At 54.2% G+C, this 128,338-nt stretch overlaps 12 protein-coding genes across 17 annotated transcripts in view; 4 read left to right on the plus strand and 8 right to left on the minus strand.

Annotated features, from left to right (window-relative positions):
- Positions 1-5,096, minus strand: part of ACER1 (alkaline ceramidase 1) — a 16,835-nt gene extending 11,739 nt beyond the window's left edge. The window contains exon 1 of the mRNA XM_032394474.1: positions 5,004-5,096. Coding sequence (XP_032250365.1) covers positions 5,004-5,096 — 93 coding nt within the window. The remainder of the gene's footprint in view (positions 1-5,003) is intronic.
- A 20,665-nt stretch (positions 5,097-25,761) lies between these two features.
- On the plus strand, positions 25,762-31,215 carry CLPP (caseinolytic mitochondrial matrix peptidase proteolytic subunit). The gene is made up of 6 exons (XM_032394682.1): positions 25,762-25,985; positions 26,086-26,157; positions 26,700-26,796; positions 27,582-27,769; positions 28,695-28,800; positions 30,849-31,215. The coding sequence occupies exons 1-6, from the start codon at positions 25,800-25,802 to the stop codon at positions 31,019-31,021; spliced, it is 822 nt and encodes a 273-aa protein (XP_032250573.1). The 5' UTR covers positions 25,762-25,799; the 3' UTR covers positions 31,022-31,215.
- Positions 31,216-33,391: 2,176 nt separating this feature from the next.
- Positions 33,392-35,098, plus strand: ALKBH7 (alkB homolog 7). The gene is made up of 4 exons (XM_032394697.1): positions 33,392-33,663; positions 34,302-34,475; positions 34,564-34,688; positions 34,868-35,098. Exons 1-4 carry the CDS (start codon positions 33,460-33,462, stop codon positions 35,028-35,030), a joined length of 666 nt encoding a protein of 221 aa, XP_032250588.1. The 5' UTR covers positions 33,392-33,459; the 3' UTR covers positions 35,031-35,098.
- Positions 35,099-35,369: 271 nt separating this feature from the next.
- On the minus strand, positions 35,370-35,915 carry PSPN (persephin). Its single transcript, XM_032394573.1, has 2 exons — positions 35,742-35,915; positions 35,370-35,677 (listed from the first exon to the last, which is right to left on the minus strand). The coding sequence occupies exons 1-2, from the start codon at positions 35,893-35,895 to the stop codon at positions 35,370-35,372; spliced, it is 462 nt and encodes a 153-aa protein (XP_032250464.1). The 5' UTR covers positions 35,896-35,915.
- Positions 35,916-38,462: 2,547 nt separating this feature from the next.
- GTF2F1 (general transcription factor IIF subunit 1) lies at positions 38,463-47,964 on the minus strand. Of its 2 annotated transcripts, none has more exons than XM_032394853.1 (12): positions 47,570-47,964; positions 47,443-47,489; positions 46,826-46,898; positions 43,130-43,323; positions 41,989-42,159; positions 40,497-40,681; positions 39,784-39,937; positions 39,510-39,688; positions 39,320-39,393; positions 39,102-39,240; positions 38,801-38,918; positions 38,463-38,718 (listed from the first exon to the last, which is right to left on the minus strand). In XM_032394853.1, the coding sequence occupies exons 1-12, from the start codon at positions 47,579-47,581 to the stop codon at positions 38,514-38,516; spliced, it is 1,551 nt and encodes a 516-aa protein (XP_032250744.1). In that variant the 5' UTR covers positions 47,582-47,964; the 3' UTR covers positions 38,463-38,513. The 2 variants fall into 2 exon arrangements, with proteins under 2 accessions (XP_032250744.1, XP_032250743.1); XM_032394852.1 differs by having other exon boundaries at positions 39,510-39,691.
- Positions 47,965-49,586: 1,622 nt separating this feature from the next.
- Positions 49,587-60,519, plus strand: LOC116625747 (adenylate kinase isoenzyme 1). Its single transcript, XM_032394574.1, has 3 exons — positions 49,587-49,754; positions 59,720-59,914; positions 60,511-60,519. The coding sequence occupies exons 1-3, from the start codon at positions 49,587-49,589 to the stop codon at positions 60,517-60,519; spliced, it is 372 nt and encodes a 123-aa protein (XP_032250465.1).
- Positions 60,520-62,228: 1,709 nt separating this feature from the next.
- KHSRP (KH-type splicing regulatory protein) lies at positions 62,229-73,134 on the minus strand. Of its 3 annotated transcripts, none has more exons than XM_032394813.1 (20): positions 72,756-73,134; positions 71,102-71,198; positions 70,437-70,475; positions 70,051-70,090; positions 69,137-69,186; positions 68,823-68,894; positions 68,018-68,075; positions 67,535-67,709; positions 67,243-67,341; positions 66,782-66,880; positions 66,553-66,655; positions 65,772-65,872; positions 65,499-65,643; positions 65,259-65,419; positions 65,062-65,171; positions 64,554-64,642; positions 64,250-64,447; positions 64,070-64,147; positions 63,821-63,981; positions 62,229-62,733 (listed from the first exon to the last, which is right to left on the minus strand). In XM_032394813.1, the coding sequence occupies exons 1-20, from the start codon at positions 73,008-73,010 to the stop codon at positions 62,725-62,727; spliced, it is 2,139 nt and encodes a 712-aa protein (XP_032250704.1). In that variant the 5' UTR covers positions 73,011-73,134; the 3' UTR covers positions 62,229-62,724. The 3 variants fall into 3 exon arrangements, with proteins under 3 accessions (XP_032250704.1, XP_032250705.1, XP_032250703.1); XM_032394814.1 differs by having other exon boundaries at positions 62,229-63,981; positions 72,756-72,852; positions 72,995-73,073; XM_032394812.1 differs by having other exon boundaries at positions 62,229-63,981.
- Positions 73,135-74,088: 954 nt separating this feature from the next.
- Positions 74,089-80,238, minus strand: SLC25A41 (solute carrier family 25 member 41). The gene is made up of 7 exons (XM_032394705.1): positions 79,692-80,238; positions 79,307-79,462; positions 78,630-78,782; positions 78,335-78,442; positions 75,901-76,068; positions 75,671-75,818; positions 74,089-74,928 (listed from the first exon to the last, which is right to left on the minus strand). The coding sequence occupies exons 1-7, from the start codon at positions 79,893-79,895 to the stop codon at positions 74,756-74,758; spliced, it is 1,110 nt and encodes a 369-aa protein (XP_032250596.1). The 5' UTR covers positions 79,896-80,238; the 3' UTR covers positions 74,089-74,755.
- Positions 80,239-82,273: 2,035 nt separating this feature from the next.
- On the minus strand, positions 82,274-95,408 carry SLC25A23 (solute carrier family 25 member 23). 3 transcript variants are annotated; one of them, XM_032394703.1, is made up of 11 exons: positions 95,101-95,407; positions 93,842-93,968; positions 93,173-93,260; positions 92,761-92,872; positions 91,536-91,694; positions 91,298-91,450; positions 91,024-91,131; positions 89,912-90,079; positions 86,345-86,495; positions 85,120-85,300; positions 82,274-82,649 (listed from the first exon to the last, which is right to left on the minus strand). In XM_032394703.1, the coding sequence occupies exons 1-11, from the start codon at positions 95,254-95,256 to the stop codon at positions 82,613-82,615; spliced, it is 1,440 nt and encodes a 479-aa protein (XP_032250594.1). In that variant the 5' UTR covers positions 95,257-95,407; the 3' UTR covers positions 82,274-82,612. The 3 variants fall into 3 exon arrangements, with proteins under 3 accessions (XP_032250594.1, XP_032250595.1, XP_032250593.1); XM_032394702.1 differs by lacking the exon at positions 82,274-82,649 and adding an exon at positions 83,337-84,738 and having other exon boundaries at positions 95,101-95,408; XM_032394704.1 differs by lacking the exon at positions 85,120-85,300.
- A 2,605-nt stretch (positions 95,409-98,013) lies between these two features.
- CRB3 (crumbs cell polarity complex component 3) lies at positions 98,014-100,272 on the plus strand. The gene is made up of 4 exons (XM_032394649.1): positions 98,014-98,076; positions 98,299-98,474; positions 99,235-99,308; positions 99,629-100,272. The coding sequence occupies exons 2-4, from the start codon at positions 98,393-98,395 to the stop codon at positions 99,833-99,835; spliced, it is 363 nt and encodes a 120-aa protein (XP_032250540.1). The 5' UTR covers positions 98,014-98,076; positions 98,299-98,392; the 3' UTR covers positions 99,836-100,272.
- A 376-nt stretch (positions 100,273-100,648) lies between these two features.
- DENND1C (DENN domain containing 1C) lies at positions 100,649-109,108 on the minus strand. Its single transcript, XM_032394647.1, has 23 exons — positions 109,004-109,108; positions 107,775-107,839; positions 107,650-107,693; positions 107,476-107,525; positions 107,130-107,249; positions 106,976-107,045; positions 106,723-106,797; positions 106,549-106,614; positions 106,408-106,461; positions 106,186-106,296; positions 105,298-105,398; positions 105,147-105,192; positions 104,917-105,018; positions 104,703-104,828; positions 104,186-104,290; positions 103,289-103,379; positions 103,162-103,202; positions 102,868-102,939; positions 102,220-102,264; positions 102,045-102,152; positions 101,765-101,832; positions 101,406-101,613; positions 100,649-101,307 (listed from the first exon to the last, which is right to left on the minus strand). The coding sequence occupies exons 1-23, from the start codon at positions 109,018-109,020 to the stop codon at positions 100,693-100,695; spliced, it is 2,400 nt and encodes a 799-aa protein (XP_032250538.1). The 5' UTR covers positions 109,021-109,108; the 3' UTR covers positions 100,649-100,692.
- Positions 109,109-114,631: 5,523 nt separating this feature from the next.
- On the minus strand, positions 114,632-119,598 carry TUBB4A (tubulin beta 4A class IVa). Its single transcript, XM_032394752.1, has 4 exons — positions 119,448-119,598; positions 118,822-118,930; positions 118,597-118,707; positions 114,632-116,157 (listed from the first exon to the last, which is right to left on the minus strand). Exons 1-4 carry the CDS (start codon positions 119,502-119,504, stop codon positions 115,100-115,102), a joined length of 1,335 nt encoding a protein of 444 aa, XP_032250643.1. The 5' UTR covers positions 119,505-119,598; the 3' UTR covers positions 114,632-115,099.
- Between the last annotated feature and the right edge of the window lie 8,740 nt (positions 119,599-128,338).

Genomic DNA, 128,338 nt, shown 5'->3' on the forward strand with positions numbered 1-128,338 from the left:
TCCAGGATCATGACCTGAGCCGAAGGCAGTCGCTTAACCAACTGAGCCACCCAGGCGCCCTGAGCATCATGTTTTCAAGGTTCATCTATGATGTAGCGTGGGTCTGCCCTTCACTCCTGTTTATGGCTGAGTAGTAGTCCATTGTGTGGATGAATGACAGGGTGTTTATCCATTCATCCATGATGAACATTTGGGATGCCCAGTAGATGTTTCACCCTCTCCATGGTCCTATGGGTTAATCACTATTAGAACCCTTGGCTGCTCCCTTTCTGAATAAGTACTCAATAAATATTTGCTGAATAAATATGAATGAGTAAATGAATGAACGTATGAATGAATGAGTCTTTCTTCCCTGTCCCACCTGCATGCTGTACTTCTGACTTCTGTTTTTTGTCTGTCTCCTCCATCCCCCAGGACACTGGCCCCGTGAGGGCAGATGTTTTCGTTTACTTTGGTCACCTCTGTGTCCCCAGAGCCTGAAACAGTGCCTGACTCAATCAATTCTTGTTGAGTCATGAACAAAATGAAGGGGTCATTATCTCTTCAAATTGGACCCCTCTGTCATCCCCAGAAGGCTTTTTCTGAAGGAGAAAAGAGGTCCAGAGGGACCTATCGAGTCTGAGCCAAGATGTGTCATGGGCATGGTCACCAGTGTGTGAAATTATTCAATTAATAGTGTCTGCCCTCCCTGAGGGCAGGAACCAGGCCCTCCTCATTTTCGGCAGGGAGGGGAGGGCTGGCACAATTGCTTTTGCTGTGAATTTGATGAGAAGGAAGGCAGAAGAGGGAGGCATGGTTTAGAACTCATGGGACCTGTTACTCACAGCCGGGGGCTCAGAGAGGGGAGGGTCTCCCCCTGCATCACACAGCATTCAAGAGAGAGGGACAGGAATGCCCACAGTGCAGAGGCCAGCGACAGGAATGCTCGGTTGCAAAAGGAGGTGGGGAGGCTGTAGGAGGTACGGGTGTTGCAGCCTACACCCCCTTGCACCACCTCCCACTCCGACCTCTCTGTCCCTTCTATTGTAGCCCTCCCCAGACTATGCCCACCACCGCACCTTTGCCTATGCTGTTCCCCACTCCAGACACACCACCCCTTTGTTCTGTATCCAAGTGCTTTCTGGAGAGGATGAGATGCGGGGCTTCTGAAGCTTTGGCAGGACCCCAGGAAAGAAATTCAGCAGCACAGCTGCCTCTCAGAGCCAGGGAGCCTTGAAACTTCCTCCTCCATGACTTGAAACTCTCCTAAGCTGTCAGCCGCCCAGAAGGAGGCCACACCTGGAGGCCACCAGGCCGACGCCAGCAGAAGTAAACTGGAGCAGCCCACACCTTGACTTCTCCTCCACCCCACCTGACCCAGCCCTCCCACGCCCTTGACCTCTGCCCCTCTTGGATATGCCTTCCTGGCTCTCCAGGGCCATCTATGAAAGGCAACCAGGTGCCCCAGCTACTGCCCACATCATTGACTCTTTGCTGTTCAAAAGTCACCCATGGCTCTCCAGTGCCCTCACCATGGAGCTCACACTCCTCTGCCAGGCATTCCCCACGTGGCCCCTGGAAACCTCCTCCACCTGTCTCTCAGCCCTCATTTCCTCCTTCTTGGGCAGCCTGGGCTCTGGCTTCAAGCCCCCAACCGTTCCTTGATCTGCTATTCTCTCTCACCTCAAGGCCTTTGCTTATGCTGGTCCATTTGCTCCATATGCCTTAGAGAACATTTACGCATTCTTTAAGCATTGAGGTTCCCTCCCCATTCAGCAAGCAGAGGCCTCCTGTGCCATCCCCATGGCTCCCCGCTGCCCGTTCTGGCCCCTTTGCCCTCCCTCTGCCACAAGCTAACCATGGGACTGGTCAAATCCAATTCTGAACACCCCACTTCCTTATCCTGGGAGCACCGAGCCTCTCCGGGACCCCAGGACCAATCAGCACGGGTTGGTTCATAGCACTGATGCTGGATGAATGAATGAGTCCAATGAGTCCATCAGGAAATACAGGATATATTTTTCGAACACTCTGACCCAGCATTCAAAACTTGTTCATCTTCATCTTTTCTCATTTTCTAGCCACAGAAACATACTTCCCTTTCCCAAACTGTGCAGGCTCTTTATTTCCAAGACTCAGTACATCCTTTTTCTCTCTTCTCTCTTTTCCTCGACTCCAACCTTACTTGGCAAGCTCCTATCCATCTTTCAAAACCCAACTCCTAGGTGCCCTCCTCTATGAAATTTGTCAACCCCTGAGCTGAGTCCTCGACTGCTGCCTTCTGTACCCTGATCGTGCGGGGCTGGGCTCCGCCTCCCCCCACTCCAGACTCAGCGAACCTTGCAGGCATCGAGAAAATAAGTTTCTGAAGAGTGAAGTGACTCCTAAGTGGATCCTGATGAAATCAACATGAATCGATTTTTTAAGAAAATTCTTGCTACGTATTTTGTCTTCATTTACATACCTGGATCAAAAACATGCTTTTAACATGCTTAACATGCTTTTAAAGAGCTGCGCAGTATTTGACCAGAATGTATTCAGCCCTACACAGGCTGGTGAAAATGCTATGACTCCCTTTCTATGTATTCCATTATTTTTTATTGCAATTACAAAGGACTCAGACAGGACTATATATAAATTTTGTTTTCCACTGGGATTATCTCTTTGATGCAACTTCTTGGAAGTGCAATGATGGAGTGGGGGTGGAGGGGGCGCTATCCGTAATTCCATGTCTCCATGCAACTTGACAAATTGCCCCCAGGAAGCTGCAAAATACGAGTGTGCCCACATTCACTACCAAATAAATTCATTTTTAATTACTGATCTGAGAGGCCAAAAGGAAAAGATCTTATTGTTTTCTATTTGGCTGGTTATTATAAATATATATATTATAGATATATATATATACGTATATATATCTCATAAGCTGGCAAACTCTAGCCCCGTGCCAAACTCCCCCCCGTCTTGTTTTGTATGGCTTATGAGCCAAGAGCGACATTTGCAATTTTAAATGGTTGAAAAATTAAAAGAAGGGTATCTTGTGACACGTGAAAGTTAAGTGAAATGCGTATTTCAGTGTCCATAAATAAAGTTTTATTGGCACACGGCCACCCTCATTTGTTTACATACTATCCATGGCCGCTTTCCAGGTACAATGGTAGAGCTGAGTCATTTCCATACAGACTGTATGGCCCAAAAAGCCAAAAACAGTTAATATCTGGCCTTTGTAGCAAATGTTTGCCAATTCCTGAACTCAATGATTTATTAGCTCCGGTGATGGGTTTGGGATACTCAGAAGTGTTTGGGAGGAGAAAATCTTGGGGAGACCCTTTATAACATAACTCGGATTCAATTCCTCATGCCCTGGTCTGTTTTGCAAGAGCCTTTTCAATAGGAAAGGAAATGTCCAAGTGTGTTCACACCACGGAAAGGCAACTATCATTTTGCGAAACTTTTGTTTCTCTTTGATAAGTATCTGGAAATGCAGGTACTGGGAGATGATGATGTTGAAGTCTAGTATGTGTCATGACCACGTCTCCTGCGGCCTCAAAGGGTGTCTGCCAGTCGCTCAATTTGCTACATATAGAGAGGGGCTGAAGGAGGACTGAATGGAGGAGCATTTTGCATTGTCAAGCACAGCTAGACTGGAGGCTCAGCCCAGCCCTAAGTCAGCCCTTTCTCAGTGCCTTCTGTGGGGACCCCCACCTCGGGGTGGGCTGCCAGGGAATCCAGAAAGAGGGGTCCCAGAACCTCAAACCTCTTCTCCACCTTAGAGATCAGTATGTTCAGCCCCCTCCCATATGTCAGGTGAGGGTACTGAGGACCAGGGTCAGTATCTCTGTCCAGGAGGAACAAGAACCAGGGAGACCAGAGGGGACCCCTGAATCTCAAACTCCCACCTCCCAGCTCTGGAAATTGGTGAGGTCAAACAGGGTAAAAGCAACCAGGGCATCCTGGGACTGAGCTCCCTCTCCCCCACCCCCCAAAAAGAATCTCTCGGAAGCACCAAGTTCAAATCCTAGCTGTAAGTGCCAGCATGACTCTTGGTACATCTTTCAGTCTCCCTGAAGGCCATTTCCTCACCTGGACAACGGGATTAACTCTATGTAATATACACTCTGCCTAATTCCCAAAGTCGTTGTGAAGATTAAACTGAGATTTTTCCTGTAAAACGTTTAGTACAATGCCTGCCACACATAGTAAGTACTCAATAAAAGTATGCTTGTATCACTCACTGTGTACTAAGCACCCTCGCTATGTGCAGGGTACAGAGCAAAGCACATAGGCTGCATCAGCCCCCATCCCAGGGGCTCCGGGAAGGTGAGCAGCCTGCCTGATTCACAGCAGTCTCCCCAGCACCCCACATGGGGGTAGTACAGCCATATGCATCTTTGGCTGCTTTGCATCTTCCAAGCTTTGCTGAAATGCCTGTGCCATTTAGGCATTTTGAGCCCTTCCAATATGGCCCCATAGCAAGGGCTGGAGGAAGGATGGCCCACTGTGTTGGTGTGCCTAGAACTGACGGGTCCCCAGGACATGGGACTTTCAATGCTGAAACCAGGACAGTCCCCAGCAAACTGGAATGAGCTGGTCAACCTAGGCTGGGGGTACAGCTGAAAAAAAACTAAACACAGTCACCTCCTCCTGGAAGCCCTTTCTGATCCACTCCCCCCACCCACCCCTCCCTGATCTCCAAGGCTGCCTGTGCAACTCCCATTACAAGCACCATCAGCCCGGATTGTGAATGCCTGGAGTCACATCTGTGTCATCTGCTCTGGCGGGGGATGGGGGGGGGCAGAGACTGGCTGTTTCCCTGGACACTGCTGCATTTCCAAAACCTTCCACAGAGCCTGATGCCAAACAAAGATGAATGAATGAAAGCCAGCACTCCTTGACTAACAGATGAGCCAAAGCTCAGAGGGGTGAATCCTCAAGCAGGATTCCCCAGCGATGATGTGGAAAAGCCAGGTTGGAACCCCAGTCTGTTAAGGCTGCCACCCCCAGCCCTCCCACCTGGACCTCACCGTGTTGTAGAACTCGGCCACCAGCTCCGAGTGCTGAAAGTTACTCTCACACCAGTCCACCTCGGAGCTCTGGTAGGCGAAGATGCTGGGCATCCTGATGCAGCGCCCAGTGCCCACTGGCTCAGTCTGGCAGAGAGGAGCATGAGAGCCTAGAACAGCCCGGCCCAGGTGAGACAGGCAGAGGACAGCTGGTTGCCCCACGGCAGGCAGGCAGGCAGACCAAGAGGAAAAACCTGCCGAACCACTCCCCGTTGCACCAGGGCAGCCTAGCTGTGCGGTGGTGGCTGCCCTGGGCATAAGCAGAGGGGCTGGCCCCATCCAGGGAGGGCGGAGGTGGGAGGGGGGGTGGGAAGGGAGTGTGCTTCCCATCCCTACCCACCGGGAGTGGGAGTTAGGGGGACTGTTATTAGAACAGTAATTTAAAATAATAATGAGCCCATTGAGAGGAGTACCCTGGCTCTCCCCACTTTACAGATGAGCAAACTGAGGAAGAAAGAGCGAAATCACTTGCTGAGGGCATGCAAGGTGGGGGGAAGGCCACAATGTGAAAACAGGCAGCTGAGTCCAGGCTCCGGGCTCTTAACCATTAGGTTTAACTACCTCCACACCGTCAAAGCTCCATGCTGCTATTTCCCATACCAGGGGCAACAGTCGCGCACCCACCCCCAACGGGCTTGGCTCAGCTGCCTGGGAGTCCTTGGTTATGTAACCCAGCCCAATCATTTCACCTTTGGGGGCCTAGGTCTTCCTGTTTGTGTTATGGGAGGCTGGGCTGGACTGATGCCATTTCTCTTGGGTGGTCAAAACCTCAGATGCTTAGAGTGCTCCAACTTTTACCAGAGGCCACCTTCAAAGCCCCCATGAAGGGAGGACTCTGCAGAATTCCAGGCCTGGGGGCCCCTAGTCCGGGCTTCCAAGGGCTGTGGAAAGCTCTGGTTTTAGAGTCAGCAAGTTTGAATTCTGAGTTCCTCCCCTTCCTAAGTTGTATGACTCTGGGCAAGTGAATCCACCTCTCTGAGCCCCAGTTTGCTCACCTGTAACATGGGGAGGGTGGAGCCTGACCCAACTGTTCTAAAGGGACACAGAGATAAAGCAAGTCAAGAGCTTAGCTCACTGCCTGGCCCAAAGTGGACCCAAGATAAACGGTAATGGGTTTTCTTATTATAGCTGACCTTGAAATTTAAGGCAACCTGTGGGAATGATAATAATAATGGCACATTTTACTGACTACTTACTGGTGCCACGCTCTTTTCTAAGTGCTCAGCATTCAGTATTATCTCATTTAATGTTCTTGACAGCACTAAGAGAGACTATCGTTACCTCCATGTCACTAGCAAGGAAACTGACTCCAGAGAAGCTAAGCAATTTACCCAAGGTCACACAGCTAGAAAATTAAGTAGGGCAAGCCATTTTGCCCCTCTGAGTCACAGGTTCCTGATTTGTAAGATGGGAAAAATAATAGTACCTCTCTCTTAGGGCTGCTGTGCAGATTTAATGAGCTGATACAGTGTTTCCCTAGGAAGACACCTTGGGTGATGGATGGACCTGCATTTGAGAATCACTGAATTGTGTGGCAAGTAATCCACTCCCTTTTCAATTCTCAATAGCTCAAGGAGAGGGGCTAATTGGTGCTAATACATGTTTCTGCCCCTTAACACTTAATCCCTTTGTTTGGTTAAAAAAAGTCCTTCGGCAGACAACAGTATCCAGCCAGAATGTAGTGACACTGTTTACATTGTATTTATTTATTTATTTATTTATTTTTTAAAGATTTTATTTATTTATTTGACAGAGAGAGACACAGCGAGAGAGGGAACACAAGCAGGGGGAGCGGGAGAGGGAGAAGAGGCTTCCCGCCGAGCAGGGAGCCCGATGCGGGGCTCGATCCCAGGACCCTGGGATCATGACCTGAGCCGAAGGCAGACGCTTAACGACTGAGCCACCCAGGCACCCCTACATTGTATTTATTTTTAAATAAGCTTGCCTCACTGCTGGTGATATCCACTTTTCATTCATGGCAGGGTTACAAAATTTCTTTTTTTAAATATATTGATTAAAGCTTTATAATTCTGGGGGTGGTTACATAAATCTATACATGTGAAGAAATTGCATACACACATACACACAAATGAACATAACAGCTATTGAAATCTGAATAAGATCTATAGGTCACATCCAGGTAAGTGTCCTGTTTTTGAAACTGTATAGTTATATAAGATGTACCAATGGGAAAAAACTGAGTAAAACGTACAGGAGACCTGTGAAATTCTTGCAATTTCTTGTGAGTGCATAATTATTCCAAAATAAAGAGTTGTGTTTCTTTTTAAGTAATTGATTTAGGCTTTTAATTGGTGGATGAATGGGTCAACAGAATGTGGTATATCAATACAATGTAATATGATTCAGCCTCACAAAGGAAGGAATCCTGACACCTGCTACAATGTGGATGGACCCCGAGGACACTGGGCTCAGTGAGAGGAGCCAGACCCAGAAGGACACATCCCACAGGACCCCACTCCCAGGAGGTCCCCAGAGGAGTCCTGTCGGCAGAGATGGAGAGGAGAGGGTGGGAGCCAGGGCTGGGGCAGGGAATGGGGAGTCTGTAGTTCATGGGGACAGATTTCAGGTTAGGAAGATGAGAAAGTTCTGGAGACGGAGGGTGGGGTAATGGCTGCAGGATTATATGAAAGTGCTTTATGTCACAGCTGTACATTTAAAAATGGTTAAGGGCGCCTGGGTGGCTCAGTCGGTTGAGCGACTGCCTTCGGCTCAGGTCGTGATCCTGGAGTCCCGGGATCGAGTCCCGCATCGGGCTCCCTGCTCAGCAGGGAGTCTGCTTCTCCCTCTGACCCTCCCCCCTCTCATGTGCTCACTCTCTCATTCTCTCTCTCTCAAATAAATAAATAAAATCTTTAAAAAAAAAATAAAAATAAAAAAAAAAATAAAAATGGTTAAGATGGTCAGTTTTATGTTATGCATATTTTACCACAGTTTTTAAAAGTAATTGATTCGGGGTTTTTAAAGGGGTTTTATTTGACAAAATATAAATAAATAAGAGTTAAGGCGGAAGGTGGATAATATGAAAATCTTGAGGGTGTTCTGTGAAGGTCAAACATTTGGGCTTAGTTAGCCCAGAGCCTAATATCATCATTGCTACTATTATTATGGTTATTATTATTGCCCACAAGGTGTCAAAGCTTCCATGCTCATACCCTGCCAGGTGCCCAGAGCTGTCTTCAAGATCCTCTGGGGAGATGGGAAAGATGCCAGGTATGGGGGTGAGAAGCTCCCAGAGCCTGAATTAAAAGCTCTGAGTGGCTCTTTACTTCCCCACAGCAGCTGAAACCCCACCATTTAGCCATGGCCCTGGCCCCCATAACCCCTCTCCAGCTGGGCCAGGTGAGCAAACATACTCCAGCCCCGCCTGTCCCAGCCCAGCTGAAAGCAGGGAGCCTGAGTCCATGACGGGCTGGAGCGCATGGCCTCTGACCTCCCTCTCTCAAATCCAGGGCAGAGCACAACTGTTGGGATCTGGCTCTCCGGGACTTCAGTGAAAGGTTTAGTTAGCCTCAGGAAGCAAGGTGGTGACGGGTGCCCACGCCCAGCCCAGCCTGAAGAGTTTGGGAAATCACCCTGCACAGAGCTGACTAGGGAAACAGGGCAGCCAGACAAGTGTGTGGCTTTTCTCTCTGCTAGGGGGAGAGAAGGAGGAAAGGGAGGGTATGCAAAGGGCCAGAGCCTGGGTGGAGGGGTGTATGATTCCCAGGGCTGCTTACAAATTAAGACAAACAGTAGCTTAAAACAACACACATATATTATCCTACAGTTCCAGAGATTAGGAGTTCAAAATGAGTCTTACGGGGCTAAAATCAAAGCGTCCACAGGGCCAGTTCCTCCTGGAGGCTCTAGGGGAGGATCCATTCCTTGTCTTTTCCAGCTTCTAGAAGCTTCCTGCATTCCTTGGCTCGGGGCCCCTTCCTCCATTTCAATGCACATTGCTCCCCTTTGGATTTCATCATCACACCTCCTTCTCTCTGATTGTGACCCTCTTCTAAAGACCCTGGGATAACACTGGGCCCCACCAGGACAATCCAGGATCATCTCCCCTTCTCCAGATCCTTAAGTCAATCACAGCTGCGAAGTCTCTTTGCATGGAACATACTCCCAAGATTCAGTGACAAGGACGTGGGTATTTGGGGACAATCATTACTCTACTAACCACCAGAGGGGGAAGGAGGAGGGCTTGGGGATAACGGAGTTGGGGGCTGGGAATGGAGAGGGAAAGGGGGTGAAAAGGGGGTTGGGAAGGGGCTGGAGACTGGGTGAGGATTGGGAATGAGGTCAGGAGTGGAACTGAAGATGGGGCTTATGGCAGAATTGGACGTGGAGGAGCTGGGGATGGAAACAGGAGTGGAGATAGGGACAGTGTGGGGATGGTGGGGCTGGGATGGAGTGGACTCATCCCATCAGAAGTGGAGCTGGGGCTGGAACTCTATCTCTGGTAGACATGGGCATCCCACCCTGGGTCAGTACCCAGAAGGAGCTCCCACGGGCTTGTAGGGGGGAGGCAGATGCCACTGGGCATGGCCAGGAGGCTGCCAATGTGCTCTGACCCTTCCACTACTCCACTCACCCAGGCAAAGGTCTGGTGTGCTCTTCTTATTTGGGGGGGCTCCTTCCTATCCTTCTTCTCTCTCCCCTCCATACCATCCCCAGGTTTGAGGCTGGGGTCTATCCTTGGTTTCTGCCAGCTGCCAGTGACCACCTGGTCCAGGTAATCAGTCACAAAGACCATTAGGCATCCCAGCCCCACATGATACTCAGCTGCAGGGCCACTATTAACTCGGCCTACCCCTCTTCTCTCCTCTCACCTCCGCCATGAGCCTCAGTGGGAAAGAGACTGGTTTTTGTCATCTGAATTTTCATAAGCATCAAATAACCACACGTGCATCGCAGAAAACACAAGTTAGCAAAGAGAAAATTAAACTCACTGATAATCTTACGGCCCAGACATAACTGCTGTTAATATTGAGATATTTGCAGCTTAAAAAATCATTTATATAATTTTTTTTACAAAGATTTGGGTGTATTGTATGTTTGTTACCTATTTTTTTCACTTAGAATGTCAATATCCTTCCATATTTCTAAGTACTCTTCACTATAATTCTTTTAAATTTTATTTTTTATTCTTAACTATAGTAAAACACATATAACATAAAACTTACCATCTTAACCATGTTTAAGTGTAAGGTTGAGTGGCATTAAGCACATTCACACTGTTGTGCAACTGTCCCCACCATCCATCTCTAGAACTTTTCCATCTTCCCAAACTGAACCTCTCTCCCCATTAAACACTGACTCCCCATCCCCTCCCTCAGCCCCTGGCTCCCACCATCTACTGCCTGTCCTTTTGGATGACTCTAGGGAGCATAATGTTTTCAAGGTTCTTTCATGTTGTAGCCAGTGTCAGATGTCCTTCCTTTTTAAGGCTGAATAATATTCTGTTGTATGAACAGACCATATTCTGTTTACAATGAACACTGGGGTTGTTTCTACCTTTTGGCTATTGTGAATAAGGCTACTATGAACGTGGGTGTCTTAATCAGGGTTCTCCAGAAACAGAATCTATCTATCTATCTATCTATCTATCTATCTATCTATCTATCTATCTATCTATCATCTATCTATATCTACCTATCTATCATTTATCTATCATTAGATTTATTATAGGAATTGGCTCACCTGATTAGGGAGGCCAAGAAGTCCCATGATCTGCCATCTACAAGCTGGAGAACCAGAAAAGATAATATAATCCAGTGATATAATTCAGCACAAGTCAGAAGGCCTGAGAACCAGGGCCTGATGGTGGAAGTTCCAGTCTGAGTCTGAAGGCCGGAGAACCAGGAGCACCAATGTCCAAGGGCAGGAAAAGCAGCTCTCTCAAACAGAGAGCAAATTCCCCCTTACTCCACTTTTTTGTTCTATTTGGGTCCTCAGTGGATTGGATGACGCCCATCTGCATTAGTGAGAGCAATCTTCTTTACTCAGTCCACTGATTCAAATGCTAATCTCTCCCAGAAACACTCTCACGGACACACCAAAAGAAATGTTTTACCAGCTACCTGGGCATCGGTCAAATTGACACATAAAATGAACCATCACAATGGGTGTTACACTATCATTTTAATGGCTGTATAATATTCTTTTACAGGAAAGGATGCATTGTCATAACTGAGATAATCTCCTATGTTAGAAAGTTGTTCTCTTTTCTTTTTCTTTTATAAATAATGTTATGGTGGGGGGTGCCTGGGTGGCTCAGTTAGTTGAGCGTCCAACTCCTGGTTTCAGCTCAGGTTGTGATCTTGGGGTCATGGGATCGAACCCCCCGCATCAGTCTCTGTGTTCAGTGGGGAGTTGGAGCCTGCTTGGGATTCTTTCCCTCTCCTTCTGCCCCTCCCCCTGCTTATGTGCTCTCTCTCTCTCTCTACGATGGATAAATGAATCTTTTAAAAATAATAATAATGCTGGGGTGCCTGGGTGGCTCAGCCGTTAAGCGTCTGCCTTCGGCTCAGGTCATGATCTCAGGGTCCTGGGATCGAGCCCCACATCAGGCTCCCTGCTCCGCGGGGGGCCTGCTTCTCCCTCTCCCACTCCCCCTGCTTGTGTTCCCTCTCTCGCTGTGTCTCTCTCTGTCAAATAAATAGATAAAATCTTAAAAAAAAAAAAGAAAAGAATTTGTTAAAAAAAATAATAATAATGCTATGGTGAGTGTCTCTGAAGGCTTAATCTTCAGGCAACAAACACTAATCAAGTCCAATGCTTCTCTATCCAATATGGTATCCTCTGACCCCATGGTGGCTACTAAGCACTTGAAATGGGGCCGGTGCCATGTGCTGAAACAACAGTATTTTGGATATTGGATCAAATACAGGATATCATTAGAATTCATGTCAGTAGTTCCTGTTTCCAAATGTGGCTACTAGAAAAAGTTAAGTTACATATGTAGCTCACACAAGATTTCCACTGGATGGTACTGGGCTAATAATGTTTATTGGCAGCACCAAGCACTGTGCTAACGCTATCTCATTTCATTGTCCCAGATATCGCAGGAGCTCCAGGGTGTAGAACTAAAGCTGCATCTTTAGGGCAGTGCCCTTAATCCCCGAGACACCACCCCCCACCCTGCCTCACAAGGTGATCCTACAGAGGAGAAAACAGAGGCTTGCAGAGGTTCAAGTGATCTGCCCCAGAGTCACACACAAGGAGGGGACACTGTTTCCCAAAATGTGGGAACATTTTTATGGCCTTAAATAACGTTGGATCCCATTTTGAGAAAATCAGTCTCTTGATTTCTCTTTCTGGCTGTTTTGGCCAATGAGAAAGTCTCCATTGGGTACTATGTTGCCTTCAGAGCCTCAATCTGTTCCTGGTGTCTCCCCTTTTGGGCTAGAATTTCACCTTTTGGCTTCTCTGTATTGAGTTTTAGACAGTTTTATTGAGGTATAGCTGACATACAATAAACTACACATGTTTAAAATATATAATTCAATACATCTTGACATAGGCACACACCTTTGAAACCACCGTCACAATCCAGGTAAGGAACAGACCCATTTTAGCATAGGTTTCTATAATTGCTTTCTATTTATCTACTTTTCTAGCTTGCCATTTGGGGGAGCACTGTAAAAATGCCTTTTTGAAATAAATGTGTGGATTCACATTTTTGAAAAGTGAGTTCATTTGAAAACAATGTTTAAGTAAATAATGGTGACATATATAGTTGGACAAAGTTTAAAATCTGAAAATGCCCAAGGCTATGAAGGACATGATTGAGCAACAGGTGAAATTTGAATATGCACTGTATATTATAATAGTGTTGTATCAGAGTAAAATTTTTGAATTTGATAAATGACTTGTAGTTATGTAAGAGAGTGTCCTAGTTGTTAGGAGATACATCCTCAAATATTTAGCAACGAGGGGACATGATGTTCACAACTTGCCTTGAAATAGTTGTGTGAAAACTGGAGGTGGGAGGTGGGTCGGTAAGGTAAGGAGGGAGGGAGGGAGAAAAATATGGCAAAATGTAAGTGATTGATACATTTGGGTGAAAGGTATATGGCAGTTCAGTGTATTCTTGTTCATTGTATTCTTTTCTGTTACAATGGAAATATTTAAAAAAAAAAAAAAAGGTTGGCAAATCAAAAGTATTGGTGAGGATGGGAAGCAAGGAAACTCTCATCCCTGACTGGTGGAAATGTGTGATGGTCAACCACTTTGAAAACGATTTGGCATTGTCTAGGGTAGTACTGAGAGGGATAGGTCAATTGCTAGACTAAGAAAATGTCTTAAAAGTTTATTTCTCACATAAGCAAAGTTCATTAAGTGGGTGCATCTACCCTGGAAGGCTGTCTGTCAGGTGGCCCAGGCTCCTTCCATCTCGTGATGCTTCCATTCTCAACATGTGATCTCCACCCCCAACATGAAGTTTTCAGGGTGACCCCAGTAGGAAAAGAAAGCACATGGAAGACACCCTGGATTCTTAACCCCCTCAGTCCAGAAGGGCCCACCTTACTTTAGCATACTTTCTATTGGTCAAAATGAGTCCACATGACATCACTGGTGCAAGGGGAGCTGGGAAATGTAGTCTCTCGCAGAGCAGTTGCTCCTCAACGCTATGGAGGGGTGCTTGGGTGGTTCAGTTGGTTGAGCGTCTGCCTTCTGCTTGGGTCATGATCCCAGGGTCCTTGGATTGGCCCCATATCAGGCTCCCTGCTCAGCGAGAAGTCTGCTTCTCCCTCTCCTCCTGCTCTTCCCCTGGCTTGCTCTCTCTCAAATAAATAAATAAAATCTTTTAAAAAAACAAAAAAACTCTACCCCATGGAAAGGGAGCCTGAACCTTTGTGACAGAGCAGGCTGCCTCCGCCACATTCACCAAAGTCACAAATGAACATATCCTGCCGTTGGGCATTTCCCTCCTGGATTTATGTCCTCCTGAGAAACCATCATACATGGACTCAGGAGTGAGGCACAAGACTATTCAGAGCAGCCTTACTAGCCATAGAGAAACCCTGGAATTACCCTGAATACTCATGAATTGCAGACTCGATAAATAAATGATGGTATTTTCATTCAATGGAATACACATAAATAAATGAACAGCAGGGACATGCATCAACACGAATGACTCTCAACAAGATAATGCTAGACAAGAAAACAGTACATCTATTTATAAAATGACCAAAATTCAGGCTGCATTAAACAAATAATATTTAAGGTGGGGCTGCTAGTCAGCAGTCACACACATATATGAATGTTAAATTTGTTAAAATATGGCAATATTGGTTGGTACCTAGCTGCTGCTTCAAGCCCCCCTCACTCCAGTGCATCCCCAACCACCGTGACTTTGTCCCTATGACCCAATAGATGTCTTCATGACCCAGAAGCTAAAGGGTTCAGATCCAGTGACTATTTTTAATCCTGCCTTAGGTTTAGGGAGACATGCATATGTGATTAAAAAAAAATGCTTTTAAAAAAGAAAGCAAAGGAATGGTGAACACCAACTCCAGAATAGAGGTCATCTCAGTGGGAGGATTGGGGGAAAGGTTGCATCTAGTAAGAGTTGCACAGAGGTTTTTACTGGGGTCAGTGTGCTTCCTTCCTATTTCCCTCCCAACACTCCAGGACAACAAAGGGAAGATATCATTAAACCCCATTAGGAGCCATTCTCAGAGCCATGTGAACTGCTTCTTCTTCAGCCACATCCCCAAGTGGCTTCAAAGTTTCAAGAAATCCAGCAGACTTGCTTTCTAATGTGGCTTAACTCCGTTACTTATTTGCAGAAGCATTGTCAGGTAAAATACAAAACACCCAGTTAAATTTGAATTTCAGATAAGATAAATAATGAATAATTTTTAGCATAAGTGTGTCTTAAATATTGTGTGGGATTGACTGAACCACTGAAAAAGTACTCCTTGTGTACCTGAAATTCAAATTTAAATGGGCATCCTATATTTTTATTTGCTCAATCTGACAATCCCATTTTGGAAATTTTCCCTTAACCAAACCCCTACCCCCATTCCTCCCTCCGATAAGAGAGTTTCACAAAATGTATCTTTCATTGCCTTCACTTCTGAGATTCAATAACCTCCAATGGTTATTCCGAGGCTAACCTTTTGCTGTAGTCCTATTATTCACCTGTAGGGGAATGGTGACAGTTTGGGAAACATATTGCCAATTGGGATTTCTGCCAGATTTTAAGGTTCAAAGGATTTTGACTTGTAAATCTAGCCCTGAAATTCGACGTGTCTCTCCAACATCACAGCCAAGATCACTGTGGTCCAAAGGGAAAGACTCTGCCTGTTCCTACCCTTTCAAAGGGAGGGAGGAGAGCCCCACCCCCGAAGCCTAAGTTATGAATCAAATTGTGCCCCCCCCCAAAAAAAAAGGTATATTGAAGTAGTAACTTCCCAGGACCTTGGAATGTGACCTTATTTGGAGACAAGGTCTTTACAGAGGTGGTTAACTTAAGATGAAGTCATTAGGATGGGCTGTAATCCATATGATTGGTATCCTTAGAAAAGAGGAAATTTGGACAGAGACGCACACAGAGGGAAGACAGTGTGAAGGGACACAGGGAGCACGCCATGTGGAGATGCAAGATTAAAGTGATGGGTCTACAAGCCAGGCAAGACCAAAGATGGCCAGAAAACCACCAGAAGCTGGGACAAACAAGGAAGAATGCTCCCCAACAGGTTCCAGAGGGAACAGGGCCCTGCCGACACTTTGATCTCAGACTTCCAGCCTCCAGAACTGGGAAACCATAAAATTCTGTTGTTTAGGCCCTCAGGTCTGTGGTACTTTGGCAGCTCTAGGAAACTCACGAAGATTTTGTTTTTCCATCTTGAAACTGACTTGGTGGGTTGAGATAGTGCTGCCCAAAGCAGGGAGCAGGGCAAAAGGCTCCCAGTACGTGGCCAACTCATCCCCATCTGCTTGCGGCTTTCCCAGTTTTGGCTGAGCAGGGAGCCCGATGTGGGACTTGATCCCAGGACCCTGAGATCATGACCTGAGCTGAAGGCAGACGCTTAACCAACTGAGCTACCCAGGCGCCCCAGTTGTTTGATTCTTCTGATTATGCTCAGGAGAAAGGCTCAGTTTGGTGAGACATGCCTTTAACACCTCACTGACACTTGCTAATTTCCCTTAAAAAAAAAAAAAGATGAGGTTCAAAGACTGGGGAAACAAGATGCAGTGCCTCAAAAAGCAAAAAATAGAATTACAACATGATGCAGCAACTTCACTCCTAGGTACTTATCCAGAAGAACTGAAAACAGGGTCTCAAAGATAACTTGCATACCCACGTTCACAGCAGCATTACTCACAATATCCAAAAGGTGGAAGCAAGCCCAGTATCCATCAATGGATGAATAAACAAAACGCGGTGGGGATGGTGGCACAACGATGTCAATGTATTTAATGCCACAGACCATATACTTCAAAATGGTTAAAATGGTAATTTTCATGTTATATATATTTTACTGTAATTAAAAAAAGAGGGAATGATAAATTGTGTCAAAAGCTGCTAACGGGACTAACAACACAATGAACTTATGATTTTTTTTCCTTTTTTTTAAAAAGATTTTATTTATTTATTTGACAGAGAGAGAGAGAGCTGCAGGCAGAGGGAGAGTGAGAAGCAGGCTCCACTGAGTAGGGAGCCCGACGTGGGGCTCGATCCCAGGACCCTGGGATCATGACCTGAGCCGAAGGCAGACGCTTAACCGACTGAGCCACTCAGGCGCCCCTGAACTGATGATTGACCATTGAAGTTGTTGTAAGATTATATCTCTGATTTGAGATCTTCCTTCTTTTTTAATATAGGCATTTACAGCTATAAATTTCCCTCTAAGCACTGCTTTAATTGCATCCCATACGTTTTGATGTTATGTCTTCATTTTTGTTCTTCTCAAAGTATTTTCTAATTTCCCTTGTGTGACCTTTGATTTGGCTACTGAAATTGGTCATCGAATGTGGCCATCTGGAAGCCATTAGTGACCTTGACAGCTGGTGTCTCAGTGGAGTTGTGGGGTGGGGGAGCCCAATTAGAGTGGGTTCAAGAGATAATGAAAAGTGAAGGAGTGGAAACCAAGAAGAGATTCAACTCTTTTTTTTTTTAAGATTTTGTTTACTTATTTATTTGACAGAGAGAGAGAGACAACGAGAGAGGGAACACAAGCAGGGGGAGTGGGACAGGGAGAAGCAGGCTTCCCACTGAGCAGGAAGCCCGATGTGGGGCTCGATCCCAGGACCCTGGGATCATGACCTGAGCCGAAGGCAGACGCCCAATGACTGAGCCACCCAGGCGCCCCAAGATTCAACTCTTAGAAGGATTTTTTTTTTCTGTGAAGAAGAATAAAGAAATGCGTAATAACTGGAGGACATTGTGGGATCATGTGTCTACATTTTTTTAAGATGGGAGCTATTACCACATGTTTATAAGCTAATGGGAATAATCAAGAGAGGGAATATCTGATGTAGTAAGAGAAAGCAGAGACTTATTTAGAATGATGAACTTGAGTGGAATGAAATCCAAGATGTAGGTAGAGAGTTGGCCTTGGCTGGGAGCCTGGACAACTCTGTCATCATAACAAGAAAGAAGGCAATGTTGATGGCCTAAGTGCTATGGAAGTCACCTTCTGTGGCTTTGTTTTTGCAGAAGATTGGAGGCAAGGTCAAGAACTGAGAGTCAGGAGGAAGGAGAAGGCTTGAGGGGGAGAAGGCAAGGTGGGATGTTACCATATGAGAGAGTGGATGAGTGAATGGACCAGGGCACATAGTAGGATCACTGGGCAGCAGATCAGTGGTCAAAAATCTCCAGGGAGGCCAGTTGGCATGACTGTGTATGAGGCTTCCTAGGTTCAGGTGAGGAATAGTTGGGGGGCTGGCTTTAATCTGGCTGTCTGACCACATAAATGTGATGAAGAAAGAGGCGGATGAGGGAGTTGAGGACATACGTCAAGGAGTGATTTTAATGACAGCCTATGGCTCTCAACCAAGTGAGGGGACAGGGGAAAAAGTGGGGGAGGTTCATGGCTTATAAATTCTGGCAGAGCTAAAGGATTGTTTGGATAGGAATACCAAATGGAATGAGCTAGAAAGAAAAGAAGTGTGGGTTGGTGAGTAGGGTGGTTGAGAACACGGAAAGTCATGCAGTTTTTGGAAATGACAAGATCTAAAATAAGACCATGAGAGGTGGGGGCTGAGGTAGAATGGAGGACAAGGTGACAGGGAGAGAAGAGTGGAAGGATCTGGAAGTTGCATACCCAGAAGGATCATCAAGCTTAATGGTTCTCAACCAAGGGCGATTCTGCCTCCAATGGGCACTTGGCCATATCTGGAGACATTTTTGGTTGTCACAACTTGGTGCTGATGTTGGGGAGTGGTTCTATTAGCATTGAGTGGGTGGAAACCTGAGATGCTGCTCAATATCCTACACTGCACAGGCAGACCCCATGACCAAGAATGGTCTGGCCCCAAGTGCCAATAGTACCAAGGTTGGGAAACCCTGGTCTATGTAGATACTAAAATCATTAAGAATTACGCCCAGAGAAGTGTTTGACAAAGGAAAGATAAACCAGGACATACAATTGAGAAGGAATGAGAGGACATCACCTAGGTCTAATAGATAAACAAGCAAGATAAATAAACTGTGGGTATTGTTTGGTGACCTGAGATTCAAAGCTGCAGAGTTTCAGAGAAGAGTTAGAAGCCATGATGGAGGAAGGGCGCCTACCTCACCCCAAGGGGCACAAGGGTGTGAGGAGCTGGGAGAGAAAACAGCCATGACCTAGAGGCTCACAGTCCTTGGGGGAGAGCCAAGCTTCTGTTGGGGGAGAAGGTAAAGAGCATGTTTTGTCAAGAGGTTGAGAATACAGGAAATTTTGTTTAGGAAGGATTGTGATTTCCTGAGGGCACAATTGAAACATTTCAAGATTTGAGGAGGACTACTAAAAAAAATGAAAAGGCATACCATTAACTGGAAGAAGATATTTGGAATACTTACATCTCACAAAGGGCTTATTGCCAGAATATACAAAGAACTCTTGCAACTCAATAATAAGAAGACAAATGACAAAGGGCTCAGAACAGACACTTCACCAAAGAAGACACAGAGATGGCCAAAAGGCACATGAGAAGATACGTAAAATCATTAGTCATTGGGGAATTGAGCATTAAAACCACAAGGATATACCATTACACACCCATTGGATGAACGAAGATTTTTAAAACAACAACCTGTCTCTAGAAAGTGACGTAGAGGATGTGGAGTAGCTGGAACTCTCATTCATCTCCGGTGGATGTGTAAAATGGTGGAACCACTTTGGAAAATGATGGGCAGTTTTCTCAAAAGTTAAATCCTTCCATATGATCCAGCCATTCCACTTGATACTTACCCAAGAGAAGCAAAAATGTATGCTTGCACGAAGTTTTGTACACAGATGTTCAGAGCAACTTTACTTACAACAGCCCAAACTGGAAGCAACCCAAATGTTCATCACCTGGTGAATGGATAAATTCTAGTAGCTAGTACATCCATGCAATGAAAAGGAATGAATCAATGCATGTACACAATAGCACAGTGAATTTCAAAACATTATGGTGAATGAAAGAAGCCAGTCTCCAAAGACTATATACTATATGATTCCATTTTATGAAAGTCTAGTTAGGGGAAATCTAATCTAGAGAGACAGAAAATTGGACCAATGATTGGGGATGAGATGGGAGGGGGGTTGATTGCAAAGGGACCTAAGGGATCTTTGGGGGGTCTTGGAAATGTTCTCTATCTTGACTGTGGCAGTCATTATAAGGTTTTGTCAAAACTCATCAAATTGTACATTACAAACATTATACTTCAATAGAGTGGGCTTTAAAACAAGATGTACAGGGAAGGAGAAGGGAGAAAAATAGAGGTGTACAGAGTTGTGATCTTTGAATTATGAAGTCTACATTATCTAATTACCTGCTTGTTTCCCCCCTTAGATATTACATCAAGGGAATAAAAATGGTGGTATCTTGGAGTATCCAGGCTATACGTACTGAGAAGGGGCTCAGTAGGAACTTTCTAGATCTTAAACAGGGTGATGGTTACACAGGTGTACATCTACGTAAAAAAAAAAGTCATTGGGCTATACAGTTAAGATGTATGAACTTTACTGAGTGTATGTTATATTCCAATAATTTTTAAAAATTATACCATGGAACTCTTTTGATGTCAACAAAAATGAACATACAACATCATTTTTATTTCTGACACCCCATTTAAATGACCTCCCTCTCCACTAAAATGGCTCCCCAAAGCATTTGATCCTTCTGAAACTGATGGCAGACCTCAACAGCCTATGCCTCTGCCAGATCAAGCTCTTCTGCTTGATCCATTGTTTTCCTTGGACCTGTGACTGCCCCCCTCCCACTCCTCTCCTAATTCTCTGACTGGCAGGCCCTCCTTGGTCTCCTCTCACTTCAACCCATTCCTGTGGCAGGGGTGGGGAGGGAGAATCTCACCTGCTCCATGCTCCCTGGGTGCCAGAATTACAGAATCATCAGCTCTGGGCAAACTTGCAGGATTGAGCCCACTGGACTAGGCAACATATTTTGGTGCCACGAAGAAGGAGAAATGAAGTGTGTCTCCCAAGTTTTTTTAGTATGAGCAAATGTAAGGGTGGAAAGAGCAATGCTTTGATGTGGGAGAGAAGATCAGTAATTCCTCTCAAACATGTTCATTTTGGTGCCTAATTAGACATCCCAGGAGAGGTGAGAGGGAGGGAGGTCTGGAGCTTGGGAGAGATATCTGGGTGGGAGACACCAATCTGGGAAGCATCAGATATGTGGGTATTTAAGGCCAAGAGACCAGAGGAAATTATCGAGGGGGTATGGATAAAGATGAGGGTACAGGACTGAGGCCAAGGGCTCTCCAAGGCAGGGAGTCTCTTTAAAAGACAAATCTGGGGGCGCCTGGTGTGGATCAGTCAGTTAAGCATCTGCCTTTGGCTCAGGTCACGATCCCAGGGTCCTGGGATCAAGCCCGGCATCGGACTCCCTGCTGAGCAGGGAGTCTGCTTCTCCTTCTTCCTCTGCCCTTCACCCCTACTCATGCTTGCTCTCCTTCTCTTGCTCTCTCTCAAATAAATAAATAAAATCTTTTAAAAAAATAAAAGACAAATCTGATAAGAAAAAAAATTCATCACAATGAAGACATCCGTCAACTAGGAACTGGTTAAAAACACATATATTTAACATATATGTATATACTATATATTTACATATATATATATATATATATATATATATATATATATATATATGCTATGTAGCCAAAAAAAAAGCAGAGGGGTGGGCAGCAGCCTTCCTTCAAGACTGGCTGGCATGCACCCTATGCCTCTTCTTCTTTCCCTACCTCCATCCGGCTTCTTGGAATGAAAATGTGCCAGGTGAAGCCCCATTTTGGATTCTGGAGACCCTAGAAATGGCTAAGGTATGAGCCAGAAGAAGGTTTCTGGAGACTTCATGGTACAGAGCCACCCCCCACCGTGGGTGCCAATCTCCAGACTGTTACTTGGAGAGAAAGACATTCCTATCTTGTCTAAGTCACTGGCACTTTGGGGTTACCCTCTGTCACATCATACCTAACTAATAAACCCTGGATCAGAGTAGGCAATCAGTAAATACCAGTAAAGGACACCTGGGTGGCTCAGTCGGTTAAGCATCTGCCTTCAGCTCAGGTCATGATCTCGGGGTCCTGGGATCGAGTCCCATATCAGGCTACCTGCTCAGCGGGGAGTCTGCTTCTCCCTCTCCCTCTGCCTGCTACTCCACCTGCTTGTGCTCTCTCTGTCAAATAAACAAATTAAATCTTTAAAAAAAAAAGTAAATACCAGTAATATTCCACAATATCATACATGATAATTTTTTAAAGATTTTTAAAATTTATTTTTGAGAGAGAGAGAGCAAGCATGAGCAGGGGGAGGGGAAGAGGGAGCAGCAGACTCCCCACTGAGCAGGGAACCCGGACCCCAGGATCATGACCTGAGTAAAAGGCAGATGCTTAACCAACTGAGCCACCCAGGTGCCCTTGATAATTTTTTTAATTTAAAATTTTAATGATTTAATCAGCCCCCTCTTTTTGGACACTTCCAATTCTTTGCTAATGTAAGTGTGGTAGACTGTCTCCAAGGATGGCCACCATCAATTTTTTCCATTCCATGGGCCCCTGACACAACTCACACCGAGAGTCAATGTCCCCTTTCCCTCCCCTTGAATTTTGGTTTGGCCATGTGGCTTGTTCTGACTGACAGAATGTGGCAAAGACCTGCCACGTGACTTGCAGGCCAAGCTTTTAAGAAGACAAGTAGCTTCTGCCTCTTCTGTCTTGGGAGCCAGTTGTCATGTGAGATGCAAAGACCACCGTACCGTGAGGAAGCCCAAGCAGCCACATGGTGGGAGAGAGATGCCCAGCCAGCTGAGGTGAGGCTCCTGATAGGACTGCAGAATGTTCATGTGGATATTCCAGCCCTAGCAAACCCCACATAGAGAACAATCATAGAAGCTCAGGCCAGACTCCCCAGTTGTAAGAAGTAATAAGCTGGGGCTGTTTGAAACCCCTAGGTGTATGGGATTATTTGTTACACATCACTAGCTAACTGAAACAACAGAGTGTATAAACAGATCTGCCATAGATGGCCTTATGGCCAACTCTTGGTGCTCACCTTTGATCATTTCCTAAAAAGGAGTAACTAGAGGGGCGCCTGGGTGGCTCAGTTGGTTAAGCAACTGCCTTCGGCTCAGGTCATGATCCTGGAGTCCTGGGATCGAGTCCCGCATCGGGCTCCCTGCTCGGTGGGGAGTCTGCTTCTCTCTCTGACCCTCCCCCTCTCATGCTCTCTCTCTCTCTATCTCATTCTCTCTCTCAAATAAATAAATAAAATCTTTAAAAAAAAAAAAAGGAGTAACTAGAAGTAGACTATGTGAATCTGAGACGTGGTGTCAACTTTGTTTCCAGAGAAGTTGTCGCGATGTGGGTGAGCTGTTTACGTGATTATCCATCTGCGCACAGCCTCTTCAGTCCTTGGTTTTCCATTTCTTTTCTTAATTTTCAATTTCTATCCATTTCAACAGGCCTGTTCTGCATACATCTAAGAACCGATAACAATGATCAGAGCTTCTCTCTGACCACAGAGTAATAACCTGAAACTAGTAGGATGGACTGATTTTGTAGCCAAGAGTCAAAATATTCCCCCTCCATCCCTCCCGTCCTACCTACTAACGTGGATTCATTCACGGAGAACATACTGTGCAAACAAAGTTGGCAAGAATAAGGCACACGTTAACTACCTGAGCGCCTACGATGTGCCAGTCACTGTTCAAAAGTTGCCTTTTTTTAAAAAAAGATTTTATTTATTCATTTGACAGAGAGAGAGCACAAGCAGGGGGAGCAGCAGAGGGAGAGGGAGAAGCAGACTCCTGCTGAGCAGGGAGCCCAACACGGGACTCGATCTCACAACCCTGAGATTGTGACCTGAGCCGAAACCAAGAGTTGGACGGTTAACCGTCTGAGCCAGCCAGGTGCCCCTTGGACGGCCATTAAACACGACAAAGGTTCCAGAGCAGGCCTGGGATATCAGCAAGGGGAATCAGGGAAGACTTCTCTAAAGGGGTGACATTTGAGGGGGGATTTGTATGTCAGGAAGGAGCTAGATTCAGGAAGAGGACGCAAGCAAAGCCCAGGTGCCCGCTTGGGGCTTGGTGTGTTTGAGGGACAGAAAGCTGGCTGGTGTCACCGCTGGAGCCAAGTGGGGAAGGGAGCGTGGAAGTAGGTGAGGGAAGAGGTCAGCGTGGGTGACAGGGAGCCAAGGGGAGGGCTTCAGTCCGGGGAGGGATATGGTAAGCTTTCTCAGCTTGCTGAATGAAGAAGTAACCCCAGGACACAAGGGAGAAGCTGGAACACACATGGGGCTGTTACTGACGGTGGTAACCAGCACGGAGGAGGTGAAAAGTAGTTGAACTCTGGACAGGTAGAGCAGGTGAAACAAAGGGAGGCAGTGAGGTCAGGGGGCGTGGGGGAGTGCTGGGGGAGGGACTGCGGTAGCCGCTGGCGGCCCACCCTTCTCCCCAGGGCAGGGCAGGAGCTCAGGGCCCTAGGGGAACCGGCTGGGCAGGGCTACCCACCTGACTCACAGCAGAAACTGGGACAGCCCACCCACCTCCACAGTCCCCACCGGGGAATGCCACGCCCCGGGCCGAACACTGGCTCCCCGCACCCCCAACCCCTGTCAGTGACACCTAGATCTAGGCCTTCATGCGGGAGTGCCTCCAAGGCCTCCTCCAAGCTCTTCTACTTCCAGGTCTTTCTCTCAGTCCTGCCCTGATTCCATAAGGCAGGAGTGTCCGTGTCCTGTTCTCTCTCCCCAGCAGACGGGGATCCACTGTGAACACAGAGGGTACAAAAACTACCCTTCTCTAGGGCACCCAGCATCAGTGTGAGGGTCCAGCATTTAGGCTCTGTCTGCCTGGTGAACTCCTACCTATCTGTCAAAACCCACCTCAAAAGGACCCTCCTAAGGGAGGACTTCTTGGACCCCGGTGGTTCCTGGCTAACACCATCAATAATTAAAACCCACCACTAGCGAATACAAACTGAGCACTTACTATCTGAGGGCCTTACAGCAGCCCTAGGCTGTATGTTATCATTATCCCTATTTACAGATGGAAAACGGAGGCTCAGGGACACATGACTAGTAAGTAATGGGGACCAGATTTGAACTCGGGGGACTTCAATATGCTGCTTCAGCAGCAGGTCTCTTTAAATCCTTCCCTGTGAGATTGGTTTGATCATTGCCATCTTCCAGATGAGAAACTTCAGGCTCAGAGAGGGTTAAACAATGCACCTAAGATCACACAGCACTTCATGGGTTGAGCCAGCTTGGCAGGTTGGGCAGCTGCCTCTAAAGCTCTCAGCTCTTAACTTTCCTCCCTTATCACCTCTTGGTTCAAAGTGTAGTTGATAAGCATCTGTTTGTGTGCCAGGCACCATTCTAGGCTCTGGGGACACCTGTAAGAAGGCAGCATTTGAGCGGATTTGGAGGAAAAGAGGGGTCCCAAACATTAGCAGGAGCCTTCCTACTTCCATCCCTTTGCCCATTCTTATCCTGCCAGCAATGTCTTTCCCCACCTAACAAACTCCTATCCATCCTTCAAAACCCAGCTCCAATACTCACTCCTCCTAGGAAACCTTTCCACACAGATCTCCCAGGCAGAGTCTGCAACACCCATCCTTGGGCTCCCACAGCCTGGGGTCCATAGATGAATGGAAAGGTCTCTGTAGGAGTTAGCCCCACCAAGCTGGAAGCTCGGCTAGGCCCCAGCCCAGTGGGCACAATGGAGATGATTTTTATTTACTTATATTATCATTATTATTAAAGTAAGCTTTAGCCCAATGTGGGGCTTGAACTCACAACCCCCAGATGCAGTCGCACGTTCCACCGACTGAGCCAGTCAGGCGCCCCTGGAGCTGATTTTTAAATTAAGGAATAACCAATTCTTTGGGAAGAGGACTAGAACTCGCCGCATTAAAGACCCCCCGCCTCCGCCCCCTTCGGGCTCCGCCCCTCCCTCGCCCCGCCCCTAAGCATGCCAGTCCAGCTCCCGGGACGTGGGCGGCCGGTGAGCATGCGCCCTAGACGCAAAGCACACCGGGAGTTGTAGTTCCGCCATCGGACGGAAGCCGGGACGGACTGCGGCGGGATGTGGCCCGGAATATTGGTTGGGGGGGCCCGGGTGGCGGCAGGTAGGTCCCCCGCGCTGGGGCCTCGCCTGGCCGCCCGGTTCTCCCCGCGGCGGACGCCCAAGACCGGCCTGGCCCTGCAGCGGAGCCTGCACGCGACGGCGGCCCGGGCTCTCCCGCTCATTCCCATCGTGGTGGAGCAGACGGTACAGCGGCCGCGGGAACTCGGCCCCGGGTGGGAGTCGGGGGTCTCGGGGCCGGGGGCACGGCCGGCCCCTGACCCTCACCGCCATCTTTCTCCCCCAGGGTCGCGGCGAGCGCGCCTATGACATCTACTCGCGGCTGTTGCGGGAGCGCATCGTGTGTGTCATGGGTCCGGTGAGTGCCCCGCCGGGCTCCTCCCCTGTGCCTGCCCAGACCCGACGCGCCCCTCCTCCTCGAACCCCCTTGAACTCTTGACCCTTCCCCCTTGACCTTACTGCCAAGGCTCTGCCCTGGTCCGAGTCTGACACCCCACTTCCTGGGCACATAAGCCTTCAGGCCCCTCTTCTGGCCCCCACCCCCCACCCCCACCCCTTCTTCAAACTCTCTGCTTTTCCCTTCCCGATCTCTGACTCCCTCCCTTACCAGTGATTCTCCTCCCCATTCCTGGCTCTGATCCCTCTCTCCAACCCTCCTGACCCCTTCCCTTCCTTGCCCTGAGCCCACTGACTCCCCCCTTCCTGTGCCCAACCCCCCGTGGGGCCCTACCACCCCTCACCACCTCCCCTCCCTGGTCCTGAGTTCTCCGCAGCCGTCTTACTTGGGCTGTGACACCCGTCCTTGTTCCCTGACTTCATCCCCAGCCACCTCCCAGTTGCTTCCATTAGCCCCTCCTTACCCCCCAGCTGCGCCAGCCCACCCTCCCCGCTTACTTGCAGATCGACGACAGTGTCGCCAGCCTGGTTATCGCGCAGCTGCTGTTCCTGCAGTCGGAGAGCAACAAGAAGCCCATCCACATGTACATCAACAGCCCCGGTGAGCAGAGCCTTCCCTGGGGCCAGGGCCGCTTCCTGGGACACTCCAGGTGACTCAGGGGACAGAGAACCCCCCCCCCATCAGGAACATTCTCCCTCTGGAGGAAGAAAGGGTGCTGAGCTTCCTTCAGAATCCCCAAACGGTCTCCAAACCTCCAAAAGTCGCCTGTTCCTTGCTTTTAAGTCTAGGTTCACAAACGGGCAGCTGAGCCTGTCTCCTTGATTCCACACATAACATTTTACCAACCTGACCTGGTGGTCAGCATTTTAAAACTGGTAGCTGCCACCACCGGCTGGTCCCCCTCCCAAAAGAGAATGGCTCATCTTGACTGAGTGCCGACTGTGCCCTGTACTTTAAGCGTTTTATAGGCACTGAACTCATCTGGTCCTCGTGGCAGCTGCCGGTGGTAGGTAGTGTTCAGTGATCCCCGGTCTGCCGGAGACACCGTGGCCGGGAGGCTGGGTAGCTTGCCCAAGGTCACACCGGCGACATTGCCAGGACAGGCTGGCTCCAGAGCTTCCCTTTCGGCCACCACTCTCCCCGACTTCCACTTTCTCTTGAAACTCTGAGAGATCTGGTCCGCCCTGGGCCCATGAGCACAGGTGCTAACAGTCAGCTCACTCTGGAGCATGCGCTCTCCTCTTTGCCCCCACTTAGTTCATGTCACCCGTTGCTGGGGGCTGCCTCTACACAAGTCCTCCCCAAGGCCAGGGGCTTCGCTAGGGAAAGGATGCAGGGAGGACAGCACAGCCCCTCACTCCCCCCCTGCTCCCCCCCCCCCGCAGGAGGCATGGTGACCTCGGGCCTGGCCATCTACGACACGATGCAGTACATCCTGAACCCCATCTGCACGTGGTGCGTGGGCCAGGCCGCCAGCATGGGCTCCCTGCTTCTGGCCGCCGGCACCCCGGGCATGCGCCACTCACTCCCCAACTCCCGCATCATGATCCACCAGCCCTCCGGGGGTGCCCGGGTGAGTGCCGGCCCCATGCAGGCTGCTTTGGGATGGGGGGTGCTGTCCGGACAGGAGGACTGACTGGGTAGAAGTCACGGGGGAGTGTCAGTGTTTGAAATATGGGTTTTACGATGATTCATGTATGGTGAGGCCATCTGATCAGGAAAGGACTGCCTTGGGAAGATGGTTTGTTACTCACAGTTCCCAAGGCGGGGCGGGGGGGGGGGGCGCGCACGTGGGGGGCACCAGGGGGACCCCAGAGGCGGCGGGGGGGGGGGGGGGGGTGGGGGGTGGTGGGGAGTGGACAGGGAATTTACTGTGGTTTCTGCAGGAAGGAACAGTGAGGCAGGGCCAGCAGGCTCAGGACTGGCTAGTTTGAATGATCTCAGCAGGCTCAGGGGGGTCGGGGCAGGGGACAGTGGCCCTGAGTATGAGAACCCCACGGAGGAGGTGGTTGAGGGCGCGCACACTGATGGCTGGTTTGCCCATGAAAACTCATGGCTGAGCTGGAGCTGTCGCTCTCCAGGAATCCGCTTGCCCTGGGAGGGGCGGGGCTCCACATTGCAGAAAATGCAGTTAATACAGGAAGCCTTGGGGCGCCTGAGTGGCTCAGCCGGTTAAGCTCTTGATTTTGGCTCAGGTCATGGTCTCGGGGTCACCGGATCGAGCCCTGCATTGCATCAGGCTCCCTGCTCAGCGGGGAGTCTGCTTCTCCCTCTCCCTCTGCCCCTCCCCCCACCTCTCTCTCTCTAAAATGAATAGATAAAATCTTAAAAAAAAATACAGGAAGACTTCCTGTATTTTGGGGGCAAAGATGCAGCAGGGTGTGCAGGGCCTCGAGAAGCCCTGCTCACCTGTCTGAACAACCTCTCTAGCCTCCCTGTGAGTGGCTGATGCTCATTCTGACCTTCTCCCTCTTACCCGCCCCTGGGCCGCCCCCCAGGGCCAAGCCACAGACATTGCCATCCAGGCAGAGGAGATCATGAAACTCAAGAAGCAGCTCTACGGCATCTACGCCAAGCACACCAAACAGAGCCTGCAGGTGATCGGTGAGTGCCCCTGCCCCGGGCAGACCCCCGCCTGCCCACCTTTATTTTAACCAACACACACATACGTGGCAGGCCTTGTGACACTCAGGGCTGGACCATCCTCCGTCCTGGCCGCTGTGGGACGTGGAGCAGCGTCCCTGGCTGCTGACCACCGGATGCCAGTAGCACCTTCTGTTTGTGACGACCGAAGCTGCCTCCCAGTGTCCCCCGGGGGGCAGAATCACCCCCAGTGGAGATCCCCTGTCCTGAGCACTTTAAAAAGACCAATCAGCAGAATCTTGATGAAAACTTCCTTGAAACAAGTCAAAGGTTTGAACGCGGTCCTCAGTAAAGAATATTCCAAATGGCCAAGAAGTATAAGAAAAGCTGCTCATCATCTTTAGTGATGATATTTAAAAATGGCATCATTAGGGGCGCCTGGCCGGCTCAGTCAGGAGAGCACGTGACTCTTGATCTCAGGGTCGGGAGTTCAAGCCCCACGTTGGGCATGGAGACTACTCAAAAATAAATAAATTAATAAATAAATAAAATTTATTTATTAAAAATAAAATAAGGTGCCTGGGTGGCTCAGTTGGTTAAGTGACCGCCTTCAGCTCAGGTCATGATCCTGGAGTCCCGGAATCGACTCCCGCATCAGGCTCCCTGCTCCATGGGAAGCCTGCTTCTCCCTCTGACCCTACCCCCTCTCATGCACTCTCTCTCTCAAATAAATAAATAAAATCTTTAAAAATTAATATATACATATATTTTTAAAGATTTATTTATTTTATTTTATTTATTTTTTTAAAAGATTTTATTTATTTATTTGACAGAGAGAGACACAGCGAGAGAGGGAACACAAGCAGGGGGAGTGGGAGAGGGAGAAGCAGGCTTCCCGCTGAGCAGAGAGCACGATGCGGGGCTCGATCCCAGGACCCTGGGATCATGACCTGAGCCGAAGGCAGACGCTTAACGACTGAGCCACCCAGGCGCCCCTAAGATTTATTTATTTTAGACAGTACGTGGGGGGAGGGGCAGAGGCATAGGGAGAGAGAAATCCAAGCAGACTCCACACTGACCGCGGAGCCCGACATGGGCTCGATCTCACGGCCCTGAGATCATGACCTGAGCTGAAACCAAGAGTTGGACGCTTAACCAACTGTGCCACCCAGGTGCCCCTTGCCCATCTATTTTTTTTTAAAAATAACATCATTAGTCTTTAGAGAAAGTCCAGTTAAGGCCACAGTGAGATGCCATTTCAATCCATTAGAACAGCTAAAATCTAAAACCCAACACCCAGTGCCAGTGAGAATGTGGGGCAGCTGGAATGCTCACCCTCAGCAGGCGGGACTGAGGATGGCAGCACCGTTCTGGAAAGCCATCTGACACTCCCAGCTCAGGCTCGGAATGCCCCAAAATGCCACGGTTCCCCGGCTCCGCATGTAACCAAGAGAAGGGAGTGCTCGTGTCCACCAACGCTGCGGACAGGAACGCGGACGGCCGCCCTGTGTGTAGGAGCCCCACGCTGGGAGACACCCCCGTGCCCAACAGCAGCAGGACGGGCGCCTCGGTGCGTTGTTTACGCTGTGGAATCCCACACGGCAATGACAGAGACCTGTCCACGGCGACCCACAGCAGCCGGGCTGAATCTCGGAAACATATTGCCGAGTGGGAAAAAGGAGTAAATACTCTGTGATTCCACATATTTAAAAACAAAAAGAAGCAGGCTTATTTATGCCATCAGGCCACCGTTAGGCTAGCGATTACTGTTGGGCCGGAGGAGTCAGTGACCGGAAGCAGGCTCGAGCAGGGGGCGGTCGGGGGCCCGGGTGCTGGCCATGTGGGTTATGCTCTGTCTGAAATTCACACTGTCTGCTTGCCATCTGGGTGTATATTAGACATCAATAACCAGTAAAAAAAAAATGGAAATGGGTATTTTACCGATGGGGAAACTGAGGCACCAAGAGGGGAAGGCCAGGGTCATCCAGCGAAGAAGTGGCAGAACGGGGACCCCAGCCTGGCCCCAGGTCTCTGCCCTTAACCCCACACATCCTTGCTTCCCCTGGCAGAGTCGGCCATGGAGAGGGACCGCTACATGAGCCCCATGGAGGCCCAGGAGTTTGGCATCTTAGACAAGGTTCTGGTCCACCCTCCCCAGGACGGTGAGGACGAGCCGGAGCTCGTGCAGAAGGAGCCCGCGGCGGTGGTGGCGGCCGCAGAGCCCGCCCCAGCAAGCCTCTGAGAGCTGGACCTCACCCTCCAGATGAAAGTCGGGGGAGCCAGGCGCCAATCAGACGCTGGAGCCACAGCCCTGCCCACCCCACGCTGCTGAGCCTGGAAGGGCCCCGTGAGGAACTCTGGGTTTGGGGCTGCCCCTCAGGGCAGGTATCTTGAATGAGACACTGTGATTTTCAATTAAATCTTTGTAGTCTTTGATCCCCATCTGTGTCACCTTCCCTGCCTGCTCCACCGTGGCACGCACACGTGTGCCCTGCACGAGGCCTCTTCTGCTTTCACCATGACCCTGAGGCTCTGACCTTCCGAGCCCTAACTGCAGCCAACTCTCCTGAACAAATAGGACATTTCAGGCACTGTTCTAGAGGTCACGACATATCGTGAAGAAAACAAAAATCCCTGTCTTCAAAGAACTTCTTCTTGAGGAGGTAGACAGTTTTTGAAAAAGCAGGGAAAGAGGTATGCAGTGTGTGTGAGAGAGAGAGAGAGAGAGTTACAGCTTTCGATGGGGTGGCCAGTGAAGGCCTTGCTGGGAAGGTGATGCTTGAACAAGGTTTAAGGTGAGAGAGGGACAGAGCAGTCCAGGCAGTGGGCATAGCAAGTGCAAAGGCCCTGTGGCAGGACTGTGGCTGCCATGTGGGAGGGGCCCCTGAGGACGCTCGTGGCTGAAGTGGAATGGCAGGGGGACAGTGGAGAGATGAGAACAGAAAGGAAGGAGGACAGACCTTAAAAGGCCTGGTAGATCTGAGCAAGGAGGGAGATGAGCCATGGAGGGTTCTAAGAAGAATGACAAGCAGGAAGACTGTGGCTTCCATGGAGTACTGGGAGGACTACAGCCAGCGTGGAAACCGGAGACCAGTTCAGAGACTTGGAATAATCAGATGAAGGCTGGCGGCCCCAGCTGGGTGGCCAGGAGAGGTCAGATTCTAGCCAGGTTTTAAGGCAGAGCTGACAGGTGGAACGGCTGCAGGGAGGCGTAGGTGTGGGGGCAGGGGATCAGGAGTGGAGTCTGGACACGTTACTTCTGGTGTTTGACGTGCCTCAGACATCCCAGGGGATGGATAAATCTGGGGTGAGGGTTGGGAATGAAAATGGAAAAGACATCATCGGTATGTCGATAAATTAGCAGTCAGGCTGAGAACCGGCTGCTGGATCTGGAGGGGCACTTTCAGTGCTGCGGGGGCCAAAAGCCAGCCTGGAGTGCACCCAGAGGGAAGGGGCGGGAAGACATGGGAGCTGGACACATTTTTCAAGGAATTTCATCGTATAAGGAGAGCAGAGAACCTGTGGCTGTCCCTGGAGGGGTCGTGGGGTCAATATTCCAACATGTATTTCTAAAAAGATAAATCTTTAAAAAGACCACCAGAATACCATTTGCAAACCTAAAAAAAACAATACTTAACTATTGTCACATATTCAACCAGTGTCCAAATCTCCCTGGTTACCTCTATGTTTTTAGTTTGTTCGAATCAGCATCGAAATAGGGTGCACCTTGCAACTGGTAGGTATATCCCAAAGTCTCTTTTAACTGTGGGTTTTCCCCTTAATCTCTCTCTCAATCTCGCCCTCTTTTTCTTCTCTTTCCTTGAAATTCACTCTCTTTTCTCGGGGACTTTCCATCTGAATTTTGATGATTGGATCAGGATGGGCTGTGACCTCTGTCCTTGATATTTCCTGTGACTTGAGGTACAAACCTAGATAAGTCTGATCAGATTCAAGTTCCATTTTTGGCAAGTGACCTCTTAGGTGGAGGTGCGCACGTCCATCAGGAGGCGCCCAAAGTCTCGTGGTCCCTCATTTTGTGATGTTAGGGGCAGATAACAATCCGTGTCTAGATCCACTAAATGTTCCAATAAGGGCAGCAAAGTGGTGCTCTGTCAATTCTACGCTTAAAGGAAGAGGAGGGTTTTTTTGTTTTTTACTCATGAGGTGGGAGCCAGCCTGTTTGTACACGGGTGGGAATGAGCCAGTTGAGAGGGGGCATGGGTGATGCTTGGCTTCAACCTTTGACCCCAACCTCTAACTTGGCCCCACCCCATGATCATGGCCTTGATGTCACTACCCTGAACCCCGTGCCCTTGACCCCTTCCTCTCAGCCTGAGCGGACTTTTCCCTTAATCTCAAGTCCGGGCCGACTCCACACCCCGGGCCTTGGCCCAAAGCCTCCAATAGCCCCTGGCCCAGAACCCCAGGCGGAATCCCGCCGTCGAGCCCCGCCCCCCGGCCTCCATCATCTATGGCGCCCCACAGCGGGGGAGGAGGTGGGTTCTACGGGGAGCCAATAGCTTGAGAGGGCGAGCCGAGCAGCAACCAGTAGCCTTGGCCGGGAGGCGGGACTCTGGGGAAGGCCAATCACTGAAAGGGCTCGGTGCGGCCGCAGCCAATGGCTCGGGGGCGGGGGCGTAGCCCTGACTCCGACCGCTTCCACGACCCGGCTCCGGGGTTATGGCCGGGAGTGGTCGGCTGGCACTGGGGACGCTACCGGTGCCCGGCTGGGTGCGGGGCTCGGGCCCGGCTGTACTGAGCCGCCTTCGGGACGCGGCTGTGGTGCGGCCAGGTTTCCTAAGCGCGGCCGAGGAGGAGACGCTGAGCCGCGAGCTAGAGCCCGAGCTGCGCCGCCGTCGCTACGAATACGATCACTGGGACGCGGTGAGGCCGGCGGCGCTGGGGGCGGGGCCGCGTGCGGGCGGGGCCTGGAATGACGCTCTGGGCGGGGCTACGGCGGAGGCGGGGCCTGTGGCGTTAAAGGTGGGCGCAGGGGTGGGGCACTGGGTTGTAAGGGGGCTATAGTTGGGGGCGGGGTCTTGATGCCCGGGGGCTTTGCGGGCAGGGAAAGCACTTCGGAGATGAGGGCATGGCCATAGCTGGACGCCGGACCTGGAACTGTAAGGTGTTTAGGGGACAGCAGCAAGGTTGGGGCCGAAACAGGTGTGGAGCGAGACGAGGGAGAGTCACCAGTTGGGGGCGGAGACAGAAGACTTGAGTGGGCCGAGACAGACAATATTGACTATTGCGGTGGGCCAGCATTGGGGACAAGCTCTGGGACTGAATTGGAACCTGAAGGCGGGTGCAAAGGAGTAAGGCCAGGCCTAGTAGGACAGGGGTTGGGGTTTGAGACCCAGGATCTTAGGGTAGATAGGACCAAGGTGGTAAGTTGAGGGTGGTGTCAAAGGTCATGCTGGGAAAACCAGTCCTTTGCACTCTCCCCGCCCCCCCCCCCCCCCCCGTGCCTCAGTTTTCCTGTTCCCTCTGGGAGCTTCCTGACTTGACCGAAGCTCCCTGTGTAGGCCATCCACGGTTTCCGAGAGACGGAAAAGTCACGCTGGTCAGAGGCAAGCCGGGCCATCCTGCAGCGCGTGCAAGCAGCCGCCTTTAGCCCTGGCCAGACCCTGCTGTCCCCGGTGCATGTGCTGGACCTGGAACCTCGGGGCTACATCAAGCCGCACGTGGACAGCATCAAGGTGGGCAGAGGCCAGAGCCTTGGAGCTCCCAGCTGGGGGTGGGCCGGCCAGGCCAGAGGCTGACTGGCCACCATGCCCCCTCTTCCAGTTCTGTGGAGCCACCATCGCTGGTCTGTCCCTACTCTCTCCCAGCGTCATGCGGCTGGTGCACACCCAGGAGCCAGGGGAGTGGCTGGAACTCTTGCTGGAGCCAGGCTCCCTCTACATCCTTAGGTACTGCCCAGCCAGGGAGCCCCCCGCCCCAGTAACTCATCAGATGCCCACCTAGCATGTCCAGCACCTTCTCTTTTTCAGCCCTCCCAGCGGACTCGATCATTCCCCCATGGCAGGCAGTCCGCCTGGCGCAGGGGCTGCCCTCAGCCCACGCTCCCACAGCCTGTTTTCTCTTGCAGGGGCTCAGCCCGTTATGACTTCTCCCATGAGATTCTTCGGGATGAAGAGTCCTTTTTTGGGGAGCGTCGGGTTCCCCGGGGCCGACGCATCTCTGTGATCTGCCGCTCCCTCCCTGAGGGGATGGGACCAGGGGAGCCGGGCCAGCCGCCCCCAGCCTGCTGAACCCCAGGCCCTTCCCCCAGCTTCTCGGAGACACCGTGTTTGTGAATAAAGTTGGAGAGTGGACAAGCTCACTGGCTGTTCGCAGGGACCGAGCGGAGCAGGGGCGGCCCAGGAACCACCCCCCCCCCCCCCCCCCCCCCCCCCCCCCCGCCTCCCCCGCCTCCCCGCACCGGGACCTGAGGAGGTGGGGTCAAGGCACACTGGCTGAACATAGTCCTGCGGCCGCAGCTCCTTTATTATGCTCCTCGTGGCCGGCCCGCAGCCCACCTCCCCTCCGGTCTCTAATAAATAAGTCCGCAGAGCTCCTCGCGGAGCCGCGGGGCCCCAGGCCAGGCGTCCTTAGGCGCCGCAGCTGCAGGCGGCCGCCGAGAGCTGGGGCAGCCGCTGCCAGCGGTGGCGGTCATCGAGAAAGGCCACGTCGGCGTAGCGGGTGGGCCGGCAGCAGGGCCCGCCGTGGGCTCGGCCCTGGCCCCGCAGCCGGGCCAGCGTCAGGCCGTGCTGGGTGCGCGCGCCGCGGGGGCAGCTGCCCGCACAGTAGCGGAAGATGACCGTCTCCTCCGAAGCGTAGCCCAGACCCAGCTCGGCCACAGGTAGGGGCAGGCTCCACAGCTGGCACGGGCTGGCCAGGGCTCGGCGCAGGCGGGCACCTGCGGGGGGCAAGGGGCAGCTGACGGCAAGCGGCGTCTGGGCAGGGAGGAGTTGGGGAGCCACGCGGGGCCCGGGGGTCCTTACCCAGCTGCGTCCTCTGGGTCCCTCGGAGCTCTTCCTCCGCCACCAGAGCACCCCGAGCACCGGGGCCCCTGCTGAGGCCCCGCTGCAGCGACAGGAGCAGCAGAGAGCAGAGTAGGACTCGTCCCATGGCCATCGTGGCGGGCGGGTCGTGGCGGTGGGGACGCCTCGCACCCTCAATTTATCCCCCTGCCGGGGCGGGGGAGATAACCTCTTCATTCCCGCTGCTGTAGCGGCAGGACGACCCCGCATCCTCAGGCCGGTCCTCTGCCCCACCCCCTGTGCCTCTTAAGAGTTAAGTGCTCACCCCCTCCCGGCCCCATCCAGACATTCCGCAGACCCATTTCCGACACCCCCTTCACCCCTGATTTACGAGGGTTGCGGCAGCCAGAGCTGAAGCCAGGGCGGGCCGCGGGGTCCCCCACCCCACCTGCTTTCTGGAAAGAGGTGGGGGGGCACTGAGGACCCACCAGTGGGACCCTCCCCCCACTTAGGGTGTCAGGGCTCTGGGGTCCCCACACCGTGCACCAGGTAGAGGGGGATAGCGGGGAGAGACAGGTCAGCAGGTGGCCAAGCTGAGGGACCTCCTCCATCATGGCTGCCACCTGGAGGATTAAGACATCATGCCCCTGTCTCCGGGCCTGGCTGAGCCGCATCAAAACAGGAAAAGGGAGAGGCCCGGGGACAGCCAAGAACTGGGACACGAGGCTAGGAAGCTCACCCTGCAGGGACTCCTGTCTCTGGAAGGCCCACCTGAGGCCCCTGGGACCTCAGCCCCATCCCGGCATGAGGGCTGGAGGGGAGGGTAAACCCGCAGGGTCTGAGAGGCAGCAACAATTTCCAGTGACTTCCATGCCCAGCCCCTGTGACCTCAGGGAAACGAGGCCCACCCTCACTGTGAAAGGGGGCTAATCAGAGGTTCTGAGGACAACAGACGGCACGTTTAGTGTTGAACATGCTGCCCGAGTGAGGAGCTTGCGAGAGCAAGCCTCCCTTTGAGGCAAAGGAAGCACGAAGAGCTTGGGCTCGCGCTTTAAGAGGTGCTCGATCCCACATAGGTCAGACCGGGCGAAAACTCAGGTAGGAGCCTGCAGCCAGGGGGCAAAAACCAGCACATGCCTCCCCACGGCTGGGGGTATGTGTGCGACGCAGGTACACCCCAGGCTGTGGGGAGGGGTGCAAACCCGCAGCAGCTGAGCCTTTGCTCCGGAAACTGCCAGTCACCTCCCTCCTCCCCAGGAAAACACGGGCTCGGGAACTCGCCCTACACAGGTGAGCACAGACAGGCTCAGGAGCCGCTTTCCAGGTTAGCAAGACTGGGAGTAACCCAAACTCTGCGTCCTGCTGGCGTGGTTACTGTGGTGCTTGCTGGGACCACCTTCAGACAAAAACTGGCACTTGGCCAAAGTGGCCCAGAATTAAACACTGGCAGGATTTTAAGCCAGATGCTGCTGAACACAAGGCCCTTGCACCTACCCACTGGGGCACGTGGGCCGGCCCGGTTGGGGACGCCTCAGACCTCAGGCCCGTGGCAGGGAGGCCAGGGGTAAAATCGCCGGGTCAGGGGCAACACTGCTTTCCTGCTGCCCCCAAAAAGGCCTGGCGGAAGGATGGGGAGGGAGGCTGGATGGACCTGGGACATTCCTAGGAATTAGCCTGTCATCTCTGGCATCTCTGCTTGGCGGCCAAGGGCCTGTGGAACTGGGTGGAGAAGTTTTCCACCCAGGATCCAGCCTCGGGCAAGGCGGAAGCCCCACATCCTGCCCCCCTCCCTCCAGCCGATCACACAGAACAGGGGTTCAAAAGTGGCACCACGGCCAAATTCCATTTCCCTCAATGAAACTGTCCACGAACTCAAAAAGCCTTCCCAAGGCAGAACGCCGGCAACGCGAGATAAAATAAATGCATAACTAAGCTGTTAGAAATAAGGGGAGCCCTAGAAACATCGCTGGAAAGCTGAAAAACAGGGCCCAGGTGCCAACATCAGCAACAAAAGGGTTTGGGATGTCGCGGCCACGTTGGGCCAGAGCCCACCAGCTGAGAAGCACCTAACCCGGGCTCAGCCCAGGCCTCCTGGGCCACCTGGGTGGGACGGAGCAAAGGCAAAAAGCACCTGCAGGATTGGCCTGCAAAGCCAACTGCCCAGGAGGCCCCCACAGAACCCCTGAGCCGGCCTCAGGTCCCCATCCAAAGTTATAAAACACAACAATCGATCGTGAAGAGGAATCAGAAGGTAACGCAGGATGCCCGTGAGTTTCAGGAACCAGGTGTCTGGCAGAGACCATAAGAAGACAGATGCTTAGAACAAAAATGTGAAAGAAGGGATCCAAAGCATTAGGGGCAAGGCACGCAAAACAGACCGGCTGATCTGAAAAGGAAGCAAAGATGATTCGAGGACTGGAGAACGGTCATGGAAGCGAAGCACTTCATGGGCTAAGGGGGACCAGCTACAACTAAACACAGAACCAGAAGCCAGAGCTGGAGAGACAGCCCACGTGCCCATGGGGGGTGGATGCTCAGTGAGTGCGACAGGCTGAGGACTAAGAGGAACAGGCTCTAAGGGGCAGCGGAAGGTTCTAGAGGGAGGGGCCCACGAGAGGAAGAGACCTCCACTGAGAAAACTGCCCGGGGTGATTTGGAATTGACAAGGCGGGGCTCTGGGATTTGGGGAGCAGGAGCCAGACAACGCGAGCACCCAGGAAGTTCTGGAGACGGAGCTTGTTTATTGGGCAGGTGGGTGGGCGCCAGAGCCCGTCACTCCTTGAGGGAGAAGTGCATCTTGTCGCTGATCATCTTGCGCTCGGGGTTGAGCCGCTTGAGGATCTGGGCGAGCACGTTCACCGTCTGCTCGCTGCTCAGCCCCGTCTTCTTCGTCTGGAACTTCTTCAGCAGGTCCTTGGTGGTCATGGGCTTCCGTGTCAGATAGCGGCGCACGGCGTCCTCGGTCACCTGCACGTCACTGAGGAGCCGAGGGCAGGCCGGGCGTCAGCAGGAGGCTCCCGCACGCCCCTGCCCTGGCCCTGCCGCCCTCGCCAACTTACCCGCTGCTGGGGGTCGACTTCCCGGACTGGGGCTGAGGGGTCGACTTCCCCGACAGGCTCTGGGGCCCGGGGTCCAGCCGCAAGCGCTTGGCCACCGGCGTCTCGTTCGTCCGCTTGCCTGGGGGAGCAGGGGCGGGGCTGAGTCCCGTGCCCGGCAGCTGCACCCCTGGGCGCCCAGGCGGAGGGGTACCAGGGTCCCCTGTGCAGGGGGCTCGGGGGCGGCCAGGCCTCCGGCCCCGAGGCAGGACGAGGGACCGCGGGTGGACGGCAAGCGGAGGCAGACAGGGACGGGGCTGCTCACCCTGCTCCAGCTTGCTGGCGGCTGCCCGCAGGGTGGACGACGTGCTGCCGCTCTCCGCGCTGGGTGTGCCCGGCCGGCTGTTGCCCCGCGAGCTGCCTCCCGACGGCCTCCGCTCCCTCTTGGGGGGCGTCTTCTTCTTCTGCGGAGATCGGGTCGGGGATGTGAGTCTAGAGACGGGACAGCCGCCCGCCGGCTCCCGCCCCAGGGCTGGGCCTTACCGCCATGAAGAGGGCCGAGGACGCCTCGCTGTCGATGTCGCTCTCCTCCGAGCTATCCGACTCGTCGCTGCTGTCTGTTCGGGCCGGAGGAGGGACGTCAGTGCCACGGTGCCTGCCCACCCCAGCTCCACCTCAGATAAGGGGCTCTGGGAGTGGGGGGGGGGACCTGGGAAGCGGGGAGGGGACCTACCTTTCCTGCGCTTCTTCTCCTGAGGTGTGGGCACCTTCTTCTCCTCCTCCTCCTCCTTGTCCTCCTCGGGCGGCTTCTCCTCCTCACTCTCCTCGCTACTCTCGCTCTGCTCGTCTACGCCCTTGGGGCCCTCCTCCTGCTGGGTGACCTTGGGCTTGCCCTCCAGCTCATCCTGGGAGCTGCTGAAAGACAGAGGGCGGGCAGAGGGTGAGGGAATGCGTGGGCCAGGCCAGCCCAGGCCTCCCAGCCGCCTCCTGCCCGCTGCCCGCCTCACCTCGAGCCGTCGGACATGTAGTCCACCTCCTGGCCCTCGAAATCCCCGTCGTCGCTGTCTTCGAACGCCTCATCATCGGACCCCTTCTTCTTCTTCTTCTTCTTGCCCCCCTTGGTGGGTGGTGCCTTCTTCTTGGCCTTGGGGGCTCTACCACCTGGGGAAGTAGAGCGGGGCTCAGGCTGGTACTCATCCTGTTTGGCATATCCGAGGATGTCTGGACATCCTGGGGCCCCGCGCTAACCAGGGAGAGACTCCCCCAAGCACTCGCCTCTCGCACACAAACCTGACCAGTCCAAGTCTCCACCCCCAACTCCCTCTCTCTCACTCTCATACTCAGGGCCATCACTTCTTCCCTACAGCCCCCAGGACCGGGTACCGGGTGCCAGAAACCAGAAACCACCCCTGTAGCCCAGGGCCTGCCAGGATTATTTGAACTGGCCGATCTGGAAGTTGTTCGCCCCCACCCCCTGCATTGCCCATCCCGTGGAAATCCCGATAAAGGCCGCCGCTGAGACCTTCCTGTCACTCCTTTCTGCCTCCTACCAACTCTGGTGCTTCCCCAGGGGCCCACGGAGGCTGCCGTGTCATGCTCTCATTCCCAGCGGGCTGTGAGTGAGTAAACTTTCCTTCAGTGGCATTAACCTCCCTGAGTCATCACTCAAGACACCTTGACAAAGTACGACCCAGCCACCCAGGGGGCTCCCCGGCCTTACCTTCCTCACCACTGGCCTCACTGTCGTCAGATGACATCTCCAGGTCATCCTCCAGGTCGTGGATGCGCAGCTCACTGGCCTTCTTGCGGCTACGCTTCTCCTTCTCCTCATCTTCCTCATCCTGGTCCTGATCCTTGAGCCGCCGCTGCTGCATGATGCTGAAGTGGTTCAGGACTTTGTTTCTCCTGTGGGCAGGGGGAGGGGTGCAGTGGGGGGTGACAAGGGGCCTGGCTCCAGATACCTGGCCTTCCCCTTGCATCTCCACCAGGCGCTCCCCAAAGGGGAACCACAGACAGGACTTAGGTGATCTGAGGGATGATCTGACCTCAGAGGACTCAAAACCATGGCATGGAACACCCTGAAATCACATGGGGAGAGCTGGCCCTTCAATTCCCTCTCTGCCCTGTGTCCCTCAAGGAGAAGGTCTCAGTGTGGTGTTGGTATCCCAGCATCTCTCTCAAACTCAGGGCCTTTCTCAGGCAACAGAATTTGGCCACAATGTATTCACATCCATGTGTTTTTATGGTAGTTTATGGGTGCCTTTGTTTTTATGACAAACAAGACTGGTGCTTCCATTTACCATGGTGATAAAAGTTTTAAAAAACAGGACTGCATCTAAGGAAAATCTTACGATTGTATCTAATAGCACAAAGTTCAACAGTGGCGTAAAAAGGAGTGACATTCTTCTGTTGCAGAAGACTGTGAGTGGACTTAACGCTACTGAGTGGTACACTTAAAAATGGTTAAGATGGTAAGTTTTATGTGTTTTTTACAATTAAAACTATTTTTAATTAAAAAAAAGGAATGAAACACTGATGTATGCTACAATATGGATGAACCTTGAAGACATTATGCTGAATTAAATATGCTAGTCACAAAAAGACAAATACTGCATGATCCCACTCATATGAGGTCCCTAGAAAGGTCGAACTCAGAGATGGAAAGTGGAATGGTGGGAGCCAGGGGAGGGGGACAAAAAGTTACTGTTTAATGGGGACTGAATCTCAGTACGGGAAGATGAGAAAGTTCTGGAGATGGATGGTGGTGATGGTTGTACAACCATGTGAATGTACTTACTGCCATTGAAGTGGATACTTAAAAATGGTTAAATGGTAAACTTTACATTATATAGATCTTACCTGTAGTTGGTCCAACCATAGCCCTCTTGCCTGGGGGAAGCCAAGTGGGCCAGGGAGAACCTCCCCTGCTCTGCCAATTCCTGCTCCAGGGCTCAGCTCAGCTACCCCCTCCTCAGCTCTCTCAGGGCCCTGTGTGTCCCTGATGCTTCCGTGTCTGTCTCCCCCACTGAACTGGGAGCTCCCCGAGGGCCTGGTGGAGTGTGGCTTGGTCACCACTGAGTACCCAGCTCCCAGCCACACAGAAGGCTATGGTGACACACCCCATTTCCAAGTGTTTCAGCCCCCTTCTGGGGAGCTGGGAGAGGACAATGTCTGGGTCCTGCCTCCCTCCAGGCCTGCCCAGGCTCACTCACCTCTCCCACTCCTCCTCGGCCTCTTCAGCAGTGAGTGTGCGATGCCGGGCCAGAGGCGTGAAGTTATACCAGTTATGCACGGGGAAGGCCTCAAAGGCCCCGTCAGGGCACTGGGTGAAGATGTAGTAGGACGTGTTCTCTGTCACACCTCCCTTTTTTATGCCCTTGAACCTGTAGAGAGTCATGGTCACAGCCTGGTCCTCAGGACCAGCCCCCTGCCAGCCTATGCCCCCTGGCCTCCGCCCTCTCCAAAACCACCTGGGTTCTCTGAGCAAAATCCAGGGGCGCCTGGGTGGCTCAGTTGGTTAAGTGTCTGACTTTGGTTCAAGATCCTCGGACTGAGCCCCACATCAGGCTCCGCACTCAGCGGGGAGTCTGCTTGTCCCTCTCCCTCTGCTCTTCCCTGCCCTCATGTTCTCTCTCAAATAAAGAAATAAAATCTTAAAAAAAAAAAAATTCAAGGTCAGGAGACCCTGGGCTGGCCCTTCAACTGTGTGAGCCTCGATTTCCACGTCTGGAAAGCAGGCCCAGCACTCCCCACCTCACAGAGCGAGCTCAGGGCTCCCCTCATTTCTGGAAGGACCATGATAGATTAGCTGTGAAACAGGAACCCTGCAGTCAGACCCCTCCGGATTTGCCTCCACGTTCCTCCTCATGCCTGAACTACTACTAGCCTCCTCCTGGCCTCTACCCTCACCCTTCTCTGCCCTCAAAGTCTGGGAAATCTTACAGAGTGCCCTTTCCCTGCCTACAACCTTCAAGGTTCCCCAGGGCCCCGGCCCACCCACAGTCCAGCAGCATCCTGGCATCCACTGTCCTGCACTATCCACCCGCCCCGTGACAGTCCCTAGAGCTCTGCAGGCCATTCCGTGCTTTTGTGCGTGCTGTTCTTCCTGCAGTGCCCTCCATCCACCTGACCTCCCAATCCTCACAACCCCGCCTCCAGGCAGCCCCTTGCTGTGTGTGGTCAGGGCGGATTCTCAGGCTTCCCACACCCTGGTCCCTAGAGCTCCTGCATGAGCACCGGCTTGGTTCATCTTCAGAAATAAAACCCCACGAGAGCCACGGGAGTTGAGAGAGGACGTCCCACGGAGTTAGGACACAAGGGGGACGCGGGAGGCACTCACTGCGCCACCCTTACTTTCTGCCTGATTTGCCATTGACGCGGAGCAGCCACGGCTGGTCCTCGGGCCGGAACTCCTTAAGGACGATGCCATACTTCTTCCTCCGAGCCTCCTCGCGAAGCTTGCGGTTGAACTCGCTGCCCGCGCCGGACTCAGGCATCTCCTCCTCTTGGTAAATCTTCTTGTTGCTCAGGTCTCGCTCCAGCCGGGCCTGGGGCAACAGGGCAGGGCAGGCAGGAAAAAGACGCTTTCAGCAGGGTGCCCGCCCCCGCAAGAACACCCCTTACCCCCTTCTCCCAGGCTGAGCTGCAGACATTCAAAGCCAACCTCCTGCTTAGCAAAACGAAAAAAAGGGGTAGAATACCGGCTCTCTGTGCATCTGGGTGAAGGGAGGTGGGTAAGCCTCATACTATGTCTATTTTGCAGCTTTTCAAAGTCTGAAACTATTTCTAAATCAACAGTTAAAAAAAAAACAAAACAAAAACGGATCATTCTGGTGAGAGGACAAAAGCAAAAACAATGAAAACAACCTGCTTGGAACCGGCCCACTCTTCTTCTCTGTCTGCATTTAGACACCATTGAAGGCTGCTTTCCAGATTTGGATCTCCAGGCAATTCAGCAGCAGTTAATTCTAAGCCGCGCACACTGCTTACCCTCAAGCTGCCTCCTCCAGACAGTGGAGGTGAGATGCCACACACGCAGGGCCGCTGTCTGCGGCAGCAAAAGACCGGAAGTGAATCTAATGCACATCAGCAGGGGACTCACTTAATACACACGGCCGCCTCCACACAGCGGAAGAGCAGACAGCCAAAAAGAGGAGGCAAGAGTATGGAACGACTGCGAAGACATGTTAGCTGGAAAAGGCAAGACGACCAATGTTACTTCCCCCTGTCAAGAGATTTCAGATGGCTGGGAACAAAAAGATCCTACAGGCATCCAGGAAGTGGTGGGGATGGGGGGTTGGGGGTTGGGGGGGAGGCAAAGTTTTATTAGCGTGCAGCCACGCCCACTCATTTACATAGCGTTGTGTCTTTACTGTGTACGGGGCGGGGCGGGACAGAAGGGCTGTGCCAGACACCAGCCAACAAAGCCAAGCATAATAATTAGCTGGTCCTTCAAGAAAAAGCCTGCTGACCCCTGATATAAAGGACAAGAATGAGGATGGCGGAAATTCTCAACAGCCAACACCACCACAAGCTCGAGGACGATGGAACAAAAGCTTCGAAATAGGAGGGAAAACGGCTACCAAGCTAGCCTTTTTTTTTTTTTTTTAAAGATTTTATTTATTTATTTGACAGAGACACAGCAAGAGAGGGATCACAAGCAGGGGGAGTAGGAGAGGGAGAAGCAGGCTTCCTGAGGATCAGGGAGCCTGATGCGGGGCTCGATCCCAGGGCCCTGGGATCATGACCTGAGCCGAAGGCAGACGCTTAATGACTGAGCCATTCAGCTGCCCCCCAAGCTAGCCTTTGATCCCAGGTCAAGCTACCCAGGCTGAGGCCAGAATCAGGGCACCCCCAGGGGATGGGAGGAATCAGTGTCCTTCCTGCACCTCCTTTTCTGGGAGCCAGCTCAGGGTGTGCCTCATTACTAAAGGGGGGTAAACAGGCCTGATTCTCTGAAGGCGGTCACCCCAGACGGCAGGGCCCCTGCCGGGCTGGTTCACCACTGGCCCAGGGGGCGGTCTCCGAGGACAGCTGCTGCAAAGAATGCATTTGTGGGGAGGCGCGGGGGGGGGGGGGTTCTGCTCACAAGTTGCCGTGGGTGGGGGGCAGCTACTGGGGGAGGGGATGTCCCTCATGGTTGACGGCACTTAGATGCCTGTACCTGCCCCCTCCCTCGGGTGATTAGTGACAACCCAGAGGATTCGTTTTTCCCCAGGGAATGTAATCCTCCTCCTAAGTTTTTTAGGGAGTATGCCTCTTAGTCAACGAGAATTCTGGGGGCTGTATCTCCCCGTGACTAGATTTTCAGGGGGTGTGACCTCCGGGAGGTCAAAACAAGGAGTGATGAGTGATGTCCCCCCATGATGATCAGGGAATGGGGTATGTGTAACCCCCAAGTTCCTAGTGGCTAGGAGGTCACGTATCTCAAGAGGTGATAACTACTCAGGTGCTGCACCTCAAGATGATGGGTGACTGAGGGGTAGGCTCCTCTGGGTTCTCATGGGTCGGGGGAGAGGGGCCCTCCTACTTAATGAGGGATGGAAGGTGGTATGTTCCCAAAGTATTTACCAAGTTATTCTTCTTAGCGATGAGTGTTGTTTGGGGGCTGGGTACCCCCGATGGGTGGGTTATTTCTCTCTTAGATGATTAGTGATAAAGGATGTCCCCCCACTGAGTGATCAGGGATTTGGAAACCCTGCACCCTCTCTGGATAATTTAGGTGAGACCAGAGTTTGGGGGAGCATGTTAGTTTGTATATGAATGGGTGTGCAGCTGGAGATGCGGGGAGGCAGGCACCCTACGAGGGAAGAGGGTGCCCTGAGCAAGCATTCACCTGCCCAATGTCCAATGGCCTCATTTGCTCAACTAGATGAAGTGATGTTTAAAAACAGTCCAAAGAGAGACCTGTGCTGGAAAACAAGATTGAGCAGTAGGAGCCGCCCAACTGAGCGAAGGTCTGAAGCTGCCGACTTTAGACTTGGGGCCAACTCCTCTGCTGGGCCGGATCAGGCTCCGTGGCTTTAAATGCCGCTCCAAATGCCCAGATGCTCCCTGCCAGTCTCCCAACTCATATGCTCAACTGCTTATTTCCTGTCTCCTCCTGGATGTCTAATATATGATGTCGGGACCAGAGTTCCCAAATACTCCATCCATCTGGCCCTGTCACCCCTCAACATCCAATCATTAACAAATTATGTTGGCTCCACTTCGAAACACACTAGAATCCACCCACTTCTCATAACTGCTCCAGGCCCAAAGGTCACTCCTTTGGACCCCAGCTGACGCCTCCACCCTGCACACCCTTTGTCTTCACTTGATCCCACAGCCTGTCTCCTGACAGCAGCCAGATCACTATAACTGCCCTGTTTAAAACCCTTTAATGGCTTCTGTTATAGACTGAATGTTGGTGTTCCACCCCAAAATGCATACATTGAAACCTAACCCCCAGGGTGATGGCTTCGGGAGGTGGGGCCTTGGGAAGGGGATTAGGTCATGAGGATGGAACCCTCGTGAATGAGATGAGTGCCCTTAGGAGAGAGGCCCCAGGGGGCTCCCTCACCCCTTCTGCCATGTGAGCACACAGTAAAAAGACAGCCATCCATGAACCAGGAGGCAGGCCCTCACCAGACCAAAAATCTATCTGCTGGTACCTTGATCTTGGACTTCCCACCCTTCAGAACTGTGAGAAACAAACGTGTGTTGTTTATAAGCCATCCGGTCTGGGGTATTCTATAGCAGCACCAATGGAGAGAGACAGCTTCCAAAAACCATCTGCAGGATGCAGCCCCCTCCCTTGCCCAGATAACTCCAGACCAAAAATGCCTGTCAGTGGACACAAATTCTAAATGTTCTCCTTTCACAAGGCCTCCTGTGGGGCCTGCCAAATCTTCCTCACAGGGATACCCAGCAGCTCAGCCTGGGCCTTAGTACATCATCTTATCTCCACTCAGGGCACGCAGAGGAAACCAAGCCTCAGTTACTACTATAACTAAGCATCTACTGCAACCGCAAGTGCAGGATCAGGTTCTCGCACTCACAGGGGCTTACCTGATTCCAGGTGGCGAAGTTGACTTTATCAGCTGCGTTGAAGGCCATGATGTTATATTTCTTAGTTGTGTTTCTGGAATGGGCAAGAAGAGGCAGTGCTCAGTCCTTCATTCATTTAACAAACACTCCCTGGCTCAGCAATGCTGGGCACCCACAAAAGCCCTCAGGGGTTCCCAGTCTGTCAGGGAACAGATCCATACTCCCCCAACCCGTGCTGAAGAAGAGCAGAAGGAGGCACAAAGATCTGGGGGAGCCCAAGATGTGGGAATAATGGGGAATTCTGCCCTGGGGATGGGGGAGGGCAGGCAGGGAATGTTTCCCAGAGGAGAAAAATCCTGGAACCAGGTTTCCAGAGGACCAACAAAGGAGTCACAACTGGGGAAAAGGCATTCCTGACCAGAAGGCTGCATCCTACCGTCTATTAATGTACTTATTCATTCATTCCTTCTGTTCAAAACACTGGATGCCCCCAGAAAGGCTTCGGCTCAACCCCAGCCCTGTCCCCAGGTCCCTGCTAGTTAGGAGGGAGAATCACAGGAGGTGCCGGGCTTGCCTAGAAGCTCAGCAAGGTTTTGATCCCTTCTCGGGGGAAGTGGGAAGAGGGCTCAGGGACTTACTTGGGAACTCGAACGACATACTCAGTGACGTTCTGGCTGCTGGGGCCCTGCGGGTACAGAAGGAAGGACGGTGAGTGAGGGTCGCAGAGGCCGCCGCCGGGATCCCCCAGCTCCGCCGCATACTCACGAGGGCCGCCATGGGTGACGATCGGTGGTTCGGGTCCGGTCCGCGTCCCTCGGTCCCGGGGAAGCCGCCCTCGCGGTGTCGGCTCTCTGGCCCCGATCGAGGACCCGAAGCCCGAGGTGCCACCGATCCCGGGAGCAGCTCCCCAGAAGCGGTGCTCAGTCGGCCGTCCGTCTCGGGGACCACTCCGGCCACGTCTGCGCCTGCGCCTAACCTGGAAGCGAAACTCGGGCCGCGTCGCGATGGCAACCTCCTCCGCCTCACGTACCCCTGTCCCCTTCCAGAGAGAAGAGCCCAACCCGAACCCGAGCTAGAAGTCACACCGTCTACCGCTCGCGCGGGGTCTCGCCTCGCTATATAGCACGGTTAATTTAATCAGCCCTGCGGCCACGCCTCCCTTGACGTCACACCCGGAACCGCGGGGCATCCTGGGAGGGGAGGGAGACACTAGCCTTCCTCGCGAGCTCTCGGGCGCCCAGCGCATGCGCCACTCCACTCCGGAAGTGAGTCCAAGGAGGGCGCGTCACCATAGCGACCGAGGCCTCTTCCGCAGCAAGGTGCTGCGGCTCCACCTGAGCCTCTTTGGGTTCATTTCCTCCTTCTGCCCCGGGGACACTTCATCATCTCGCCAAATGATCGGGCCCTTGTGACGTTGAGCCGAGCCAGGAGGAGTCAGGGCCTGGGTGGGGATGGGGCGCGACCACCCCACGGGCCGCTGGTGGGATGGGTCTGTGGAGGTCCAAGCTGCCTCAGATGGGCAGGGCCCTGAGACCCCAGGAGAAGGGTAACATCGCGGGGGCGGCTGGCTCACGGCGGGGGGGGGGGAAGGAGGCTGTGAAGGGCGTGAGGGGGGTGCAGGTGTCCAACACCCCAAGTCCATTGTGCACACGCCCCCCCCCGTGATAGTAACACAACTGCACATGCTCAAGGATCAGCCATGCTGATCCACTTGGGCACCTGCTGTGCGGGGTTCTGGGCACGCCAGGGTGAATGTGTCAAACGAGCTCCCTGGCCTGGAGATGAGAGTGTAGTGAAGGAGACAGTCTCAGAAAATGGCATCTACAAGCAGGAGGGAACAGGGCTGCCACAGGGAAAGAAGAGCCGGCTCTCAGGTCTCAGGGAGGAGGGGAGATTTAAGCTGGGCCCTGTGAGTTGCTAGGAATTCACTAAGCCAAGGCGGAGGGAAGCAAGACACCAACATTGCATTATAAACTACTGCACTCCATGGGCATTCCTGGTAGCGGTGGACGTTCATTTACTCATCACCCACTACTATAAGTCAGGAACTGTGCCAATTAATAGAAACATAGGGACCAGCAAGACAGAAACAGTCCTTGCCCTCATGGAGTATAAAGTCTGGCGGCGGAGACAGACAAGAACAAGTAAACAGGCAAAATCATCGCTGATCATGGCCGCTGCTATGGAAGAAATGGGGCTCTGGGATGGAATGATGGGGAGGGAGTCTCTTAGAGAAAGCCTGATGGGGGGGCTGTGACCTGAAGGCAGTGGAGGGGGGACTTACCGTGCAGGGGAAACATCAGGAGAGGGCTGTTTGGCAAGTTTAAGGGACAGAAGAGGCCACTGGGGCTAGAGCAGAGTGGAGGAAGAGAAGGGTGGTGTGGGATGGTCTGGAGGATGGGCGAGTTCCTGCCCTGCTCTGAGCCTGTTTCCGCAACTGTAGAATGGGATGATAGAGTCATTGAGATTCTTCAAGGAGATGCTGTGTGCAGAGGGCCAGGCCTGCTGAAGTTCACATCTGCTTCACAGCGACCCATAACAGCACTAATGCATGCCATGCCTGGATATACCATTAGGCATGGATATGCACCCCCAGATGCCACCCTAGGGCAAAAGTGGGTATGCCAGGAGACCCGTGTCCAGTGTCACTCACCAAGGACACACACTAGGCTGTGGACACAGTCACATCGGTGCGTGCTGGTCCCTGCAGGCACCAAACCCTCTCCCCACCTCTTCCCTGGGCCCCCCAGACATCCTCAAGTCCCCCCTGATCATCTTCGTGATGGGCGGCCCAGGTTGTGGCAAAGGGACACAGTGCAAGAACATGGCGACCAAATATGGCCTCTGCCATGTGGGGCTGGGCCAGCTGCTGCGGCAGGAGGCCCAACGCAGCACCCAGCGGGGCCGGAAGATCCATGACATCATGCTGCAGGGGCTCCTGGTGCCCATGGTGAGAGCTCACAGGCTCCGGGGCAGAGGGAAGAAGAAGGGGGTACATTAGGATGAGCTTCCCTGGAAGCCCTGCAGAAGCAGATAGGCCCAGAAGGCCACAGCTCCTGGCCTGGCCACTGCCTTGCTGCCTGAGTCTCCGTGTCCTCACCTGTAAAAAGGGGAGAACAGCTGGACCCACAGCAGGAGTCTGTAGTGAGGGTTGGCTGATGTCATTCCTATAAAGCACGTGGCAAAATGCCTGGTACTTCACAAGCACTCGGTAAAGTTTGCTAGTATTTATTCCTTTTGTGACCTTGGGCGTCTCTATCACCGACCCCTTCTGTACCTGTTTCCTCACCTGTAAAATGAAGGTCACCCCTGGACCTGGCACATGGTAGCCACTTGCCCAGTAGATGGGCTCTGTGCATCAGAGTGGCCCCAGGACACCAGAGCAGACCCAGAATCCCAGGCCCTGGGGAGGGCAGGTACTCCCTGGATTCACCTGAAGTCCAAACTGAGGGAGAGAACTTGACAAGGTGGCCATGTAGGTGAGGGACCCCGGGGCACTGAAGCCGCCACCCCTTTCCTTCCCAGGGCATCATCCTAGACATGATCAGCAATGCCATGTTATCTCGCCCAGAGAGCCGGGGCTTCCTCATTGACGGCTTCCCGCGGGAGCTGAGGCAGGCCAAGGAGTTTGAGCGCATTGTGAGTGACCCCAGGGGGTGTGAGTGTGTGGTGAGGTGTGAAGCCACTCCTCCCTCCCCACCTCGGATGGAGTCCAGAAGGGGTGAGACTCGGGGGAGAGGAGATGGCAAAGGGGCAATGGCGTTTTGTATTGTCAAGGGACAGTCAGGAGACTGTTGGAAGCTTCTAGAACCTGGTGAGCTGGCCGGGACAAAGTCATATTAATATCTTCCTGCACATAGATTATCTGCCCACTGAGTAGCACGTGGATTTAGCATCATCTCTGGGCCATAAGGATGGAGTATCATCTATGTATTTAACCACCTGTCCCCAAATAGTTTGAGAACAGGCTCTGTCCTTAGGAGTTCATGGGACAGGCTCAGTCCCTGCTCTTCGGATGCCAATAGACAGGCATTGACCAATGCATGACTTGCTGAACAAAAGAGAGACGTTTCTGGCAGCAGTAAATGCAGTCAAGAGCCGGAGACAGAATGACATCCTGGAGGGACTCAATGGGCTGTTTGGGTTAGCTGGTCCCCATTGGCCTCCTCGAAGTGAGGACATCGGACAACTGAGCTGTGCAAGGAGGAGCCAGCTGGTGCTGGCGAGTCGGACTACCTTTCTTCAGGTTACTTCTGCAGGCCAGCACTGCTGACGTCACGAGAAGACCCATCCACACACCGGGACAGCCATGGCTGGAGCGTCTGGAAACACCCGAGCAGGACAAGCGAAACTGGCAGATTGTCAGCCTCCAGGCTTTTCCCGGAACTTGCCAGATAGGGTCGAAATGCCTTTAAAGAAGTCCAGATGGGAATCAAACAGAGGTTGCCCAGGGCTGGGGCAGGTGGGGCCCTGCCCTTTGTCTGCACCTGCTTGGGAGCAATTTCTGTTGGGCTCATCGAAGTGACTCGCAGGGCAAATATTGGGCTCCCTCTCCTGGTCTGGGCGCTCTGAGGGCAAAGGCCGGGCTCGTGAATCTCTCCGTCCTCATGAGCCCTGGGCCGGCGCCCAGCCTGCAGTAGGCCCCAGCCCTCGATGCCAGCTCAGCGGACTCCACAGGTGCACAGAGTCTCAGACCAGAAGCTGCACAGCCCTGACCCTCAGGCCCCATGTGGTCCACCAATGGGTTCCGTGTGGACTCTACAGGTTTTTAAGGCCAAGCTTCGAAACTCGGGAGATGCCACATCAAAACTCCCAGCTTCCCTTGAAAATCGCCTGACTCGGCAGGCACAGGGCCCGCATGTCCCCATGGCAACAGCAGCATGACTGCATCTTGAGCTTTTTCCTGAGCCCAGCGCTGTTCTTGACACTACACGGAGGAGCTCTGATCTTTCGGAATGTTCCAGAAAAATCTTCCTTGCACCATCAGCATCCTGCTTTTTTACAGAGGGATTGGGTGACTTGCCCGGGATCACATAATTTAGGTGGTGGACGCAGGCCATACACCACGGCAATTGGTTCCAAGGCCTAGATTTTAACTACGTCGGCGGGGGACCCTTCTCCGCCTCCCGGTGGTCTCCCCGCTACACCCGCGGAAGGTTGCCTCTCCATCACGGAGGCCGAGCGCCATCTGCCATGTAGGATCATGCTTGTGTTGGGGTTTTATGCTAAGAGGAACAGAACGCATGCTTTCCTCTTGTGCCCATGTGGCTGCCAAAAGTGCAAAAATGAAACAGGGCTCTGGGTTAGGAGAGTGGATTTTCTTTGTGGAGAATTTTCTAGATCTCTGCGAGCTGCCAGGCCCCTGCTGGCCTTTGAGGACCCTGGAGGCCCCGTCCTTAGGTCTGTCCGGGGGTCCCCGGAGGCACCCAGCTTGGTCCTTCCATCCCGACCCTGCTGGGCTGGAGTGTCTCTTTTAGGGCGGTCTCTGATGCTGATGCGCGTTTGGAGCTCGGGTCACACTCAGTCACTTTCTCCACCTGTCTGTGACTCGCACGAGACTCGGCCTCCCAAGCCTCAGTGTCCTCATCTGCGAATATGGACAGAAGTGCTACAGGCATCTATCTCCTCGATGTGGGGCGATGGGGAAGGCTGATTCCCGAGACAGTTTCCTGTCTGTTTCCAAGATCGATTCGGTCACCTGTGCACCTGTCTGAGAACACAGCTCCGGGGAGCCGAGGCCCCGGGGAGGGTGGCCTATGTCAAATGAGCACGCGGGGACTCCCCACCAGGAAGCACTCTGCACAAGGGGCGGCGAGGAGGACCAGATAACCACGTGCAGCTCCGATGCTTATCGTCAGGTTGGACTTGCTTGGAGTATCCGTGACCAGTCTCCCTGAAACGCCCAGACACAGGACCCATTTCTCTGGGTCCATGTTTCTCCCAAAAGTGCCACCTGCAGGGAAACTCCCCTGTTCACAGAAGAAGACTTTTAAATAATTATATATTTAAAAAAATTTTTTTTGTTAATTAGAGGCTCACGGGAAATTGCCCTGTACCCTTCACCCAGTTCCCCCCACGGGGGTGGCATCGTCCAGTATCACAACCAGGATGTTAGCGTTGCTGCGTATTTGATTTTAGTTGCCTCCGGAGCAAGGGATGCTCTCTTTTCATTTCCCAAAGTGCTCTCATTGCCCACCCTCCCCGCCCGGCAAAAAGTAGAAAAAGGCATTTGGGGGAATGCAGTGTTGTAAGTAACAGCACTGACCTTGAAGTGCAAATTGACCCCGCGAAACCTTGCACTCGGAAGCACCCAAGAGGATGAAGGCACCCACGTCCTGTTCACTGTCCTCACCAGGAAGGGGACTCGCTTGTGCGCTTGTGTGTGCGCGTGCTCCCTGAGTGGAAAAACCCACAAGGCCAACTTTGGTATCTCTGGTGCCAGATTTCAAACACGCACACAACTGGAACGATCTAAGGGATCTCCACGTCCCCAGATCAAACCATCATCAAGGTCTGGCCACACTTGCCTTATCTGCACCAGATCATCTTGTCACGGGGGCCTGAGTGGCTCAGTTGGTGAAGCATCTGCCTTGGGCTCAGATCATGATCCTGGGGTCCTGGGATCGAGCTCCACGTCAGGCTCCCTGCTCAACGGGGAGCCTGTTTCTCCCTCTCCCTTTGCCCCTCCCCCTTGCTCTCTCTCTCTCTCTCTCAAATAAATAAAATCTTTAAAACACACACACACACACACACACACACACACACACACACAAAAGTCTTGTTACAGTTGCCGATTGTGTGCTTTGAAGCAGATTCCAGGTCCCATTTCTGGGCGCTCCCTCATCCAGACGCTCCTGAGATGGTTAACATTCATGCCTCGAGACCATTCGATGCCCAGGCCACCTCTGAGTTTCCCCAGTGTCTGAAGAATGTCTCTTTGGTTTCCATAAGGTTAGATTTGCGAGGAAAACGAGGCCCACACCTCGCTAGGTGTCTCCTAATCCAAGGCAGGTCTTCGGCCTTGCTTGCTTCCCTCCTGCCTTTGACTCACCAGAGAGCCTGGGATTCGGATTTGTCCAGGGGCTTCCTGCCTCGTGGTATTCCTTAACTCGTCTCTCTATCCTTCATTTGTGCTGCACACGCAAAATTAACTACCGACCCACTCAGATTCAGGTTCAATACATTGGGTGTCTGTGCGCGTGTTTTTGAATCCGTAAATATTTTTGTATATATTTTCCAAAAGATGAAGATTTTTGCAAAATCAAAACACTTCCCATTGTCCCACGTTAATATCTTTCATGTCCTCAAACAACTGATTGATATTCAAATTTCCGTGAACATCTTCAAAATCTTTGTCTTCTTACGTCTGGTTTTAATGAGGATTTAAGTAAGGCTGACAGTGCAGTGGGTCGCTATGTCTCACGGTCCTTGTCATCAGTCGGCGCTCCTTCCATCGCGGCTGCTTCTGTTTTCCTTGCCGTTGGGTTCATGGAAGAAGCCACGGCTTCGGGTCTCCTTATTTCGCACAGCCTGGATTTTGCTGATTGCAAAGCATTCTTTACCACGTTCCTCTCTCCACTAGATCTATCAATCGGTAGTGTGTCTAGAGTCTTGCTCGCTGGGGACTCAGATGCCATTTCTTCAACAGGTTTTGTAGGCATTGACGGGAACTGTGTGTCGGGTGGCACACAATGCTTAGTTGTCTCTGCCCTGGTTGGATTATCTCTTAAATGTGTTTGAGTGTGTTATTTTGGAGGAATCGGGCCCCCGAATGCTCACTGGGACACAGGAGGTGGACTTGAGAAAGTGGGAAAACAGAGTATGTGTCGTGCTTATGGTTCTGTGACATCTGTCCAATTCTGACGATGTCCATCCAATTCCATGACATTCTGTGCTCCTCAGGGTTTGGCTCCTCCCCTACGTGGTGGCAGATGAAGCAGGGTGAATTTGGCGTAGAGCACTGTGGTTCAGTACTTTTTGTCTTGCGTAATTTCCAGGAGGCTGCCCGGCTGCCACTACCTTTAGTGAGGGGTCCGTAATGGCTGGAAGGGTGTCCCCCAAATTTGTATGTGGAAGCCCTCACCCCTAGGACCTCAGAATGTGACTATGGGTGGAGAGAGGGTCTTTAAAGAGGTGAGCAAGTCAAAAGAGGTCATTAGGGTGGGCCCTGATCCAATCCGACCAGTGTCCTTATGAGAAGAGATTAGGACACGGACACACACAGAGGGAGGACACAGGGAAAAGCCCAGGAAAGGAGTCGCAGAAGGAACTAGCCGGGTGGACACCTTGATTTTTCTTTTTTTTAAGATTTATTTATTTATTTTGAGAGAGAGATTTTTCTCTTCTGGTCATGTTTTCCACATGGATTAGCGGGAATCCTTCCCTAAAGAAGAAATCTCTTTCCTCATCAAGGGCTGTTGGGGTCTCCTTCCTCGACAAAGGCTATTTTTCAGACTGAGGCGTTGGTGTCCTGTTTCCTTCCAATGGTGCCCACGAGGTTGGTCTGCTTTGCCTTCCTTGTTTTGTTCTCTCTCATCGCTAGGAACTCACGGGTCTTTGTCGCTGTTGATGTGAGAGCTGTCACATCGGTGGCCAGGGGGCACCCTTTCTCGCTGACATGTGTGTCCTCTGGCACAGCCACGTTCCCCACCCCACCCCACCACCTTTCACACTTCCTGCTGAATCCTAGAACTGGCCATGCCTCGAAGGAGCCCTTTCTGAGTGGCGTCCACTCTGGGGGCCAGGGGTGCCCATTGCCACCGTTTCCAGGCCTTTTCAGGGGACAGAGCTGGAAAACACAAACTTGTGAAAGGGGAAAAAAAATATCACAAGTTCGTACTGATGTTTCCAGTTCACACTTACCATGACTGTGCCTTCTTCTCTTTCCCAAAACACTGGACTCCTAAAACCATGAACACGGTCATTCGCATTATTCCATCAGATGCAAAATAGTTTCCAAGGAATGTACCATATTAACTACTAAGACCAAAACGACTGAAGGAAGTTTAAGATTTCTCTGCGGCTCTGATTTCCCTTGTAATATTCCTCACTGTGGATGTACACAAAAAACACCGAGTTGCCCGAAATAATTATTTTCTCTGCGTAGTTAATGCATGACAATAACACTCAGTTGGGTACATTTGTTTCGGTTTGGTTTTGGATATTTACGGAACGCCGGAGAGAGCTCATTTCCAGCCATTCCTGTCCGTCCCCAACCCCCATGGGCAACCATTTTCAGTAGTGTTTGGTTTGTCTTTCTGGTGTTTCTTTTTGCAAATATAAAGCCAGTGTGTGTGCGTGTGTGTGTGTGTGAGAGAGAGAGAGAGAGAGAGATCTTCCTCCTCACACAAAAACTATTGTTCTGTATATACTTGTCTTCATTTTTTTTTTTAACTTTACAATATATCCTGCAGATCTCCTATGGGCGCCAAAGACTTCCTTGTCCCCTTTCTGTTCCAAGGTGTGGCACTGCCATCGTTTATCCCGCTGATCTCCCACTGACAATAAATTGTCGGACAACATATTGGAAGACAAAAAGCTGTTGGCAGTCTTGTGCCACCACAAACAATGCAAGACTAAATAACCTCCGCATGGCATTTCTTTTCTTTTCTTTTTTTTGCTAGTTATCTTTACAATAGGTTCTTTGGAGTGGGTTTTTAGACTAAAGAGAAACATGTGGATCATTTTGCTAGCTATCACCACGGTCTTTGTTTTGCATTGCCACCAGCGAAACATGAAAGTGTCCTTTCCTCACACCCACACCAGCAGAGGATGCTGCCAAACTTTTGAATGTTTGTCACCCTGCTTAGGTGCAAAATGGTGTTTTGGGGTAGTTTAAATGGGCGTTTCTCTTACTATGAGTGAGGCTGAACATCTTCCTCAAAGTTTAAGGGCCATTTTTATTTCTTTTGTGTGCTCTTTATATCTTTAGCTTTATTTACTTATTTTTTTCTGACAGAGAGTTGGTCTCTTCTTGATTTCTAGGAACTCTTTATATATTGGGCTATATTGCAAATCTTTCCCCCCCACTTTTTTTTTATAAATTTTTTTTTTTTTAGATTATTTATTTATTTATTTGAGAGAGAGCGAATGAGAGAGAGAGCACATGAGAGGGGGGAGGGTCAGAGGGAGAAGCAGACTCCCTGCCGAGCAGGGAGCCCGATGCGGGACTCGATCCAGGGACTCCAGGATCATGACCTGAGCCGAAGGCAGTCGCTTAACCAACTGAGCCACCCAGGCGCCCCTCCCCCCCCACTTTGTCAGTTATCTTTTGACTTTGCTTTATGGTATCTGTCATGCAAAAATTGTTTTTAAATTTTTAATCAAATTTATCATATTTTGTTATTTCTTCGGGATTTTAAGATCACCGCCCCCCCAATCCTAGGCTTATAAGGGAATCTACTCATGGTTTATTTAGTACCTGTATGACCTTATTTCTTACATTGATATCTCTGATCCATTTGGGACTTATCCTATTTTTTGGAATGAGGTAAGGGTTCAATTTGACCTTTTTCCAAATCGTGATCCAGTTGTTCCAGGATCCTCTAGTTAACAGGCTGTGCTTTCTCCATTTATTTGGGATGCCACCCTCACCATGTAACAACTTTCCATATTCACTTGGGTCAATTTATGGATACTACTCTGTTCCAGGGGTCTCTTTATCTCCCTGTGCCCTTTATCCTGCTGTCTGAGTTATGGCAGCTTTATTAGCCTTTAATATGTTAGGGTTCAATACCTCCTCTCCCACCCCTACTATCCATTGGTTTTCTTTGCCTAGGTTCTCCTGGACATCCCCGCGTGTTTGATTTTGTATACGAATGTTAGAGTCAGCCAATTCAACTAAAAATATGTTATCACGTTGAAATTACAAACTAATTCAGGAACTCTCACCTTTACGATGTGGTCTTCCTATCCATGCACATTTTTATCTTTCTTTTGTTCAAGTCTCCTTTGAGTTAAATCTTATCCAAGTTTTCCTTAAAGATTGTCCTTAAGACTTTGCACATTTTTGGAAAAGTTTTGTCTGAGCATTTTATATTTCATTTTGTTGCTGTTGTAAATGGGGTCTTCTTTTCTAACTGGTGATTTTTGTATACATGTAGACTATTGACCTCTGTGTGTTAGTGTTATATCCTGTTATTTTTAGCAAATATTTTATCAAATCTTCTTAAGTCTATACTGGTTTATCTATTGATTTTCTTGAGTTTTCCAGAAATATAATCACATCACCTGCAAACAGACATGGTTCTACCTCCCTTCTTCCAAATTCAGGTTTCTCAAAGTGATTTCTTTTATCTCATTGCTTTAGCTAATCTCATACCTTATTAAGTCATAGGAGCAAGAGTGGGCAATTTTATCTTGTTCCCAATTTCAGTGGGAAAGCAAATTTCCATTAAGATGCTGGCTAGGGGGCGCCTGGGTGGCTCAGTTGGTTAAGCGACTGCCTTCGGCTCAGGTCATGATCCTGGAGACCCGGGATCGAGTCCCGCATCGGGCTCCCTGCTCAGCAGGGAGTCTGCTTCTCCCTCTGACCCTCCCCCCTCTCATGTGCTCTCTCTCTCTCAAATAAATAAATAAAAAAATCTTTAAAAAAAAAAAAAAAAAAAAAAAAAAGATGCTGGCTAAAGGGAGCCTGGGTGGCTCGGTCGTTAGGCGTCTGCCTTCGGCTCAGGTCGTGATCCCGGGGTCCTGGGATCGAGCCCCGCATCGGGCTCCCTGCTCTGCGGGAGGCCTGCTTCTCCCTCTCTCACTCCCCCTGCTTGTGTTCTCTCTCTCGCTGTGTCTCTCTCTGTCAAATAAATAAATAAAATCTTAAAAAAAAAAAAAAAAGATGCTGGCTAAAGATATTTATCAATTCCTAGCCTCTTTAAAAATCTGGAATGCATGCTCTATTTTGTTAATTGCCCTTTCTGTGTTTATGAGGAGGATCATATGCCTTTTCCCTCAGAGGTTCATACGATAAATTGTATTGAACCATCCTTGCTTTCTGGAATGAATCTCACTTGGTTGTAATTTTTTTTTTTTAATGCATCATTGAAGTCTATTTTACAACGAAATTCTGGAGGAACTTGTAGGAGGTAGAGCTCACAGTGGGCAGACATGGAGATCTAGAAAGGTCTCCTTGAGACCAGTCAGGGAGGTCAGAGCAGCAGTATGGGTAACGGTGAGCTGGGGGCTCTTTTTTTTTTTTTTTTTTAAGATTTTATTTATTTATTTGACAGAGAGAGACAGGGAGAGAGGGAACACAAGCAGGGGGAGTGGGAGAGGGAGAAGCAGGCTTCCTGCTGAGTCAGCAAGCCCGATGCGGGGCTCGATCCCAGGCCCCGGGATCATGACCTGAGCAGAAGGCAGATGCTTAACAACTGAGCCACCCAGGCGCCCCTGAGGTGGGGGCTCTTGTACCTTACCCAGTGGAAGTATCTGGAATGCTTAAATCCATCTTAGAAGAAATATTTCAATCCAAATATCCATCGGCCTAGAACTAAGTCATGGTACATCCATACGGTTGGAATCTCCTTATGGGCCAGTATGGAAACATCTCCACTTATACTGAGTGAAGTCGAAGGCAAATCAGTATCTTCACCACTTGTATAAAAAAGGAGAAAAAAGGACATCGGAGCCCATTTGCTTTTACAGTATATGCCCCAAATAGTAGGTAACTCCAGGAAGGAGTTGCCTCCAGGGAGGGTGAAACTGGGTGGCTGGGGATGTCCCTGTTAGTGTTGTTTACTTATGAGCTTCTGCCAAGGTCCTACCTATCTCAAAAAATAAATATGTAAACACTAACTTGGAGCTAAAAAATCAGATGAACCCAGGGGGCCCACACAATTCTAGACTCCTGATCTCAGGGTAGAGGGGTCAGGGAGCCACTGCACCTAGGCCCTTCCTCATCCAGCCCCCTTTGCTGGTGCCTAGGTGGGCCGGGCCCCAGACATCGTCATCATGTTTGACTGCTCCATGGACACGATGGTTCGGAGAGCGCTGCACCGGGGCCGCGTAGAGCGCCGGGCAGATGACTGTGAGTCGGCCATCCGCCAGCGCCTGGAGACGTACTACACACTGTGTGAGCCAGTCTTGACCTTCTATCAGCAGAAGAACCTGCTCTGTAATGTAGGTACTCCCTGCTTGCCACTCACCTCCCGCCGCACCGACGGACTCCCCAGGGGAACAAGACAGGGGTCATGCCGTGGCCCACATCCTGGACCTCTCTGGGCCTGTTTCCCCACTGTGTACACTGGGGAATTTGGGAACTTCCATTCCTTCCGTTGGGCAGTATGCGCACAGGCCGTGGCCTTCCAGCCACGACGTTTGAGGTCTAAACAGAATGTCTCCAAAGCTGCAACATTAAATACATTTTAGAATGTATCTACAAAATATAAGGTTAGGACAATTGGTGAACCACAGCTCAAGTCCAGCCATATACATTCCCCAGGGGGAAGGTAGGGCTATCTTAATTCTTAAAGTGACCCGTCTATGAAGACATTAAACTTTGTTGTCCCCATTTCCGGCTGAAGGCAGGAGTGTGAGATGAGGCTGAAAGGAGGGTGTCTTGTGGAACTAGTTTTGACCAACGAGGTTGGGAAGGGAGGGCGGGGGGCCGGGTGAGGTGGGGGAGGCAATTCCCCCCACCTTCTGCCCTCCTACGGCCTGCTCCAAGGGACCGCACCTCTGGCCAGCTGCTAGTGACATGTAACATTGTGTTGCAGCCTTCCTGACCCATTTCCCTCTCCCCTCACTTGCATGGCCCTGGCACTGCACCTCGAGATTTTTTGCCTGCACTTTATTAAAGAGGCCTGCTAACCTGCTTCCCCCTTTTGGAGGAGAGGAGGACGGTGTCCCTGCTGTGACTCAGCACTGACCCTTCACTCCCCCTCCTCTAGATCTTGGCAGAAGAAGCTCCAGAAAACATTTTTGCTAAGTGCTGTTCTGTCATTGAAAGCCTGCAGGGATGGGAGGGGCTGGGGGCTCTGCCTTCGCCCTCATCCCAGAACCCACACGGGGTTCAGAAGGGGCGCAGTGCCTGTGAGGTAAGACATCTGGTGACGGCAGGCCAGGCTTTAATCTGAGCTGACTCCCCACGAGGCCCCAGACTGACAGCCCCTTTCTGGGCCGTGGCACCACAGGGGTGGGTTGACTGCGGGCCCCCCCACAGGAGCAGGTTCCTGACCAACCTGGACAAGGCCTGGGGGGGAGCTATGAGCTGTCATGGGCTCCTGCTTGGGGCTGCCCTTGAAGCCTGTGGGCCCAGGCTTCTGAACATGAAACCTGTGTTAACATTCAACTCTAAGCCCAGAAAGAGCACTCCAGGAACACAGTAGGCCTCGAGATGATCGCCCCTGGGCCAGACAGCTCAGATGGCCCCTCAGGTCGCTCTTCCACATCCGGTCCTCACCCTCGGGCGGCAGAGCCTCCCACCCAGCACTGAACCGGTGCCATTCTCTAACAGGCCTGGTTTCTACGCCGGGGCCCGCTGACGGACGAGGCCCCAGCCAGGTGCCTTACCAAGGCCAGTCTGACTCCCGTGAGGCGCACACAGCCATGGGTTTGCTGTGGTGGCAGGCTGCGTCCATGGAAACACCTGTCCCCAGAGCCCCTCCTGGGTGTCTTGCTCCCCATGTCCCCAGAGGGAAAAGTGGGATGGGGGAAGATTACTCCACTGGGGCTCACCCTATTCCCTTTTCTGCAAGGCAACACCAGAAGAGCAGTCTTTGGGGGGCCCAGACCCCACTGATTGGCCAACCCTTGTTCCTCTTTAACTTGTCTCCTACAAACACAACTGCGGCCAGCACGCAGTTTTTAGACAAAAAGCACTTTATTTAACCAAAAAAAAAAAAAAGGGAGGGGGGGTTAGGAAAGCACAATGCGCCTGCAGAAAACTATTTTTTCTTATAATTCTTTTTCTTAAAAAAAAAAAAAAGGAAGGAAGGAAAGAAAAAACACAACACAAAGCTTGTAATTTCCAATCACCATTATCAGGCTTTTACAACATCTATAAAGAACAAACAAACAAACATCTGCTTCAAAACTCTACAGGGGGCGGGGGAGAGAGGAGGGAAAGAAAGAAAACGAGAAAGAGGAAGAGAGAAAGAGAGAGAGACGGCACCCAGCAGACACGGGGAGGTTTTGTTATCATTTATTTGTGAAGTTAAAAACGAGCGATAAAAAGTAAAAACTGCCATACAATTTTTTGTTTTTGTTCTCAATTTGTTTTCAGTTTCAATGTCCTCTTGAACAGCTGAAACCCAAGACCAGTCCCGGGAGTGGGGGGCGGGAGGGGCTGCAGGGAGCTGAGCGAGGCAGGGGGGAGGAGGAGGAGCAGATCAAGGGGCTTGACTGGGGGGGGGGGGGGGGGGCCTGCAATAGCAACACCTGGTCCAAGGAATGTTCCAACTCTAACTAAAAAAAAAGAAATAGCAAGAGTGACTTTTTTTCCTTTTTAAAAGTTTATTTTAAAAACATGAAGAGGGCCAGGGGTGGTAGGAAGAAAACGAATTGCTTTCCCCTGAAAGAGACAGTTTCAGGAAGGGATAGAGATTTTTATATATATATATATAATTTTATAGGTTTTGTTTGCTTTTTGTGTTTTTTATATTTAAAATTTTTTCTTTTTTTGGCAGAGATTTAATTCTATCTTCTATGGCTGGCTCAACATGAAGGATCCCAATTTTGAAAGAAAAAAGCATGAGACACACAGAATGAGCGAGAGAGTGAGAGCCTGGCATTGCCCAGGCTGTGACCTCCAAGCCACTCACAGCAAGGGCTCCCCAGCACCCCCCACAGCAGCCATCGCTCTCTCGCCAAACACATGAGGAAAAAAAAAAAAAAAGAACCAAAAAAAAAAAAAAGCCCCCAAACAGAACAAAATGGAAAAAAAAATAATAAAAGATTTTCACAGATGAGGAAGTTCACATTCATTCGATTCATTGAGCCTGCGGAGAGGGAAGAGATAGGAATTGGTCACTACGGGGAGGGGGGAGGGGCGGGAGGCTGGGGGGGACGGTGGCAAGGAGGGGGCCAGGAAGCCCCTCTCCCGCGCCTGTGGCGAGCTCGGGCTGGAACGATGTGTTTGTAAGTGTCTAGTCTGTGCTCCGGGGCCCTCGGCTGAAGTCAGACTGGCTCCTTGATGGAGGAGGGAGCAAGAGGGACGTGAAGACCAGGAGGAGAGAAGCGGGGGCCGCAGAGGCAGAGCGGGGAGAGAGGGAGAAGCGCGCTCAGGGTCTGGGAGGGAGGAGGGGTGCCCTCTGTCTTCGGGAAGGCAGGTGCTCCGGCGCATCACAACATGACAATCTCAGAGATCACGGTGTCCCCACAACACCCCTGTGAGGTAGGTTGGAAGGTGGCGGCGATCGTCATGCCCACTTCACAGACAAAACCAGGACACAGAGGCAGGCGCGAGCGCGGAGGCGGCGGCGGAGCCCAGGCAGGGCGGGAGGGGCCCTGCGGCCGGTCCCCGTGGCAAGCTCCCCGAGTCCCACCAGAGCCAGGGCTGACCCACGCTGGGGCCGCCTGCAACACACAGTCACTTGGACACGGGGAAAAGATTGTGGGGTTAAAAATAAAAGAATGCAAAGAACAAAACCCAAAAAAGTAATGCAGAGAGGGGAAAACACATCCGTTTTCTTCCCAAGTGGCCAGATTTTGAATGAGTGAGTTAGCAGCCAGGATGGCGACCAAGGTCTGTGCTGCTGGCCTGCCCCCCACCCCCAGGACTACCCACCAGTTCAACAGTTCCACCTTGTATTTGCTTCGCGCTCTCCCCCAGCATCGAGACAGCGTGACACAGGAACAAGCGGGCCGGCGCAGGGAGGCCTCTTCGTTTAACCTCTGGACCCAGCGCACACTTCCCCAGCTCGTGGGGACTCCCGGAGACCTCTGGCCACACGGCCCCCGCTGCAGGCATCAAGGACACACCCCGCAGGGGAAGGGATTTCCGGCGCTACCCACTAAGGCAGGATGGACGGTGGCCGGGGGTTGGAAGGAAAAAGGAGGAGGAGGAGGGTGGCAATTCCCACTTGCCTGCTGCTGTCCCTGCTGTGTGGGTGGAGGCTGGGGGCCGCCAGGACCTGGAGTCTGTCCGTAGTAAGCGGCCTGCTGTCTGTAATATTCGGCCCAGGCGGCACTGTAGTCTGGCTGGGAGCCTGGGGGTGCTCCCGGACCCCCTCCGGTGGCCACTTGAGCTGCACGGAAGCGGAGTCACGGTGAGCGAGTGTGACCGGGGGCCCGAGGGCCTGGCCCTGCCCCTGCCCCGCAACCCCAGCGGCTCACCCTGCTTCTTGTAGTACTCCTCCCAGGCCTTCGTGTAGTCCTGCTGCGGGGGCGCTCCGGGCTGCTGGGGCTGCTGGCCTGCGGGAGGAAGGCCTCGAGGTCAGAGGACAGCACAGGGACGCGGCGGCCGCTCACCAGCCTCCGGCCTACTGGAGCCCCTGCGGCGGCCCACACACTCACCGATCTTTTTGTAATACTCTTCCCAGGCCTTAGTGTAGTCTGACTGGCCGGCGGGTGGGGGCTGTGGGGGCTCGCCCTGGGCAGGGGGGGCCGCGGGGGCCGGTGCAGGGCCGGGCACGGGGCCTGGGGGCTGCTGGTAGTAGTGTGAGTAGTAGGCGGCCCAGGCGGCATTGGGGTCTGCGGCGGCTGCAGCTTTATCTGTAGGAGAGCAGCGGGCTGAAGGGCAGCACTGGAAGCCAGCCCCGCCCTCCCCACCTGGGCACCCGAGCCCTGTCCTGCCCTTCACCTGGGCAGCCTTACTTACTTGGGTCATGAGGAGCAGGTGGTTGCCACTGGGGGTAGGTATTGCCCCAGCCCTGGGGTGGGTACTGGTGAGGAGGGGGGCCCCCCGCACTGCGGGACAAGAAAGACAGGGCACGTGAGCTGGGACCACTCCTCCACGGGGGCAGGGATGGCCGGTAGGAAGGGGGCCCAGGCCTAGCCCACTGCTTATACTCAGTCACAGGCCCTTGGCCGAGGACAAGGTGAGATGAACAATGCGAAAGAACACAAACTCCGTTGGCTTAAAGATGTGCAAGTCGCCCAGATTCAACATACACGGGCTTGCCTATTAGGTGGGAGACCAGGGTCAACATCTGTGACATCTTTTAAAAATGGCACCGATCACACAGGAGTCTGGGCTGGATCGTGCCTTGAACCGCTGCGATCAGCACTTCTTGGTGTTGAATGAAAATGGGGTCCGCTGCTCTTCTTGGCAGCACAGCAACCCCCATGTCCCAAATCCCAGGAAGCTGAGATGAATGAATACTCACTGCGGGGGAGCCCCAGGTGGCCCCTGATTGAAAGGCCCGGGGTTGAAGGGCCCCATGGGGCCTGCAGGGCCTGGTCCCCCGGGGCCTGGTCCAACTGGGCAGAGGGGACCCTGGAGGAACGAGAAGCAAAGTCACTTGGGTGGGGGGAAGGAGACAGGAGATGGGTCCAGGCTCCAAGAACCCCTCCCTGAGCCCACCTCAATCTTTTCCTCAATGAGCTGCTTGGCGTGGTCTATCTGCTGGGGTGAGCCCCGGATGATGAACAACTTGAAGTTGGGGTCCCCATTGGGCGGCAGCTGCCGGGAGATCTCCACAAAGGCGCCTGTCTGCTGGTTTATGGCTTTCACGTTCTCACCACCTGTGGGGAACCACAGATAGTGAAGAGAAGGCAGGAGGAGGGGGGGCTGAGGAACAGAACGCAGGCAGGGCCTACTCACCTCGGCCGATGACCAGCCCACATTTATGAGTAGGGATGGAGAAGGTCATCTCACCACCAGGAGGGCCCCAGTTGCCTTGGCCCCTTCCTCGCCCCCGGCCCCCCGGGGGCATGCCAGGACCCCCTGGTGGGCCCGGGGGACCACTCTGCAAGACAGGAAGGAGGTAGAGAGTGACCGCAGAAAGCTAGCCTGGCCCCTGGACTTCTCTGGGAGGGCTGGGCCAGTTCCCTCTGCCCTCACCAGCCACCAGCAGCAGAGCCTGGAGCCACCTACCCTGAGGCTCTGGAGGAGATCATTGATGATCCGCGCTGCATGCTCACACCGATCTGGGGGCCCCATTATGTGAGCTATCTTCTCAGGACCTGTCCCATCATCTGAAGCCAGCATCCAGAACAGAGACATGGATTTTAAAGAAAAGCGCAACACCAAACCCCCATAACACCGCCTCTGCGAGGTAGACATCATGCCAAGCCAGGTGTCAGAAATATCTCAGGCTCAAAGTGCCGCTCATCACACCCCATGTATTGAGGAGCGGGGGGGGGGGGGGGGGGGGAAGAATGCGGGTGGGCCAGGTTTCCAGAGAAAAAAACCGACCAACTAGGGCAGGGTGGCAGCTGAGGCTTCTTCCTGCACGTGGCACCCCCAGAACAGATGCATTTCATGAAACTAAGAACGACAATAAACCTCAGAATGGGCCTGCCACTTGGGAGACTCTCACTGAGGCTTGGGAATAGCCCAGAGTTGGGACAGAGTGATGTGATCCAGTCCAGGCTGCCCGGTCAGGATGGGCCGTTCGGTGGGGGAGAGGAAAGGGATAGATTTGATGACAGGAAGACAGCAAGTCTGCCCTTCATGAACTCTCGCACATGGCTCTCCCGTAAAGGAGGGAGACAAGGGCACGTTCTGCCAGCTAGGAGTAATAAGGCACCACAGAGGCTCAACGGGCTCCCTGGTGCCAGGCTCTCTGCAGTGGAACCTCAGAGTGATCCTGAGAACAGAACTGGTAGACACGGCCACCACCCACCCAGCTCATCTTTTCAGCCAGGCCCCTGACCTTGCTTAAACTGTATCCGCACACCAGCGTCATTCTGGATCTTCTTGATCATTTCTCCGCTCCGGCCAATGACCACCCCGACAGAATGCCTGGGCACCGGCACCTGCGGAGACAGGAATGCGGAAGGGTCAGCTGAACCTTGTCCCACAGCTCTGGTGCCCTCCGCCCACCAGAGCACGAGTCACACCCACCCCATGGCCCTCCACCACTACAGGAAGCCTGCACTCACATCGATGCCCCCGCCAATCCGGGATCCATACTCGTTCCGGTCCCCAAAGCCACCCTGGTCACGCTCCCGGAGGATGTCCATCACCATCTCACAGGCTTGCTGCGAACACACAGGCATGGTGTGCACAGGGCAAGCCCCCAACACTGTTCCCCCAGCCTCCCACGACCCAAGGGCTCATGGGCCTAAGCTGGGCCCACCGCAGAGCCCTGCTGAGCTCCTGACCTGCCATCCCGAGGAGGAGGGATGGCCGGCAACCCCCATTCTCCAGATAAGAAAATGAAAGATCAGAGTTCAGGCCTCTTGCTCATGTCCAGTGCTGGGAAGGAGAACTCAGTATGACAGTGGGAGTCCTGGGCTGACTTCAAGCGAATGCTCTTGAAAACCTCTCCCTTTTCACTCAGATCTCCAGTCCTATCTATTGCTCACTTCTCCAGACGCCCCGTCTCCCCCAGGGTTCTCACCTGCACTTTGTAAGGATCCCCAATGATGCGGAGAGGCTTGTCCACGTTCGTATTCTGGGAGCCATCTTGAATTAAAATCATCTTCACTCCAGCTCGCTCCTTTACAACCAATGCGGGACAGTCAGTACCAGGCTTTCAAAGGACTTTCGGGGGCTAGTGCACGTGGGGGGCAGGTGTAATCACAAAGGGTAAGAGGCTCTGACTAAGCAGTCGGTGGGGTGTGCACACGCAGACGCAGGAAGGAGACTTTCCTGGGACAGGAGGAGCTTCTGTCCTCCATCCCACCCCTCACCTGCAGCTGCTTAATTGTCTCCCCGCCTTTCCCGATGACCAGGCCAGCCTTCCCCGCGGGGATCATGATCTCCTGCACAGTGCCATTCTGGCCTCCATTGGCATTGTCGTGGAACTGTCCTGGGGGCCCCCCACGACCCCGAGAGACAATGTCATCCAGCATCATCTTTGCTTTCCTGGGAAGGGGAAGAGCGGGGTTCAGACACTTGAAAAAGTACTGGTCTGACAGCCCCATCCAGCTCAAAGGGAAGGTGACTCCAACATGTGTGTCTGACAGATGATGAAGAGGGTCCGTCCCCAGGGCTGGGGCTATTCAGGTGGTTTTCCCAGATCTTCGAAGTCAAGGCAATCAAAGCATCAGTACAGCCCCCTGGAGAGGGCAAGGGTCGAGGGACATGGTGGAGTCGCCCCCAACTTTCCAAAGGATGGAGAGAGCTTCTGCTTGCTCCCCTCATCACAATGATAGGCCCCGCCAGGGACTTACTGGACAGATTCTGGGGCTCCTGTCAAGGACACGCTGCGCTCGGGTAGGCCACCGCTGTCTGCAGAGGAGAGAGAGGGTCAGTGCCTCCCGGGTCTACGGACACTAGAGAAAGGCTTTCCAGGGAAATGGTGAAACTTGCACAACAAACAACGGCTACCTGTACCACCATTAACAGCCTGACAAATCGCTCCCTCATTAGACTCCTGGGAGGCTGCTCTACGCAAGACCAAGGCTGGGAAGCCTGGAGTCCAGTCAAGGAGGGAGAACATTTAGGGAAAAAGATGAGGTGGAAGGTGAGGTCCCAAAGCTAGGCCACTCCTGCCACCACCGAGATCAGTCTACAAAGCCCACTGGGTCAGAGCCAGCCCTCAGAACCCCGGCCCAGCAGGCGCGCGCAGCTGAGCAGCCAGACTGGGGTGCAAACCTGGGCTGGGTTTCAAAGCCATTCCTTCGAATGCATCTCCCTGCCTCACACATTCCCACTGGTTTCCTGTTGGGTGTTTACTTCAGATGGTGACTTAACTAACAGTTTAGAGCAAAACTTCCTATACTCAATCTTCGATCTCCCGCCTCGACCGTCCCCCCCCCCCCAACTGTGAAGCCAAAGAAAACGAAAGTTGCAGCTGTGTGCTGGATGCCGTGCTGTACTGGTTGAGACTCTGCCCTGAGCCTGGCACTTAGAGGTCACTCAGTGACCACCAACCTGTCTCACTTCTGCCTGTCAGGGAACTGTTAAAAAAAAAAAAAAGTACAAGGAGCCCAGCCCAGCCCAGTGCCCGTTCTGACACAAATCTGGCTCTCTTACCTGGCGAGATCTGGACTTTGCAGCCTGAATCCTGCTGGATTTTGTTAATCTGTTCACCACCTCTGCCAATGACTACGTGGAGAAAAGGGAAAAAAAGCAGAGATTGATGAGGGTACTCCAGCACTGAAAAGACCGTGTGGCAGGGGTTCCTGGTCCTCCTGAGAGCTCCACCTGCCTCCCCGCCCAGAGAGAACAGGTGAGAGCACAGTACATGAGGCCCTCTCACACCAAAAGCTCCTGGGCCAGCAGGTGCTCCCAGAACACAGTCCCTGAGAGACAGGGAAAACGGGCATCCCACAGCGACCCACACTCACTTAGTCCCACCATGCCGTCTGGGACCCTGTACTCTTCTGTCATTGAAGTCCTGCAAAGAGAGACGATAAGAGTCAGTCTCAAGTGAGACAGAATAGACAGAGGGTCTCTAGGAGAAAAGGCCCCTCAAAGCCACAGCCCCTAACCTGTGGGGCCCTTGGTGCTACTGGCCTCTGCCCATGCTTCCCACCACATCGGGACCAAGACCCCACAGGCCTAAGCACAGTCTGACAAGAGCACAGGGCTCCTTCTCCCCACAGCAAGCCACTCGACCTCTCGAGGCCTCAGTTTCCCCATGCAAGCCACAAGAGGTTTGGTCGGGGTCAGCGTGGCCCCACGGACTCTGGGCAAAAGCAAACGCTTGGACACTTTTACACAATTCTGACAATCACTTCAGGTCTCTTGACTTAAAAAAAAAAAAAAAAAGGTCTGTATCTTTTCCATGTCCTCTCCCTAGCAAACCAATTTTACTGCATTTCTTAGAAGCAAAAAAAGAAACAACGTGGTCCTTCACAAAGGATTCCACAACAGATCCACTGAGGTCATTGGGGGCTGGGGAGGCGGCAAAAGGTAGGAGAGAACCCCAGGCCCCACCAGTTCTCGGGGATCAAGCATTTGCAGAAGGCGGACGAGAACACCGCCGCCGGCCCCCAGCCCTTCTGGGAAGATGGCTGTCTCCCGAGGAGTGTCCCACAGCGCAGGCAACAACAGGGCGCAAAGACCGCCCCTCCCTGGGCCCCACACACAGGCGCAAAGGCAGCTCTTCTGCCTCCTGGGCTTCTCTGTGGCCAAGCAAGTAGCGGGGACAAAGTCCGAAACGGTGCAGCCCCCAGACACAGCTCTCCCCCAAGTCAGCAAGAAAGGCCAGAGACAGCAGACAGACAAGGAAACAAGTGTCTTCCAAATCACAACTTACCTGGGGGGAGGATGGATGGGTCCAAGTTGAGAACTGATGGCTGCAGAGAGAAAATTCAAAGCAAAGATTGGCCTGGCTCCTCTTTGGGACCCTGAACACTGCTGGCCCCCAGGTACCCCTGCCTGCCCGAGGAGCGGCTGGCACCTATCACAGTGCTCCTGAGCCTTCCTGAGCACTTGAGTGTGATGAACCCGCCTCACATCTGACTGTCTGCCTCTATCTCCAGGGGGCTCTGGGATCCCTAAAGCTCATGGACCCCAGATGATAAGCACCTAGAGCCTCCATAAAGGACAGGTGCCATCTGCTTAGAGCTTCTAGCTCCCAAATCCTAAAAACCTCTTAAGACCCTGAAGCTGCCCTCTGCCTGCACCATCCAATGGACTTACAGTCTCCCTGGGAAGCCAGTTTCTTGCTCTCCGGTTGGTCTGTGAAAGAGAGAGGATGTCAGATGCTGCACCCACCCACCCACAGCTGCCTCAAATCTGATGCTGATGCCACACGGCCTGGTAAACAATCCCCCCTCCCCCACCCCCAATATCAGAGCCAAGACAGGAGAGTAGCAGGGACCAACCCCGGAGTGGGACCAGACTTCCATCAGTCCCACCACTAGCACTTAACAGTAAAAAAGTTCTTTATAACAGGAACAATGATGGTGGCACTCGAGTCCGGGGTCAGGAAGGGCCCAGGTGTAAGTCTGGTTTTGGCTGATCCCCACACTGATCATTTTGGCTACTGTGGGTAGTATTGCATGCCCTGGGGCCAGCCAAACTGCACTTATGTGGGGCCTCAACAAAACCGCGAGCATTTCCCAAGCCTACCAGAAGGGGAGGAACGATCTTGAGAACTTACAACTTGGACCTAGTCACAATCAATCTGCTCCTCTCAGCCACCTGATACCCCAGGATGGCAGCCCGAACAAAAAGAATGAACAAAGCTGGGATTGCTGAGGTTTTAAAAGACCAAACGGCTTCCCCCTGACTCTGAACCACGTTCAAACAAAGGCACCTCACTCTACCCCCAGGCCTTCTTCCCAGCAGGTAGTTATAGTTACCTCCGTCTTCTAACTGCCTCTTTTGGCCCCCAAAACCAAAATCAGGAGTGCTGTTGTTCACTGTTGTAGCAGCGTCGCCTCCAATTTTGGCTGCGATCTAGAAACACAATCGTAGGCACAGAAGGTTACCACCACAACCAACCTTCCCTGGTGCTCAGACCAACTTCTCAGAACGTACCCGAGGGCCTCAGCGTTCAACAGTCATCCAGGAATTTCAAACTCCCTTTCTAGCTGGGATTTGCGCCTATGTTGTTTGCAACTGGACCACAATCCACACTGATTTGCTCTCAGGAGGGTCCTCAGGTTGCCTCCACGAGGGAGGCAGGAAGTGTGATTGTAGCCTGGCTCTTCTGGGATGGTGAAGAGCACAACTTTCCTTTATCTCCCTCACCCTCAAAATCTTTGCGTTCGTTGAACAAATTTTAGGGAAGTTTTTGCTTAAAGGCATCCGAAATCTTCATTCCACCAAAAGAAAAGACCCTTTTTGAAAACACAGGTTACATGTCAGACACGTGAGGAGCAATTTCAAATTACCCCGATCCCACAAGTTTATGACCAGAGTCTGTGGGATTATTACAAGTTTTCCAAAGACACACAAACCATGAATTAAGGATCTATCTTTCCACCTCTCCCAATTTTTGTCCTTTTAACACTGTGAGCCAAAGCTCTTGGGATGAGGCCTTTTCCCACCCCAGCAAAGAGCATCAACTCGGCTAGTTACGACTGCTTCTCCAGCAAGGCAGGTGGGTGGGCAACCAGATCAAGTGCACGTTAGAACCCTACCCGGCTCCATAGGTGAGAAAGCCACAGACCACACTGGGCGGGAACAGGGCGTTCACCTAACGGGACCTCCCACTCTGCCCTGGAGGCACTGGAACCCAAGGAAAGCACTCAGTCGGCCCCCAGACAGTCGGCTTCCTGAGAGGGCGGCAAAGTTCGCCCATTCTGCAGGCCTCCTGCTCTCCAGGACGTGGGGAGGCCACAAAAGGAGCTGAGGAGGTCAGTCACAACGGCATGTGACACCTCCATGGTATCATCACGCCTCAAAACACAGTGGTGGGACCCTCCCCTCTTTGCCAAAGAGAGACCATCTTTCAGGCCACCGGAAGCATCAAAAAGAGCCAGACCCTGTGCCCACCCTCCCCATTTCGCCTAAGTGCTCGGCCACTCTGGTAGCAAGGGTTCCCCCTCTGCAGGCTCAAGAAAAAAGGCTGTTTTCCTCCCAAAGTCCCTTCTTCCCGGCGGGCGGGCAAAAAATGCGACTGGGTTGGGGGCAAACAGAGCTCTCTGCCCTGATGGGGAGGTAAGGGAAAAGCAAGACCCTCCCCACCGGGAAGGGGGACACTTTGCTTCCTAGAGAGGGAATCACGCCATCGGGTGTCCTAAGGGGGTTCCCCAAAGTGAGTCCCAGCCCTCCGGGACCCCTGAACATCCAGGGGCCGTTCCTGGCGACCCCCCGGCCACCCCTTCACCCTGCAGGGGGGTCACCCGCTGGGGGCCCACTGGAGACACCCTGGGCGGCCCAGGCCCCCGCCTACCGCCCCACGTGACCCCGCGGCGGCCTCGGGCCGCCCCCCCGCGACCCCGCGCGCGCGCGCGTGACCCCGCCCCCTCCCCCGCCCGCGCGCGCCCCTCAGGCCCGCGGCCTCCTCACCTGGCGGGCCCGCTGCACGGCGTCGGCGAAAGCGTCCTTGCGGATCCCCGGGCCTCCCCCGCCGGGCGGCTGGGAGGGACCCCCGGCCGACCCCCCGCCCGGGCCGCCGCCGGGGCCGCCGCCGCCCCGGTCCCCCGCACCCGGCGGGCCCGGCGGAGGGCCTCCCCCGGCGCCCCCGGCTCCCCCGGCTCCTCCGCCGCCGCCAGCGGGCGGCGGCGGCCCGGGCGGGGGTCCTCCCGTGCTGTAGTCCGACATGGCGCGGCGGGGCCGGGCCTGGCGCGGAGGCTGAAGCTGAGGAGGCGGCGGCGGCGGCGGCGGCTCAACGCGGGAACAAGGCCTCGCTCCACACGGCCGCGGAGCACTCTGGGAACCCAGCGGCTGGGAAGACGACGAGGGGGGAGAGGGACGCCTCCTCCCGCCGCCGGCGTGACGGACGGCGCAGCCAGGCCAATCGGAGGCGGCCGCCGCTCCTGGGACACCAATCGCGGCCTCTGGAGGCAAGCGACCAATCGGAGTGCCGCGAGAGGCAGTGGGCGGGAGGCGCCGCGTGACCGACAGCTCTCGGAGGCAGTGGGCTTCGGGCTGCCGGCGCTGGGCGGGCAAATCGAGGCGACCCGAGAGGGCAGGAGGCCCAATGAAGCGGGAGTTCCAGAACTACGGGGCGACTTCAGAACTGGATTGACGACTCCGGAGAGTCAAGTGGACAGGAAGGAGGGGCCTGCCGAAAGGCCCCTTTGAACAGGCTGGGCAGGCGCCAGGTGAGATAATCGTGTACGCAAGCCAATGAGGACACGCAGAAGGCGGGTCTTGCGCAGATTGGCAGTCAACTTAATCCAATCCCTGACGAAGTCTGGGTGACGCGCTTAGGTTTGACTGGATTGCTTTCCCTGTTAACCAGAATCCTCTTCTAGCCTTGATTTCTAAGCCAATGGCTGGGCGGCGGGGGCGGGTGCAAGGTGACGGACACCGCTCTGGACAAATGGCAGGGAAGGAAGTAAAGGGGCCCAGTTTTGGTGGGAGCCAGTGGAAGCGTAGCTGCATTGGGGCGGAGCCGGCCTCCAGACGACGATAGGGGATTAGCCGTAGCGAAAGTGAATGGCAGTCGACGTGGGCAGTGCCGACCGGCTGAGGGGAATTCAGGCCTGACGTCTAGGTTAGCGCCCCAGGAGCCTGGCTGGGCAGGCCGAACACGTGGCCTGCTCGAGGCCTTGGAGGTCGGATGCTTCCGGGGGTGGGGTGGGCCGAGAGCAGCAGGGAACCCAGGGATCCCCTGTATCCCCCTCTCTTCTCCACCCAGGATTCTAGAGCCCCCACTTCTCTTCCAGGACTCATGGAACCAGTTCCCCTCCAGAATTCAAGGGTCTAGGGCCATCGGTTCTCTCCTAGGACCCTAATTCCACACCCCACACCCTCTTCACATAAGGTCTGGGGACCTGAGCTCCAAGCTCCAATCCTAGGCCCTCAGTTCTCTCCTGAACCCAGGCGTTATGGAGGTTTACAATTCCTACTCAGGACCAAGGGGCCCAAGATATCCAGGCCTCTTTCCGAGACCCAGGGATCCCAGGCGCCCAGCTTCCACTCTTGGGACACAGATATCCGAAGCGCCCAGCTCCCTGTTAGACATAGGGTGTTCCAGGTCCCCAGCTCACGCCCTGAAACCACGGATTCCTAGTCTAGCCCCAGAGATTCCAGATACCCAGCTCCCCTCCTGGACGCAGGTATCCCAGACACATCCAGCAGAAACTCTTTATTTCAGGTTGTCCCCACGTCCACCATTTCACCCTGAAGCCAGGACAAGCCACAACGAGCCAAACGGGAGTCCAGACTAGTCCCTGGCTGCACCCTCGGGAAGGATCCCCAGGGATCTTCTGACCCAGGCCCCCAGACTGCTTCCCCTGACAAAAACTGCCCCCCTGGACCTGAGCCTGGAGGGCTCTTTGGGCCAGGGGACCCTGCATCCTCCTGTCCATTCTGCCCAGGGTGTGTCGACTGGCCACTGCCTATACACCCAGGGTTTTCTTCATGGCTTCATACACCACGTAGCTGATGCCACCTGCTGGCAACACCTTCAGTAAGGTGGGAGTCATGCCTCTGTACAGCCCCGGCCAACCCTGCTGGGCCAGGATCCGCTGGAAGACTCCGCGCATGGTGGGGTTTGAGCCCTCCACAGTGTCTGCGGGAACAGGGGCAAGCTCAGGGCTTCTGCCAGAGAGGATCGGGCCACCCCGGGGGGGGGGGGCTGGAATGTTGGGGGTTGGGTGAAGCCAGGGGCTGGGGTCTGGGGGTCAGCGTTGGGAAGGAGTTTGGAAGACTTAGAGGAAATTGGTCAGTTTGGGGAGAGAGATCAACTCAGGCAGGAGTTTTCAGGATTTGTTTTCAGGAACATCTCAGAAAACATTCACGCTTATTTGGGAGGGAACTTCTAAGATCCGCCAGAGATTTGGGAAGTGTGCTAAGGGATGGTTTGGGGATATTTTCAAGATTAGGGTAGTGGACCAAGGACTTGTTTGGATGTTTGTGGATTGGTTTAGGGGCTGAGAGTCCATTTGGGGAGTATACAGGGTAGTGGAGGAAGTGGTTATGACATTGGGATGTCTAAGGGTCAGGTTTAGCGAATTTAGGAATTTTAGGAATACAGGCTGGGTCAGATTTGGAGAAGTTGGGAGAGCATTTGGGGAATCTATGTCTTGAAATATGGTGTGGGGGCCTGAGTTGCATTTGGGGGGTGTTTGTGGGGGTCAGTTGGGAGATGTTCATTTCAGTGGTTTGTAGGGTTAATTTGGGGTTGGGGTCAGATTTAGGGGTGAGTCTTGGTAGGTTTAGAGGTCAGTTCGGGAGTCACTTTTGGGGGATGAGAAAGTTCAGTCAAGGCTAAGGGGAGGGGCATGCACGGTGGCCACTGGGGCTAGTCTGACCTTGGGCCTGCATCCTGGTGCGCACCAATGTCAGCGGGTAACTGGCCATCTGGCCACAGGTCGTGGACAGCGTCACAGATGACAAACTGACCAGGCCACTGGGATCCTCCATGTCCCTGCCTGACTTCAACCAGAAGCACCTGAGCATCTGCAAGAGAAGGGGGTCAGGAGGCAGTTTACTACGGGCCTGCGTTCACACAAGCCCTGGCACCCCTCTGTGGGACCCACACCTCATAGACGGCCAGGTCCGTGCAGGCGTAGGGGATGATGCCGAGCATGTTGGGCAGGTAGCCGCGGTACAGGGCACGGGTGCCCTCCTGCTCCAGGATCTGCCTTGCACAGTCCAGCAGCCCCTTGTACTGGCCTGTCCGGCGCAGGGTCAGCCGCGTCTTCAGCACCTGGGGAGGGCGAGGAGGGAGGTGGCTCATCTGATCGAATGCTCTCATCAACCCTCATCGACTAGCCCCCAGTGGCCACCCTGCATGCCCCTTTCTTGACCCTCAGCGGCGGCTGGCATTTCCGTCCTACAGCTGAGGAAGTGGAAGCTCAGGAGTGCAGAGAGCTGAGTTTCCAACCCAGAGCCATGCGATTCCTTGGCCTATGTGTGCTTTCAACCCAGGGTTCAGAAGCCCAAGTGCTGACAGAGGCCAAGAGGATAAGGGAAGTGGCGTGGACTGAGCGGAGTCACAGCTTAAACCCAGCGGCAGCCAGACATCATGCCACGGGGGTGCAGACCCCACGGGGTGGCCAGGTTTGCCAATTTTCCAAGAGAAGCCAGACATAGTCATTTGTACAAAATACCCCAATATCAAAATATTGGCAGCTCTACAATTGCCCAAAAAACCGAACACCCAGTGCGGTAGGCAGAATTCTAAGGTGGTCCCCGAGTTTCCCACCCCTGATATGTATGCTCCATATGATGCCCACCTCCCCTCCCACCCTGACCTTGACAGTGTGCTAGGCCTGGGACGATGATTGGGTATCACTCCCCTCGTCAAGTTACATGACATGAAGTTACATTTCATGAAAGTGAAGGGATTTTGCAGATGTATCGGGTCCTTAAGCAATTAGTTTTAAGTGAAGCAAGACCAGTTGTCCTGGGTGGGCCTGACCGAATCAGGTGAGCCCTTTAATAAAAGAGTCTGTTGCCAGAGACAGAAGAAATCAGAGCGATTGGGAGTATCCAGGACACTCTTCAGTTGGTCTTAAACAAGCTGACTGTTGTGGAGAGGACTACATGGCAGGGACAGTGGGTGGCCTCTAGGAGCTGAGGACCTCAGTCCTACAACCATAAACTGAATCCTGCCAACAACCAAGGAACTTGACAGAGGACCCAGGCCTCTGGTGGGTTCACTGTAGCCCAGCCAACACCTTGATTTTGGCCTGATGAAACCCTGAGCAGAGGACCTGACTAGCCAGTGCCCAGGTGTGACCCACAGACAAACAAAAGGTAATAAATCTGTATCCTTTTAAGTTACCGAGTCTGTGGCAATTTGTTACGCAGCAATAGAACACAAATACACTTAAGAGGAAATTTAACTAGTTAAGAGCAAGAATTATATGAGAAAAATTTAAAAGACCATTAAAGTACATAAAAGGAGACTTGAACAAATAGAAATGATCTTGGATACCAGAGCCGGCCTCATAGATGGCGGGAATCTCTAAGCTTATTTATAAATTGAATACCATCCCAGTAAAAAATACCAATAGGTGACTTTGTTTTCTGAACTTACTAGAGGTAAGTTACTTCTAAAGTTTATATGGGAAACCACGGTGGGAGTAACCTGGAAACCGATAAAGAAAAGCAGGGATGGGGGATGAGAAAGAGTAAGGTCAAGCCTCGAAAATTAAAGACAGAAGGTAAAACTATAGGGATGCCCAGCTGGCCCAGTCGGAAGAGCATGTGACTCTTGATCTCGGGGTTGTGAGTTCTAGCCCCACGTTGGGTGTAGAGATCACTTAAATTAATAAAATTTAAAAAAAAAAAAGGTAAAACTAGACAATGAAATGATTAGGGATTCAGGGGAGAAGCCAGAAGGGGTGAGTAGGTGGAGTAGAGAAGGTTTTTAGGGCAGTGAAACTACTCTATATGACACCCTAATGGGGGGTAGGTGTCCGTATACATCTGTACAAACCGCAGAATGGACTACACCAAGAGTGAACCTGAAGGCAACTATGGGCTTTAATAATAATGTATCGATATTGGCTCATCAGTTGCAACAAACGTCTCCCTCCCCCACGCAGGATGTTAATAGTAGTAACTGTGTATGTGGGGAGAGGTGTGTGTGGGAACTCTACTTCCTGCTCAATTTTTCTGTAAAACTGCTGTACAAAATAAAATCTAATTGTTACCCCCCCTCCCCGCCAAAAGAGGAAAAAAAAGACATTAGTGCCTGGACAGACATAGCAGAGGAAGAAGAGAAAGGCCAAAAATACACTGAAATATGCACAGGAATTTAGTAAATTACACAGGTGGCATCTTGGATCTTTGAAGGGAAAAGGATAGGACCCAACCAGTAAATAGTTGTTGAGATGACTGGGGAGCCATCTGGAACACAAGTTGGGCACGCACCTCACATGAAGGAGAAGACGAGGGGGAAGCGGTAACAGCTGGTAGCTAATTTTCACATTGTTTCATCTTCCACAGGGCAGATGTTCTCTTACCTCCATGGGGTTGATAAGTGTCTGGGAGGTGGCCACAGCTAGGGAGCCAGCAAGGAGACGTTCCTGAAAGGGTGGGGATCCATGCACTCCGCAGAAGTAATTCTTACACTGGGGCAGGAGAGAGGAACAGGAGAGAACTGCTGACCTTCTTCCTAGCTGAAACCCACCCTGGGTCTAGGGCCAGAGGGTGAAAGTGTGTCTTGGGTAAGGATCTGGGCTTGAGAGGGCGTGTAGGAGAGGTTTGGGTTGAAGGGCAGGACTGTGCAAAGTGGGCCTCTCCCTCTCCCCCGCCCACCTGTTCAAAGACAGAGAACTTGATGGCGTACTCGGGGGCAATCTTGAGGACGTTGATACCATTGCCCCGCCACAGGGAGCGGAAGCCCCCCTCCTGGACCATGCTCCGGAGCCCCCCCAGCAGGTTCATGAAGTTAGTCTTGGAGGAGTAGACCTGGGGATAGGGAGACCACTGGCCCTGTGAGGAGCCTCCCACCTGATCGCCTCCATCCCAGCCTGGAGCTCGACCCCATCCTGTCCCCAGCCACCCAACCCCATTCCTCCTCCCGCTCCCTTCCCAGCTGGCCTCACAGTGCTCATCTCCTTCCTCACCTTCAGACACAGACCCACGTGCTCATCTCCTTCCTCACCTTCCTCTCCTTACCTGTTCTAGTTTGCCTTCAAAGCCATCCAAAGACCCCATCCTCAATTCCCTTATCCCCAACCCACCCTGTCCCTGGTACGGTTGTCTCGGCTCCTCCAACTCAAGTTCATGCTCCATCCCCATTGGCTCCAGCACCATCCCCAACTTCAACCCCCACCCTTACCTCCATTCAGCCTCCTCCTGACTCCAACCCGCGTCCCAGCCCCACCCTCGCACCTGTTTCCAATTGCACACTCACCCCCATCCTGAACCCCATCAGCTCTGCCTCCATCCAGCCCCACCCCAGAGGCTCCAGAGCTGTGCTCCCCGCGCACCTGCATGTACACCTTGGCTCGGTCCAGAGGGGCCGTGCCAGTGCGGGACACCGCCCCAGCCGTGGCTCCTGAGAGCAGAAACTTCCACAGGGCCCCCTCGTTATCCACCTCTAGGACATCCACGGGGACCATCAGCTGCTCTCCTGTGTCCAGCACCTGCGGGGCAGACCCAGCTCCCACCCGTACTCAGCCAGGCTGGAGCTCCTTCCCCGCATCTCCAGGAAGCCCCTCCTGGTGAAAGGCCCACCCTGGTCCCCACTGCTTCAAGGTGGAAATCCAGGTCTGCTTGGAGGGGAGTGGGTCATGCAGAGGGGGCAGGCAGCACGGCCTTCTACGCCAGCCTTCAGGCCGGAGGTGCCGGTAGGCCTGCCGTGCTCAAGCTCACCTGCTGTGATGGGAGATGTTCCAGGACATTTTCGCGCACGTGCCCAAACACATACCCATACACATGTGTACAGCCCGGGTTCCGGGAGGGGGGCGGGGGCAGGGTCGGAGGTGGTGGGGTTTTAGCGAGTAAGGCTTTGACTCTCTTAAACAGGGTCTGGACGCTCGAGCAAGGCTTCTGAGCTTCCTCGGGCTGGGCTCCCATGGCAGCTGGAGGGTCAGGACACCTAGGTTCAAATCCCTGGTGACAGGTTTGTCCATCCAGCAGCCATGTGGGAGGGGCCAGCTTGTAAATTTGGGCACCAGGGCATGATGAGGTCACAGAGGCCCTTGTGACCTCACTGGATATGGTGAGCAGAGAGTGTCCCCCACAAAATGTCCATATCCAAATCCCTCCAAACCTGTGAACTCTCCACGTTACGTGGCAAAGGGGAAAGTGTATTTGCCAGAGGATTTAAGGGCACTAACCAGCTGACGGGGAGATGGAGAGATTATTCTGGACGAATTGCGTGGGCCCAGTCTAACCTCATGAGTCCTCAAACAGTGAAGAGGGAAGCAGAACAGTCGGTGTTGAAAGGGTTCAATGTGAGAAAGACTCATCCGACCGTTCCTGGCCTTGCAGATGGAGGAGGGAGCCACCCGCCGTGGAGTGCAGGCCGACCCTCGAAGCTGGAAAAGGCCAGGAAGCAGATTCTCCCCTGGAGCCTCCAGGAGGAGCTTGATTTTAGCCCAGTGAGATCCGTATCAGACTTCTGACCTCTAGAATAATACATCTGTGTTGTTTGAAGCCACCATGTTTGTGGTTGTTATAGCAGCCGTAGGAAATGAATGCACTGTGTGTCGCTGTCATGGCAATGGGAGATAGACGTGAGGGAGAGTGGGAAGGTTCTGGAGCTCTGGGAGGGAGAGACACAGTTGGTCCCCAAGGTGAGACAGGCATAGATTTGGAGGCAGCCTGAGTTTGAATCCCATCTAGGACAACTCCTGCTGTGTGGCCTTGGGGGACTTGCTTTACCTCTCTGAGCTTCAGTTTCCCCAGGTGTAAATTGGAAGTAATGATAAACTACCACATTGTGTCAAGAGGCTGCAATGAGTCTTCATTGAGAGCGCGTCCATCCTCCATGTGGTTTGGTTCAAAAATCTTGATGTCATCCATGATTCTTTTTCTCTCATGCCCACACTCTGTCATCAAATCCTGGCTTCACCTTTAACATAAATCCGGAATCTGGCTGCTGCTTACCATGTCCGTGGCCTCCACCCTGGTCCAGCCCTGTGATGGATAACCCGGACCAGTGCAGTCGCCTCCACTCTGGGTCCTCCCACTCTTGCCCCCCCCCCGTCAGTGCTCCCCACAATAACCACCAGAGGGCGCCCGTGAGCACCGCAGTGAGGTCCTGCCCTCCTCTGCCCACAGCTCTCCTGGGCTCCCATCTCCCTGGGGTAGAAGCCCAAGTCCTCCGTGTGGCCCACAAGACCCTGTATGACCTGCCCGGTCCCCTCCCTGCCCTTCCCTCCTCCCTTTCTCCTCCTTGCCCATCTGCTCCAGCCACATGGGCCCCCTCCCTGTTCCTCCAACACGCCAGGCATGATGTTGCCCCAGGACCTTTGCACTGGCTGTTCCCTCTGCCTAGAATGCTGTTTTCCTGGACATCACCATGGCTCCCTCCCTCACTGTCTTTAAATCTTCATGCAAACGTCACCTTCTTCCTGATGCTTCCTCTGACAACTCTATTTAAGATGTAAACTCTGGGGGCGCCTGGGTGGCTCAGTCGGTTAAGCAGCTGCCTTCGGCTCAGGTCATGATCCCCGTGTCCTGGGATCGAGTCCCGCGTCGGGCTCCCTGCTCAGCATGGAGTCTGCTTCTCCCTCTGCCCCTCACCCCACTTGTGCTCACTCGCTCTCACTTTCTCTCTCTCTCAAATAAATAAAATGTTAAAAAAAAAAAATGTAAACTCTGCTTCCCCACTTTATTTTTATCTATAGTGCCTTTGCTTTCTACCTGGCTACACATTCACTCACGTGTGTTATTTATTGTTTGTCGCTCTCCACTGGAATGTGGGGTCTATGAGAGCAATGATTGTTGTGTGTTTCACAAAACCGGGTCTGGCACAAAGCAGGTGTCTGGTAAATAGATGATGAGTAAGTGAGGGAGATAACGCATCAAAGGGCTTAGCACAGAGCCAGCGTATGGAGTACTTGCTCAATAAATGTAAGTTCTTTTCCCTTTAAAGATGTCAGTGATAACATCCCCTATTTTGTGGGTGGGGAGACTCAGAGAAAAGCAGTCTGTGTGATATCACACCACATGTCAGTTCCTGAGGCCCAAACGGTGTAATGGGATGTAAGAAGGTGGACAAGAAAATAGTGGTTGACTGGCCTGATTAAATCAAAGTGGTAACACTCTGTGCTGGGATGACTGAAGTAAAATTAGGAATGCCAATTCCTTGTTGGTAGCTGTGTATATCGCAGATGATTTCTCTGGGGGCATGACCCGGAAATCGTCATATCCTTTGACCCAGCAATCCCGCTTCTGGGAATATGATCCTCAGGACATAATTCAAAGGAAGTAAAGATACGAAATAGTTAGCAAGGCTTAAGTCCATCTTTGAGTGTGTGGAAAATCATATCTATGTAGGCGCATGCGTATCAGTTAGCCACTGCTGCCTAAGAAATTACCCCAATGGTAGCAGCTGAAAACACAAGATGGTGACAGGAACAATTTTGGTCATTTGAAGACAGGCAGAAATCGGACCGATTGGGTCTACGAGCCGAGGAACGCTGTGTGCCGGCAACTGCCAGAAGCCGGAAGAGGCGGGAAGGATCCTCCCCTACAGTCTTCAGAGGGTCGTAGCCTGCTGACGCTTTGCTTTCAGACTTCTAGCCTTCAGAACTGGCGGACAATAAATTCCTCTTGTTTTTTATTCACCATAGCCAATGGTGGAAGCAAGCCAAGTGTCCACTGATGGATGAATGAATGAATAAACAAAATATGGTCCATCCACACACTGGAATATTATTCAGCCTTAAAGAGGAAGGACATCCTGACACCTGCCACGACGTGGAGGGACCCCGAAGACACTGCTCAGTGAGAGGAGCCAGACCCAGAAGGACACATCCCGCAGGACCCCAGTCCCAGGAGGTCCCCAGAGGAGTCCCATCCACACAGACAGACAGGAGAGAGTGGGAGCCAGGGCTGGGGCAGGGGGTGGGGAGTCTGTGCTTCATGGGGACAGAGTCTCCGTGTGGGGAGATGGAAAGTTCTGGAAACGGAGGGTGGGGGTGGCTGCAGGACAGGATGAGTGTGCTCAACTGAGCTGTGCCCTTGAAAATGGTTAAGATGGTGAATTGTATGTGATGTCTAGTTTACCACAATAAAAAATTATATCAGTCTAAAAACTGTGTCATTTTAAGCCCCCGGTCTGTGGTAATTTGTTACAGCAGCCCTGGGAAACAAATATCCTTATGTAATTAGAATACAGGAAAAATAAAAAGGGCCCATGAATGTGGGCTTTTCCCTGCCCCCACTTCACAGCTACGGAAACCGAGGAAGTCACTTCCTGGTCTCCTGGCACTGTGTGCAACAGAGGATGGCCCTTAGTTTGAGGTGGTCCCACATCGACCCACCCCCTTTCAGTAAAAACCACAATGAAAGAGCTTAGAAAGTGTATTCCTTTTGTTCTTTTCCTTTGAAATAACACACACAGGCGGGGAGGTGGGACACGGTGTAGGTGGGGGCAGGTGGAAGCCACGGGGGGGGGGGGGGTCCTCCAGCCCCCCAAACAACCCAGTTGCTCTTTTGTAGTCCTTTCATGGGGTTCCCCAAGGACTTGGGAGGAGTGATGGGAGGGGTCCCCCAATTATGCTAAGCTCAGAACCCAACTCTAAAGTGCAGAATGTACAGGGCCGTGGGGGGTGCTGCGGGCTCGGGTTATCTGACGGGGAGGAATGTCTGCTCCTCTCTAGTAGAAAAATAGACCTGGAGTGAGTTTGGGGGATTTGGCTTGTTTTGCATAATTGGACGCTTGGCTCCAGGGAAGGCTAGTCTGTGTAGACTTGCTCTGGGCTCCCAACTCTGAAGCCTGGGGAAGAGACTGAGGTGTGCTTGGGGAGAGTCTCCTTAACGTGTCCCCGGCCTCAGACTGACCCCTTGCCAGCCCCCAGGAAAGAGCGACCGGAGGTTATCATCAGCCTAAACGTGGGAAGGGAACGGAAGACACCGCAGAGCATTGTGGGGAGCATTGGGGGGGGGGGCGGTTTCCCCACAGACCAGAGGTGCAGCCATGCTGGGCAGGTGGTGGGGGTATCGAGGCTCTGTCTAGGCTGTGGGAGGGGGGGCATCTCCTTCCCCAGCTGCCAGCTTCTAGCCGTCCGTGTCAGGACTGATGGCAAGTCCCACGGGTTTTCTGGAAGCAGGAGGCCAGGACCTAGGCTTCCCACAGGCTCTTTAGACCCCGGGCTTTGTGTCATGGGCAGAGGGCCCTGGGCTCTGGGGTGTGTCTGGGACAGGGGCACGGGGGGATCCAGGATGCTGTGATGGGTCTATTGGGATCTATTTAGACTTGAAGTCTGAGCATTCAGGATCCAGTGCCTGGGAGGATTCTGGTCAGAATCCAGAGGTTAAGGGGCTGGGATCCAGTGCTTGGAAGGGGGGGGGGTCTACCTCCTATGGGTGAGGTTTCAGCTTCCAGTGCCTGCGGTGAAGGGATTTGGGGTCCAACAGCCGCAGTCGCTGGGACCCACTCGCTCTGCCGTTGGGCTCACATTGTGGATTTAGGAGCCAGGATCCAGCCGGTCAGGGCTTGGGAATCCGAGATCCGGTGGTTGGGGGTTGAGGGTGTAGTGGTTGAAATATAGGGAATCCAGTAGTCAAAGCAGAGGGATCCGGGACTCAGTGTCAAGGTAAAGGAATTCAGGAATCCAGTAGTTGGGGTGAGGGGATCTGGGATCCAGTGGCTGGGGCCCCGGGATCTAGGCATTGCATTGTCGGGATCCGGTGGCTGAGGCTTCTTGATATCCAGAATCCAGTGGTGGAGCTTGGAGATCCAGGGCTGGAAGCATGGGGATCTGGGATCCGCCAGTGGTTTTGGGGATCTAGGACCCAGTGCTGGATCTGGGGCCTGAGGGAGCTGGGGTCTGGGTGTTTAGGTATGGTGATGTGTGCTCCTGTGATTGGGTTATCAGGATCCATTAGTTGGGTTGTGGGGCATCCCATGGTTAAGTCATAGAGGTCCAGGACCCCGTGTGTTGGGGGGGCCAGTACATGTGATATGGGGGTGTAGGACCCAGTGGGTAAAGTGTGGGGATCCTGCGATTGGTATAGGGAGCCCTGGGATCCATTGGCTGGGCCATCAGTCTCCAGTGGCTGAGGTGTGGGGGATGTCATGATTGGGGTGAGGGATCTGGGGTGGGTCAGGCTCTGGGTCCCTCACCTGGACGTGACCCCCAGGGCCTGCTTCATGTTCTCGTAGACCACATAGGAGATGCTCACAGCCGGGATAACCTTCATGAAGTTGGGGGCAATGCCCCGGTAGAGGCCCCACACGCCCTCCTGGGACAGGATGTGACGGAGCAGACCCAGCATGGAGAGCTGGGGGGCGCCCTCGATGGAGGCTGGGGGGGGGCGGGGAGGCCAGGTGAGGCGAGAGGGCCCCTCTTACTTCCCCCTCCTACTCCCCAGGGCTGGGCCTGTGGCCGTTGCAGCACGAGGGAGGAGGGTTAGCTTAGTGAGACCTACTACTCAGAATCGGGACTTCTCCTGGCTCTGGAAACGGCTGCTCACCTTTTCACCCCAGTCTTGAGGGCCCAAGTTTGGGGATGATTAGAAACAGAGAAGGTATATGTATGTGTGTGGTGGGAGAGGGTACAGACATTTCCTCTGCCAGGAACTCACTTCCCTGCCTCTTCTCCTAGCTCACTCTTCTCTGCCTTCCAACCTTCATGCCAAAGCAGGCTCTTCAGGGGAGCCCTGCTTGGTACCCCAGTCTAAGTCTGGCTCTTTCTCTTATCCTGCTTTCAACTCTAGATCCATACTTAATTGTGGAATGATTTATTCAGCATCTTGCTTCCTCTCCAGCCTGTGAGCTCTTGGAGGGCGAGAACCCAGGTTTATGCACTGATACACCCCCAGAGAAAATCACAGAACACAAATGCTAAAATTCCCAAGGAAACTCCCGAAACAGATTCAGGAATGTGTGTGTGTGTGTGTGTGTGTGTGTGTGTGTGTTTTGGTGGGGGGAGAACCCATAAAAGAAACCTACGAGGAAAACAATAAACCCATACCCAGCCTGCCCCCCACCCCCCTGTACCCGGATCTTCCCTCGCCTTGCCTTCCTCACTGTAATCCAGCCTTGCAAATCAGAGCTCAAGTTAGCAGCCCTCCCAGCTAAGCCTGCTAGGGCACTCTTCCAGTACTCGCTGCATCTGCTCTCCTCGCTCGGTGGGGCGGGTAGGGGGGTGGGAAAGGGCTCCCGTTCCAGTGTCACAGATGGGTACACTGAGGCCCAGAGAAAGGTAGGGACTTTAGTGAAGGCCATCCAAATCCAGAAGGATCCCAGCTGGGGACCTTGCCTAGCCAGGAGGAGGAGCTGGGGATGGGGAGGTGGGGCCCCAGTGGTGATGTTCTCTCCCCGCGCCATCCTCCCGCCCAGGCCTCACCTTGGGCCTGCATGCGGGTCCGGACCAGGGCCAGGGGGTAGCTGGCTATCTGGCCACAGGTGCTGGAGATGGTGCCACAGGCCAGGAGCACGAGGATGCCTGGGTCGGCCGAGTCATGGTTATAATGCTGGAGCCACCGGTTCTTCAGGGTCTGGTGGGGGCGAGGAAGAGAGTAGAGTGTGGGTTGGATCGGAATTGGGTAACACCATGCATGACCCTGGCTTCGGAGGCCCCGCTGGCTGGTCTCTGCACCCCCCGATGGCTGGTACTAGCTGAGCGCTCGGTGCCTCCCAGGTGCCCCACGAGCTCGGTACCTGCGTCCTGTCACTCAGGCCTCACCTTGACCCTCTATGGTATGTGGGAGGACAGCGCCCCCCTTCTGCCCATGCCCTTGTCCTTGGGAATATGGTATCTCATGCAGCAAAAGGGACTTTGCAGTTGAGATTAAGTTAAGGACCTTGAGATGGGGCATGATCCTAGACTATCCAGGCAGGTCCGATGTCATCGCGAGGCTCCTTATAAGAGTCAGAGGAGAGGGGATAATAGAGGCAGAGGTGGGGGACGGGTTGGAAGATGCTGTGCGGCGGGCTCTGAAGATGGACAACGGGCTCACCGGCCGAGGCAAACGGGCAGCTGCTAGAGAAGGGGGAAGATAAGGCAACAGCTTCTCCCCTGCAGCCTCCGGAAGAAAGGCAGCCCCGCCAACAGCTTGATGTTAGCCCGCTGAGCCCCATCTTGGACTTCGGACTTTCAAAACGATGAGATAGCGAACGTGCGCTGTTTTAAACCCCTAAGGTTGTGGTCATTCGTTACAGCAGCCGTAGGAAACTAATACGCTCTCCAATGTGGACACGCCACCCGTATCCTATTCAACTCAAATCAGCTGACTCCCAACTGCCAGCATCCACAGCTCTGCCTGAGGACTCTTGCTGGACCCAGGTAAGGCTGCTCTGAGCCCCCCCCCCCCCCCCCCCAGCAGCGAGCAGCAGACAACTGACTTGGTGTATCAATACCCCAGCTCCCTTGCGTCTTGTGGGGAGGGGCACATTCTATGCTGCCTCCAGAGGCCCCCCACCGGGACTGAGCTCCATCTGCCCCCCATGATAACTTGCTTGATAACATGCCCTTATGGGTTCGATGGCATCCCCCCAAAAGGTATATTGGGGTCCTAACCCCCAGGACCTCAGATTGTGACCTTATCTGCAAATAGAGTCTTTGCAGGTGTGGAGAGTTAGGATGAGGTCATCCTGGAGTCGGGTGGGCCCTTAAGCAAACATGACCTATGTCCTCATAAGAAGAGGAGATACAGAGACAGAGACACACAGCGGGGAAGACAGCCACACGGTGACAGAGGCAGAAATTGCAGGGATGCCCCTTGCTGGAAGGGGCAAGGAAGGATGTCCCTCTAAGGTTTAGGAGGGAGTGTGGCCCTGCCGACACCTTGAGTTTAGACTCCAGCCTCCGGGACTGTGACAGTAAATGTCTGTTGCTTTCAGCCCCCCACAGTTTGCAGTACTTTGTTAGGCAGCCCTAGGGAACGAATGCTCCTTTTATTTTGGTTACCTTACCTTCCTGCCAAACCACGTGCTCTCACATCCCTGCTTCCAGAGGACCTCAGACTAAGACAAATACCACCACCATCTCCATTTCATTGACAAGAAGATGAGGCTCCAGGGAAGTTACTTATCCATAGCCACAGAATAAGGGTGGGAGTCAACATTCAGAGCCACACTGGAGTCCAGAGTGGTGCACTTGGTTTTTCGGGCAGCCAATCCCCATGAAGCCTCTCTGCGAGGACCTTCTTTCTTGCTCTGGGACTGGGATGGCTCCTAGGTTTCATTTCCCATGTCACTTCCCACCCCTTGGTAACAGGTGCCCGGAAGTGTGTGGAGAGGGACTCAGGGCTGGGATAGATTAGTGATATCCAGGCTGGGCAAGGAGTGGGCGCCTTGGAAGCAAGTGTTCACCATTATTGCCTTGCAATTTTAAGAGCCTTCTTTGGGGGCTGGAGCAGGATTTGCCAAATAGGTGTTGAATGGGTGTTTAAGAGGTGTTCTGTTGAAAAGAAGTTCTGAAGACTGCGTAAGCATGGCCAACACTGGGCCAAAAAACAAAACAAAACAAATCAAAAAAACACACCAAAAACCAAAACCCAGTGAAATCGCTTTTCTGCAGACTTCTCAGAGCCTTTAAGGGACTAACATAGATTTTGAAACTCCAAGAGGGCACAGGCTTTCTCAAACCACTTAGACCTCCCAGCTCCCTTTTTGGGTGAAGAATGGATCAAATAAAGTTCGGTCTAATTTCTTCTCATAGCCCCCAGTGGCTGAGTCTTGCACTTAGGAAAAACCAGCCACATCACTGAGCTCTTGCTGACTCTTCGGTTCCTTCCAGCCACTCAAGACTTGCACTCCTCCAACAGGCCAAATCCAGTGCTGCTTCTGGAGCTGCGCTCTCTGCACCCTCTGCCTTGTTTCACACGGCCTTGCTCATCGCCTCTCAGGGGCCTGCCTCAACCCCCTCCTGCCCACTGTTACTTTCAATTACACATCCTGTTTTACCCTCTTCTGAGAACTTAGCAGGATCTGAAACTACTTGTTGGCCCGTGGACTGACTTCCTTGCTCATTGGAGTGGGTGCCCCAGGAAAGCGAGGACTGCGTTGTTTTTATTTAATGCTGTCCCCGTACCTTGGGATGCTCAGTAAACTGTTGCTGAGTGAGCAAGTGAATGACTGAGCAAGTGAGTGAATGAGTGGTGGTCTTGTCTCATGTGGCCACCCAGGTGCTGGGTGCTGGGTAAGTCAGGGACGGATGGCAGGTGCGGAGTGTTGGAGATGAGGACCGGCTGCATCATTTTGCGAGGCCCAGGGCAAAATAAAAATATGTAAGGTCCCTCGTCCAAAGATGATTAGGGATTTCAAGACGGCAACAGCAGGGCATTAAACCAAGAGCCAGGCCCTCTGAGCATGGGGCCCTTGGCGACTGAACTGGCCCCCTGCCTGTGAAGCTAGCCCTGTCCTGGACACACAGACTTTGGGGGATGCCTGGGGACATCTGGGGCTGTGCTACTTGGAAGAACTTGGCAATCCCACCAGGAGAAGAGAAAAATCATGACCCTTGGAAGAGAAGTCAACCCCCCCCCCCCCATTTCTGCCTCTCTTGATAAAGGCCCTGAGATGCTGGCCATGGGGTGTGGTTTCTATGAAATGGGCAGGCCCTGAAGAAGACTTTGGCCGGCTCCAGTACATGCTCTGGGGAGACAGGCATCTCTGAAGCTCACATTCACTTTCTCCCATGATTCTGTGAGCTACGGTGGTCCCTGATCTTCCTGGGTTCCCAAGGCCCAGCAAGGCTGAACTGCACACAGAAGTGGGAAGAATTCTCACAGTGGTAAAAGTGAAAGAGTTGGGGAATCCAACAGCTGAAGGGGTTCCCCAGGATCCCAAGGCCCATGGCGCTTCTCCACCCCTAGCTATGGAGGTTCACTGAGTCAACCCTATGGGAAAGGGGTGTCCCATGGGCAAATCCCAGAGGGGAGAGAAAAGGGGGGGCGGGCTGCCCACAGACCTCATAGACGGCCAGGTCGATGCCCGCGTAGGGAATGATGCCCAGCACATTGGGCAGGTAGCCGCGGTAGAAGGCGCGGGGCCCCTCTCGCTCCAGGATCTGCCACGCACAGTCCAGCAGCCCCTTGTACTGGCCTGTCCGGCGCAGGGTCAGCCGTGTCTTCAGCACCTGGGGAGGACCCCGGTTATCCCTGGGAAAACTGCTTCCAGAAACACCACACCCAGCAGTGAAGACACCTAGAAACAGCTACTCCTAGAAGGATCTACCCTGGCAATACCTGAATTTAACAAACCAGTTACTCTAGAATCTTTCGCTATCCTCAAATCTCTATACCTCGAAATGGTTACATCTCTCAGAGTTGCATGGCGGCCACTGTGGTCTCCCAATATCTTGCTCCCATCCCCCCTTAATAATAGAAACTATAATTTTCAGCAAGCACACAGCCACTCACTTTCCCTACATATATGGCCATGTGACTAAGTCTTAGCCAATGAAACAGCAGGAGAACAGGCATGTGTGACTCTCAGAAAGTATTTTTAAAGGCAGGGAGGTGGTTCCTTCCTTTGTCTATTCTTCCTTATTGACTGGAATATGGATGTGATGACTGGAGCACACGCAGCCATTTTGGTCCATGAGGTGGGTGTTACATTCTAAAGTGCTGGAACAAGACAGAGGGAAGGAACCAAGGTCTCTAACACTTTGAAGCCACCATACTTGCCCTGAACTGCTTACCTCAGACTTCATTTATGTGATTTGAGCTTTCCATCACTCAGAATCCTGACACACTGCACAACCTGAAACCTGAAATAATTCCCCTGGGAACAAACAGCCTGGAAATCAGTATCCTTACAAGAGTCATGTCCATAAACAGCTGGCCCCACAGTTGCTGCCTAAATCGTTATGATCAACACCACCACCGTCCCTAGAAGTCACATCTCAAATTGCAATGCCCATGCAGACTACACATGAAACGGCATTGCTCTAATGAGCCCCAGTCCAAATTAGGGAGAGGCAAAGTTACAATACCAATGCCTATCACACCACGGAGTAACGTGGTTATTGCAAGCCCCTCACCCTGCAAAAGGGCCTCGGCCAGAGTCCCTCCTTCTCACCTCCATGGGGTAAATGATGGTTTGGGCCGTGGCACCAGCCAGGGAGCCAGCCACAAAGCGCTCCTGCACGTGCAGTGTCTCCTGCTGCCCCCGAATGGCCCGCTTGATCTGAAAGTGGGAGACACAGAGGTGGACAGGACCTCAGGTCGTCCTGCTGTGGGCACCACCCAGGGGAGCAGATGTCCACTCCTGGGGGTCCTGCGGACATCCCCCACCCCCAAGCCAATCCCACCAGCCCTCACATCTAGCTCACATCTCCCACACCTGCCCCCACCTGCTCATAGGCCATGAACTTGATAGCCGACTCAGGTGCAATCTTGAGCACGTTAATCCCATTGCCACGCCACAGGGAGCGCATGCCCCCCTCTCGGATCATGCTCTTTAGGCCCCCCAGGATGTTTAGTTTGTTGGTCTTGGAGGCGTGGACCTGCGTGGGGAGATAAGGTGGTTTTGGGGTCCCCTTCTGGGGCCCAGGCCTAGGAGAGGGGGTGGGTCTTTCCGGGGCCCCTCACCTGCATGAAGACCTTGAGGCGGTCCAGAGGGGCCGTGCCCGTCCGCGAAACAGCACCTGCCACTGCACCTGCCACCAGCTGCTTCCACCACATGCCGGTCAGCTTCTCTTGCTCTGAAAACTCATCAGGGACAGTCAGGCACTCACCAATGTCCAAGACCTGAGGAGGCAGGGACTGGGGTGTCACACCATCATAGGGGCAGGGAGATGTACCTCAGCCCTAAATGAGAGTGTCTCCCTCATGAGTCCCAGGACACTCAGAGCATCCACCAATAAATCTCACTTGGAGAGCCCAGGAGATCCCTCTTGGAACCCTACCAGATCCCAGCAGAACATCCAACCTGACTCCCATGTAGGATCCCAATATCCCTCCTGGGCACCTCCACCAAATCCCACCAAAGGAGCCTACCCAAGCATCTACCATATAAAGATTCCTTCCAGAGCTGATCAGATCCCTCTGAAGGATCGCACCCAAGAATCTCCCACATAAGGATTCCAGAAGATCCCTCCAGGGCCACACAAGATCCCACCAGGGACCTGCCATATAAGGAGACCAGTGGATCCCTCCCAGGGCCTCAGCAGATCCCACACGGAATCTGTCCCCAGGGATCATCCCTCCCCTAGAATCCACCTATAGACTTCCCAACCAAGTCTCTCATGGATCCCCAGGGTGGGAATGTCTGGATCTCCCAAGAGAATCTCACCAGATCCCACAAGTGGATTCCCCTACAGATGCCATCAAATGCTACTGGAAGCATCAATCAGAGATTCCCACCCAGAAGCGGGGGAATTAGAGCACCTCCTCCCCCAACTTCCAGTAGATCTCAGTGGATTTTCCAAAGAAGGTGGCTTTCTAATGAGTCCTTTCAGCAGCAGACCATTTACTGAGGCAAAAAGAAGCCAGCAGAAGGGGAGCTGTGGGTGGAGGCTGGAGGCTGGGTGCCCTGTCTGGCGAGCTCTTCCTTCCCTGTGCTCCCATCTCCCACAGTCTGCCCCCAGGACCCCACCCCAAAGTCAGGTCTGAAGGGCTCCAGCCAGATCACAGACCTCCCCCAATGGGTCCCCAGTCCTGTGAGCCTGATCAGAGGAAGAGAGGACTAGAGTGTCATCCCTTGGCTGTTCCCAGTGGCTCTTCCTTCTCAAGACTCCTGACCCAGCCCCTCCATGCCCAGGGGAAACCAGAGCAAGGCCCAGCCACCACGCTAGGAAAGCTGCCCCCACCTCACCGTAGAATGTTTCCAGAAATAGACCACATCCTCCACATTCTCCAGTGAATGCAACAGGAAGTGGTCGCGCCATTCCTGCCAGTCGATGGTCATCGTGCCGTCTCGGTCCATGCTGGGGGTGCAGGGCAAGGTAGGGATAGAATCAGTGCAGGGGCTGGGCAGGGGGTGTAGGAGTGAGGTTCAGCTGGTTTGGGGGTGGACTGACTTCCTGTGCGCTGAGAGCTCGCCATTTTACAAAGGGGAAAACTGAGGCTCTGAGAAGTGAAGCATCTGGTCCAGGATCTGCCTGACTCCCAAGCCCACCCCTCAGCTCCACCTGCCCTGGGATTGGGTCTGGGGCCTAGAGACTCAAGGTGGCCAAGGGGCCCTGGGGAACTGAGTTACCTGGGATTCTGGACCCCCAGTTATTCACCTGTGCAGAATTTTCTCTGCTTGCTCCAGCGAGATGGAAATGCCTAGGGCTCGGAAACTCTGCTGGATCTCAGACACATCGATATGACCTGGGGAGGGGACCAGAAAAGGGTGTGCATGGGGGGACCCTGGAGCCCAGGTATAGTACAGCTCAGAATGGGGATGGTCTAGGAAGACCAGGGGATCCAGGAACCCAGGAACCCAGGAACCCAGGATGAGATTTGCAGCAGGGTTGGGGGGGGGGTCACTGACCCACTGGGATTAGAGAGGTGGAACTGGGCAATGTTGGGGGGGTTCCTCTGCTCCATGAATGAATGAAAAAATGAATCCAGGGATAATTATGGGGGTCCTTATGCCATAGGGGATTGAGAGGCAATATTAAGGACCCAGAAGAGGCTATGGGGGGTGTCTCTGCCTCATAGGGAATCCAGCGGCAATATGGGGCATCTCTGTGTCCCTTAGAAACTTAAGGGTAATAATAGGGGTCGCATCCCAGAAGGGAAAGGAGGTGGGATGGGCCCACGGGCCCAACCACCTAGCTGGGGGGTGAGGAGAACTCCCAAAATAGCTTGTGAGTCATCAGGGAGAAGTGGCCCTCCCCCTCCTAGCAGTGCCAGTTCTAACCCCATTGGTGTCTCCAGGGCCCCCGCAGCCCATCCCTGGGTCGTACCATCCTGATTCCGGTCCAGACTGTGGAACAGAAGCAACAGGCGCTGTTCCCGCTCCTGCAAGTAGCGGGAAAACTCCTCCAGGTCCAGCCCACCACCTGGGTCAGCGTCACTCTCAGGGGAGATGCCCTGGCAAGGGGGAAGGGACGAGGGAGCTCCAGGAGGCTGCTCCCAATCTGCAGGGGGCATGACAAGCTTAGGGCCCAGGAACTCAGAGCCCCCAGCACCTAAGGGGAAGTCACCCCGCCATCCGCCAGCTCACTTCTCAGCAATATGCCCAAGGCCACCGTAGGTCTACGAGCTGGAAAGCAGTTGTCCAGTTTGCCTGGCAAGCAAACTGAGGCTCTCCAAGGTCGAGTAACTTTTTCAAGGTTACAGAACTGGGAAGTGGTAGGTAGCCTTGGGCTCTTGTCTCTGAAAGCCTGTCTTCCCAGCTGTCTCTTAAAAAAACCCTGTCCATATGGCAGTTTCAGGAGCTCCCCTTAGAGACAGCTCTCGGCACTGTGGGGCAATGAGAGATCTAAGCTGAGCCCCCACCAGGCCTCTGGTTTCCCACCTGGAAAGTGGGAGGTTGTCCTGGAGGTCTCAGGATGCTGTGGAGAGAGACACTCCAGGGGCATCTGGGGCTAGAGGTGTAGGGGACACCTGCAAGTATAGCCAAGCAAGTTCCTGCTTTGCTATATCCCATGCTGAGGGTGGCCTCGGACAGGATTGGGTACCGGGCTCGGGTAGCCTGGGGCATTAAGCCAGGCCCTCCGGGGGGGGGGGGGGGGGGAGGGCAGGCCTGGGAAATGTAAACGTAGAGAGGCTGGGCAGCCGGCTGGGAGGGCAATGTATGCCCGGAGGAGGGGGGTAGGATGGGAAAGGGTGTGTCTCCTGAGACACAGGGCAGGGTATGTCTTGGATGGGCAAAGAGTTCAGAGGAGGGTGTGTCCGGGGCAGTGGGCAGGAGAGCGGATCGGCTCCTTTCGCTGGCAAGACATCCCCCACCCTCGAGGCACCGGCGAGTGGGTTGGGGACCGGCGGTTGGCAGCTGAACTGCAGGCCTGGAGCCTCCGTGGCTCTGTCTGGGCGAACCCGTTAGGCCCAGACCCGCGGGGCAGGGGGCAGGGGACGGAGACGCCCAGGCTGGGCACCCGCACTGGAGTGCAGCCACAGGCAGTCCCCGGCTGCGGCGGCGGCGCTCCATTCAGGGGCTCGGGTTACCGGCGCCCGCAGGGCCGGAGCGCCGCGCGCCAGGCTGGGGTCCCGGCGGGGGTACCTGTTGGGTGTCGCGGTTCGGCTCGCCCCCGCCCAGCCGGGCCAGTCCCTGGCGCAACTCGCGCACATCCACGCGGCCATCCTTGTTACTATCCAGCTCCTCGAAGAGGCGACCCCAGCGCTGCCTCCGCTCCGCATCGCCCGGGCCCCCCCGCATGGCGCCCGCCGGGGGGGGGAGGGGAGGCCCGGCGGTGGCGGCCTCGGTGGGGGCTTCGCGGCTCCCCCTCCCCCCCGCGGCCCCGCAGGGCCAGCTCCGCGGCCACTGCCACCGCAGCCTCCGCGCTGCCCGCCCGGCTCTGGCACTTGCAGGAGGCGGTGACTGCTAGCCGTCGCCGCCCGCGCCAGAACTTGCGTCTCCTCCCCCCCAACCCGCTTGCGGGGGGAGGAGGCTGGAGGCGGAGCTGCGGGTGTGGGGCGGAATGTCGGGATGCTTTGGTAGTGCACAGGAAGCACCAGAGTTCATTCTGGGGAGGGGGGCTAGAGAGGTCAATGGTCTCAACTCTGCTTTCAGAGTTCCGTCTTGCGTGCCTCGGTTTACCCTCTGTCCAAGGGCGCGCAGTAGAGGGATATCAGGGATTTGGTTTCGTAATCCCTTTCCACTTGACCTCCCTCCCCTACGATTTCTCTTTAGGCGCTAAAGTTCTCGTTTTTCCCAGACATGCTCAAGAACCAACCTTACATCATCTAGCCCTCCATCTGCCCGCGCGCTCATTTCACATTCCCCACTCGCCCACAGAAACAGAAAATCAGGAAGCTGTGCTTTCTCCCTGAAACCCTGCATCCCGCCCGCCAGCCTTCCTTTTCGGTCCCACTCAGACTGGGAAACGGAAGATCAACGTGCGGGTTGGCTGCAAAGTCGGTTTCCTATTGGCCAGAGCTGCCTGAGCTGCGCCCGCCCGCCCCACCTGGGCGGGGCTTCCGCGGCGGCCCTGCGCTGCCTTGGGCCCCGGCGGCTTCGGGCTGGCTGGGCAGTCTTAAAGAGGCCGCGGCCTGATCCAGTCGCTGGGCTGACTGCTCTCTCCAGACCAACCTGCGGATCTCAGTGTCGCAGGCGCGAGTGCCGGTGAAGACCGGGAAGCCGAGCGCTGGAGGCGGGGCACCAGCCTGTCGTGCTCGCTGCACCTGCCGAAAGTCCCTCCCACTAATTTCGGGCGCAGTTTCTTGAGTCACCATTAGGGGGAGGGGCGGCCAGACCACTTGGCGAAAAATAATAACAACTAACATTGATTCACGGCGTTGCACAATCCAGGCCTTTTACTCACCCCTCGCGTCATCCTCGCCAAAACCCTATAAGGTAGGTGGGACTGGCTTTCCCACTTCACAGATGAGGAAACAGAAGGTTAAACTGCTCTACCCAGGCCACATGCCCAGTAAGCGGCAAAGCGGGGATTTAACCAGACCTGGAATTTTTACCCATCGCTCTATACTCTAAAAGTGATTCATTTCCCCTTAACCATTACTCTTCACCCTAGAGTCCCCAGGGGGTGGAGGTCTTATTATCACCGTCCTTTATCGAAAAGTACAGCCTCACTGAGGGCACGTTTAGTTTTGCCCAAACAGGTGTGCTCAAACACACCTGTGAGTCCCAGACAAATGGCCTCTTGGGGAGGTCCTAGTGGCCAGTGGCCCAGATGGCCTCTTAGAGGTCCCCTCACAGATGTTTTCTTTCTTGCAGGTGCCCCACAACATGGGGGATACAGATGTTTTCCCAGAGAAATGCCCCAAACAGGCATTTTCTCACAAATACATCCCTGACAGGTGGGCCTCAATTCACATGAGCCTCTGTCCTGCCCACCCCCCCACTGAAGCTCCCAGGTGCTTCAATAGGAGTGTGCCTCATGCACATGTTGTCAGGTCTTTTTTCATTCGATCTCAATTCCATGCAGATGTTCCTCATACGAGGCTATTTCCTTCATTTCACAGGTGTCTTTCTCAACAGAAATCCACCCAGGAATGCATTATACAGCTCCCCTCTGCCCCCACACGTAGGTATGTTGCAGTTAAGTATACACCCGTCTGGGCACGTTTCCATATACCTGGGTCCTATAAGGTGTACTAAAATGCAGGTGTGTCTCGTACAGGTCTTTCCAATACATTTCCACACAGGAATTCCTCATACAAGAGTTGTTCCATTTCGGGCGCCTGGGTGGCTCAGTTGGTTAAGCGACTGCCTTCGGCTCAGGTCATGATCCTGGAGTCCCTGGATCGAGTCCCGCATCGGGCTCCCTGCTCGGCAGGGAGTCTGCTTCTCCCTCTCCCGCTCCCCCCTCTCATGCTCTCTCTCTCAAATAAATAAATAAAATCTTTAAAAAAAAAAAAAAAAAAAAAGAGTTGTTCCATTTCATGGGTGAGCCATGCAGATGCGTTTCCAAAGCAAATGTATCCTACACCAGAGTGCCTCAGTCGGGTGTTTGTTATAATGCGGGTGTGTTCTATACACCTGTTTTCCACACAGGTGTGCTTCCATTCAGCTCTACACCAGATAGATGTGGTTCAATGCAGATGTCTCCCATAGGTGTTCTTACATATCCACGCAAATGTCTTCTATACAGGTTGGCTCCCAGGCAGGTGTGTACCACACGGGTGTGTCTTTATTAAGGGCCTGCCCCAGACAGGCGTGCCCCATGCACCAGTGTCTCCATGCCCGGTTTGTCTCCACACTTGTGCGATCCTACAGATGTGCCCGCAATATAGGTGGGAGGTCCCTCTTACACCTGCGCGCTTGCGCCCCTTTTTACTCTTCGGTATCGTAGAGTTGGGTCCCGGGCGCGGTCCCACCCCCGTTTGGCTCCGCCCTCTCGCTTAGGCTCAGGTGCATAAGCCGGAAGTGTGCTCCTCTCCCAGGTGAGTGACTAAACTTTCCGGGTCACGTGAGCGGGCGGAGCTGGAGGAGTCCGAGCTACCGACGGACGCACCGAGGGTTCGAGCCAGGGACCCGGACCGGGAACCTGAGCAAGGTCGAGGACGGCTGGGCCAGGTAGGGAGGTAGGACGCGCGGCTTGGCCTGCCACCCCTTCCCCCCTTCCGCTTCCCTTTCCCCAGCCCAGGAACGCGCCGCCTCGAGTTAATCTTTAATCTCTGACCTCTGGCGGCGGGGGCGGGGCGGGACTGCGGGGTGCCCTGGGCGGGTCATCCCTCCCCTGGGCCTGCGCCCGGGTCTAGCCCCCTCCCCCACGCCACTCTCTTTCTCCCGCCCCAGGTGCCGGCTCGCAGGTACCCCCGGCCCGAGATGCGGTAGAAGCAGCGCGCGCGAGAAGCCCGGTCCCCGGTGCCACCAGCCCGTCGCCCGGCCCATGGCGAGCCCCGGCCTGGGGCTGCTTCTGGCGCTCGGCCCGCCGCTGCTGCCGGCCCGCTGGGGCCGGGCCTGGGGGCAAAGTAGGTACCGGCTAGAGGTTGGGGGGGCGCGGGGCGGGGCTTAGAAGCGCGGGTTACCTGGGCCCTGGAGAAGTCAAGAACTGGGGAGCGGTCATGGGATACCTTGAGAGGAATCTACAGGGTCGGTCAGGGGTAGGGGCTTCCTTGGACGATTGGAGTTGGTGTAGAATTCCTGAGTTCCTGAGGAAGGCGGAATTGTGGGCTGGGGAGAGGAGCCTGTGTACCTGAGTCTCAGTGTGGTTGAAGTGTTTTGAGCGGACTGGGAGCCAGGAGGAGGCCTGCCTGGGCGGAGGCCTCTGATCCCAGGTTGACCAGGCTGGTCATAGGTGTGGACCCAACCATTTAGTCCTTCTATTTCAGTTTCTGGAGCCTGGGGGGGAGGTGTGAGTCAGACACTCCAGGGAAACGCAGGATCCACCCAGATCCCTAAGGGCCGAGGGAGGGCTGGAGAGGTGGTGGGGGGAGGGCAGGGTCCGGCTTCCAGACACCATCCATTATAGCAGACCCCAACTCAGCACAAACTGCAAACTCCTGTAGGCTGATTGCTCACTGCTGGGCTTTGCTGGGTTGGGGGTGGCTAAAGGAGCAGAAACGACTGGGCCAGCCCCTGCATGCAGGGCACCCACAGTCTCTACCAGAATGGAAGACTCAGAAAAGCAGAGTTCTAACTGAGAGATGCCCAAGGAAGGTGCATTTGTGCCAAGATGGGAAGGATAGATAAAGATTAATTTGTCCTCTCTACCCGCCCCCCCCCTCACAGCGCTGGACCCCCCTATAAATGAGAACGGCACCATTACACCCTCTGACCCAGGCTCTGGCTCCAATGGGGCCCTGGTGAGTTGGGGTTTTATGCAGGAGGAGGGCAACAGCAATGTTACTCAGGTATCCCACATGAAGCAGGTGAAGGGGCCCAGACTCCCAGAGGTGGCAGGTGCTTGGGAGGGGGATCCCAGGCATGGCAGGTGGGAGCCTGGGAGCCCCACATGTGATTGATGGGAATCGGGAATCCTGGATGGAGGTACCATACCCCCAAAAATGGCAGGCGTTGTGGGGTGGGAGGTTGGGGGGGGGGCATTAGGAGCCCTGGATGCTTCTCAGGTGAGGGTGGACAGAATCTCCTGGCTCAGGTGGGCAACCTGTCCCCTCTACTGCAGTCTCAGGCTGCCATCACTGCCATCATTGTGGTCTTCTCCCTCCTGGCCGCCCTGCTTCTGGCCGTGGGGCTGGTGTTGCTGGTGCGAAAACTGCGTGAGAAGAGGCAGACAGAGGGCACCTACCGGCCCAGCAGCGAGGAGCAGGTGGGTGCCCGCGTGCCGCCGCCCCCCAACCTCAAGCTGCCGCCTGAGGAGCGGCTCATCTGAACGCTGGGGCCTGCTGCAGCTGCCACAACTGCCTAGGACCACCCAGTGCTCGCTCACACACAGCAGCTGCCACCAAGACAACAGCCTCTGATGGTCCAGGAGGACTTGGGGGGGCCACGGGGCACCTGCCTGGCAGGCTCGGTGAAGCATGCCGCCTCTGCTTGACTCTGCCTGCAGTTGGGGGTGCCGGGGCTGGGGGCCCGCCTCCGCGCTTGCTGCCCCATCTCCGCTCGGCCGTCTGTCCTGCTGCCACACAGGCCCGACAAATCCTCTCCTTTCTTTCAGTTCAACCATGCAGCCGAGGCCCGGGCTCCCCAGGACTCCAAGGAGACAGTGCGGGGCTGCCTGCCCATCTAGGTCTCCTTTTCTATCCATCTGCCTTGCTGTGTGACCTTGGGGGAAGGCAGAGCCCTCTCTGGGCAGTCAAACCTAGCCAGTGCTTAAGAATAGAAGGGAAGAAGGTGCTTTAAAGACTCTGTCCCTGAGGGTGAGGAAGAGTGTGCTGCTCACATTTTATATATATACATGCAGTCAGCAGTGAGATGTAATAAAACCTTTTTCTTCTTGAGCTGATGGGGGCAGGAATTAGTCTAGATGGAGGGAACAAACTCAGGACTCATAGGCTGTTGAGAGATGAATTGTAAGGTTGCAAGGATCCTAGGGCTGGGAGGGCTTCCTGGAAGGGAGGCGCTTCCAGCTGCACCTGAGAGCCAGCTGGAGGCTGCCCCAGGAGGAAGGTAGTGGATGGGGTACGTTTCTGAGCAGAGAGAGGGCCCCCAGATAAACTCACCAGGAAAACCAGCTTTGGGTTCTTGTGCTTTATTGAAGGATTGTGGTCTCCTACAGGACCCAGATTCTTAACCTTCAAAACACTTTTTAAGCTCAGCGACTCTGGGCCGGCTCCTAGCCTGGGGCTCCAGCCAGTCGTTGGCAGGTGCAGCAGGGGATCTGAGGGCTCCCAGCCCCTCCGGGAGCTGGAAGTGAGCATCCTCTGCCAGCAGGACCTCAGAGGGCTGGGATCTGGGGTTCTCTGGGGAACCAGGATCTGAGGAAGAATCAAGGGGTTGGGATGTCCAGGTAATATCCAAGTTGGGCTTTGTGGGGACCAGAAGTTGGGGGCTTTCTGGAGGGCTGGAGTGGGTGGGTGCTGTGGAGAGCTGGGCACAGGGGCTTTCCTGGGCTCTGGGATCTTCAGCTGCCTTGGGGGAAGTGGAGAGATGTAGGATTAGAAGACGGGACTCAGGGTCCCCTTGGCTGCTTGGGTCCGCAGAAGCTGGTGAGGACGGGGGTGGAAGGATGATTTCTTGGCTGGCCTCCAAGGCTGGCCGGGAAGTAGGGTCCTTTGAGGAGGTCATGGCATCCAAAGGCTGGAGGGTTTGCAGAGATGGCAGGTCGGCAGGTAGGGACAGGGGCTGAGGCTCTGGTGGTTTTTCCTCGTCTGGTTGCCATCTTGATCTTCCTGGTATGTCAGGCTGGGTAGGGGTGGGGAGATGGGCAAGTTGCTGGCCTTCAGATGCTGTAGGGGCTGGGAAGTCAGATGGGCCAGTGGGGGAGGACTAGGGGCTCTCACCAAGCTGAAGCAGCTGTCCGGGTCCCCTCTGTGGCAGCAGTCCAAGCTCTGGCTGGGCCGCAGGCTGCCCGTCCTGCTGGCTCCCATGCTCAGACTGTCCAGAATCTCACTCAGCAAATCCAGTTCTTCTCCGGACCCCAGGAAACTGTTGTCAAGAGCTTCCTCTGCGCATGGGTCCCGGGCATCCTCAGGGCTCAGAGCAGGTGCCCTGGGTAAGGATGGGCAGCCTCAGATGTCTGCCCAAGACCCCCGGTCCTGATTGGACTGCTCTGGAGGTTCTTGAGTTTAGGGACCATCCTCCCCATCAGTCCTGGCCTCCCACTTCCAACATTGCCGCCTCCCCAGCCTTTGAGCCTTACCCCTCCTCTAGGGACACAGAAGGTCTCTCCTCCAGCCGCCTTCTCCTGCTGGGGCGAAGGGGCCGGTTCTGCAAAGGACAGATTTGGAGGGCGGGGCTTCAGGAACTACAGAATCGGGTTTCTGGAGGAGGGTGAGTGTTAAGTGGGCACCACATACTGGGGTAGGTGAGCAGGTGAGTGAGATGTCTGGGTGGAGACAATGGGAGGAGGACTAGGTGGTAATTCCAGGTGTGAGCATTTGCGGTGGGGTGTGTGTGTGTGTGCGGGGGGACACACTTACCTTTCCAAAGTGCTGGGTGATAGGCAGGCGCTGCTGCAGACGATCTGAGCGGCTGGTTAGGGACAGGGCTCTCAGGGAACCCCCCCTTTGCAGGCCAGAGTTCCCATCCTAAGAAGAGGGTGGGTAAGCCAGGAGCCCCTTCTTCATTGCCCCAGCCATTGGCCACTGGTCTTACCTTGTACGTCAGAAGGCTCTGCACACCCTTCAAGCCGCTCTTGGCCTATGGAGGAGCCAAAAGAGAATTAGATTCCACGGTGATTTGACCCTGAGCATTTGAGAACTCAGCTCTCCATCCCGCAGGACAACTGTCTTGCCATCTGTTCACGTTTGTGCCTCACAGATGGTCACGGTTTTCCATGCACCACGTAAGAAGTCAACACAAACTCACCCCTTCCCTAATGCAAAAGGAGTATTCCTAGGGGACCATAACCACTGAATGAAATGGGGAGTGGCAAAAACGGAACATTGTAAAAATGTATCAGCATTCAAAAGCCAGGCAACTGAATAAAATCTAAGTTTGGAGCTGCAGACGTTGGCCACAGGAAACTTCTGGGACTGTAATGTCTGAAGACAAAACATGTTCACCAACGAATCTGGGTTGTCACTTTCAAATAGGGAAGCAATGATCCTGACAAAAATGAGTAGGTAAATGGAGAATAAAAGCCGGAAGACTTGTTAATGGTTTAATGCTGGTTCGGTTCTGATAAAAATGTTTGCACTTTAAATGGGGGGTTAAAATGTCCTGTCCCCATGAGGGTTTGAAATGTGCCTTGTCCCCTTGTCTTTGTCACCCCAGTAAGTGGCCTATCTAATGTAGCCTCACCGAGCGGTACATGTTTTTGACAGCTGGTTGGGTCTTGGCCTTGACCGAATGCAGGAGGGCACCACCACCTTTCTGGGGAGAGAGAATGGCAAGGGAGAGAGACTTGCTATCCTGGGGTTACCCCAGACTCCCCCTCCCCACCCCAGCTGTGTGATGCTGGACAAGCCCCTCTCCCTAGCCAAGTCTCAATTTCTTCACTTCTGTCTATAAATGTGCATAATGATGACCCTGGAGACTGTTCCGGAGCTAAGTTAATCCGATAATAAACACTAAACAAGTGTTCGGTGTTACTACCTTTAGGTTGTCTGCCCAGAGCTGGTAGGAGCGAAGAGTGCCTGCAATGAGGAGAGCTGGTCATGGCTGGTGGGCTGAGGCTGGGGTACCGGTGGGGCGGGGGTTCCGGCCTAGGCACAGGGCTCACCTGAGGCGGCGTCGCTGCAGGTGATCTCCTGCTCGAAGAGATCTGAGAAGCCCTCTCCTGTGTTCAGCTTCTCCAGTCGGCCTTCGATGAACTGGGGGTGGGCGAAGGGTCAGAAAGGGCTGCCACCAACACATCTGAATTCGAGGACTCAGGATTCTGCTGGCCCTACCCATGCAGAAGCCATCCCTGGCCCCTCCAGGGACTCACCCCTAGGACTCGGGAGTCTGGAGCCACCTCAGGAAGCCAGAAGCCCAACCCTCTCCCCCGCCACCCCAGTAAGGACCTGTCAGGGACCAGACCCCGCCCCTCATAGGGACCCGGAAGTCGGACTCTGACACTCCCGACCGGCTCCCCACTCCTTTCAGTGATCCTGGAAGAAGTCGACCTCACCTTCAGGGACCCGAGAACCCATCCCCGCACAGATGTGCCCTAGAGTTCTATCCACCTCCCAAGAACCCAGGAATCCGGCTCCACTTCTCCCCCGTGTCCCTGTAACCCGGGAATCCCCGCCCGCCTCCTCCCCCGCAAGGGGAGTGCACACTCGGGACACACCCCTTTCAGAGTCCCGCACGTACACCCACTCCCGCCCCGGATGCTCCATCCTTAGGGACCCAGGGATTTAATCCCACCTCAATCTCCCCAGGAACCTGGGAGTAGATCTTATCCCCCAGGAGTCAGGGGCTCCCATCTTTAGGGAAACGGTAGTGCAGTCATGCCTCCCCCACCCGGGGACCTTGAAGGGTGGGACCCCGCCGGACCGACTCTAGTCTCCCCTATAGGACTCAGGCTTCTGTCCCGGTAGCTCCGGCTCGCCCCCCAGGGACCCAGGATTTTCAGCTCCAGCCCCGCCCTAGCCCCGCCCCCGGCCTCGGCCCCGCCCCCACGGTTCTGGCGCACCTGTTTGAACAGCTGCAGGTGCACAGCCCGCCGATGGAAGGCCTGCAGGGGCGCCCCAGGCTTCTGGGCCAAGAAGGCTTCTTCGCTGAAGGTCACAGGCTGGCCCTAGAAGAAAGACCCTGAACTTCCCATCTGAACTTTCGTGGCTCTCCTGGACCCCAGCTATCTCCCTTATTTTATCATATGTCTATGCAGCAAACGTAAAATGGGACCATAATGGTATCTATCTCATCATACAGTTGTGAGCATTAAACGAGATATAGTGACAGTAAAACCTAGCATTCAGCGAGTGCTCCCGATGTGCTAGGCACTATGCAAACATTTTGCATATGCCCATTCACTGACTCACATGACCCTTTTGTGTGGGTACTAGTGGGATCCCATTTTGCAGATGAGCAAACAGAGGCACAGAGTAAGCACTCCATAAAGGCTAGGTATTATTATCATTAATTATTATTATTATTATTAATCCTTCAGGGACCCACGAGGCCTCTCCCTTGGCCTCCCCGCTGCTCACCGGGCTGCAGATGAGCGCATCGCGGTAACCCCCGAAGAGCAGGGCCTGGGCTTTGAGGAAGAGACGGGACACCCCTTCCCCCGGCGCCAGCGCAACCTTCCTTAGCTGAAGCCTCAGCAGGGACACCTGGGGGACAAGGGGAGGCTGTGAGCCGGCAGATGTGGGGCCTTGGCCTCCTCGGCGCGGCAGGAGCACAGAAGGGGGTCACACTGACCACGTCTGGGGGCAACGCTTGCACGTCGTCGAAGGGCGTCTCCAAGGTATTGGAGTCCACGTTCATCACCACGACCTCCTCCAGGGCTTTCTCCCGCACTCTCTGCGTCGGGGAGTGGGGGTGGGGACGGCCGCTCAGAGCCCGAGGATCTCTGGCGGGGGCGGTTATTTGGGGATGCAGGAGGAGGGGAATCCCGTCCGCCGCTGCGATCCCGGTCTGCTCCCACTCACCTCGGCGAGACTGGAGTGCACTCCGATGAGGTAGGGCATGGGCGCACTGCAGACGACCGAGGGGACAGGGTCATGCAGGCGCCGCCCCACAGTCTCCAGGACCCCAGGCCTCTTCCCCAAGTTCTGCTGCTCCCCGGTCCCCGCCCCTCACCAGCAGTAGTCTAGCAGATGCGGCGGCAGCGTGGGGATCAGTACGTGCTCCCAGTGCATGGGGTACAGGAGGGCGCAGGACGCGTGGACGCACGATGTCAGCTGGGGATACGTAGGGGGCCGTGGAGTCAAGGCCTGGACCCCACCCCCCGACCTCCCCCCACCCCCCGGCCTCCCCCCCTTCCCCAGCTTCAAGGACCCTCTTCTGGACGGTGGCTCTCCCGGCTCCATTTCCCACGTCCCCAGTCTCCTGTCCCTATCTCCCCCTCCTCGCCCCTTCCCCACCCACTACTGGGTAAGAGGTGAAAATTCAAATCCCTTTAGGAATCCTGTGAAGACCAAGAATTCGAGAAATTACAGTGTTTGGAGCTCGTGGGGCCACCACTCAGCAGGTCCCAGTCGCTCCCTTTAGGGGGCGGAGCTAATATGCAACCCTCCGGATCTCTCCCCTCAGGGGTAGAACAGCCCAGTAACTCCACCCTCAAGGAGGCGGAGCTAGAATTCAGCTCCCTTGGTCGCTAGGGGTGGAGCCGGCATTCGTCCTGCACTCGCGACCTCCGCCCTCCGCTTAGGGACGAAACTACAGTTTAGCGCTCCCCGATCCAACCCTCCAGAGGGGCGGAGCCAGTCTTGTTTCGGCCCCTAGTGGGTGGGGTCTGGACTAAGCGCTCCCAGAGAGGGGGCACTACAGCGCGGCCCACTCTGATTCCCCCCCCAGAAGGGCGGAGCCAGGATCCAGCTCAACTCTGATGTTCAAAGGGGCAGAGCCAGGACTTTGCCTCAAGTCTCGCCCAGTGGAATTAGAGCCAGGAATCCGCCCCGCGGTCCCGCCCCCCGAGGGGCGAAGCCAGGCCTTGGCCCCACCCCGGCCCGGCTGGCCCCGCCTCACGGTGCTCAGCTTGCTGGCGATCAGTAGGACCCTTCTTTCCGCCAGGAGCGCGGCGAACAGCCCCACGATGTTCTCGTCGGTCACCGCCACCACCAGCTCCGTTAGGTTCCTCTGAGGGTCGGAGAGAAGCGCTGGGCGCGAGGGACTGCAGGATCCGACAGCCCCCTCTGGGTTTCGGGACCTCTCCCCGCCCCCAGGACTCCCTCCCAGGTGTCCACTCACGTTCTCAGGAATGGATGGCAGGCGGCCGGAGTCGGGGGCTACGAAGCAGGAAAGCTGGTGGGGGGCGATGGGCGGGGGCACCGATCAGTCAGGGGTCGGCCTCACCTGGGTGCCCAACCTAACAGGGTCCCCGGTTCTCACCGGCCTGCTGTTCCCGGGAGCAGGGGGAGGGATGCTTTGTGCACTGGAGACTGTCACTCCGTTGCCCTGGGAGAGAGGTGTGGCTGTGTGGTCCTCAGGGCTGGGGTCCTCAGGGTTGGGGCGCCGCCTCCCCATCCACCCGAGGGGGTCACCCAGAAGCTGGGGGCTACTCACCAGCTCGATGGAGGCCTGAGTCCCAGGCAGGGGCTGCTGCAGCAGGCTTAGAAGAAATTCCTCGACCTCAGAGACCTGGGTGGGAGCGGGGTGTCTGAGCCAGGACGTGGGTTGGGGATTCTGACTGGGGCTGAGTGGTCTGGGAGGAGCCGAGGGTCTTAGGTCAGGCCTGGGGGTTCTGAGCCTGGCTGGGGGCTTGGGAGGGTAGGGCTGGGACTCCCACAGGAATAATAAGAAGGGGGACTGGTCTCACTTGGTCCTGGGCCAGGAGATCGCCCACTGTGTTCAGCAGCTTGTAGAACACCTCAAACCAAGGCAGGTAGCTGTGGGGAGAAGATATAGGTTCTATGAAGTACCCCTAGGCCAAGGCCCTTCCCACCCCCACCCCAGAGCCCCATACCCCACACCTGAGGATGCAGAGGCAACTGTGGGCACCAGCCCGGAGGTGGCAGAAACCAAATCGGCGGGTGCCGCTCAGGTCGGTGAGGGCGAAGGTGAAATGCTGTACCGCTGGGCTGGGGGGCTCCCTGCAGGTGGGAAAGGCTCTCAGAAACCTGAGGGTCCCAGCTCCCTGATCCGTCCCCCGCCAACACTCCTAGTACTGTGTCCACCAGTCTGAGGCTCTGGGTGTACAGGTTCTTAGTTGTCAGGGTCCCTGAGTGCCTGAGTCCCTGGGTCCCTGGTTGTTTGAATCCTGGGGGTCTCTGAGAGTTCTGAGTCCTGTGGTCCTTGAGTGTCTGCTTGCATCCGTACCTTTCCACATCAAAGGGGAAGCAGAATTTAGGCACTGTCTGCATGGCCTCCTGGGGATGGAGAGAAGCACACGCTGCTTGACCACCCAGGTCGGGCCCCACCCCTGGCCAAGACAGTCTCTTCCCCTAGGGGGACTGGCCCGGGTCCCGGGGAGCAAAGAGCCAGCCTGCATACCTGGTCCCTGAAGTCTGGGGGGAACTGCCGCAGGATGGGGGGATCTGCAGGAGAGCAGGCTTCTAAGTTCCGGGTCCCAGGCCCGTCCTCCATGTCCCCAGTCCCACCTGATGACCCCAACTCACCCTCCTGCAGGGAGGCAGGGCAGGCTGCTTCAAAGAACCAATCGAACATGGCAGGTGGATCTCCTCTGCGGGACAGGACATGTGGGACATGGCTTAGCGAGTCCAGGGGCTTGCTTCTGTGTATGTGGTCGTGTGTACGTGTGTCTGCAACTCTGCGTGTGTGTGTGAGACAGGTGCAAGTGCGTGTGGTGCCCTCAGTGACTTGCGGCAGTGTATATAGGTTGTGTGATGCAGTGTGAACAATGGTGTTGATTGTGTGTGCATGACTGAGCGGTATGGAGCAGAGTGTGAGCGTGACTGTGTGCGTGTGTCTGATTGTGTGCTGCGTGACCGGTGTGAGCGCTCAGGTGTGTGTGTGTGTGTGCATGACCTGTGTGAGCATGCAGGGGTGTGTGTGTGTGTTTGTGATTCTATCCGTGTCTGCCTGACTGTCCAGTGTCCAGTGGGAGTGGGAGTGTGTGCTACCAAGCCAGCGTGAGGATGAATAGCATCCGCAATTTCTTGCATGGCTGCGAGTGTGGCTGGGTCAGTGTGTGCGCATCCCTGCGCTCTTCCTGAGAGCGAGAGGCCCTGCCCATGTGTCTCTGTGTGGGAGACTTCATGGTACCCCAGGGGCTGACCCCAAATTTCTCATCAGAGCAAGGAGGGCCGCATGCCCTCGTACTTCTGTGAGCCCTGCACTCTCTGCCGTGCTCCCTCGTCCCCCACTCTGCCCACCCCACAGAGGATGCTGGGACTTGGACTCAGGGGGAGCAACAGTGAGACCTGAAGAGAGGCAGAGGACAGGATGGGGACTGGCTGCAGACACACACAGTCCCCGACACCCTGACACGGGAACCCCCAGCACTTCACCCTCATGCCCACGCGGTCCCACACAAGCGCCCGGGCACAAGGACCCACACAATCTTCTCTCACCTCCTCGTCCCCTGCTGGCCCCCCGAAGCCATGTTCCCCATCTCTCTGATACACCAAGAGGTGCCTGCTCAGAGTTACAGACTTAGGCAGAGCCGGAAGGAGAAAGAGAGAGAGAGAGGGGGAAGAGGGACTGCGAGTGGCCTGAGAGTCGAGTTCACACTGCAGGCCCGCTGAGAGACCTGCCCCAGACCCAGCCACCTGCCCTTGTGCCTCACGGCCCCTCCCGGGCCTGCCCTGGCCCAGCTCCCCTGGCCCCAGCCCAGGCCTGCTCTGGGAATCTTGGTCCAGAGAGTCGGGGAGGGTGCAGCTCTTACTCAGCTTTGGATCCCATGGTCCCTGCAGGGCCGCCGGCGGCGGCGGCGGCAGGGCCCTTGCCCCAGGGGTCCTGGGGGCCTGTGCTTGCGCAGGGCTGGGCCCTGAGCCCGCTCAACTTCCTGTGTGGCCGGGAGAGGAAGTTTGACGGGTGACGTCCCAGGAGGGAGGCCCCCGCCCCCACCCGCTGTGAGAGACCCAGGCATCCTGCCTCCCAGCCTTCTGAGGGTAGGGTGTGCATGGGTGGCGGGCTCGGAGGCTAGATCCCCAGCACCGTCCTGCCAGGCCAGGGCACCTCTGGTCCCTGACATCACACCCAAGCCTTCCTCTCTGTGGGACAGCCAAAGATTGACAATTTGCCTAAAATCCTTCCTCTTTCCTCAACTCTTCTTTCCTTTGGCCTATCTGCACTGGCCATTCCCTATAGGACCACCAGAGGGAGCCAGGCTGGAGAGCGGACACAGGGGAACCAGGGAGGTGGACAGACAGCAGACAGAGCGAAGTCTCGGACACAAACTGAGGAGTGCAGAGGGACAGCACACATACGGAGCAGTCCTTGCCCAGCCATGTGATGGATGCAGAGGTGACACCAGGTGCAGCCAGAAGACAGTGTCCAGACAGAGACAACAGACCACAGCTGCGGGTACAGACAGGACAGCGGGGATACAGATCTGGACAAGAGACAGAAGCGCAGAGAACGCAGATACAGATAGAGCAGTGACAGAGGGGCAGACATGGTCAGGACCCGGCCACGAGCCGGAGTCATAGCCAGACAGAGTCACACACACGGAGGGAGACACATCCAGACCCCCCCAAGCAGAGCTGCAGACTCAGAAAGAGACAGAATGCAAGTGGACAGATGGCTACATTGTCCTTGGGAAGCACAAGGACACACTTTCAGGCACAAAGGTACCCATGGTCACGCACATACACATAAAATCCCACAGGCAGACTTAGGGAGTCCAAATTCAACAGAGTCTGCAAGACTCCTTAGCCTCCTGAAAGGTCCTGAGAATGTCTGTATGGATATAGGTGTGCATGGGCAAGAATCCGCATGCCTGGCATGTCCCGGGCAGTCTGGAGGTGAAAGTCTGTGTGGCTGTGGGATTTGTGTCTAGTCCATCAGGCTGTGTAAAGATGCTGGTGACTGGGGATTCTCATTCTGTGCGTGTCTGTTGTGACCATGGGTGCAAGGTATTTCCATGCCAAGGAGTGGGGGCTGAGCAGGTGCACAAGCATGTGAACACACACACACACACACATACACACACACCTATAAAGCCTCAGCCAAGACACAGGTGGATGAGGCTAAACAGAGAGCTTGGTGCCCCTTTTCTCTCCAGGGAGGCTGGACCACAACCCAGGGCTGGGGATGCATGGTGCAGAGTTCTTGCCTTTCTCTCTTCTCACACTCTTAGACCTTGCTAGAGACTGAAATGCTTGTGTCCTGCCCCCAATTCACATATTTAATCCCACCCACCCCCAAGGTGGTGGTATTAGGAGGCGGGGCCAGTGGGAGGTGACCAGGCCATTATGAGACCCCAGAAACCTCCCTTGTCCCTTCTGCCATGTGAGGACATCGTGAGAAAACATCTGTCTCTGTGAACCAGGGAGTGGGTCCCCACCGGACATGGAATCTGTCGGTGCCTTGAACTTGGACTTCCAGTCTTGAGAACCACGAGAAATAAGTGTGTGTTGCTTAGAAGCCACCCAGTCTATAGCATTCCTTTATAGCAGCCCTGACGGACTAAGGCCCGGAGTCTGCAGAGACCTCCTGAGTCCCTCTTCGTTTCTGAAATCCACTCCAATTCAGAACAAATGCCCGATGGCACACCAAGGAGATGGGGCTAAAAGAAGAGTTTACGCCCCTGATGTGTGATCTCAGAGTGGGATTCTCTGCGCAGCTCAGTTAGTGCATCCGGAACATAAGTGGGTATGGTGCCTGTCTCACAGATCCATGAAAGCTCAAGAGAGAGTTCATGTAAAATGTTTAATATGAGGCCCGAATCAAGCTTTTGATATGCTCTGTCTGTTATTGTGGGAGGAAGGTCAGCTGAGTGATTAAGAAAATGATTTTGGGGGGCGCCTGGGTGGCTCAGTTGGTTAAGCAACTGCCTTCGGCTCAGGTCATGATCCTGGAGTCCCTGGATCGAGTCCCGCATCGGGCTCCCTGCTCGGCAGGGAGTCTGCTTCTCCCTCTCCCGCTTCCCCCCTCTTGTGCTCTCTCTCTCTCAATAAAATAAATAAAATCTTTAAAAAAAAAAAAAAAAGAAAATGATTTTGGAGTCAGAGAGACCTGGGTTCAAAGGCCTGGCTCTGTTATTTAACATCTGTGGGATCTTAGGCAAGTCATTTGACCTCTCTGTATTAATTATCGATTGCTGTGTAACAAATCACCCCAGAGTTAGTGGCATAAAAGAACATACATTTGGCATCTGACAGTTTCTGTGGGGGCCAGGACTCCGGGCACAGCTTATCGGAATCCTCTACTGCAGGGTCTCTCAGCTGTAGTAAGACCCCCATCAGGCTATGGTCTCATCCGTAGGACCAGGTGGTGAAGGGTCTGCTTTGAAGCTCACTATATGGCTGTTGGCAGGACTGGGTTCCTTGTGGATCGTTGGACTGAGCGTCTCAGGTCCTTGCTGGCTGCTGGCTGGAGGATGCCCCCGGTTCTTTGCCATGTGGACCTTTCCAACATGCTGCTTGCTTCACCACCACAAGCAAGCTGAGAAGGCCACAAAGCTCATCAAGACGGAAGTCCCAGTCTTTTGTAACCTGATCTTGGAAGTGGCATCCCAACACCTCTGACATACCCTGTTGGTCAGAAGCCGTCACCGGGTCCTGCCCACACTCAATGGGAGGGGATCACCCAAGGGCATGAGTAGGGGAGATGGGCCTTCTGGGGGGCAATCTGAGAAGCTGCCTTCTGTACTCTCCATGCCTTCGTTCTTCTCACTGTAGAATGAAGAAATCAGGACATCTACAGTGCACTTGCTCATTCATGCAACAAAGAATTACCGAGGGCCTGTGTTGCATCAGGCTGTTCTAGGCACATGGCGACCAAGGTAGACAAGATTTCTGTCCTCCTGAAGCTTACATGCCAGTGGGGAGGCAAGAGGACAGACAAAAGAAACAAGTGTATAAATAGACAAGATAATTTGTGAGTTAGCAATAGGTGCTATCAGTGAAATGAAACAAGATAGCAGCTGGAGAGGGGCTGGGTGCTAATTTCCGTTTGCCAAGGGCAGGCTGTTCCGAGGAGGTGACATTTGAATGGAAGCCTGTAGACCAGAAGTGGCCAGTTGTGAGCACCTCTGGAAAAAGTAGAAGAACAGCATGCACTAAGGCCCTGAGGTTGACTCAAGCGTGATTGGATTGAGCACAAAAAGGTCGCTGCCGTTTCAGCTTAATGAGCGTGGGGGAGGGTGATAGGGATGTAGTCAGCAGTGGGTAGAGACCAAGGTGAGAGTCTGGGTTTCAGTCTGAGTGTGAGGAGAGTCGTGGGAAGGTTTGAGCCGGGGACGGACAGGCTCTTATTTGCATATAAAGGCTCCTCTCTGGCTACAGTAGAAGGAGGACTCACTTCAGGATGGCTGGAGTGGCAGCAGGGAGTCTAGGGAAGCCATTGCGGGAGGTTTCTGGATGTGGAATAATGGTGGCTTAGTCCAGGGTATAGACAAGTGGGGAGAAGGGGTCAAATCTGGGATACATTTTGGAGACAGAGACAACCAGATCAGCAAAAGATAGGAAGTGTGTGCTGGGCATACATATGAAAGAAGGAATCAAGGCTGACCGCTAGCTTTGGGGTTTGAGCAACTGGATGGGGCCATTTATTGCAGAAGGGGATGTTTTGGGAGTAGAAGAGGGAGTTCTTTTGTGGCCATGTTAGGTTTGAGATGATAAAGAGAGCCAAGTTCACTGCCTCGTCCATTGTCTTTCTGCTCCACCACCCAGCACTGTGCTGTGCCCGCTGAGCTGTGGGTTGAGGGGGCTGGGTACCCAGGCTGTTGTCCCTACACTTCTTCCTCCTGGCTGCGGTGGGACCCAGCCAGGGGGCTGGAAGGCCAGTCTGGTTCTGGTGGCCGAGCTTAGAGTGTGGTGGGAAGAGCTGACTGGCTCTCAGCATCTCTCCTCCTGGTTTGCCTGCCTTTGGTATCGCAGAAGTGAGAAAATTTAAAAAACAAAACAAAACAAAACAATTCCTAGACTTCTTTCCAGCTTTGGTTCTGGATGCAGATGAGGTTCTACCAACTAGAAATGCTCATAAGATTTGGAAGGCAGAGTGAGGCAGAACTCTCTCTCTCTGTGTACCTATTTCCAGCTTTGTGGGTGTTGGGAGGTGTGCTTGGATTCAGTAATTCTGGTGGCAGCCTCTTGATTCTCCACCTTTCTCACTGAGCAGAGGAAGCAGTTCCCTGGTGGCTGAGCTCTGTGATGTTCCAGCCTATTCCAGCCTATTCCAGGGCTATACAAAATGCGGTCTCATGGGCAGCAGCATCACCATCACCTGGGAGCTTGTTAAAAATGCAAAGTCTGGGGGCGCCTGGCTGGCTCAGTTGGTGGAGCATGCAACTCTTGATCTCGGGGTGTGGGTGTGAGCCCTGCGTTGGGTGTAGAGATTACTTAAAAATAAAATCTTAAAAAAAAAAAAAGCGGTCTTGGGCCCCACTCCTGCAAACCTACTAAACCAGGAACTCTGGTGGAAGCTGTGCTCTGGCCAAGTTTTCCTGGTGATTCTTTTTTTTTTTTTTTTACTTTTTATTATTTTTTTAAAAACGTAAGCTCTATACCCAACTCAGGGCTCGAACTGATGACCCTGAGGCCAAGAGTCATGTGTTCTACCCACTGAGCCAGCCAGGTGCCCCTTCTTGGTGATTCTTTTGCACACTAAGGTTTAAAAAATACTGGCCTACAGCCCACTCTCTCAGTCCCTCCAACAATGTGATAAGCCCCTAAATCCTTGTATTAAATCCTTTTCTGCTTAACATGCCTGCCACCGTCCTTGCTCTGAGCATTGGCTGATTAAGGGGAATCAGAGTTCTAGACTTAAATGTGTCAGAGCTTGAGCCCCAGCTCACCACTTAATAACCATGGGATTTTGGGCAAAAGACTCTTTGTGGCAAACTGCAGTTTCCAGAGAGGTCACAGCGGTATCTCCCATCCCATATGCCCTTCTGGTATCTTGCCTCTCTACCCTCAAGAGGTGGAGTCTACATCCCATCCCCTTGAACCTGGGTAGACCTTTGTGACCCTGTCGACTAGGAGTCCAGAGGGCACTGTGTGACTTCTGAAGCTAGGTCAGAAAAATGCTGTGTATTCTGCCTTGCTCTCCTGGGATGGTTGCTCGTGGGGAACCAGCCACCATGCTGTGACTGCCCCAGCAGACTATGGAGGGGAAGTGATGCCCTCCTTCAGCCCGCCCCTTCTAAACAAATGGAGGCTCAGAGAGAGCAAGTGGCTTACTTCACATGGTTAGCTAGCTGTGTAGCCTGCTCTGTGGGGCGCTGAAATCTCTGCCCCGCTCCCCACCGGCCCCAGATCAGATGCCCCTTCCCCACCCACTTCCATCCCATCCCGGAAGGCTCACTTGCTGACCCTCCCGCAGGGAGATGAAAAATGCACTGGGCAGAAACAGGGCAAGACGAGTTTATTGCAGGTGAAGCAGAGGGGAGGGGGGCGGGGAGGCTTGAGGGCACAGCGCCCTTGGCTCACATGCTCCCAGGCTGCAGCAGAGAGAGCCCTCCACCACCTAAACGAGGTTGGCAAGAGCTGAGGGGCGGGAGTCAGGGGGGAAGAAAGGGGGGGGCGCCCAGGGGAGCCAGAGATAAGGCAGAGCTAAGAGGGGAGAAGGGCTCTTGGTGTCAAAGGAGAGGCCAGGTCCGAGGCGAGGCGAAGCTCAGCAGGAGGGGTCCACAGTAAACTGGGACTCCTAGGTCTGGGGGCACAATGGGGATCGTGGGGGAGGTCAGAGGTGAAGGAGAGGTCGGGGTGAGGGAAGGCTCCTGGAGCTCAAGGTGAAGCGAGGCTCACGGGTCAAAGGTCAGCTAGCCCCCCCCCCCCCCAGCCGAAGCAGCGAGGTTCGTGGGGGCGGCGTCGCCCTAGGCCACCTCCTCCTCGGCCTCCTCCTCGAACTCGCCCTCCTCGGCCGTGGCGTCCTGGTACTGCTGGTACTCGGACACCAGGTCGTTCATGTTGCTCTCGGCCTCGGTGAACTCCATCTCGTCCATGCCCTCGCCCGTGTACCAGTGCAGGAAGGCCTTGCGCCGGAACATGGCGGTGAACTGCTCGGAGATGCGCTTGAACAGCTCCTGGATGGCCGTGCTGTTGCCGATGAAGGTGGCGGCCATCTTCAGGCCGCGCGGCGGGATGTCGCACACGGCCGTCTTCACGTTGTTGGGGATCCACTCGACGAAGTAGCTGCTGTTCTTGCTCTGCACGCTCAGCATCTGCTCGTCCACCTCCTTCATGGACATGCGGCCGCGGAACACGGCGGCCACGGTCAGGTAGCGGCCGTGGCGCGGGTCGCAGGCGGCCATCATGTTCTTGGCGTCGAACATCTGCTGCGTGAGCTCGGGCACGGTGAGCGCGCGGTACTGCTGGCTGCCGCGGCTGGTGAGCGGCGCGAAGCCGGGCATGAAGAAGTGCAGGCGCGGGAAGGGCACCATGTTCACGGCCAGCTTGCGCAGGTCGGCGTTCAGCTGGCCCGGGAAGCGCAGGCAGGTGGTGACGCCGCTCATGGTGGCCGACACCAGGTGGTTGAGGTCGCCGTACGTGGGCGTGGTCAGCTTCAGGGTGCGGAAGCAGATGTCGTACAGGGCCTCGTTGTCGATGCAGTACGTCTCGTCCGTGTTCTCCACCAGCTGGTGCACCGACAGCGTGGCGTTGTAGGGCTCCACCACCGTGTCCGACACCTTGGGCGACGGCACCACGCTGAAGGTGTTCATGATGCGGTCCGGGAACTCCTCGCGGATCTTGCTGATGAGCAGCGTGCCCATCCCGGACCCCGTGCCCCCGCCCAGCGAGTGCGTCAGCTGGAAGCCCTGCAGGCAGTCACAGCTCTCGGCCTCCTTCCGGACCACATCCAGGACGGCGTCCACCAGCTCGGCGCCCTCCGTGTAATGGCCCTTGGCCCAGTTGTTGCCGGCTCCCGACTGGCCTGCGGAGGGGAGGGGAAGGGAAGGGAAGGGGGCATGCCGGGCGGTTACGGGGAGGGCTCGCCCTCAACGCCACCCCGGCCATCCTAGCAGTTGAATAACGAAATTGTTATTTCATCAGTATCGTTGTTAGTCCTCCCCTCTGCTTCCATATTTGCTTCTCTTCATCCAGCAGCCCAGAGGGATTCTGGTAAAACCGGAATCGATTCATGCCCCACTTTGGCTCAAAGCCATCCTGCTTTAGCTCAAAAACCAGCTCCATCTTTGGGTGAGAGCCCAAGTCCTCCCCTCAGCCTGCAAGGCCCTGCAGGACCTGCCACTTCCAACCCCCTGCCCTCACCTCCTCTCTCCCTGCTCTGGCTCACTCTGCTCCAGCCACAGGGTCCTCCTTGCTGTTCCTCCAATACACCAGGCACAGTCCTGCCCCGGGGCCTTTGCACATGCATTCCCTCTGCCTGAAATGCTCTTCCCGCAGATACCCACGTGACTCTCTCACCGCCTCAAGGGCTTTGTCGCCCTCAGTGATGCTCTCCCTGATCACGCTATATACAACTGCAATCGTTCCCATCTTTTATTCCTCTTCCTTGCTTATTATTTTTTCCCCCAAGACACTGACAGACCTATGCTGTCCTATTAATCATGTTTATTGTCTGCAATCTCACAGGGAAGTGTGAGAGCTCCAGGAGGACAAGGATTACTATTAGAATAGGGGCTGGTATTTTCACGAAAAGGTAACATTTCTCATCCCCTCCTCTGACTCCACCCTGGTCTGATCTCATCAACCCTGTCCTGGACTGGCTCCCATCCTCATCTCCATCCTATACCCCCAAAGTCTGTTCTCCTCCAAGCAGCCAGAGGGCGCCTGTGAGCACCTGAGTCAGGTCCTACCCGGCTAACCAAAACCCTCCAGGGCTCCCACCCCCTCAAGATACACGCCCAAGTCCTCCCTGCAGCCCACAGGGCCCTGAATAACCTGCCCCCACCCTGTCACCTCCCTGCACTCGCCTCCTCCCTCTCTCCCCCTTGCTCAATCTGCTCTGGCCACACAGACCTCCTTGCTGTTTCTCTGGCACACCAGGCCTGATGCCGCCCCAGGACCTTTGCACCTGCTGTTCATGCTGCCTGGGATGCCCTTCCCCCCAGGTATTCACATGGTTGACTCTTCCTTCAGGTCTCTGTGCCATGTCACCACCTCAGAGAAAACAGGATTGCCAGGCAAGCTGGCTCCTGACTCCACACTTTTACCGCTGCCTCCCCCACCCTCTCTCCCAGGGGCCATAGAATCTCTTGGCCCCAATGGAGCCATCCATGGTCATCCTAGAATCCCTCACACCCTTTGGCCAACATTATTTAGTCCTTCCACAGCCAGATCCTGAGGACGTATTGTATGCGATACCCACGCAGGAGCATCATTATCTTGCTGAATCATCACACAGACCAGAGAGGGGAAGTTGCTTGTCCAAGGTCACACAGCTTGTCGTGTCAATGCCTAGACTTCAGACTCCATAAACCTGCTCTGGGGAAGAGAGGTGCCCGGGGTGCTGGGGGAGAGGGTGGAGCTTGGGGTCTGAGGCCAGGTGGGCGTATGCAGCCAGCCTGACCTAGGAGGCACTGGGAAAGGTTTCAGAGAAAGATGTTCACAGAGTGTGCTTGCTCCTTGAACCCGAGTGCCGCAAATGTGTCTGTTGCCTTCATTTGCTGTTCCCTCTGTCTTGTACATCTTTCCTCTCTTCAGTGCCTCTTGGTCAGCCTGGGTCCTACTCATATTTTAGACTGCAGATATTGATGATGACGATGAAAACAACACATGCTTATTTACCTTTTGCTCTCTGTGAGGCATTGTTCTAAGTGCTTTATGCATATTAATGGCTTTAAGCCTCTCGATCCTGACGAGTAGGTCTTTTTATAACCCTTGTTTTAAAGATTTGGAGACTGGGGCACAGAGAGGTTAAAGAGCCCAGCTAAAGTCCTCCAGCTGACTCAGTCAGTGGCTGAGTTTTACTTATTTATCTTCTCTGTTGCCCATCTCCCTCCACCAGGAGGTTGGGTCCAGTGGGGTAGTGAGTTTCGTCTGCTTTGTCCATCTGGGGGTAAGAGTAGGACCTGGTATGCGGTAGGTGCTCAATAAGTTATTTGTGGAGTGCATGAAATGGCAGAGCTGGTATTTTCACCCAGGCAGTCTGGCTCTGGTCCATACTGTTAAATTAAAATGCCACCTCCTCCAGGAAGCCTTCTCTACACCCTCCCCCATATCAGATGTCTGTCCTGGGCTCCCACGGTGGCCTGTGTGTCCCGCGTCACAGCCCTGACTGCCCTGTCCGCCTCCCCCACTGGGCCGTGGGTCCCTGTGATTACCACGGAGTCTCCCATGCTATGTGGAGACTTTTCACCAAGCATTTGGAAGTGAAGGAACAAGGGGGCTTCCCATGCTTAGAACTCACCAAACACAAAGTTGTCAGGCCGAAAGATCTGGCCGAAGGGGCCAGAGCGGACAGAGTCCATGGTGCCAGGCTCCAGGTCCACCAGCACGGCTCTGGGAACGTAATTTCCTCCTGCAGGGAAGCAGATGGAGGGCAGCTGGGGTGCGGGAGTGCCAGGAACCAGCATCCTGCTCCCTCCCGTCCTCCCCACCCCCACTCCGGCAGGTGCCCCACCCCCAGCCCTACCTGTGGCCTCATTGTAGTACACGTTGATTCTCTCCAGCTGCAGATCACTGTCCCCGTGGTATGTGCCCGTGGGGTCGATGCCATGCTCATCACTGATCACCTCCCAAAACTAGAGGGATGGTGGTGGTTAAGGGCAGAGGGAGGGGACACAGGAGGCCAGGCCTGTCCCTGCCTCTCTGCGCCCACGACCTCCCACCACCTCCCTAGCTGCTACCTGTCCCCCAGCAAGGTGAACGGGGGACCCAGAGGCATGGTGGGGAGGCAGGGATGAGGCAGCAAGAAGGGAGAGGTGGGGGCGGGGTGGAGCAGAGTCATCACCTCAGTCTAGTCTGCTGGTGTCAGCTCGCCTAGGCTGCAGCCGCGGGGAGGGGCAGGGTCTCTTTGTGCGTGTGGAGAGGACAGTGGGCCAGCTGTGGCCAGCGGACGGAAGGCTGGGCCCCACCCCCGTCGCCCTCTTTGTTCCCAGCCTGGCCCTGCCCCTGCCCTCCTCCCCCAGCCGTCCCTGGGGTGCTGGCCTCCTTGGGGACCCCATCCCTCCGAAAGGCCCAAGGTGGGGGAAGCCCTGCGGAGCTGGTGGACCCGCTCCGCTCCTCTCGGCCGCCTCCGGCGCCCCAGCCCCCGCGCACCTTGGCCCCGATCTGGTTGCCGCACTGGCCAGCCTGCAGGTGCACGATCTCCCGCATGGCGGTGGTGCTGATGGTGGACGCGGCGGCGGCGCTGATGTGGGAGCTGCGGCGGCGGCGGCGGCGGCGGCGGAGCACGGGCCCTGCGCCCCCGGGGCGCCTCTATATGAGCGGGCGGGGCCCGCGTCACGGCCGGTCACCGGCCCGCTCCGCCCCCTGGTCCCGCCCCGGGACGGAGGGTGCGGGGGTGGAGAGATCTCCTCCTCCCCCCGCCCCCCCAGCGGCCGGGAGACCTCCGGGGGCACGGGCTGGGGCACGCCAGAGCACCGTGCACCCCCACCGCGGGCCGTGGGGTGAGACCCCTCAAGCTCCACCATACCATCTCCTCCCTCCCGCCGGCTCCCAGCCAGGCCTGGCGACCCGGGTCCTGCGGAGATTGGGCGGGGGAAGGGAGAGCGCCGGGTAAACAAGCAGCGGAGACAGCCGGCCTCCCCCCGCGCCTCCTCCCGCCCGGGGCGGCCCTGCCTCAGTTTCTCATCAGTGGCCTGCCTCCCCATTCCGTTTAGGTCTCATTTGCCAGAACCCTTGCGTCAACCGAGAGGACTCCTAGTGGGCCCGTCTGGGGGCTCCGGAGTTGCGGTCTGTTTTGGGAGGGGGGCGGTCGGTCCCTGGAGGACTTGTCTTGAAGCTGCATAGTAAGGAACACCACGATTTTTCTTCCACGTTTAGCTGGAGATGTTTGTGGAAGCTGATGGAAGTTGTAGGGAACAGTGCGCTCCCCCTGGACACCTCTGTTGGGCTTTGGGTCCGTGGCAGGTGGGGTCAGCTCCAGCCTTGTCTGGGGTTGAACATCAAGGAGTAAGACTTATAGCTGGATTACACACAGGGTGGATGGGGAGCCCCTGGGGGCTCCCTTGCTCCCTCCCCTCCCCCCCATAGGCACCTCTCTGCTCCAGTGTTGTCATTCATTACAAGCCCTCGCCCTACCTTTGCGTTTCTTGTTAGTTATATGACCTTGCACAGGCCATTTTGTTTTTGGCTGAATTTCCTTATCTGCAAGATGGGGCGGTCAAGAATGCCTTCCTTCTAGAGCTAAGGAGGGTCCAAAGAGATGGCCCAGTTAACAATAAGCTGGCCCCAATTTTCTCTGCACAGAGTAAACAATAAATTGTAGCTGTTAGTATTACAGTCATTATCAGGGGCTGGATGAGACTTCCTGTGCTGACCCTCCAGTGAAGGCCAGACCTCTTGGGGCCACCTTCTCCTGACCTCTAGCTCTGCCATCCCAGGAAGCCTCCTCCACTCCTCCTCTGCATGCCCCATGGTTTCCAGCTATTGTGGGGTGGGGGTGGGATCAGTCGGGTTGGCTATGTGGCCGGGACCAAAACCAGTGGCTTCTGGTTTTGACCCAGTGGTTCTCAACAGGGGGTGATCCTGCCCTCCTAGGGGACACTGGGCAATGTCATGCCTGGAGAGGGTGTGTGTGCGCGCTACTGGCATCTAGTGGGTGAATGTTGCCAAACATTGTGCAGTGCACAGGACGATCCCTCAGGGGCCCCAAGAATGATCTGGCACCAATGGCAGTAATGCTGAGGTCTGGGAAACCTTGTGCTGCCAAGTGGGAAAAAATTTAGACCCCCTAGCTCACACTGGATCCCAGAATAGATTTCTGATAGGTTAGACAGCTGTTATATGGTATAAACTAGGGTGACCCCCCAGGGTCCGTGAGTCCCTTCCTCTAACCGCCCCACTCAGATGTGTATTTATTTATTTATTTATTTATTTATTTTTTAAGATTTTATTTATTTATTTGAGAGAGAGAGAGAATGAGAGACAGAGAGCATGAGAGGGGGGAGGATCAGAGGGAGAAGCAGACTCCCTGCCAAGCAGGGAGCCCGATGCGGGACTCGATCCCGGGACTCCAGGATCATGACCTGAGCTGAAGGCAGTCGCTTAACCAACTGAGCCACCCAGGCGCCCTCAGATGTGTATTTAAATGTGTGCTGCATCCTAGGACCTCAGTAGGTCAGATGATTATGAAGGCAGTGTCTTTTGGTGGGGGGGGGGGTCAGTGGGATTCTGTAACCCAGGGGATCTCAGCTGGGGCTGACGTGCCCCTCAGGGGACACTTCACAATGTCTGGAGACATTTCTGTTTGTTACGAGCTGGGGAATGCTACTGGCATCAAGTGGGTGGAGCCCAGGGATGCTGCTCAACACCCTACAAGGCAAAGAATTATCAAAACCCCAAATGTCAATAAGGCCAAAAGTAGAGAAACCCCGATTTAGACCTTTGAGGTTATGACCTAGTGTGTTGTTAATAATTGATCCCTGAGACATGGAGGTTCACTGGCCCATGTTAATATGTATCAAAAATTCATAAACTCCATGCTGGCATAATTTCTGTTAACATATCAAGAGTCATTTAAAAAAAAACCATACAAATGGAAGTGGCTCTGCTGGGAGGGGCTGATTTGGGGCTCAGTCCCAGAAAAATGGGGTTTCCTGTGTCACCCCACCAGGGCAGGGTTGATCTGGGTTATGGACTGAGCCCCAGAGAGCAGGGCTTCTTGGATTAGCCCACCTCGGAAGGGACAGTCTCTAGAGAGTATGGCCCTGTTGTGCCCTTGACCTCTCTCTGCATCAGGGCATCCCTTGGGTTCCCTGGTGGTCTTCGGGAGAGCAGAGGGAGGGCAAAGGGGGGAGAGAATGGAGAGCAAGGGTGGCCTCCTAGCACCTGGAGCTGCTGGGACCTGGCAATGCCAGAGAAGTAAAGAGGCCAGAGATGCAGAGAGCCTGCAGGGAGGAAGTGGGGAGGGGTTTGGGGTGGGCTGATGTCATCTGTCCCCCATGGCTGCCCCTCGGCGGTCTGGCCTCTCCTGGGCTTCCTTCCCTGGAGGTAAAAGTCAGGTGTACCATGGCCTCCAGGCAAACAGACCCTCCCTGGTAGCATGGTATCACCTACCACCCAGAAAGCTATCAAGACTCCCTGTGGGAATCCGGAGACCAGATTATATGGGCGGTGCCAGGAGTCCCAAGATCCGGATGTAGCCCATGAATAGAGCCAGGGACAAGAAAACGGGCTGGATGGTGGGCCGTTAAGAACCAGGTTTTTTGGGGCACCTGGGTGGCTCAGTCGTTAAGCATCTGCCTTCGGCTCAGGTCATGATCCCAGGGTCCTGGGATTGAGCCCCGCATCGGGCTCCCTGCTCCGCGGGAAGCCTGCTTCTCCCTCTCCCACTCCCCCTGCTTGTGTTTCCTCTCTCACTGTGTCTCTCTCTGTCAAATAAGTAAATAAAATCTTTAAAAAAAAAAAAAAAAGAACCAGGTTTTTTGTCTCCACGTGCCGGCCTGCTGATAGAGCTGGGGGGCAGGCAGCCCGCATCTTGAAGCCCCAGGAGTGGGTATGCAGAGGGACGCCACCTTGGGGCTGCATTTTTGCACCCACCTGCCTGTCTGACCCTGGGCAGCCATGGTGTGAGGCAGGGCGTTCTATCTGGCCAGTTTTGTATAGAAATGGATTTCTGCATCCAAAGAGGCTATCGGCTCTGGTCCCCCGAAGCCATCACCATAAGAGAGCTATGCTATTAACTACACTCGAGTGTTGGGAGAAATAGAGGGTTTCCCATGCGGTCAGGTGAGACCCTACCAGGAGGCTCATGCTGTGGCTGGGTACTCCCACCTCTTGTCCGTGTCGCATCTCCAATCGAACCAGGTTGGCCTCATCAGGGAGCCCTCAAAGAGCAGGGATAGGGCTCCCGATATTGAAATGGAAAACAGAAAACAAAAATCCCATTTTAAAACGCCGGGTTAATTTACTTCCTTGGAATGAGCAGGAAGAAGAGGGAAGTGGCTGTTGGGCATTTCAGGGAGCAATCAGGCATCAGCACTTGGGGAATACTCACGAGGTGAAGAATTCCCTGAGACCTAGAACTTTCTGTGCACTAAATCGACCACCCTTTCTGAGGTCTGCAAAACCTGGGAAAGGCCTGCCTTCTAGTTGTGTGTGATGTGTCCACCATGTGGGGGCCACATTGCCACCCTGTCTGTGAGCCTCGAGGCATGGCCGGCATGCACCCCAACCCCCGATCCACCTCGGGGCGGGGGGGATGGAGTCCGTTTTGTCTATTATTAATGATAATAGTGATGTTTCAACCAGATCTTGTTCGAAGTGCTTTGAGTGTGTCAGCTCGTTTATGTTTGAGCTCAAGAAACCACAACCCTAGGAGGCAGGTGCTGTTTGCGTGCCCATTTTACAGATGCGGAAATGGAGGCCCTAGGAGGTTGAGTATCTCACACACAGTGGAGGCTGGGAATAAAGTCCATACATTCCAGCTCCAGAGCCCCTGATGGTTTATCACGACGGCGGTAGTTACTTTGTTACTTGGTCTTTAAAAAAAGAAAAAAGAAGAAGGGCTGGCAGTTGAATGGGCTGTCTTTCAGGAGGAAAATGTTGCCGGTGTGACCAGTAGCTGGTGTGAGCCGTGTGACTGTGACGTGCTCCTTGGCCTGGCCTCTGTCTATGCCATTGTGTCTGCCCACCACGTTGCCCGGGTGTTCTGGGCTGACTCCGATGTGTGCGATCTGATGCCACCACCCAAGTCTGTGCTTGCTTTGTCCTCTGGGCCCGTGGGTCACTGACTCCTTTCCAGAGGCTCCCTTAGACCTCCACCTCCACGGGGTCTGGTTTCCCTCCCCCCTGCCCTGGCAGAGCCCAGCCCCGGGCATGAACCCAGCCTGGCACGGGCCCTCTCCAGCTGCAGAGAGGGGGGCGACGGAGAGTTCTGGAAGTTGCTGTTCCAGGACAGGGATGCTGAATGAGCCTTAAGAAGAGATAGGCCCTCCCCATTCTTGCCCGCCCAACTCCAGGGGCGCACACAAGCTCTATGGAGGCCTGGTACTGCTGACACTGAGCATGTGGGAGGGGGTGGGGGGACAACGGGGCATTCTCTGGCCTTGCCTGGCATGTGGCCAGCCTCCCACTAACACTCGCCACCAGATACACCATGGAGTCCATCCCCACGGAGGCGCGCTCAGAATAGAAGGATTTTCTGGGAGATGGGTGGGGGAGGGCTGACACTGGCCGACATCAGATGGGGCTGGGATGTGGTGGGGCTGCCTCCTGGATTCCTCTCGTTGCCCACCCACTTGCCTGGCATCGAGGACATCTTCGGGGTGCCTGGTGCAGGTGTCATTGGTGATGTAGCTGTTCTTTTGGTTGGAGGAAGCCGGGTCGGGCAGGAAGTGGGGCCTCAAGTGACCCGTGGGTCATGCCGCCAAATATGAAGGTGCCCAGATGCCCGGAGACCGTGGCCACGTGGTGCTGCCGGTGAGCTCAGATGCAGGTCCTGGACCCAGGGCATCTCTCCCCGGCTGATCTGTGAGCCACACTGGAGTGGGGAGGGCTCAACACCACGGGGCAGGGCTGCCACAGGCGTGGGAAGTCCCCAACCCTTTGTCTCAGACAGACTGCATGTCCCACTTCATGTGGAAAGGAGGGGTGTCTCCCTATTCAGACACGGGCAGGGGTCCCGTATCCAAAAGGGGCCGGACTTCCTGCTACACCTGGAAAAATGTACAGACTTCCTCCCACATGCCTGAAAATGGTGGGGCTTCCCTTTTCACCAGGATAAAGAGGCAGGATGTTCTCTCTATGTCTGAAAGAGGGAGATTTCCCAACTCCCCAGGAAAGGGGCAGTACTGCATTCTGCTTTATGACTATGAGGGGTGGGCTTCCCTGTCTACGGGGGGAAAGGGGCTGAGGCTCCTCTTGTTCCATGCTTAACGCAAAGGGTGAGCCTTACCTTCTCCTCAAGTAAAGTTCTATGTCATGGAGCAGCGAGATTTCCCATTTCATTAGGAAAAGATTGGGTACCTCCTCCTGGCTCTGGCCTACGCTTTGTCAGAAGAAGGGGTGCAGTTTGCATGTCACCCCCGCACGGGGTGAAAGTGGCCAGCCCCTTACCGTGAAGAGGGAGATTAAGCAACCCATGATGATGAATGCTGAGTCCTTGAGGACGTAATGGGCCACCCCGGGGGGGTATCTGACAGTGGTGTCATTGCAAGAGGAGTCCTGGATGTAGGGTACTGATAAATTGCTCTCGCTCAGCACACTGGGGATGCTGACTGCCAGGGGAGGGGAAGACCCCACTTATGGGCAGGTGGCCTGAGGCCTACTCTCCTTAGGCCTTCTGGCCAGTCTGTCCTTCCTGCATCTCCACAGCCTGGATGTGGTGGGAGGGCGGGGACGGCTGTGTAGGGAAGATGGTCTGGACAGAAGGCCGGAGGAGGACAGAGCCCGAAGGACCCATGCATGGGAGGGGGTCCTGTGCATGCGATGGGTCGGGGGTTAGAATAATGAGGTGGGCAGGCTCACTTTCTGTATGTGTTTGCATCCCGACGTATGCGTGTATGTGTGTATGATGTGTGTGTGTGTGTTTTAAGATTTTATTTATTTATTTGACAGAGAGAGACACAGTGAGAGAGGGAACACAAGCAGGGAGAGTGGGAGAGGGAGAAGCAGGCCTCCCGCGGAGCAGGGAGCCCGATGCGGGGCTCGATCCCAGGACCCTGGGATCATGACCTGAGCCGAAGGCAGGCACTGGTGTGAATGCTGTGTGTGAGCAGGGTCTGGGGTCCCTCACCTGACACCACATCCTGAAGTCAGGCAGGGCAGGGGGTCCTGTCTGAGGCTCTCTGTCAGGCCCACCCACCTTAGAGACCTACGCCAGGCCCACCACCCTGTCCTCCTGTTGCCCACTGAAGTCTGGGGGGGACTAGGTAGTTGGAACCCAGCCTCAAACAGCCCCCCCAGCTCCCTTCCTGGGTTGAGGGAAAAGCTCATGTCCCAGCCTGCCCTCCCCTTCCCAGTGAGGGGGCTTTGGTCACCAGCTCTACCCACTGGGCAGATGCAAGCCACACATCTAGACCCCAGGCAAGCTCAGGCCATAGAGACACATCCACACACAGAGTCTGACCTACACAATTACACAGTACAACGACACAGTCTGACCCAGACTCAGAGATTCAGATATACACAGGCAGACACACAATGCAACAACATACCCACGACACGCACAGGCACGTATAGACCCAGCCACACACCAAGCTACGCAAATGCCATCAGATCCACCCCAACCCAGCTGCATAGTCAGGTGCCTATAAACCAGGTGCAATTGCAGGAGTCCCCCATACTGGAGACACCTCTCCAAGCCAATGCAACACACGGCACGACAACACAATCACCTAACACACAACACAGAGACACACATACATACCACAGAGTCGGATACACACAGATAAGCTCTACACTCAGACCTCAGGAGAGACGGAGCCCGATGTAGCAATGGACCAGATGTACACGTGTGTGTGACATGCACGCCTGAACACACGTACACGGAATCACACACTCACATGGATATAAGCACAACGCAGGCCGACCTCAGACACACAGACAGACCCAGAGACTCACATACAACCTTCGCACAGTCAAACACACCCAGAGGTACACAATACAGACCCCCCCCCAGACACACAGACAGACTCAGAGATACCCCTCAAACAGACAGACAGCAAAGAAAATCATATGAGAGACTGAAAAAAAAAGGTTGAAGGGAGAAAATAAAGTCACATGCAAGACGGACAAAAAAGAAAAAGACACACAGCCAGATGCTGTTCTGGGCACACAGACCCAGGGAGACAGGCAAACATCCCAAAGTCACGCTTGCGGAGAATCCCTTTCTCCCCCATTCACACAGACACAAATTGACCCAGACATCCCCAAAATACACTGACGAGCACACAGGTGTGAAGACACGTGCCCCAAGGACACACACAAGGGCAGCCAGCGAGCCCCCAGTCTAGCGACCCCTTGGATAAAGACAGGCAGATGGGGCGCCTGGGTGGCTCAGTTGTTAAGCGTCTGCCTTCAGCTCAGGTCATGATCTCAGGGTCCTGGGATCGAGCCCTGCATCGAGCCCTGCATCGAGCCCCGCATCGAGCCCCGCATCGAGCCCCGCATCGGGCTCCCTGCTCGGCGGGAAGCCTGCTTCTCCCTCTCCCACTCCCCCTGCTTGTGTTCCCTCTCTCGCTGTGTTTCTTTCTGTCAAATAAATAAATAAAATCTTAAAAAAAAAAAAAAGGCAGATAGACCCTTCCACAGACCTTCGGGTGTTGGCACTGGGGGGGCTCCAGGCTGGTGGGGAGGGGCTCACCCAGCAGCAGACACAACATTCCAAAGCCACCAGCTGTGGTCCAGGTGTGCAGCCAGGTGGGGCGGGAGTCTCCTGCAAATGTCCCCAGGCCACAGGCACTGGCTCCAGGTCACCATCTGGGGCAAGGCCAAGATCGTGTGTGGTAAATTTATCGACTGTGGGGGCGACAGGGTGCGCGCACCCGCCCGGACTGGCGTTAGAGTTCATGAGCTGGAGGGGGCCTGGGCAGTGAAGACCACTGTGGGCAGGGCAGTTAGACCAGGGATGGGGAAGTTAGGAGGCGCAGGGTTCTTGAAAGGTGGAACCCAGGAAATGCGAGAGGATTTTAGATAGGAAATAAAAGGGCAGAGCCTGGGGAGAGGGTGGTGCTGGACTGAGAGAGGTAATAAAGTAGGAGGGGCAGGAGAGTGGGCAGGGCCTGCCTGGGAGGCTGATGGCTGGGAAACGCGCCGAATCTACAGAGAATGACAGGGAAGTGGGCAGACTGAAGGTGGGTAGGACCTGCGAGTCTGAGAGCTGGGGAAGCGGGCGGGGCCTGAGAATGACAGCGAACTGGGCGGGATTGGGAGGCTGATGGGGGGCGAGGTGGGCGGAGCCTAGGGAGATGACAGAATAGTAGGCGGGACTTGGGGAGTGGGCAAGACCTGGAAGGGGGAAGGGCTGGGAAGTGGGCGGGACTTGG

This window comes from Phoca vitulina, unplaced genomic scaffold, assembly GCF_004348235.1.
Source record: "Phoca vitulina isolate PV1807 unplaced genomic scaffold, GSC_HSeal_1.0 scaffold81, whole genome shotgun sequence".
NCBI lineage: Eukaryota > Metazoa > Chordata > Mammalia > Carnivora > Phocidae > Phoca > Phoca vitulina.

Bases quoted from the DNA above. Each gene is read 5' to 3' on its own strand.
- KHSRP (XM_032394812.1), bottom strand. From the start codon at position 73,010: ATGTCGGACTACAGCACGGGAGGACCCCCGCCCGGGCCGCCGCCGCCC. The intron at 67,342-67,534 runs GTGAGGGGTGGG...TTGGTTGTAAAG, and splicing joins AGACAATTAAGCAGCTGCAG to GAGCGAGCTGGAGTGAAGAT. The intron at 64,148-64,249 runs GTGAGTGTGTGG...TTCCTCCCGCAG, and splicing joins AGAGTATTACAAAAAGATCG to GCCAGCAGCCCCAGCAGCCC.
- GTF2F1 (XM_032394852.1), bottom strand. The intron at 42,160-43,129 runs GTAAGGGTGGCG...GACTCTCTACAG, and splicing joins AATGGCAAATCAGGCAGAAA to GTTCAAGGGCATAAAAAAGG. The intron at 39,241-39,319 runs GTAAGGCCCAGC...CGATCTCCGCAG, and splicing joins CCTCGGCCCTCTTCATGGCG to AAGAAGAAGACGCCCCCCAA.
- PSPN (XM_032394573.1), bottom strand. From the start codon at position 35,895: ATGGCCATGGGACGAGTCCTACTCTGCTCTCTGCTGCTCCTGTCGCTG. The intron at 35,678-35,741 runs GTGGCTCCCCAA...TGCCCCCCGCAG, and splicing joins TAAGGACCCCCGGGCCCCGC to GTGCCCGCCTGCGCCGAGCC.
- CLPP (XM_032394682.1), top strand. From the start codon at position 25,800: ATGTGGCCCGGAATATTGGTTGGGGGGGCCCGGGTGGCGGCAGGTAGG. The intron at 27,770-28,694 runs GTGAGTGCCGGC...GCCGCCCCCCAG, and splicing joins AGCCCTCCGGGGGTGCCCGG to GGCCAAGCCACAGACATTGC. The intron at 28,801-30,848 runs GTGAGTGCCCCT...TTCCCCTGGCAG, and splicing joins ACAGAGCCTGCAGGTGATCG to AGTCGGCCATGGAGAGGGAC.
- ALKBH7 (XM_032394697.1), top strand. From the start codon at position 33,460: ATGGCCGGGAGTGGTCGGCTGGCACTGGGGACGCTACCGGTGCCCGGC. The intron at 33,664-34,301 runs GTGAGGCCGGCG...CTCCCTGTGTAG, and splicing joins AATACGATCACTGGGACGCG to GCCATCCACGGTTTCCGAGA. The intron at 34,476-34,563 runs GTGGGCAGAGGC...CCCCTCTTCCAG, and splicing joins CGCACGTGGACAGCATCAAG to TTCTGTGGAGCCACCATCGC.
- SLC25A41 (XM_032394705.1), bottom strand. From the start codon at position 79,895: ATGGGAGCCCAGCCCGAGGAAGCTCAGAAGCCTTGCTCGAGCGTCCAG. The intron at 78,783-79,306 runs GTGCGCGGGGAG...CCCTATCCCCAG, and splicing joins GAGCCAAGGTGTACATGCAG to GTCTACTCCTCCAAGACTAA. The intron at 75,819-75,900 runs GTGTGGGTCCCA...CTTCTCTTGCAG, and splicing joins CGGACCTGGCCGTCTATGAG to ATGCTCAGGTGCTTCTGGTT.
- CRB3 (XM_032394649.1), top strand. From the start codon at position 98,393: ATGGCGAGCCCCGGCCTGGGGCTGCTTCTGGCGCTCGGCCCGCCGCTG. The intron at 98,475-99,234 runs GTAGGTACCGGC...CCCCCCTCACAG, and splicing joins GGGCCGGGCCTGGGGGCAAA to CGCTGGACCCCCCTATAAAT. The intron at 99,309-99,628 runs GTGAGTTGGGGT...CCTCTACTGCAG, and splicing joins CTGGCTCCAATGGGGCCCTG to TCTCAGGCTGCCATCACTGC.
- SLC25A23 (XM_032394702.1), bottom strand. From the start codon at position 95,256: ATGCGGGGGGGCCCGGGCGATGCGGAGCGGAGGCAGCGCTGGGGTCGC. The intron at 91,132-91,297 runs GTGGGGGCAGGT...TCCCACTTTCAG, and splicing joins AGTTCATGGCCTATGAGCAG to ATCAAGCGGGCCATTCGGGG. The intron at 90,080-91,023 runs GTGAGAAGGAGG...GGTCCTCCCCAG, and splicing joins CCATCATTTACCCCATGGAG to GTGCTGAAGACACGGCTGAC.
- LOC116625747 (XM_032394574.1), top strand. From the start codon at position 49,587: ATGGGCGGCCCAGGTTGTGGCAAAGGGACACAGTGCAAGAACATGGCG. The intron at 49,755-59,719 runs GTGAGAGCTCAC...GCTGGTGCCTAG, and splicing joins AGGGGCTCCTGGTGCCCATG to GTGGGCCGGGCCCCAGACAT.
- DENND1C (XM_032394647.1), bottom strand. The intron at 107,526-107,649 runs GTATGCAGGCTG...CTCCATCCCCAG, and splicing joins CCCCAGACTTCAGGGACCAG to GAGGCCATGCAGACAGTGCC. The intron at 101,308-101,405 runs GTGAGAGCCCCT...ACCCCTACCCAG, and splicing joins CGGACAGCTGCTTCAGCTTG to CCTGACATACCAGGAAGATC.
- TUBB4A (XM_032394752.1), bottom strand. From the start codon at position 119,504: ATGCGGGAGATCGTGCACCTGCAGGCTGGCCAGTGCGGCAACCAGATC. The intron at 118,931-119,447 runs GTGCGCGGGGGC...CCATCCCTCTAG, and splicing joins GCAACCAGATCGGGGCCAAG to TTTTGGGAGGTGATCAGTGA. The intron at 118,708-118,821 runs GTAGGGCTGGGG...GCTTCCCTGCAG, and splicing joins GTACTACAATGAGGCCACAG to GAGGAAATTACGTTCCCAGA.